General features: G+C 40.4%; 4 protein-coding genes and 2 long non-coding RNA genes across 19 annotated transcripts; 3 read left to right on the top strand and 3 right to left on the bottom strand.

Moving 5' to 3' along the window:
* Positions 1–17384: 17384 nt before the first annotated feature.
* LOC122768987 (RAB11-binding protein RELCH homolog) lies at positions 17385–53862 on the bottom strand. Of its 12 annotated transcripts, none has more exons than XM_044025308.1 (31): positions 53806–53862; positions 41880–41969; positions 39323–39394; positions 39115–39170; positions 38840–38953; positions 38478–38681; positions 38018–38112; positions 37484–37622; positions 37194–37363; positions 36435–36510; positions 36249–36344; positions 35294–35317; positions 31920–32032; positions 31720–31810; positions 30814–30885; positions 30568–30708; positions 30282–30446; positions 30005–30152; positions 29710–29866; positions 29478–29601; positions 28762–28810; positions 28185–28264; positions 27598–27704; positions 27377–27476; positions 25815–25897; positions 23467–23530; positions 23240–23378; positions 23034–23150; positions 20564–20652; positions 20117–20187; positions 17385–18737 (listed from the first exon to the last, which is right to left on the bottom strand). In XM_044025308.1, the coding sequence occupies exons 1-31, from the start codon at positions 53828–53830 to the stop codon at positions 18617–18619; spliced, it is 3192 nt and encodes a 1063-aa protein (XP_043881243.1). In that variant the 5' UTR covers positions 53831–53862; the 3' UTR covers positions 17385–18616. The 12 variants fall into 12 exon arrangements, with proteins under 12 accessions (XP_043881243.1, XP_043881179.1, XP_043881171.1 ...); XM_044025244.1 differs by lacking the exons at positions 25815–25897; positions 53806–53862 and adding exons at positions 25072–25154; positions 46625–47283; XM_044025236.1 differs by lacking the exon at positions 53806–53862 and adding an exon at positions 46625–47282.
* On the top strand, positions 47289–57555 carry pign (phosphatidylinositol glycan anchor biosynthesis, class N). The gene is made up of 29 exons (XM_044025366.1): positions 47289–47827; positions 48144–48395; positions 48541–48662; positions 48839–48937; positions 49167–49273; positions 49608–49732; positions 49855–49985; positions 50097–50216; positions 50356–50396; positions 50514–50573; positions 50650–50742; positions 50887–50942; positions 51183–51261; positions 51426–51608; positions 51722–51861; positions 52127–52226; positions 52389–52481; positions 53222–53313; positions 53626–53731; positions 53822–53930; positions 54397–54499; positions 54606–54708; positions 55033–55119; positions 55255–55310; positions 55626–55701; positions 55900–55973; positions 56119–56161; positions 56521–56573; positions 56731–57555. Exons 2-29 carry the CDS (start codon positions 48169–48171, stop codon positions 56852–56854), a joined length of 2802 nt encoding a protein of 933 aa, XP_043881301.1. The 5' UTR covers positions 47289–47827; positions 48144–48168; the 3' UTR covers positions 56855–57555.
* An 891-nt stretch (positions 57556–58446) lies between these two features.
* Positions 58447–60902, top strand: LOC122769115 (probable G-protein coupled receptor 141). Its single transcript, XM_044025409.1, has 2 exons — positions 58447–58786; positions 59286–60902. The coding sequence occupies exon 2, from the start codon at positions 59286–59288 to the stop codon at positions 60189–60191; it is 906 nt and encodes a 301-aa protein (XP_043881344.1). The 5' UTR covers positions 58447–58786; the 3' UTR covers positions 60192–60902.
* A 159-nt stretch (positions 60903–61061) lies between these two features.
* Positions 61062–72127, top strand: hnf4g (hepatocyte nuclear factor 4, gamma). Of its 3 annotated transcripts, none has more exons than XM_044025395.1 (11): positions 61062–61342; positions 66151–66316; positions 66519–66613; positions 67237–67343; positions 67432–67581; positions 68686–68773; positions 69200–69352; positions 69944–69993; positions 70145–70331; positions 70550–70669; positions 71202–72127. In XM_044025395.1, exons 1-11 carry the CDS (start codon positions 61312–61314, stop codon positions 71324–71326), a joined length of 1272 nt encoding a protein of 423 aa, XP_043881330.1. In that variant the 5' UTR covers positions 61062–61311; the 3' UTR covers positions 71327–72127. The 3 variants fall into 3 exon arrangements, with proteins under 3 accessions (XP_043881330.1, XP_043881320.1, XP_043881313.1); XM_044025385.1 differs by lacking the exon at positions 61062–61342 and adding an exon at positions 61390–64453 and having other exon boundaries at positions 71205–72127; XM_044025378.1 differs by lacking the exon at positions 61062–61342 and adding an exon at positions 61391–64453.
* Positions 70265–102818, bottom strand: LOC122769126. Its single transcript, XR_006360408.1, has 5 exons — positions 102724–102818; positions 101491–101695; positions 93914–94005; positions 77286–77343; positions 70265–70364 (listed from the first exon to the last, which is right to left on the bottom strand). It is a non-coding gene; the product is annotated as an uncharacterized LOC122769126 (long non-coding RNA).
* A 2895-nt stretch (positions 102819–105713) lies between these two features.
* On the bottom strand, positions 105714–121703 carry LOC122769133. Its single transcript, XR_006360409.1, has 3 exons — positions 121374–121703; positions 120383–120490; positions 105714–105774 (listed from the first exon to the last, which is right to left on the bottom strand). It is a non-coding gene; the product is annotated as an uncharacterized LOC122769133 (long non-coding RNA).
* Positions 121704–121717: the final 14 nt, after the last annotated feature.

The raw sequence follows: 121717 nt of genomic DNA, 5'->3' as shown, positions 1-121717 counted from the left end.
CATGTTTGCATGGAGGTGCTATAACCTTTGACCTATAGAAGAGGAAGAAATTGACAACCTCAATACATTATCCATCATTTGTTTTTCATAATGACGGTCAATGACATATAAATAAATCTATAACTACTCAGACTGCATACTTTTTTTAAAAAATATTGTGCTTGTAATTTCCTTGATTGAATCAGTTAAAGCCAGAGATGTTGAACTGTTAGATCTGAATCCATACTGACCATCAGAAAGTAATTAATATTTTCCTATGAATTTTCTTTTTTTTTTTTTTATTGAACAGACATGCCTTTAATTTGTGAAGTGGGGTCTATCCGCTGTTTTTACAGTGGTAGTGAAATTAAAAATGATAGATGTATGTTAGTGGTTTTTCAATTTCTCAAAGAAGATGTTTTGTATTTACATAATTTACAATATTAATTCATTTTCTTCCACTGCTGTAAGGAAAACTGAGTTGGGATTCCTCTCTATCAAATAACGATTCCAATCATCGGATGACCATATATCCAGAGCACTTACAAACACTTTGCAATAACTATTAGCTACACTCATCCACAATTAATAATACTATTTAATATGTCCCATAGTCGCATAAAATAATTTTATAATAATTATTCAACATTTTACTGTGAGGCATATGTACAAGGAGAAAACTCTTTTGTAGGATAATGTTCATGGACTAACCTGCACAAGGTTTGTGCAGGTTAGAGAACATCTTCAAATGCTGAGTTCTGACTTTCACTGACTCCTCGTTTCACTCAGTCTTGTGGTCGTCTTTAGTCAATGAAATCTGAAATTGCTGAGAAGAAAAAATTCCAACTGCTGAGCAGAGGTCTTCAAAAAGTTAAAGCCCTTGAGTTGTTTTTAAACACAACATTTCATCAAAATACATTTTAAAAAACATTCATGAGAAAAGTCAGTGCCATCAAATTACATCTTTGTCCTAATGTGGAGATATAAGTAGACTACAGAGAACTGCTGGTTGCTGGTTATGAAAATCAGAAGAATGGAATCATGGAATGAGTCAGTAAAGCTCAAACGATCAAATACCATAGTGCTAAAAACAAACAACAAAATGTAATCACTTTGCTGCTTTGCATTTACTGTAACAATGGCACACACACCTGATACTCGGGCATCCATAAGTGGTGCCTATGTTCTTCTGGTTTCACTTCATGCCTCATCAACCTAAACCACATACGCTATAATACAGCTGTCTGGGTAACTTATTACTATCTGTGATGTGGCTTACGCCTGGATGTGTATTAGTGTTTAATAAATGACATGCTGATTTATGGTCAGACACCGAATGCTGTGCAAGAAAATGAGGTGTGTAAACAAAATGAATAAAATCCCCAGTGTTTGATAGTGAGACTATTCAACATGCAGGGCAGCAGAGGCTTCAAAGATCATTAGCTACACCAAAGAAGAGTAACTGGGGAATGAAGAGGCCACAAGTGCAGTGCTGAAAATATTTGACCCGCTTAATATTGATGATGAAGTATATAAATCTGTGGCAACGTGATCAGCTGAAGATGTCTTATCCATTTTTCTATCTATCTATCTATCTATCTATCTATCTATCTATCTATCTATCTATCTATCTATCTATCTATCTATCTATCTATCTATCTATCTATCTATCTATCTATCTGTCTAAGTTATTCATAACAGTCATACAGATGTTAGAAAATGGCAACAACAATGACCCCGTTGCTGTGGATACACTTAAATCATGGCCAAATCAAGTTGCGTAGAAATACAACAAGAGTGAAGAGGAGAGATGCGAATGAGCAAAAGCAAAAGACCACACAATGTTGTTTATATTTGAATGACATGTAATAATCTAGCACTGCAGTGATGATCATGGAGGCTACAGTAATAAAAAATAATAATCTAAATTAAATTGGAATTAAATTGAATACAATATAATGAAAAGAGTTCAAATGAGAATGAAGACAGATTGTCACGGAGGAGAAGCAGGCAGTGAATGCGGCAGGCATCAACCTTGAAGCCTGCAAAGGAAAAAAAACGAAAAAACCTATGCAGTTAGCCGAGATTGTCATCATCACTCCTGAGCTGCACAGATAGACACTTTTAAACTCTCCTACTCTACTTAGCACATGCGTCTTCCTGAGCTATAGGCCATCAAGAATTATAAGTGCACCTGCTATCTGTTTATATATCTGTGTCCATGCGAAAGTAGGCTACAAAATGTGCACTCAATTTGAATTAATGTTGTTTAGTGTATCTTGTTACTGTGTGTGTGCTAATTAGCCTCTGAAAGGAAGGACACATGGACTGATACATATGAAGTGGGTGGACAGAACAATATGTGAGGAAAAGCCAACAAAAAAAGAAAACAACAAGTTAGTTTGTCTTTATAGTCTATAGTCTATAGCTGTTTATGTTGCTCCGGTGTGAGCTCTAGTTTTGCCTTCAGCAGGTCAATTCAGAAAAGACCTGGACGGTGCTCTGAACTCTTCTGAGTTATTGTCCGTGACCATGGATTTGCAGCAGTCCAGAAAATCACTGTATGCTGATGACATATTGATTTGTCTCTTTGTGCGATGTTCTCACCACCTTTGAGCTTGTTTGTATTAATATGTGTTTGAACCAGGAGGGTATGTATGACTAAGCTTTCTAACAGATGTTTTTTGCCTATACATTCAAAACATTATTTTTTTTACTTCAACGGCACGGTCTGTCGCTGAATGAACGAACAAACAATTTCCGCTCCAAGGATATGTAAAGAGTGAGTCAATCATCTTACACCACCTGTCATGAAAATGCCACATTTTTCTCTTGTTATTTATTGGCTTATTGGTTTCAGTCTGGGGTAGACAGAGCAGAGCCTTCAGCTCCAAGGCTCCACTCTCCAGCTCCCACTTCGGGTTCACTGTTAAGGATAGAGTAAAAATGTTCCTCTGTGGTATTGTGCATAGCTCCTGCTGGCTCAGGTGAGTACTGATTAGTTATGCTGCAACAGACATGGACTGCTGAGGGGAACTCCCAGGATGCACTGAGAACCTTTTCTCTGCTGTCTGTCTGTGTGTCCGTGCATGTATATCACTCTACATGCAGGAGGGTGTGTGTCTCATTAGACTGCATGTGTCATTAACTTTATGGTTTTTTATCTCTCCCATGGGTTGTTTTTTTTTTTCCTCCCTTTTCTGGTTCCACCTGTACTTGTGCTGATTCCAGAGCTGCTCCTCAGCATTAATATTAATCTTTAATTTATTTCTGCTGTGGTTATAACAAACTGTTATAATGTATTTTGGGTTTTTTTGTCTCACGCTTCTCTCACTTCTCTTTTCTCTCCTACAAGCTGAGCCAGATGCAATAAAACCGTTGATAAAACGGAAATGGAATATTAGCTCTCTTGTTTTCATATCAAAAGGAAACGAGAAAGAAATCTGCTTCGCAATTTGGTGTGCTGCCTGAACTACCACAATGACTGAAGTAGCATAAAAAGAGATTGAAAATGGAGTTACTTCAGAGCATATCATTAGAGAATTGGTGACATTTCAGTGTTATAATGTCATGCATTTGTGGCAAAAAAAAATAAATTACATTGCTACCTGCTGCAAGAAGTGACTTTGAGCTTTATACTTGAACAGAAAGGTAGTTCAACTCCAAATCCAAGAAACAAAACTAGTTAGAATAACAACCAACCTGTCATGGCCTTGTTTCTGGTTCTTCATATTGACTCACTTTGCCTAATGCAAGGCCTTATAATTGCAGAAACAGTGCAGCAGTGGTGGTATGAGTAGATGAGCCTTGGTGGCGATGGGTAATAAATCATCTTCACTGCTGAGATGAGAGCAGGTTCCACTGCAGTGATCCTGAGGCAGTGCTGGGAGGGCAGGAGAAGGGAGGTTAGAAAAATAAAGAGTAACAGAGTGGAATGAGACAACTGCAAAGTTTGAGCAATGTCAAAACCGGAGACATGAGCCTCACAGATTGGGGACGCTGAGGGGATAAGGAGCCTCGTTTGTGCAGAGTTTAAACTTCAACCTCAAACTATGAACCCTTTTGTCAAATATTTACATTAAAAAGGCATAGTCTGGACTAAAAATACAGACAAAATGAAACACTGCAGTTTTCACCAAATGTGAGGGAAACTGGTTTCTGGGTTCTTTGTGAACATGGTGATGATTTATTTTGTTTTTATTACAACACATGTCAGCAAATGTCTTTCAGGAAACTATTTTCGCGCTGCAGCACATAATCACCTGTCAGATTCAGAGGACTTGATGACTTTGCAATCAGATGTGAGAGGAAATACATGAGAAATCATGAGGGAACCCATTTTACTTCATGCAGCATTTCATTTTAGTTTAGTTGACAATGTTTTTTGTTGAAGAACAATAAACTCAGGGTTGGCACATTTTATAAATCTGTGTCAAGGCAGCTCAAAAGTCTCCCATTTATCATTTTCATAGCGACATTATAAATGTGAATGAGGTCAGTAAAGGAGTCAATTCTACCCACAAAGATCTCGAAGAGAAAACAAAGGAGCTAATTTTGAGGCCCATCTGAACTCGGTGCTTTCACAAATTATTGCTGACTCTGCTCTCCTCAAAAAGACAAAAAACAATTAAAACAAGGGGGAAAAAAAATCAATAAAAATTTGTCGCATCACGATGCTCTTTGCATCCTCAGGGTGAGTTAAAATTTTGTTGCATCTTTGACTCCCCCGCCAGGCCTGTACGCCAACTGGAGAGGTTCCAACCTGGCCTGAACTGATTTCATAAGCGAGTCTTTCACAATTTTGTGAAACAATTTCATAAGCAGCGATGTGTGTGTAATAGGCCTAAAATCGTTCAGCTTGTTGGTACTGGGTACAAACAAACAATGACCCTGGAACCTGCACACGCTTATGTTCAGGAACAATGTGTTTTTTGAAAAAGTGATGTTTTGTCACTAAAAGCATGAACATTAAACCAATTATTAAATGAGTTTAATTAAGGAAATGGCTGACTTGTAGTTTGAGAATTGCATGTTCCCCTCTCTGTCCTTATAAATAATCTGAGAGCAACACCAGCTTGGTTATTTCTGTGTCTGTCCAATTCTGGGATCATTGGCATTTGGATTGGAATGACGTGACTGAAAGTTGGTCTTATGCATTAACAAAATGTCAAAGAGTTTAACTCATATATTGTCAGTCAGTCAGTCATCATCTAACCGCTTTATCCTCCACCAGAGGGTCGCGGGGGTCGCTGTGCCAATCTCATCTACATCGGGCGATAGGCGGGGTACACCCTGGACAGTTCGCCAGTCCATCACAGGGCCACACACAGATAGAGACAAACAACCATTCACTCTCACACTCACTCCTACGGTCAATTTAGAGTGTCCAATTTACCTAATCCCCACATTGCATGTTTTTGGACTGTGGGAGGAAGCTGGAGTACCCGGAGAGAACCCACGCACACACGGGGAGAACATGCAAACTCCATGCAGAAAGGCCCTTGTTCCAACCGGGGCTCGAGCCCGGGTCTTCTCGTTGCAAGGCGAGAGTGCTAACCACTACACCACCGTGTGGCCCCTCATATATTGTTTTAAATGAAATAGCAGGACAATCACAGGTTTTCCCATTACCATTAAATAGTGTTCCACTCCATCTTTTTGTTCATGTGTAGAAAAATAATTATACTGTATGATTATAACATTGCTAAAACAGCAAATCTCATGGTGGCCATGGATCTTTGCAAACTTATTTCAATTTGGGAAGTCTGAACTACTGTATGTATGGGGCAAATTACATTTGGGCTTGCATTACTACCCTCTGTTGAGCTTAATTGTGGAGAACATTTTACTGCATAAGAAAGTCTCCAAAGACAGACTCCTGTCTTTGGAGACAGGAGTCTTAAATATCATTTCATTATAATCACTTTAGAATTGTGTTTCCAGGTCCTTTGTATCCACACTGGGAGTGGGTATCCGCCATGTTGCTCCATCATAGTCCAGAACTGACAAAACAAACACTAGGTGTATGAGGACATTAACAGTTTTTATATTCCGTGCATAATTGAGAAGATAACATGGTTGGGAGGACAGCTTTTGAAATATGCCGCCCCATTAACAGAGGCTTCAAAATCACTCACATAATCTTCAATGACAGATCTCATCAAATTTTTAGTTCTCTATGATGTGAATTTGTCTTCTTTAGCGGCAACACATTTAAAATATTGATGTAATAACATACCAAAGGGCCGTGATTATATGAAGACATGACATGTGGACTGAGGCCATCAGTAGAAATAAAAACAGGCATGACTTATTTGTCATAAAATATGCCAAAAGCTTTTTTTGCAAATAAATCATTTACGATATATGACTGCTGGTATTCAGGAAAGCGTGCACTTTAAACAGCTGGCAATATGAGATGACATGCTCACTCCAACCGCTTAAGGAAAGGTTACTATACTGTGTGTTTTTCATCTCAATTGGGTGCTTATTAAAGAGAACTTAGGACCTCACTGCAGCAGGAGCACCACAGCTCCACAATGACCACAGCTGAGTCAGAGAAGCACATACCTGCTCAGTGTGCGGTGGAGAAGTGGTTTAAGTTCAGACGACAAAAGCCCTCCTCTGTCGTTCCACATTAGAACTTTCACCTCACAGCGAGGAGGTTATGGATTTAAACTTGCCAGTGCACCAGAGCCTTTCTATTTGCAGTTTGCATGTCATAAAGTGTCAACCAGTTAATGGTGCATCCGGCCTCTCGCCAGATTTTAGCTGGGGTTGGTTCCAGTCACCATTGTACGCTGAAAAGTAAAAGCATTAGTGAAAGGAAAGACCACATCTGTTCCCCTCCAGGTGAACTTATTTTGCTATTATCATCGCTAGTTCCAGTAATGACTCCCTAGACAGGTATCCAGCCTAAAGTGTTTTTTTCCAACACTTATTCAGAACTGTAGAAGGCTCTTGGATGAGAGGTGAACTCAAACAGGTCCAGTTGCCTACAGCTAAATACTGCAGAGCGCAGTGCTTAGTTAATTAAAGACAGTGAACATACTATAAACATTACACCTGCTTGAAAGGCTGTTTAAAAACATCAGTGTTCAATATTTCTTAATGTAAATTGTGTGTAAAGTGTCAGATCTTTTATATTCTTAACACATGAGGCAAATGTTTTTGCTGAATAGATTTGAGAGATCTGTTTCATCACATTACTACAGTCACCAGCCATCACCTCATTATTTCACCCTGTTTCTAAATGGATTTATCAGCCTTGAAGTGAAATCTTTTAATGTCAATACAAGCGTAGATTTTAATTGATTTCAATGCATGAAAATGCTTTTGCTTGTGGTGTTCTGCCACGGCCTCCACGAGCATCCAATGGGAAAAGCCTCATGAATTTAATGACATTTGTCATTGCTCTGTCATCATTTGTGCAGATGGTGAGTCCTTACATTTGATTACCCATGCCAATGGCAGAACTTTGTGACGCAGCTGGTGTCCTTCGCTGGAAAACCAATATTTTCATTCCATGGAGAATAATCCCGAACCTTTGGGTGTCGCAGAGTCGTGCTATTTGGCTATGTGCCATCACCATATGTTCCCACACAGCTATCTTAATGCTTCCCTCTTAATAGTGGAGTCATTTTCCATACAAAGCAAACCGTATGAACACGGGACACCGCGAGGCTGCAGCTCCTCTGATGAACAGCGTTTAGGTGTTCTACCAACTAGAGCAGAACAGAGAAAATGAACTAAAAGTGGAAGGAAAAAAAAACACATTTTATTTTGGACTTGCATGGTTGAATAGCCGATTTCTGCATTTTCAAGGATGGAAGATATGGAAGTTGACAAAAGGACATAACCAGAATGTCTTGGCACAACAAGCCACAGACAAACACCCCTGGCTGGGGCTGCACTGGCTGAGGATGAGAGGGTGAATGTGTCCTTGCCAGAACAGTCTATAACACACTCTGAGACCAATGTCATCTGCCGGTGTGTCAAAAACTGATGGTGTAAGATAAATCGATATTGATTGATTGATTGCCTGTCTGTAAAAGGATGAATGTTATGAATCTGTGTAATGATGCTGCTTATGTTACTATCACTATGTCTTCAAACTTTCATGAAAAAACAGTGTCACATAGCGAGTCCAGCAAGAGTTGCTCGCTGACAACAAGCAGCTCTGTCATCTGTCTTCTGCTTATCTGGGTCCGGGTCATGGGGTCATCAGCCTAAGAAGAGAAGCCCAGACACTTCCATCAGCTCCCAGCTGAGTGATGTAATCTCTCTAGCTCTCCTGACTTAATGTTTACTCCGTGTTACCTTACTACCTATTATATCGTAATGAGAAAAACTGATATCTCAGAAATGCCATTTTATTTAGATATTAGATCACCTCAGAAGAAAACACAAGCCCGGTAGGTAGTTCTATGATTTATGGGACATAAAATGAAAAGTTGTGATTGAAAATGAATGTCACCATTAAACAAAGAACTGTGTTGCATGGAGCTGAATCTTATTGAATTGTACTTTTTCAAAAAATAAAATGTGTCTTTCCTGAATCATATTGTTGCCCATGTATCTTGCACATCCAATCAGCCACTGGCGTCCTTTGCTTGGCAAACAGACATTAAACAGGCCCTGTAGACATGAAGTGATTTGCCATCTCCACTAACCTGCAAGGTGTTTTCATAATTAGCTCTCAGTCACCGAAAACGTACCCGCATGCATGCCTGCTTTACAGAGCAAACCAACATAACACTGCTAAATACGTTCAGTTGTTGTGCATTGCATTTTTCAAACGTCACTCAAAGAAAGCCTCTCTTGCAGACACAAAATGAGCAGAGCGAGTGTGAACTCCTTCAAATGGTAAAAAATTGAATCCCTGTGACTTTTGCAGCGCGGCCAGACAAATGAGACTGTATATCCTGTCCAGACACTCTCAGGAGCGCGCTTAAAGAAGGAGAGGGGAAAGGCACAGAGATTTATCCAACATATCAGCAGTCAGGTAATCCTATTGGCATTGGAATAAGAAGATTAGCAGTATGCACTGGTGAGTGTGAACTCCAAAATACTGCTAGTGCCGCGACCTGTCCATACTTACCTCGCGCCTCAGGTGAGCCTGCAGAGCTTTCTGAAAGGACAACTCTACGTCCATATTCCAACCATTCTCTTTCAACAGTCACTTCACTATCTCACCCCTCACTCAGGTCTCAGAGAACCAGGGTTAATCCTGTAACCTACAGCTCTCTTTCAACATTAGCTTCTCCTCTCTCATGAATCAGAGATGTGGGGATAAGTCCTTATTATGCATTCACACGAGTCCTTCTAAATCGAATCCTAGTTCGTTTGCTTGGAAATTCCGTTTCCTTTGGGTAGGTGTGATCCACAATATAGAAGCGAAAACTCTGGTCCGCCTAAAAACGTAGGTCTCGGTTCGCTTCAAGTGAAACAAATGCAGGAAGCGGACTACAACGCAGGGCATTGTGGGTAAACACTACGCATGTAGAAACGACTGAGCCCATTGCTGAGGGCTCCTGCCTTCCACCAGCTGCGAGAAACGGAGAGAGTCACGTGGAGCTGAATTCATTTGACAAATGTTTGTTTATATTGAAAAGTTACACACAACATCTTTAACACGGCAGGAACAAGTTAAGGTTTTACAAATTGTATAGATCTTTTTAATGAAGGCACATCTGAAGAACAGTGCTATTGTTTCTGCTATACCCTGCTGTTTCTTCTCTGGGTGCTGCTGTTGTGCTGAATGTGCTCAGGGCAAATGCCTGTAACGATGTCTTGTAGACTATATTTTTGCCAAAAACTAATACTTGGGCAGATCAAAGGTGTGTTTATATAACTGCTCCCATACAGCCCGGAGTGATGTAGTAACAGATTTAGTTCACATATATTCATGTAAATTTAGAGTAAGTATATGACAACAAATAATAAGAGTATGTTTTTTTTCCTCTTAAGACTCTTTTTTTTTACTTGAGACATTAAAGCAAAGCACAGTGACAGTTTTCAGGGTGCCGTGTTTCACGGTGATTAGCAGAGGAGGTATATCGCTTGCCAGGTGACATAGTATGCATAAAATATTCATAGACTGGAAATCGTCTGTAAATCACTGCTATGATTCATGCATATTTAATGAATTGTCATAAGCAGCAAACACCCTGTGCCTGAGTGGAGCCAATACTGTACATCTTCTGCATTATATGAAAATGACAGGATAAAGAAAGCGATTGCTTCCTGCGAGCATCCTTCCTTTTCCTGAGTAAACACTCAGATACGAAAACAAAACCCTCTTCATTTAAAAAAACCCAAAACGAGCTGAGACAAGTCAATTAAGAGCAATTAAGACGGAGCAATTTTGATATCTAATTTTACACTACAGTGACCATCGGGAAAGTTGAAGCACAGCAAAACAACACTGATGTGAGGAATACCAGAGCACAGCAACAACAGGGAAGCCGCTGGAGTGGAACTGCATCTCATTATCACGGACATGATAGTAACCATGGCAACAGGCCGACATGCTGTCCCCCGCAATTAATGCACAATAAATCTAACTAACGATAATAAGCTCACACTTCATATTTTATAACTTCTATATACACTATAGTATAGTATGTTTACCTTTACTTTACAGTTTTAAAAAAACTGTAAAATCCAGTTTACATTATTCTTTAATGAGGCACATTATGTGTTGGAGGCATGGCTTGGTGGGAGTGGTTTGTTTCGACCCACTGTATGTAACAACAGAAAGTCAACCAGTTTATGCAAATCATCTGCAGTGTGTTTTCATTTCCCCCAGGGCCCTAGAGAGGGTTGAGTCAGTTCACTCGATAGAGAGATTTATTTTTACAACTTTCTAACCTTTATGGCAAACACATAGCAAGTGCTATCTGAGGACTCTATTTATTCAGTGTTACTTCCCCATAGTGTCACGGTTTTCATGCCTGAAATGATCCAATATGAAATGCTGTCCCTCACCGTTTTCACCGAGTGGCACTTTCAATATAGTATACAGTATAATATCATTTGTGATCAATTATTCCCATTCAAGGAGTTGTTGCATCCAAATGCACACTGAGGCCACATACTTGTTGTCAGCGTTGTCATTATGACCCAGGATTAAGATCAGCTAAGGAGATATTTACACAACTTTACAGTGATTTGTGTTGTAAAGTGCTTTCATCTCTAACAACCCATGTGGGATGACAGCATAGTTATACTTCTACATATTTTTAGTGTAGCAACACGAATGAACAGGACAGGGATGTCAGCTCTGAACAGCAGAGAGAAGAGGTGACAGACTGACATCCGATTAATTAAATCTCGCTGTCTGACATGTTGCTATAACTGAGTCGATAAAGATAGTTGGGGAAAAAGTGCTTTTTTTTATGAAAGAACAATATCACACCCCACAGCTGTTCACAATAACAACTCTCAGAGATAAAAATAAAAAACAAATTACAGCTGGGTGTTCAAAATGTTCACCAACATTCTTTAATCCTGTGCAAAAAAAAAATGGTAGTGACAGACAATCACCCTTTCACTTCACTTGTTGGCTTTTTCTCTATATTTGGCATAAATGTGTTCTTCTCAAATAACACATTATTTGTTTCATGTCACTGCATTTGAATTTGCAAACCTCTCTGCTATCTCGGTTGTTAGAACTGATTATTCGGAAACAGCCTTTTATAATATTTCAAAATGTCATCTTTTCTTATAACTTAACTTAGAGTACTCTACTCAATTCTCATTCCCAATTGTTTTTATTTCTTTGTAAAAGGGGTGCAGAGATGCCGAGCAATGCGTCGGCAATGACATCGTGAAAAGGTCAAAACTCAATATCAGGCTTAACAAGAACACAGTGCTGCTCTTTGGACATTAAGTTGTAAAACATAACAAAGACATGTCTGATGACAGAACCTGCGACCTCATGCACTGCACTGGCAGGTGGTAAAACACAAATAGAGTCAGTGTGAAAATAGATAATACATTCAGAATATAGTTACTAAAAATATAGCTTTCAACCTCTCACTTTCTGTTGAACTGACTTTCTATCTAAATCAGACTGTATGTTCTCCATTTTTGTCTCTACTCTAACCTTTTCAAGTGAAAAACCAATATTTCATTTGAATAATGCCACACAATTATTGAAAACCGACCTTGCCTCATAGTTTTTGAGCAGAAATGTATTTCAAGAAGGATTAATTAGATGATCTCACTTCTTTTTATGCAGATAGTGAGGTTATTATTCCCAGATATTGATCACACTCCTCCAGATGCCCTAATCGGCTGTTCAAATCTCCACCGACGTGAACGACATCTCGTCCCACTCATAGTAAATGTGAGTCAGTCAAAACAGATGCTGCAGGATCTGGTGCCCAGCAGTCCCACCACGCCAACCACATCTTGTAAACTTCTCCACCTGGACGAAGTTAGCTGGTTGGACTAAACAACAACATGGACATCAACTTGTCATTGGACATTCACTCGGTTTTCTTTCTTTTCTCGAAATTGTGGCATTGGATCAGCGCTGACATCGAACAGTCTTGTTGTTATTTCAATTATCCATGCCTTTGAGCAATATGGCACTGACACACTGCCGCCCTAGACCACTGCCAACAGCAGCGCAGCGAAATGTCATGCAGGCACAAAGTTGCGGTTCTATCTTGTGTGGGAAATGCAGCCAGCGGCTTCATCCCTGGATCCCTGCAGCACCGTTATTGTTGCGAGCAACTCATGAGCCATTTGGCACACGCGCTGGTCCCCCCCGTCTGTGCCGGGACTGTGTTTTGGTGGTGGAGGGAGAAGAGCCTCTTGTGGCCAGCGGCGTTTTTGCAGTGAGTGCAGGAGAGGTGGCCGCGACCCAAACCCAACAGTTTCCAGTCAATGTCCCGGCATAAAAATGCAACCATCCTCCACACTTCCCTTCATTCCACCTCAGAGCAGATGATACAAATCATCTCGTGTTTTGTTTTACATTTTAACGGCCATCTACTCTAGAAAAACACACCATCATCAAGTAAAACTCGCACCTTTCTTTCTTCTTTTTTTTGCTTTGCCATATATTTAAAAAAAGTAAACAACCGATTGCAAGTTTAGGAGAATATATCTGTATGTGTTCTTTTTTTTTTTTTTTTAGAGTAAAACATTCTCTACTTTTGATTTCAGGGAAATAAAAACAAGTTTCAGTCGCAGAAGTGTGTGTTTTACCTGTGCGTAAAAGGTGACGAGCGCACACGTTATCCAGCCTCGGAATATCCAGCTTGTAGAAAAGGTCAGTCTCATTTCTGCTGGATGAAGGTGATGATGACCAGCTCCTGCTGAGACAAACTTGACAAACTTTTTCAGACAAGAAAATAACTGAACGCTGAGATCAGGGGGGAAAAAACAGTTCTGGGCGCACTTAATCACTTCTGCTTGCGCGGAAAGTCGTGGCGGAGCCTCCACAGCGTCTCATGGGGCATTGTTGCGCCCTCATTCCCGGTTAGTTCAGCAACAGTTCCCACCTCTGCTCTGCTCTCATCTTCTTCCCTCTGCTTTCACCCACGCTTTGTGAGAGAGGGTGGATGCATGCAGCAGCTTGTAAAAGTAGAGTGAGAGGCTGAGGGAGGGTGGGAACTCCTCCCACCACCTTGTCATACTTCATGTCAAGAAAAAAATAAATACTCTCAACACTTCAGGGTAAGCAGTGAAGTCTATTTGTGAGTGAATGAATGAATGAGTGTGTGACAGTTTTAGTTTGTATGATTGCTTTAGGATATTGTTGTGACATAATTGGCATTTTTCACTTCTCCTGTTGCAATTGTAACTCACTGGTGTTTTGTTTCTTTTATGTTATTTTACTTGCAAGTTGGGGCTGTTTAGACACTAAATAAACTTCTCTGACTCAGAAACGCTCATGCACTATCGGTGTAGTCAGATAGTATTTTAAATATTTGTCATGTGATCCCTGAGAGGACTGCTTTACAAACGGTGCCATGACCTCACACCACCATAGAATTCAAATGTGACCTCACTCACTGGAGGCAAAGCATGTGGTCACTTTATGAAACATTTCACTTCCTACATGAGCCATTCATCCTGGAACCATGTGGGCTGGTGTGAGTGCAGTTCCTGGAGCATGACTCCTGGAATGGTGTACGTAGAAGAAAAAGAGTGACTGCAAATATGAAATAGTGCAGGTCGTCTACGCAGGTAGAGAGAGGGGGGAAAACACTGCTTATTTCCTTGTAAATTTGCATCGCACACTGAACCCAGCCCACTTTGGCGAGGCAAGAAAGGGGAGGTTTGAGAAAATGGACGATTTGTTCTCTTCAAGGTGACAGTTATGCAAATATTGAATTGCATGTTTAGGCCCGGGACGGATGAAAGACGGTGTGGGTTGGCACAGGAAAGGAAAAGTGATCATGGAAAAAAAGAATGAAGCAATACTCACTTATTGTAGCAGGGGGGGCACACACACACAAACACACCAAGCATGGGGTGAGGCTTCAGTGGAGAGACCAAAAGCTGGTCCTAATGAAGGAAAACCTCATTTGAGAAAAACTGGTTAAGTTTACGGCAAAGATTTGAATTGTGGTTAGGTTAAGGTCAGGGTTAACTGGTAATTAAGTTAGAGATAATGATTTGTTTAGGGCGTTCAGTTCAATGGAAGTGACTGCAGGGTACTAAAAAGAACAGCTGTGCAAACATGTGTGTGTTTGTTTGAGTGACATGTTTGGAAATAAGAATAAAAGGATGTGAGTGAAGGGTTTTTGTCCTGTACTGGGGATTTCTTGTTTGGGTATACTTCTGTTCATGTGTTGTGAGAGGAAACTTGTTATGTACTTCTGAGTGTTCTAATTATTTTTGTTGTAAAATAAATCAATGGTGGAAAGCACACACAAACAAACACAATTATGAAAAACATGATCTAGTTTTCAGATAAAAAGCAGCCGATCATTGCATTAAAACTAATGATGAAAGCATACAGTAAAAAAAAGCATCTTAACAGCAGAGAAAATGGAGGGGAAAAAAATGAAAGCTTTGACCTGAGCCTGTCAAGGTAATGGGTTCTGTCCTCCCTCTCTTCATGTTTTTTTTCTGAAAGAAACATGCTGAGGGAAGCTGTTTTGCAGTGGGGCCCCTGTAGCTGCTGCACAGTAGCAATTAAGAGCCAGATGTGACTGTTTTAGCAATAAGAAACCTCAGCTTAACTCTGAACGCACCCAACTACATTCACACTGAGGTCTTTCCTTAAAACTAAATCAAACCAGCAGCGCAGAAAAGCCCTCGTTTAAGGCCAGCGTTAAACGCAGAAGTCACTTTACAGGCGATTAATGACGTATAAAGATAAAGATCCACTATGGACAGACCATGCTGGTTTACAAGCATCAAGTGACCGGGGTCAGACTGAGCAGCTCTGTACGTTTGTGGGTTGTGTTGCTAAGCATCAATTACAACAGTCCCAAGTTCATGGAGTGGGTCTATTCCAGACAGCTCATGGACGCAAAAATGCGTGCACTCACACACCCACACACACACACACACACAAAATAAGCCACCGAATGGTTCACATTAATGTAACACACTCATTACTTGTTCCACAGAAGAAAGCAGCCACAGCCTGTTTTTGGTATTAAGAATTTGGAGGAAGCTTCAAGGGTTAGGCAGGGTCTCCCCAGAACACACTGAAAAGTGCACAGGGCAGAAAAACATGCACATGGTCCTCAGATCCACAGAGAGCAAGCAAGCAGTGGAATAAAAACATTAAAGCCCAGCCACCGTGTTCCGGTGGTTTTCAGACTGGAACTGCAGCGCTTCTGCTTGCTTTGGAAACAGATGTGATGTGTGAATCATCCGAGTCACTGATGTGAGTAAGAGCTGCCAGCTGATGCCATTTACACACACAGAAACAAAATGTCAGGAAAAACACACACTTAAGGCAATACTGCGTGTGTATAGATTCTTATTCAGCCGGGGCAAAGCTCTCAAAAAAGGTGAGATTTGTGAGTACTTCAAGAAATTTTCAAGTCCAGTTGCCACTGATTATACAACATTTGGCAAAAGCAATAATGCTGTTCATCCCACACCCAGTGTTGCAGTCGAGTCCTCAGGGTTCGAGTCACAAAAAAAGTCAAAATTTGAGTCCTCAGTGTTCGAGTCCAAATCATTAAGGTTGCGTCTGAGTCGGGTTCTAAGTTGGGCTCCAGTGTTCCACTCTGGCACCATTACGGATTTGACATTCAAACAGAAAATCTCTACACAAAGCAGAAATGACGTAGCTGGCAAACAACCGTTTGGCCCATCTTTATCGACTAAAAGGTTTGAATCCTTGTCTCCCAACTCAAATCTGAATGCAGTCAGTGCTCTAGTCTAAGTCCAGGACTCGAGGACAGACTGCAGACTCCCACGCTGAAAAACAAAGCAAGGGCCCTTATGGTGCACACATGGCCCATGGTTCAGATTTATCTGGCCCTCAATAAAAGTCAAAACTACCCCTAAAATCAATAAACAAGGACAATATTATGAATGGATTATGAATGTTTGTTCCCCCTGCGTGGGAAGATTACAGATCACACTTCATTCGAGCCTGAAAAAGTGAAAATTGGTTGCATATAAAAATGGGTTATATTAGAATTACAGACCTGTTGGTCTAAACATGCCGTCACACTGAAAAAAACAGCCCCATGACACATATGAGGAATCTGTGGCAGCACACGCACACACACACATATCTACAGACAACAACACACAGACACACCCACACACAACACACTCTCTGCAGCTCCACCCCTGACACGGATCAATTATTTGTCCACCTGGCGAGTTATCAGCGACGATGGTTGAATATTAGCCGAAATATGCAAATACTGTCCTTTACCAGTGGGCGTTAACCAACTCGTGTAATGTTCAACCGTGGACCACAAATCTGCCTGACCCATTTCCTTTTTTAAAATGTAGTCCACTAACTTTTGCCAGGATGGTGACAAACCGCAAACACATATTGTGTTGTATGTTTTTCTCCGCTAGAATGCAGCTTATGCTTTTAATTCTTTGAGGAGAAGTGGACATGGTTTTTGACTGAAGTCAGTCGTCATAATTTAAAGATTTAGGCCGAATGTTAACCAAGTCGTAATTTAAGAAAGGCCAGATATCAGACACTGAGAGATAAGTGTAATCGCGAGAGCAGGTCGGTGCTTTTATTTCTGTAACAATAAGGGTGAACCTGTTGGGAATGTCCCGTAAAATGGACTTTGGTTCGTCATAATGAGCGCACAATAGACCACATCAAAGGCTGAGGGGAAGAGGAGTGAGAGTTTGTCTGCCAAATTGCTTCGTTTTACTGCCTTTGAACACCTGTCGACACAACAACAGCTCCACTGCAGACATTCAATGAAGCCGCCACGAGTACGTTTAAATTCAACTCACCGCTCGTCTTTTATTACACCATGACACCAATTTCAAATATACATAAGAGTACGGTCCTCTTCAGTTCAGTGTATGATACAGTTATTGACTGTTTCTCTTCGAGCATATCCAAAAAATAAAGAACGACAACGGAAATAATAAAAATAGAACCAAATACCCACTTTAGAAAAAAAGTACAAGAGACTGCAACACAGAGAGACATGAAGTTACGGACAGAGAGAGGGAATCATGATCAGTGTTCTCATCATCTTCACATTGCCAGACAAAAAAACCTCCATTAACAGTAGTGATGTTGTTCATTATGCATAAGCCTCTCAATTAAAACAATATCTACATGTGTATATATATATATATATTATATATATATAAGAACAAAAATACTAAGTGCAAATTTCTTTGGAAGTCGGAATTAAGTATGGATTCTCCTTCATTAAGATATAAATAAGTTATAAAATAGAAACTTTAAACAAAAACAAAAAAGAGAGAAAGACGTTGAAGAAATAAGAATAAAGGCAAGACGTTTTTTTGTTATTTTTTAAACTTCAAGTAGACGTTACTTCCGAGCCGTACAGAAGACGCTGCACAAGGCATCCATAGCAGACTGAGAGCCATCCCGTGGTTCGATCCTTCAGTACAAATTTCAAATGCAACCTGTCGTACAAACCCTTCGCTCCAAACTGACACTTAATATTCTAAATGACAGCCAGCAGGTCACAAGAAGTGCTGGACTGAAAACGTGATTTAATTCAGTGATGCGTTCATGTCCAGAGTGGTCAGAGAAACAAGTCCATTTTTGAATCATTTTCAGTTGGTTTTAGTTTTAGTTCCGTTTCTCCCTCTGGCTCGCTCACATTTTTCTGAAATGTCAATGTCAACAACACTGATTTGAAAAAGCAAATCTTTGACAATACCTCCGCCATGATTAGGAATGAAGACGTGATGAATGAGCAGAGGGGGTAGGGAGAAATAACCTTAGCCTTTCACCGCAAAAAAACACTGCTCTTTACCTTTAAATCGCAGGTCCTACCGCGCCGGAGATTTTCAAACGACACAAGTTTCTGCAAACCTTCGTTTCTTGAAAGAGAACAAGCAAGATACTCGACCATTAAGTTCTTTAAGCTGAACCAGTGCTTTGTTCAGGAAAATGAAATGTTCCCACAGACGGCAGGGCTTCGTCAGTTTAGTGTAGTAGTGGTCGATCGGTCAGCCGTCGCGATCACTTTTTTCTCTGGAAGACATTGGCCAGCATGGCGCCTGAGGTGGTCAGCTGACCCATCTTACTTAGGAACTTGGTCTTGGCATCCTCGCCCACCAAACTAGAGGCAATAGACATGGACCTTTAGGGGGAAAACACATTATAAAAAGTTGAATTGAGGGTAATCTCTGCTTTATGAAAGACAAACACAATCACAAAAAAAAGACTGTCTGTTGATGAGCTTAGATAATCCTCAACTCCATTGGAGAGTAAAGGCTGTTTGCCAATTCAGTCGCTCTCTACTTTTACAGTCTAACGGCTCTGCAAGTTCCTCTTTTCAAATCAACGAGATTCAGGCCGTTACAGCAGAGCAGTTACAGCGTTCTGTTAAAACAGCCGCGTTGCTCAACTCAAGGACAAACATCACATCTTTAAAACCACCACCGACCTTACGCCAGTAAATTTTAAAAGAGTTTGGACGCTGTTGACAAGTTAGTATTCTTACATGGCTTCTGGAGAAACCACAGTATGAAAAATGTGATTGGTCCCAAAAAAAAGGCAAACGCATGTTATGTGTATCATCAGGAGTGCGCCACCAACTGGGCTGGACATTGTTGTGTACATACATACATACATTTAAAAAACCTAAACTCGTCCTTTAAATCAAGCACAGCAATCTCATTGTGTTGACATGTTGGTGGAAAAACATGTCCTTTCACAGGAACGTGGACACAGGACATGTATCAACTGTTTGTTTGCATGGAAAACACCATCATTTTGTTGTAACCAAACAATTGCATACAAGTATTTCAATACAAAATAGTTCGGTGATCTAAAATCTAGATGTAAAACAACACAATTAGCAAATCACAAAGTCCACCAATTTTTGTTGCAAAATAGCAACATACAAATGATATACTGTATATGTCTAATGAAGTATGATGTACAGTTTTATAATACATATATATGTATACATATATACATATACATACATGTGTATATATATGTACACATACACACACATATATATACATACATATATATAAGAATCCAAAAAGGGTTTTCACAGTTTAAGAGAACACACCAAATATTGAGCATATGTACTGAAACACATGCAGACTATACTGTACTGTGAACTAATTTAATACATTCATAGACACTCCCCTTGTCTTTTTTTTTTTTTAAATGTGCCCTAAACACATGTTAACAAGATGGCTGAAGTCCCAGCTCTCTCAGATTCACCAAATCAGCTCTTCACATCTTCTCTGTTTAGATTCCCACATAATGAATGTGGTTCCAACAACTAATACGCTCTCCCCTGAGGAATGAGCCCACAATAGGGGCCCAGTTCCAACACTGTGTAGTGATCTCTCTCTTTTCACAGTTGGATTTCTTCTTCTCAACTACCACATGAAAGCCATCCCTTATTACTGCCACAGTTTCTCTTATACAATTAAAAAAAACACAATACAAATGACTCCAGGCATGATTGTACCAATGGAACCAGGAGCTTGTTCTCACCCCTGTGCGTCCGCCATTCCCCTGTTTTCCACCTTGATTTCACACTCTTTGACCATAGAGCTCAGAATCACCTGTTGGAGAAACATGACAGAAATATAAATATACCTTGCATTTGTGTGTGGATTCATTAATAAAATTTCCAGGGAGGAAAATAATTCCTGTCTCATAATGTCGCGTGTAGACCGGACAGACAGTCAGCTGATCACGAGTCACCATGGGAAAATGCTCACATGAAATGGGTCGTGTGGAATTCAGAGACGCAAATAAATATGGAGAGGTGTGTGTGTGTGTGTATGAATGTGTCAGACTGTCTTTACCATTACAGAGTGAGAAAGAGACAGTCTGACCACTCTCAACTGTGCTGGTAATTTACATGTAAAAAAAAAGAAATACATAAAAATCAAGCCCCATAAGTGCACGCATGTCTGTGTGTGTGTGTCAGCTGACCTCGTGCTCAGGAGAGAGTTGCTCCATGTCAGTGCGGAGACATCTGAGGCCAGGGAGGAAGTGGTTGATCATCACCTCCTCAGAAATGACTGTACGGGACGTTAAGGGGCTACTTCACAAGAACCTCACAAGACCACAGAAAGATGAACTGATCATCTGCTACGCCATGCAGGTCAAAGGAGGCTAAATATAGATTCTTATTTTTAATAGATCTGGGAAATAAGGATGGATGGAGGATGAAAAACTAACTATTTTGATAGTCGATTAATTGGTTTGAGGCTTTTTTTTTTTCATTATTATGACAAGTGTTTCTGATTTTTCAGCTTCTTAAATGTGAATATTTTCTGGTTTCCTTGCTCCATATAACAAATAAATCATTAAAACAAAATCATTTTGGTTTGTGTGCAGAACAAGATAATTGAGAACATCATAATTTCCAGGTCTGAAAAACATTTTTCAACATTTCCTGACATTTTACAGACCAAATGATTGGATAATCGACAATGAAAATAATAGTTAGTTGCAGCCCTAATGAAAATATTCCACTATCCATCTTCTACCGCTTTCAGGTCATGGGGGGGCGCTGGTGCCAATCTCAGCTGACATGGGGTGAAAGGTCCACTCTCACACTCACACCTACAGTCAATTTCCAGTGTCCAATTTGACAATTTGACACAGTTTTTGGACTGTGGGAGGAAACCGGAGAACCCAGAGGAAACACACACACACACACACGGGGAGAACAAGCAAACTCCATGCAGAAAGGTCCTTGTTCTGACCGGGTTGCGAACCCGGGTCTTCTTGCCGCAGTAACGGAAAATAATGAGTCACAAAATGTTGAGATATTTGATGGTGTGCTATTATAGGAACTATAATCATCATATGGAAATAGTCTTGACAGTGATTTTCGATCAACAATTCATGAAGTATTTAAGCCTTCGATCATTTGTTGGCAGTCATTTGACACTCATTTCTTCTTTTCTCTTCTTTAACGAGTGAAAGAAAACTGTATATTGTTTATGCTTTTAACATTGTATTTTTAAGATCAGTATTTTTCTTAAAATAGACTATTTTGGTGAAAAACTACAATATCCCCAAGATATTCCAATATACCATATTGTTATCCCTGTATCGTGATCGCCAGATTCTTCCCAGTACACAGGATTTGAACTGAATTGAGTGGAAGACAAATTAAGCAAATTTCACTTTTGAATTTTCTAGATTTGCTTGTTTCATTTAATTAAATGTTGAGACTTACAGTATAAACTAAAAAGCAGCTGTTTTCATGGGCAAGCAGTAACAAGTTTGGACATTGCTTCTGGAAGCTAGGTGGAGTTTACTTGAGAGAAAATCCCAAAAAAATATTAAAAGAAAATTATCTGTCAGTAAACATTTTTCCTTTGACGTCTAAATTTCTCTAAAGTTAAAGTTGACAATCTTTAATTTAAAAGCACAGTGCTCCCTTGTCTTTCACGCTACTGCATGAGCTCAGTATCCGATCACAGCCAGCGGAGCTCTAAGGGAACGGGCACCCAGCTTGAATCTATATTTTTAGAGATGGGAATGTACAATTTCAGAGCTTGTCACACTGATTACAAGAAAAAAAAAGACATGCAGAGGGAGGAACAACCTCTGAGGTTACGGCTTTACCTACTGGACACGACTGCACTGTGAAATAACAGCCTGACAAAAACCCACAGGAATGAACCCCAGACCAGCTGTCTTCTGAGCATGTGTGTGTTGGAAGTGGGTGGGGTTGACAGCAGAGACAAGTGGAGAGAGAGGTGGGGGGGGATGTGTGAGAAAAAGAGAAATAGTTAAAGTGGAAAGAATCACAGAGTGACAGAGCCAGGGGCAGGGTAGTGTAAACGTGAGTCCTTTCTCGTGAACATGTTACTAATGAGTGAAGCTGATGTTAAGTCCTTTTCTCCTCTCACGCTCGTTCTCCCTCTCTCATCCTTTCCTTTTGCTAAAGCAACACTATAATTACCTCTACCCCGAAAAGGAGGGAGCTTATTTTCCCTTTCTCCTTCTGCCAAATGACAGGCAAACTCTGCCAACGCGCGCATGCACACACACACCAAACCACACACTCAAACACCGGGGGCCATGCTGATGTGCACCATCACTCAGTTACACAGGCACGCTCCAAAAAAGCGTACGACCAGAGCCGCTTACGTTTGAGCAGTTACTCTAACAACCTTTCAATTGACTCACTGTTACGACAGTTAATGCGGAGCCTCGGCCAACGATAACACGGACTTCTGGTAAATTCTAAATTCATACAGTCCCTTAGCTATTAAAGTGTGAGTGAGCGGACCTGTCACAAGACTCTCTTTCTGTGTCAAGTCAACTATATAAAAGAGCAATAATTATAGTCACTCAGATAAAAAAGTGGATCCATTATGACCAATATATACGTATCATGCTCATTCACACTCCCCGTTAGTCACGACCTGTGGAAGGATACAGCAGCAGGAGAGTGCACTGTAGGCCTCAAACAGCTGTGTGGCAATGTCGATTCTCTTGGTCTCCACTTGCTGGCTGTTGTTGGCTAGTGCCAGTTTGTGAAGATGTGGCAGAACAACTAGAGGGAAAAGGGAAAAGACAAAAGCGACCACATGAGAGGCTTGGAAAAACCAAACGTGTAAACGTAGTGCATGATCTTTCACATACAGTCGTCTCTAAAGCGTGGCTCAGCATTAGGCCCGACTCTTCCAAACGTCCTGATGATTTCCATGTGTAAGGAGTGCTGATCCTGGTACTGCGGGTCCTCGAGGAACGATGCCAGCTGCATCTTTACACGCTCCAACAGCTGCACACACAGACAGACATTTTAATACATGTGAAGTGACTGAGTTAATATGTCTTGATTTCTTTGTTTGACATTTCATGTTTCCTACCTCTTTTTGCGTGACCGTCTCCATGATGGTACCAAAGGCAGGAATAGTGGATATCCTCACTGAGCTAAAATCAGCAGTAGAGCGAGATGTTTGTTTCAACACTCACAGTCAGATGTAACCTGTCTTTCAGGTTTCTAATCATAATTGGTCAAATACTGTCTGCAAAGATTTACTCTTCAATGTTTGAATCGCCAGATTGCTGAGATTTAACCACGTTAAAACAAGTCAGACGGCCTGAGGTTATGTCACTGATCAGCTTTCCCTCCAGATTTATTTAAAGAGCGCTCCTACGTGACTTAAAAATATTCAAACAATGCATTTATGTGACACACTTTCCATTACAGTGTCACATCTAGCTCCCATTTAGCCGTCATACTAAAACCCACAAAGAAGTAGGACGTGCTCATGACGTGATTATGACATGGACTATCCACAGTGATGACTGAAGTGGTGACTAATGTTGTACCGCCATCTAGTATTAAAAGACTTCAGGCTGTAATCTAAATGCACGACATATCAGCGTTATCAAAATTGTACTGACAGCTGCAAATTGAAACACTATATTTCAAAGTGCTTTGCTGATAAGTTTACATTTTTGACAGGGCACTTGGTAACTGTTATCATCTGATTAGCAACGATCTGTTTACATTTGTTATTGATTATTCTTAATTCATATACATAAATGTATAAAAATCATATAAAATAGCGAAACGTTTTTTTTCCTTCTTAAAAATACAAAAATGTTCTACTGCACAATAAATAATAATAATAATAATAACAAAAACAATCAATGGTTAAAATGACTTGCAATAAGCAGGGTTAATGAGGGTGATGGTTCATAATCATTCCACTGTCAGTAGGAGCAGTAAAAGATTAAAGAGAAATCATCTTCCCTATGATGAACTGGCGACCTGTCCAGGGTTTACCCTGCCTATTGCCCTATCTTAGCTGGGATTGGCTCCAGCGGCCCCCACAACCCTTATGTGGAGGATTAAGCGGTAGACAATGAATGAATAAATAAATAAGTCATCTTGAGAGTACTGGAGTAAAAACTAATTTCTCATTATGCATTATATATTTTTTCTTTCATTGACACATCAAAATGTCATTAAAATGCCATAAATCTAACAGTCCAGCTAATGTGTCCATCAACATGTGTAATTGAAGGCATAAAATGATGAGATGAAAAGGGCTGCATTCCAACAGTGTAACCACTGACTTTGTCAAATTTTAATCCACGGTCCCATTTTATTGCAACAAAACGTGTTTCCCAGAAGATTAAACAAGGGCAGAGGAACAATTTATCAGCCACTCACTGGGGCTACAGAGCGGTGTGTACTGATGACAAGATACAGGAAGAGAAACAAATGTCTCCAGGCTTTTACTTCCTCTTCCAGTGGATTACACGTTAGTTACAGAAGCTGCCACATGAGTTAAATTCAGCCTGAAGGCTTTTAGTGGCACATGGTCACAAGGGTTTTTTATTTTTTTGCACCCATTTAAGCTCAGCAAGACCAATTCTTGTTTCCCTGTGCTTCACACTGTAAGATTGCAGCCCTCAGAAGGACAATGTCAAGAGAGGTTTTCTTGTGTGGATTGACTCACAATTCGGGGCCACTGCACAGAGTTATAAGGGCTGGAGCCGCCCGGCGATCTACTAATGCTTCACTCATGCCTCGGAGAACCAACTGCAAACCCACCACACAGCAGGATGAGAGAGAGGGAGAGAGGCAGGGTGGAAGGAAACAGAGAGAGGAAGAGGAGGAAATACAGAGGGAGGTAGGAGAGAAAAAGAGAGAGAGAGAGAGAGGTAAAAGATGGAGGTACAGGAAGAAAGGGAGGACAGAGAAGAGATGGAGAGACAAACAGAGTGATAGGAGAATATAACCCACCCCTAGCTGATGGGTCGGTCAGGAGGAGGGGCCCTGCCTCAAAGGAGTGGGGTCGGGAGGAAGAGGAGGAGGATGTGGATGGGTTACAGAGGAGCATGCTGGAATTGTGCTGTTGCTGCATGCTGGCAACATGATGAGGCAACAAGAGCGGGCATGGATTAGTGTTGCGGAATGATGCGGACATGCAGTGTTAGTGTTAACAGTGGTTGTGCTGATGAGCCTGAACCCAATTAGGAGCAATTCTATAGAAACAATTCAAATCTACACCAGAAGGGAAAAAATATTCAGGTAATTGAGAGATCAATCGTTAATATTGAATGTTTTCATGATTGTTTCATATTGAATTTGCTCCTCGAAGGTAGAGACTTGTTTCAGCGTGATAGTTCTCAGGCGGCAAAGAGAAGGGGGGAGAGAGAGACGTGGCGCGTTGATTGTTGTCGTTGATGTTACACTTACATTTCAGGGTCGGAGGACAGTGTGATGAGAGCCGGCACCACTCTCTGAGCTACCAGCGTCTCATTCACCCCCTTCACCAGCAGCTGATCGGATTTGGACAGAGCCAGCCGTGATGTCACAGAAGTGGGCGGGGCATTGGGACAAGAGCGAGCAACACCGGCAATAGATAGAGAGAGAGAGAGAGGGAAAAACATAGAAAAAGCAAAAAAGAAAGGGGAGGAGAAAGAAAAAAAAAACACAAAAAGATAGAAAGTGATATACAATGACAAGAACCATAGATGCGAGGCACAGAACGGCACTGCATGTACCAAGCAAATGTGTGTGTACACACACACACACTCTCATTCACACACACACCAGCACATGTGAGAATGTAGACTTCACAAATACTTTTACAGTGCAGTGAGAATAATGCTGTTGGCTCTTTCCACAGACTCCAGGTCAGACTATAATTTCATACACTTTAATGAATCTAATCTGGGGTCTGTGGTAGAGCTTCACCTTCCAACCCACAGTTTTGACAATGGTGTACAACTTTTCACTATGGAATGGTGACAGTGAGATGAGTGGGGAGGGGGCAAGTACTTCACAAAACAAGGGAGGGGGGATATGAATCCAGCCTACCACTCCTCCTTACCCTCATTTCTATCAATGAATGCCCCGTTCTACAGTTATGCCTGGAGCCTAATCCCAACATTTGACCTTTAAATGTGCACAGATCTCAAAGTACAGGGAGATGTACAGTAATGTGCTGTGGCTGCTTCCAGAGGCTGAGGCCAGCACTTTTTGCTTTGGGAATATGGTTCCAAAATGGCTCCAATCAGTGGAACTGAACTGTACGGAAGAAAACACTGAAACAGTATTCTCCCTTTAAAAATAATAGTAGTGTTATATTTCCACCAGACCTGAAATACCCCAATAAAGTAGAACATATTCCCATGAAAACATCTCTGAATAAATCACATTTTCCAACAACACTGAGAAGGAACAGGCCTTGAACTCTCTTAAACTGCTGACGTTACCCCTTTCTGTGACATGCAGCAGATATTTATGCAGTCACTTCTGAGACCAGTGCACAGTGAAAGGTGTAATGTGAAAGGGTCCGGGCATACAGTTGAAACCAGGTCGCTGATAAGGTACAGGAGTCTTTCCTCACACCCATAAGACAGAAGAGCAAAACAGCAGCAATAGCAAGCAGCACTAGCGTGTGTACAGCACATAAGTTAAACAATAGATAGGAATTTAATTGTAGAACAATGCAAAAGACAATTTTAGCTCACAACATATTACATAATATTTAGTATGCATTATTATTCTGTTGCACACCTTAAAAAGCTAATATAACAAAATATTTTATTATTACACCATAATATTCTAATAACATTTTTAACTTTAGCAGAGTAGCGCTACATTGTAGCATCACTTGTTCTTGATATAAATATAAAACAAAGAGCTAATGTGTCAGAACTTACACATTTTAGCCTGTTTATATATAAAAAATACAATCAAACAACTATTTATCTGGGATTGACTCAATGCATCATCTGCATGTGTGTGTGTACCTCAAACATCCGCGCTGCTGTACACCGGACCAGTGCCGAGGTATGGACCACCCCATACCACAGAACAGTCAGCAGCAATTCGTGGTACACTGGGTTGGCACTGAAACAGAGCGAAACATTGTGACCTTTCATTAGACTGTGCAGGCGAGCATTTGCCTCAATGTGGGGTACAGTGAGCCAAATTCAGTAAAGTAATGTGTGCAAGAGTGTGTGTGTCTAACCCAAGCTCTACAAAGGAGGCCTTCAGGCTGTCGAGGGGAGCATGGGACAGTGACAGGGTTGTCATAACATCCTCTAGGAAACCCACCAACAACTTACGATCCTCCTCCTTGAATGAAATGAGGGCAAGTTTACGTGGATTACAAACACAGTCAGGCTGGCATTTCAACATACACAAGTATACAAGTTTTCCCATGGACCAGTTATCTTTTTTTTTTTCCCACTTTCAACTTGAATCAGACGGGGCCAAAAAACAACCCTCCCACCCACACTCCACTTTGTTTTGCAAGTGCTAAATCTAAATTCAAAAACAAAAGCATGTGGTAAGCTGATGTGTTTTGGAGCGGATTTTCCCTCGTGACAAAGAACAATAACTCCAAGTGTAATGTGGTAAACACTCTATATTCATAGAGGAGAAAATAATGCAGCCCAAGTAAGTCAACTAAATACAGTAAACAGAGGAAATCACTGAAATTACCTATGAACACAGACTTGTTTATCTTGCAAATAAGACACAAAAAAGCATCACAAGGTATAATTTGTTATGGGTTCAAATCAGCTAGAAACAAGTGGACTGTTATTAACTTACCTGGTTATAGCATGTCAATACTCCAGTGGCATAAATGGGGACTGTGGCTTTGGTGAGAATACCATTCCCCACTGAAGCATCTTATAGAGAAATAATTCAAAAACAGCATCAAATATTTTGGAGACATTTTTCAATATTCTTAAATCATTTAATCCATTATCTGTTTTTGCCTGATTAATCAGGAAAACTGAAGGACCACGGCATGATGAGGTCAGTTCTACAGTCCTACAGCACACATTATACTTTTGCTGTTTATACCTCAAACTACACTGCAAACTAAGGTCATGACGTCCTAAACACAGACTGGGCCTCAGTAAAAAACACATTTCACCAGCGGCCACAACACCAGATCCAAAATCACGAGTGTGCAAGACAAGACCAAGCACCTCTAACAACAACAGAAATATATCCACAATTTAAAAAAAAAAAAATGAAAGAGGGGAACACCCATAACTGACTCCAAATAGCCTGTTTACATCAACAGAGTCTGATGTCCACCAGCCAACATTCTGTCGACGGCAGCCGGGTAAATGTTACAGAACGTGCACATCTGTGCGTATGACAGAGCTTTTCTTACCGACATTTTCTTCAGATAGCCGGAGAATCTCCTGGAACTGTGGTTTAACCTAAAAGAGAGTCATTAAGGATATATAAATGATGAACTCATCCTCTTGTCATCACTTGATTTGTACAGAAACATCTGCATTTAAAGATAAGTATTAATAATAATAATAATAACAATAATAATAATAATAATAATAACAATAACAATAACACTAACAACAACAATAATAATAATAATAATTAAAAAAAACCCTCAAGAGTGCGCAGAGATTTTTGTTTGAAATCTTTTCAAGGTCAGAAAACGGCACAGTGGGCTTCACTGGCTGTGGACAGATGAACACACAGTCTATTCTGTGAGTCACGACAGGAAATGTACACACCAGACGCTTATTCATAAATTTGCACAGGGTAAACACACACTTGAGATACAAAGAAAATCTGCAGGTTGGATTTCCACTTACACATGCGGTGTTAAAATGAGGCACTTGTGAGTTTTTTTTAAACCAAATATCAGGATGCGTGATGAGTCACTGAATTTTTTTCCAGTGAGCAAAAACAGCTCTTAAATTTGGCTTAAGAAGTAATTCTTTTTGGAAAAATGAAAATCAGGGCACTTTGTTTGAATGTTCAACATTAATATATTTTAGCTAAAGGAATAAAATGCCATCACCCAAGAGCTGAGATGTCCTTCAGCATCACATTTAATTTTGATAAGTTATATGGCTTTACCTTAGTGTTGGTAAAGATCTTGCCGAAAGTGCGACAGAACCTCCAGAAGAAGCGAGAGAACTCGTGGACGCAGGTGGATGACGTTACATTGATCCGGCCCACAATATCTATGAGCGTTGGAAGGCTGGAGACAGAGCACACAGACTGAAATCAGTATGGTTATCAACAGGAGTTTGAGATACTGTGCAAACTGTGGTGATGTGTTTTAATAAACTTTATTTATGAAGCTCACAGCTGATTGACCACCCATAACAGGCTCTCCCAGCCAGTGGTGCCTTCGTGCTCCAGCTGATGGTCATAGAGGAGCAGGAGCGCACTCAGCATTTCTCTGCTGCCGATGATGGTGGCTACATCCTGCAGGGGAGACGCTGGTCTGGGAAACCGTGTCACTGAAAGAAACAGGATCACAAAGAAAATCAGGTCATTTACTGTTAAAGCATTAAAAGCCAATACTCCTGTAGAAAATGTAGGACTGGCTCTTCTATTCGCCTTAACATGATGTTTGTGTGTGTGTGCATTTTTTCTACCCTCTATTGCAGGAATGTCTCCGTGGGTTTTGGCTCTGCTGGTGAACGGTGCATTCTGCAGCACCACGGCAAACAGAGGAGGGATGAGAGACTGCAGGGCCGACAGGAATACATGTAATTTGTGTTCATCTAGACTGTGTTCTCCTTGCTAGAGAAAGAGGGAGACAAGAAGGGATTAGAGTTAAGGTGAGGCAGTGCAGTTCACCATATCAAAAAAGAAAAATCTGTAGCCTGGAGGTAACAGAGAGTATGACGGTGTCAGCACACAGAAACTTACCTTAAGTAGTTTCTCTATACGTGCTAAAAGAGAAGGGATGAGTGAAGTTTGTAGGGTGCCAAGCTCCGTGGTCCACGCGGCAAAGGCAGGAATAAAGACCTGATGGACTGCACTGACCACCCGCTCTGATGGATCCGCAAGAGACAGCAGCATCAGCTCAAATCCCTGCAGGGAACACACATGTACACAAAAGTCAGTTATGGAGATTCATCCATGAGCTTAAACACTAGCAACTGTTTATTCCAATGTCACTTCCAAAATGAACTATTGCACTAATGACAGTTACCTGGGAGTACTTGTCAGGATCATCTATATAACCCATAATAATGCCCAGGCTCTTGACCACAGCTTCTCTGACCATATCCGCCTTATCTTCAGTGAGCATCTGCTGCAACATGGACAACACCAGGGAGCTACGGATCTCTTTCTGTAGAGAGACAAATAAAACAGGAGTGTATACTGTAATTAATTTTCTTTTCTTCTTTCATATACATAATGTATTCCTGTTCAGCTCCTATGGACATATTCTTACAGGCAGGTATGGTGCTAAGGCTCCACAGGACTCCGCCACCAACAATCTCCTCTCTGGATATTTGTGGTTAATCTGCAGTGAGAGAGAGAGAGAGCAAAATGTAGAGGAATGAGTGTCCAAAGCAATCGTTTAAAAGAAGTTGAAAGGAGGACGGGAGCAGACAGGAGAGCAGCCACTGTGGAATGGAAACAACTCAAGTATCATCAACATGCTGACCCTCTGAAAACCGCTATTTATCTTTCTAGGCAGATTCTCAGCCTCCAAACCACTGGCAGCTGTTGTTGTCATGGTAGCAGATTTTGTTAATCATAAATATCTACATGAGGTGACACAGGTGGCAATGAAAACAAAAGAGATATCACATTTGATTCAGGGACACTATGGAGTTTCACAAAAAGTGAGATTTTAGCTTTTCAAAATACATTGTATGAACAACTTCTGGTTTTAACTAGAGGCCTGTTCATTTCTTGCAGTATTGTATTATATCATTTCTCTTTTGTGAAAGAGACCTGCTCATAAAGGCTTGGAGTAAAAGAAAAATACACAGGAGTGAAAATATCTCATGCTCAGTGAACCATCTTTCAAGATTTAAGCCCAATGAATCATGGCATTGTCATCTTGTTATTCAGGATATTTAGGAAATCAGCTGACCTCAACCTTAGGGCACATAACATTGCTGAAAGTGGACTTGACCAAACTGAAGCAACCCCAGATCATAACACTGAACAGTTTTGGCAGACTGTGAGCCTTTTTACTGGACAGTCAGAGTGTCCTGTTTAAAAGTGGTCAGTAATTATTGCACAAGGTGCTGAGGTACATACTTGTTGCCTCTCAGTGTTTGGTTAACTTTTGGAATGACTGGCAGTGTATGCAATAACTGTGTGTGTGTGTGTGTGTCAACTATACCTGTTCCCAGCACTGAGGAAGTAGTTCGGCCTCGACACGGGTGGGACCCACGTGCCTTGCAAATGCGACACATCCCGTCAAGATCATTTGTCTTCATAGAGACACAAACAAGGCACACATATGATATAAAACTGTTGAATAAACCCATTGTTTTTTGTGCAATAATGAAGTAAAAAGTAAATTCTCCTGTCTAGACAAACCTTTGCTCATCATCTGGTCTCTTGATTAAGTTAAAGAGGATGTGAAGGAGCTGGTCTCTTTCCTTAGGTTCTGGGTGAAGGCAGGCAGTACATAAAATGAGTGGAATCAACTCCTGAATGAGAGAAAGACAGAGGTGGCACCAGATTAGTTTATTTTGTAAAAGCAGAGCAAGGTTAAAACACACAGAGGGAAGGCTGGTTGGCTGCAGTCAAACAGGCCTGCAAATCTATGGAGCAGGGGAACTTCAGAGGGTCAAGAAGGTGTTAAAATGGGAGAGTCACGGTAAAACGGAAACACAGAGGGTGACCAGTGACACCAACAGCAGTCTGCCAACACCAGTGAAAACATACTTACCTTCAAAACTATCTTGGTGTTTAGACCTTTTGGCTTCACACCAAGACATACAAATACAGACACATACTGGAGAAATGTAAATAGTGCATGCACATACCCATAATGCAGCTGTAAAGAGACAGACACACACACATATATCTAATCCACGTTTCCTGCTATAACTCTATTCCATAGTTCAGCCCGAGTTCATGAGCCTTCCAGTCAGGGAGGAAGGCTCAGCTGCCCTTGATACAAGGCCTCTACAGCCAAATTGTGGTCAGTGCTACATTCTTGCCACACACACCCAAATTAGAGAGTGCACACGGAGTAAAAAATACGTTGTGTGTTTTTTTTTTTTCTAAAAGTTTTAATTCTTTTTTTGTCAAGAAGACGTTATATTTCCCTGTCAAGTGCTGGAAGAATGAGCAAAACCCAAGCCCTGAATGGACAGACTTGACAGAGACACTCAGGCAAAGATAGATAGATGAGTCACTCATTTAATCCTGGACCAACGTATTAAAGTCAGTGCCACGTCGGCGATCTTTGAAAAAGTAAAATTACGGCAGAGTAATTTGAGATGGGAAATTAGTTTGAGCAACAAAAACCTGCAAATTAATTAAATTCAGCCAAATACAAGTGTCAGATTCAATACATTTCTGCCCACGTTTCTGTCAAATAACAGACTTCATAAGAAGCACATATTTGTTCTTATGTGGAGACTATTTCAGGAGCTTAAACATCTAACCAGTGCAGGATAAACATTGTGGGCAGGTAGAGTGGTCAGTATGACGCCGGGAGGCCCAGAGGGAAGGGGGTGATGCCGATGCTTTACTGTAAAGAGCAGCACGACTGCACATTTCAGTCCAAGGCCCACATCCAACAGGAGCATACAGCTAATGATATCTACAGATTGCCACGTGTCACTGAAGAAGAAAACAACAGGTGCCAAAGTCTGAAGCTAACAAAGACACAAGGGTTTTTGTCTTTGCTCCTGAGTTAGATTGTATTTTATCTTCCAATGTTTTGACTCCATTTGAATGAAGTTTTATGTGAAAATTTGCCATGCTCCCACTTGAAAGTCTGTTAACTTTTTTCTGGAGGACTTAACAATCTCAAATCTCCTAATTTAGGGTTTACTTCAAAAACACATGATGGTGATTCTGCTGATTATGTTCCCAATTAGAGTGGACACCAGTGTGATTGACAGCTGGTATTGACCAATAGGCGTCAGGCTGAAGTTGACAGTTGTAATCATCCATTTGCAAAAAACAAACATGTGCCAATCTTTTAAATCTTGATTGATTTGTTATTCTTGCCAATAGAAGGATATCCACCAACATAATACAATAATATATAAGACATATTAAGAACATCATATTTTCCAGGTTTGAAAAAACGTATCATCATTTTCGGACATTTTCTGGACCAAACGATTACTCGACCGATAGTTGACAGATTCCTTAGTTGCAACCCAAGTCTGAAGTGTGTATCAGTTCATTTGAATGAGAGAAACTGGTTGAGTATATTGGTCAATATGAAATATTCCACAATTCTGAATGGACTGAATAATGTCCTGTTTGAGCTGAACATTTTGAAGTTTGAATTAAGTTTACAAGTTCAAGTATGTGGAACTAGTAAGAAAATTTGTGTTTTTTTTAAGGAGTTTTCAATTTATTTTAATTAAGAAAAAAATGTGCAGAAAACGTTGATTATTTCAGAAATTATGAAATATTTCAATTCCCAAAATACAAACAACAATGTTCTAACTGAGCTGAATATTTTGATGATGCAAAACTACCCAACAGCAAAATAACGGCAGAATAACATATAGTGGGATTGTTTGCAGCAATCCCACTAATGATTTACAGTGTCTGATAACATAGCCAGGTGGCAGGCACAGTTTCAGTGCATCATTCTACCGTTTCAAGTCAAACACCTTTTGTCCTTAAGTGGGTGTCACATTTAAACAACTTAAGGAGTGTCTCCAGGCTCGTGGTAGATTGGCAGCTTCAAATTGCAAGATGGAAGTGTGAGCAGCTGTGTGTGCAAGTGTGTGCATGCATGCAGTGTCATGGTTGACGAATCTAACGGACAGAGTGCAAAGTCCACACTACTCAAGTAGCCCTCCGAGGCCCACGAGCACTAGCCGTGTTTTAATTTTCTGCTATCCTAGGTTTGTTTGTCTTGATTCTGCAGAGAGATTAAGTTCTCCATAACTGTCAGCGTTTGACTAAATCCCCATAACCATGGTGATATGCAAAGCAGCCCGACTGAGAACTACTCCAACCAGATTTCTCTCCTGTAGCTTGTGTCATGTTTCGACACACAGTGTGTGAAACTCAAGCACGTGTATACCCGTGAACACACACACGGGTACGAATTGCACGCAAGCGGTTCTGCACAGACAACACACCTGCATCACGACTTGCAAAGAATAATAGAAGGAAAAAAAGAATGAATGACTTTCAACTCATTATTGCCTAATCTGTTTTAAAATCTCCTTCCTCCTCAGGAAAAAAATAACATCCAGTTTGGAGAAACAAAAACATACATGTCCTTCAACACTCAGATTCATATTAAGTAGGCATTCATATTTTTCCCACTTAGCTTTGCTATGTTTAAATAGGTCACTGGGTACAAGATTTATCAGATTAATCAAAATAATTTCAGGTACTCTAAATAATTAGAGATAAATAAAAATAGACAAGGGACAAATAAGAAACATTAGATAGAGATACATAGGGTTAAGGAGACACACAGTAAATGACCCACCTAAGGCTAAAACTGTGCACATGAGGCCATCATTGCATGCAAGTTCACATTTTGTCTATAAATCAATTTTAATAACAATGCAAAATAGCACAATTATTAACACTTCACTGTTAACTACGTATAATTAACTTTTGCCAATTAAATAAGAAAACCTCAAGCAAGTCAGACCTTTAGTGACAGCAGTTGAAACCAAAAGGAAGTGGGCGTTAGTTACATCAGGTCAACAGGTCGTGTGAGAACCATGCAGATGAGTGCGTGAAAGACTCACCTGGCAAAGATGTGCAACCATTCTCTATAAGAGAGGCATGCATGAGAGTGAGAGAATGAGTGAGACGAAAAGAGAAAAATAAAAAACAGTGAAGGCCAAGAGGGACAAACATGAGTGTGGGACAAAAATAGCAGAGGAGAAATGATGCTGATGCTTATAAAACAAACACCATCATAAACGATGGGAGGTGAAATTCCCAGTCAATAGATAGACACAAATCAGCTAGATGTACACAGGTAATTACAATCTACATTTAAATGTTCCTATGAGCTCTTGATTCATGGAGCGTGCTTGCAGAGACACAGTCAAACCAGAAAATGACAAAAAGGATTAAGTGCAGAAACGGTAAATTAGGGTTGAGACATTGGTATGATTATGATAAACAAAACAGCAATCACACTAATCGCAGCAGTACAAATAAGACTAGAAGCATCTACACGGTGCATAACACTTCATCACACGTTAGTTGAATTATGGGATTGCCTCATGGCACAAACCTAAAAAAGAGGGTGGTGCTCTTTCAGTGCAAACAGAAGTAAATCTTTACAGCACATGCTCAAGGGAGTGAATCACCAGCAGAAAAGACACTCGCCCCCTTACGCAAATATACCAAGACTGGAGATATAACACCCACTTTTATAAGGCTGAGCAAAAACATGAACTGTTACTGATGCATAAATTTGCTAAGACGTCACAATTAATAATGCAGACAATTTATGCAGCAAATAGGGCTTTTAACCACGACAATTACGCTGATTCATTGGTGCAAATGGGAATTTACATGTTGAAGTTGACTGTGCTCTCTGCAACTCTGCCTTTATTTACATCACACTTAGCCTTTGCTGCTGTGTGTGTATCTATTGGACACTTAGAGCAGAAGCCTGTGATGATGACAGTAATGAAAGCAATACAGGGAATAAATAGGAGCAAGGGGGAGCAGCAGAAGTGAGGTTACCTCTCGTTTAGCAAGGAGGACGTTGGGGACGATGTGAGGGAGGCAGCGGCCCAGCATTAACATCACACTCTCCTCACTGTCTGCTATACGGGACACCTGGAAATGGAAAAAAAGGAAAATTTCAGATGCAGGTTTTTATGAATGTACACTTTGTATGTATCCATGAGAGAGCCTGTGTGTGCTGACCTCTGCTCCCAGGCGGCTGTCGGAGCACATTCTGCAGAAGGACAGTAGTGCTTGCTGGAAAACTGGAGATAAGTTCCTGTAGCACCGCAACCAAAAGAGGGGGGAAAACAGTCAGCACCACTTAATCTGTGCTCCACAGGAAATGTGGGAAGGGATATTGTATACTGCACTTAAATATAAAAATAAACAGAGATGAATGGCTTTTCAATAGAGGCTGACCACTAACTTCAGCCATTCCTAGCCAGTTTTGGAGGTTTGCATTGAGATGAGTCAAGACATTTTCTAAGGTGCAATACTATGAATCAGAAATACGGTATGATCAGATTCACCTGATGTCAGCTGAAACATACAAGTATTGATGGAACAGTGACAAATTAAACAAAAAAAAAGGGTGATCAAATGTACTTTGTGCAAAAACGAAACAAAAAAGGTGTCACAACCAAAATCTCTCCTCAAGAGGGCAGCAACTTGGCAAAGAAGAACTGTACTGTCTGCTGGAGCTACATAGACTGTTAACTACCTCCACCCTGTGGTAAAAATTTGAAACTACACTAAATGACTTGGTTGACGGTTGTTGTTTTTTTAAATACATAAAATCCAATACATAACTCATTTATTTGAAGACATACAAAGACAAGCAGGAACTTTCAAATGTATCTTTATACATTTCCATACAGGAAGCATATACAGGTTCCTGAGGTACTTATATCACAAACTTTGACATTTATTTTCATTTATTTATTTCCCAAAAACACTTACCTGTTGGGTGTGTCAAACTTGACAGGAGCCCTGCTCTTAACCTCGTTGCGGGACTGCGGACATGTCTGTGGCGTGTTCTGAGTAGAGGACGATTTCTGACCACTTTCAGGCTCTGAAACCCCTCGAATGTCCATATACTGGCCATTATCTGTCGGAGGCTGAGGGTAAGACTGGATTAAGTGGGGGTTAATGGGTCAAATGTGTGCACTTTATCAGGAAGTATGTAAAGACACTCAAACCATTATTTTTTTTTAAAGATGAGGCATTGTATATCCAAAATAACCACATACCATGGACAGAGGGTCAGTGGAAGAAATAGTGGTGGTAGTGCTGGTGGAAGAGAAGGCAGGTTTAGATGTATTCTGGGGCATCAGGTCCAGAGAGGTTGGAGGAGTGGAGGAAACCGTTCTCTTCAGTGTTTGAATTTCACTGTGAGGTGGAGGAAAAGAAAAAGAGGAGAAAAATTACACTACATACTTCTTATACATGAAACAGTAAGTCTTCTTTAAAGTGGCAAAGTAAATTTGTCCAAACCTTAATGGTGGTAATTTAGGATTTTAAATGGAAGGAAAATAAGTTACAATTGTGGATCAGAGCAGGGCTTCCTCTGTAATTACATGCAGTATTGATGCTTGGGGGAACATTTCCACAGTGACTCCTCATGGTCAATTTTGGTTGCAGTTAGATAATAGAGTGCATTGAAGATTGAAAATTATTTTTACACATTACTGCAGCTTGAATACAGGAAACACTGAGCACCATGGCAAACTAATAGTGGACACATGATTACTAAAATACATAGCACAAAATGATGATATTCACACCTCTGCAGTTTCTTGATTTGCTCAGCGAGGCTCTGCTTCTCGTTGTTGAGGAGGCTGATCTGGTATTCCAACTCTTGCACTACTTCGGTCTGTTGCTAGATTAAAAAAAAAACAAAACCAAAAAGATTCAATAAGGACATTACATCAACTCAAGAGCAGATCATTCCTCAGTTGGTGATATCTTAAACATGAAGGAAGGGAGCTGCCACTTTTCTGAGCAGCATTTTTCTGTAACTACTTGACGGTTGAAGAGGTTGCAATTATGTTTTTCATTTTTATCATCACCGTAGTTCTCGACTGTCACTACCACTCTATTGTGGTGACTCACAGCAGTTGACCTTAAGGGGAAAACTGGCCAAGGGTGCAAATGCTCAGCTTTGTTTTCCTGCAAAACATGTCACTGAATTCCCTGAGGAGGCTCCAAACATGAATGAAAAGTTCAGCTCAGTCATGTACGTACAGAACATACTTGTTGTGAGAGGTCAGGCTTCTTATGAGGATCTTGGATGATGCAGTTTCCTGGAAGATCACCTAAATCCACCCCTACTGCCACATCAACCATGCTCCGAGGCGACGAGATGGGGGTGCCACAGTTCCTGTAGAGCTGTAATAGGTCAGGGGGTTTGGGGATATTGAGGCCGACATCATCCCACAACTCAAAATCCTGGAAACGAAGAAGTAAACAAAACAGGAAGCAATATTCTAGTTTAGAAAAAGACAAATGATCCCAGTAGTTGAATTCAGCTACAGGCACATGACCCTACCAGAGTGGCCATTTGTAAATCTGTCTAACACAATGAGGCAGCCAGAAAAAATCTTTACCTGGTCATCGTTTTCATCAGAGAAGGTGATGGATGACAGTTTGTGTTCGTTTTTTAATAAATACTCATTCACAAGGAAGTTTAAGGCTCTTTTCTCCAGTGGACGTATAGGCTCCTGAGGCAAAGAGAGAAAAGGGAAACTGTAAATCTTTGTTCTTAAAGCCTGGCAGTGGCACCCTCACTGGGGTTTATAAAGGAACCTATCTTATCTTTCAATTCAATTAAAAAAACGGAAAGACATCTGTATGTTTTCTTCGGTGCTTAAGGAATCCCCACCTGAATTTCAGGACTTGTCTTGAAGTTTTTTCTCTCCTGAGAAGGCACTTCACTCTCTGAGAAAATTGAAAAAAAGCGTTTGATCAGCTTGAAAAGATTAACATTATTCAAACATTATTCAACCAAACGAATTCTCTTTGAAACAGAAAGAGAGACAGCTGTAACTTAAGAGGGTTCAGGTGGAGAAGAAGTTAAAATTACGCCACACCTGCTGCCTGAGTCAAGTTGGCGCGCAGAGCCTGAATGGTCTCCTTTGCTTTCCGTAGCTCAAACTCCAGCACTGGACAGGAAGTGACAACACACACACACACACACACACACAGGAAGTGCATCCAACCGAAGACAGGGAACAAACAAATTAAACAAAGATGGGCATGAAAAACAAAATAATCACACAAAAGGTCTTAAGAGTCACAAAACAAAAGAACAAAAATGGGATGCATGCAGATCATGGGTCTAAGCAACACATGCAGCAGAGGATCATGGTAAAGCTGGCTGGATGACTGTTTGTTTGACAAGAGTGTGTAATTCATTGTGTAATCTCAAACGTTGCCTGCCCTTATTTTTTGGGTGTCTGATTTACACAAAATGGGAGCTACTTCAGTAGCTGAGGTGAGTAAAACAAATCAAGCTACTGAAATGCACCCGTGATAATCTAGGAGCTGTCTGACACCGGATTTCTTCCAGACAAATTCATTACTTGAAATTTGGTTTCAAGCCACTCAAACTCAGGTTTGTAATTGTTAATAGTGTCATAATAATACAAACAACACAGTCTTAGCTTTAAAAGGCAGAGTTATTCAGAGTATGTTGCAGTTTAAGACTTATCTTTCTTGGTTCATTGTGGAAAAAAAAACAGAGCATAATTCATTATAAACACAAGCAAGCTGTTTCTGATTCCTTATGCGACCAGAAGCAGCAGACAATGTGATTATTTTTTTGTACGTTGGAATTCAAAAAACCAAACTCTGAATAAAGAAAATGAACACACAAGATCTAGGACAGGTTAGAGTAAAAAACAAGCAAAACAAAAGAAGCAATGGAGCTAGAAAACTATGTTGCATAGCTGTGCACTGAAAATCTGATCCTATCTAATGTCTAGGATTGTTGTAGGTTTCATGACTGAAACCACCAACAGGAGAAATGTGAAGATCAGGTTTATCCATTTACTTCTTCATTACAGGCAATATAACATTAATTTCCTCAAAATGCAATTTCAATTTCCAGTTCCTAATGGAAATGTCAGCAATACAGCAGAGGGCGTTTTTTGACACTATTCTTCCGAGTGCACAGGATGCAAGTGCAACGACATGGAAAACCAAGAACTGAATAACGAGAGAGGAAGAGGAAGAAAAAGAAAAATATAGCAAAATAAAGCAAAAGCTAGTCTGGATGGAGTGACTTGTCCAGTATTGTTCACTGGGGTTTGATCAACGTCAGGAGAAAGCAAGTCAGACAGCTGGGGGCAAACATCTTGGCAAGAAGAGGGCGATGAGACTGGGAGTCAGAGTGGGGGGAAGAGGGCAAAAAAGGAAGGAGAAGGTGCCAATTTGGGTGAGTGGGCAGTGTGGTAATAAGGGGCTCTGTGACTGGGAACATGGAACCAACATCTCTGCTGCATGGTTTTTGCTGTACATGTGTAATATGTGTCTGTTAATCATCAACTGTAAAACGCTGCAAACCTTTAGAAAGCTATTCCATTATTTACATTTCGGGTTGACTGACCTTTACCTCTACTTGTGATTAAAATACTAATCCCTTTCCTCTTCTCATTACACCATTTATGAATGAAATCTACTGACATTTACAAATCATAAATCTTTAACAAAAAGACGACGTGTTGAGTCTTTTGTAAAACCATATTTAAAAAAAGCCTTAATGACTACAATATGCCAAAGTGCAAATGTGTCTGTGCAGAATACATAAATCTATACTGCAGTAATGGACTGGGGCTTAGGGCCACACGGACCAAAAAGGTGACTACAAAAAAAATTGACAGTGGATAATGTTACCACTGTACCATGATGTACAGAGTAGGGCTAAAAGTATAAAATACAAAGATGACAACAAGAGTGAGAATAACAGTTAACAAATTATAAATGGACCCTGCAAGATTTAACTGTCCCTTCTGCATAAGGATTTCAACATCTAAAATTGCTTTAAACAGCACAGTTTGTACCTAAGTCGTCTACCTAAAATGTTTGTATGATTGTGTACCATCATCATCATCATCATCATCATCATCATCAGACTCAAGTGTAGACGTATTTCACAAAAACGATCCAATGGTGCATCACGACAAAGCCACAGGTGGGAAGGCGGCGTGATTTCTAACAATGCTGAGACAGATGCTGTACCAAAAATACCACAGACTGACTCAACAGTGGCAGCCGAGGGCACCGTGAGAACATAGAACCAATCACACGGCATGTTAGAAACAGCCACGTTTTAGAGATGCATGTTCTGTTTTAAAACTGTATATCTACTAATCTTTCTGATATTGTGACAATGAGCAATGAAACAATTACTTAAGTGTGATATTATGATATTAAAACACGCTCATAGCTTTGTCATACCTGCTAAAACAACTGTACCAAGCAGTGCCACTATGACACATGAAAAACACGACATTGTTATTGTTGTCTTTAATGCATCATTCATTTGATTTTAAAGGAAATCTCACATTCTCTTAAGCTCTCTTTCCTCCATCTTTTATATCCAAAAACTGTCTTGCCTTTCAGTCTGGACAGTGCAGGTCATCTTACCTGCTACTCGCTCGTCCGACTCGCGGTTTCCATCATCAGAGTAACGGGCAAAGTCCAACGAGTCCAAGGTGCTAATGCTGCCTGCACGATCTGAATGAAAACAGAAAGGAAAGGGTGAGGCAAGAATGCAATAAGGGATAATACATTCTAACTAAAACTTATGACAATCAAATGATCCACCAGCAATACTACTTTACAAGCCCTGTCTTTTCAAATGTGTCTTTTTTTTTGCTTTAGGAGATTTTAACCAGGCTGGAGTTAAAAATGGTGACTAACCACTCAAAAAAACACAAGCCATAACTACAATATCAACCTTTTTGAAGCCTTTCTTGTCAAACAGCAACCTTATGTTTGGGAACAGGTTTGCCTAATGTAGTGTTCTCTACAATAGAACAGATAAAGCTGACACATAAGCATGCCTGTGATCCTGTTTCACAGAGCTAGGCAGACCTGGTAGCTTAACCAATGGTGTTTCCTTTCCTATTTGCTCTGTGATATCAAGACACAGTAAAAGGTCAAGCAAAGAAAATAGTGTTGTTGGCCTTAAAGTCGTGGCTTTGTTAGAATGGGACTGAGTGAGTGAGTGAATAATAGTGTAGAAATGATTTCCTGACCTGACAACATCACTGATGTTGCAGAAATTGTTAATATGATTATCTATTTGCAGTGACTGCACATGCTGCTGGTCACATTATTGACCTCAGAATTTGTGGCTTTTGTCAGGGTGTGATCCAACCGTACAAACAGAAATTGTCAGTGTTTCTTTCTTTCCTGATACTATCCTTGGAATAGATTGTGACTTGGTATGGAAAAAGTCTGACCATACAGCATCAAACACAGACCATCAATTCGGTGACAGAAAGGGTTTCAGTGGTTGTGAATGTATGGGAACAATCCCGCTTTCTGTAGTGAATTCCTTCAACTGTCTTCACTTCCTGATAATGTGTGAGAGCAATCACTGTTATAGTTGTAATCTATTTAGTTAATCAGTAAAAAACAGTATGGTTTTAACCATGGGTGTGAGTGTGAGAAAAAAAAAACCCACAAACCTGTAATTTCACAATAGGCTGACTCCTGTACAGAGGACTTTTGTGTATGTGACTAATTTGCAAAAAACAAAACGAGTATTTCTTCCCAGCTGACCTTTCAGTTATATGCCTGCGGTTTGTATTGCATGGACTGTGATGGGTCTGGCTGTTCAGGCTGTCAATTCACTTCACTTCACTTTTGCAACTCGGGTTGTGCTGAACATACACAAATCCATGCAAAGTCTCTTCTTCTCCCTCCCTCTCTCTCTCTGTTCTCAAGTACAGGTGTGTCATCAACTCGCACTGAATCACTTGTTACAAGATAGTCCTTCAGTGTCCCGAATGAAGAAAGTGTCTTAATCTCTCTGCGAGTTTCTTGTTAAATCAAAGAATCCAACCAAAACTACTGAATGGGAAAGCTTCAGTGGACACAGTGAGGTTTATTTTGTAATTTGTGTAGAAAAACCAAAGCAGTTAAAGTGGAGATGGAGAGAGAGGAGCGAGAGTTGTAATTGTGAGATATATTTAAAATGACCCGACAGTCGATGGTTAACAGGTATCCAACAAAATGTAATGTTAAATCAAGGGGCTGTCCTAGCTAGCAAGCAGCTGTAGACTGTGGCAATTATGGGGCAGAAACAACCAAGTATGCACATGTAGGCACGTAAACCATTGCACATATGTCACAAAACAGAAATATATACAATAAGGTTAATGCCTAACCCTAACCATAACTTAACCACAATTCATATCTTAGCCCTAAACTAAAACCATTCCTCAGAAATGATGTTCTGCCTAATTAGGACCAGGTTTTATGTCTTCGTGAGTGCCATTGGTTCAGATCAGGTTATGCCAGAATAGGTCCCAGACAGTTGACAGTTCAAAAGCAAGTTCAAATACAAACTAAGGCAGTCAGTCAGAGGCAGAACTGATCCAGAACTACATGAAATATTTCCAAGACAACAATATCATCAATCACCTTCTCATTCAATACGAACCTGCTGCGAATAGCAGGAATGATGGTCAGACATTACTAAGTGAGAAAAGTAATAGAGGAGACACAGAGAGAATGTAATGTTGAGCCAGCTAATACATCAGAGTCCCATCAAATGAACAGGCGCTGTGATGGTTGACCTGGATCGCCACTATGCCAAATTCAAAAATGTTTAACACTGAAGAACATGAATAATGGTCTTTCAAATTAAATGTGACAGATTTTTTTACTTGACATTATATGGCCACTTTTGTCAACCAACATCATTACATTACATTGGAAACTACACATTGATCTTTAGACAGGGCAGCTTACTGTTGACTTTGTTGATGGCAATTTAAGTGACTCGCATGCTTGGGTTTAAGCCCTTCACATCACATGAGCACATACTTGCCTGACCAATCAATGAAAGGTGGAGGAAGTCCTCCACACTTCCTTGCAGCAAATTAACAAAGTGGCGAGAGATGCCTTGCTGTGTCATGTGGCTTAGACCGACAGCTGCAGATAACTGAGTAATTATCCATAATATGATGCTCAGTGTAATCAGCTGCTCACGGCTAAGAGACTCTGGTCGTGAACTCATAATGATCTCATCAATCACAACTCTGGCTGCTTAACTGAAAGTCTTTAAATAACTTTTACAGGGATAACATTCTGGAGTGTAAATGTTTTTCAATGCGAAGAAAACTTCCATTTTCAAGCCTCATAACTATGTACAATCCTTTAGCGTCACAGTCAAATATGAGTGTGTCAAACCACTGATCATATGAGGCCATGTCTATTAGATTATTCTAAAAAAAAAAAGAAAAAGTGACATACCCTTGAGCTGAGTTCATTACTTTCTATCTCATCAGCTGCAGCATTCTTTCCCTTCTTCATATAGTAGATATGACCTCCTCTGACATTTATTTATTTTTCTTTTGTGTGAACTTCTTCAGCTATCCATCAAAAGCTAAAAAACACTGTGCTTACTGTTTCCCAGTGACCTTTCTTTGAGTTTCACAACAGGAGACCCGTCAAGTCCTGTCAGGTTTTTCAAAGAGATCATCATGAAACATTTATTATGTTACCTTGCTCTGAATCTTTTGAAGGTTTGTAGTATGACAATGCAACCAACAGACAACTCCACCACTTTACAGCTCATACACACACAGCTCACACGTTTGCCTTTTCTGCAGTCGTCCTGTATAGAAAAACAGTATACCTAACCTATTCTATGGGGTGGGGTTCACACAAACAGACATTGGGTGCAGTGAATCTGACTGGTTGCTATCTGCTTGAATTAGCTTCAGGCAAGTTGCCCACACTCGGGACAATACAGGAGCCTCATGAGACATCAAGTCACTGTCCAGAGCTACTCCATCTAAACGAGGAAGGAAAAATCCTCAGTAATAAAAGCACAGCTTCTCCTCCTTCAGCATAAATGCCATAGCCCTCTCAGCTGATGAACAGCCACAGTTTTGTTATACAATGAAAAATCATTCGCTAGGCTTGTTCAGCCTACAAATAAGGAAATTATTTGAATACCTTGAATGACATTTTAGAGCATAAAGAGTGTAAAAATCTACTTGTTTGTGTTACTTAAGGACAATCAGCAAGGGATGGGGGTTGAGGCACTGCTTATGTGTCTCAGTCCGTTTAAAAGATAGTATAGATCACTATCAACACCATTTGGGTCACAGACACAGCTCCCTCCCATTCTCTCCTGGATGTTTTAAGTTACATTATTTAAATGAGACAGAAACAATTGTTAAACATTGTGCTCGATGCATGTTTTCTTTTTCAAGTCTCTACTTACAGACACTGCCATTCATGTTTATGTCAAGCTCCTGTGCTCTGCCACAATTTAGTTGAAATTTGAGGGACTACAATTTCTGCTGCTTTATAGCAGACTATATTTGTTTTACCTCTGCCAAGGAGCTTATGCTATCACCAGCATTTCTGTTTGCATTACAAGCAGAATAACTAAATGTAACAAAAATGTTAAGGCCAGATATTTACATTTTCTGGAGGTGTAGACTGCGTCCAAGGGACGAAATGACTAGCACTTTGTTCGAGATCTAGTTTACCTCATGAGTGTACTGAGGCTTCAGGATACTGAGCAGCCTTGTTGGAGGCTTGTGCTCCAGAGTGCTTTCCCTAGTTTGAGGCTGAACAAATTACCATAGTTACTATTTGCATGGCATGTTTGTTCATGAGTTTAGACACTTTGCATGCCATGTAATCCCATAATGCAGCTCTGAATGTGTCTGAGGGTGCAACAGTTCTAGACACTTAACTTGCAAAAAACCCCAACAAGTATCCATCACTGTGACCTAGTACAATACTTCTATCCCTTTGTGTAATTTTCTGTAATTGAGCTTCACCTCTGGCCTCTCTATGGGCTAAAGTAGGGGGGCTTTTTTTCCCAGCAGGGCTGAATAACAATATAATGATCACGACAGGCCTGCCACATTATCACCAATTCATCTTCTGTGTACTGTACAGTAGCACACATTCCCGTGAGCCTGTGATGCTCCGAACAGCCAAAACAGCTGATCCACAAATCGTGCTTGTTGGCTGTGGGCCCGACTCGACCGAGCAGGTGCAGCAAGCAGATAGCTCAGGATTGATTGGTTTTCCCACTTCAATCTATTAAGCTAATGCTAGCTAGCTACTTAAGATAAAGAAAGATCTACATGACAGCTAAATTGGCGTAATTTGCCTTTTGAGCAGCTACTTACTAAGCGGTCCACCAGGTCCAAGGACCTGATCTTTGGCAGGCGGAGTGCCGCTCTGTCGCTCGAAGTTGCCCGGGTTGGAGAAATAATCCCTCAGCCTCGGGAGCTCTCTGCCTGCTTCCAACAGTTCAGTGTGAAACTCCAGGGCCGTGAGGATGTATTGGTCCCGTATTAGCTGAGCAGCAATGACATCCACCGACACCCGTGTCTCGGCGCTGCTTGCCATCGCGGAGGTTGCAGCGGCCGATAACGAGATGCCCTCACCGCTGGGGCTTGTTCGGTTGCTTGACAGCAGAAGTGTCGGAGGCTCGCCGTCTGCAGGCGGGGAGAAAGGATTGCCTGGTGGCGGCCCTGGCGCTCCCTCGCTTGGGCTCCTCTCTGTGTCAACCGTTTCATTCGGACGTCGTTCAGCCTCTTCATCGGAGTCGCTGATATTAAACGGGTTGACGGACGCCATTTTTCCAATATAAAGCTTTTTAGCAGCTAAGCTAATCGGAACCGCTTCTACCAAAGTGGATATAAGGCTAGCTAGGTTTGGTAGGTAGGTTTGACAAGGGGACAGAATGGGAAGCGATGATTGGCTGAATTCTCGAGCCCTTACGTTAGAGCCCGCCCATTTTGTCAGATTCTGGAACATGATTGGATGGTAGATATGGAACGGAAAACTGGGCAGGGTACATTTGACAGCACATATCAAACGTTAGCTAATGTGTTGCTAAGGAATCACAAGCTGCACAAACAACGATTTACACCAGAACTGCACTATAACTCAGTTAATTTCATTATGAAAAAGAAAAAAAAAAACACTAAGGGAGACGTGAATTTCAAAGGAAAGCTCGATGGGAAATAAATATTTCAACTACATTACCCACAATTCCGTAACAACGTCTCCACGCAGGTCAACGTCATTCACAACAAGGAAGTGAATTCCCATTGTAACTGAAATGACTTGAAGTAATCTTCTTAAAAGCGGGACAGGAGGTTTTGTAAAAGCACGCACTAAACTGTTACGTTGACCTCGTTTACGAGAACGAAGCGTCGGTCTCGCGGCTTCTCTGTATTTAAAATTGGTCGTTTACGAAGATAAACGACCAATTTGATTGTGAATTAGTAAAATGGAAGTAGTTTGCTCTTCTCTTCCAGTAATACACATACAAGACAGTGTTTTCCTGTTCTATGGTCGGATTCACCTGACGTTACATACAGGTAAGACTTGTTTCATGGCCTTTAGATTCAGTAGTCATTCCAGTTTAATGTGTCAGGCATTAGGCACAATGGACACTAATGGAATCAACTTAAAATAGCTATGAAATTAATTATTTGTGCACACTAATGGCATGTGGTATCAGAGGGATTATTTTGTTCCTTAACTAATCTACATGGCCTAAAACCTGTCTAAACCTGTCTGATGCTAAACATTTCTCCGGCCTCTCTCTAACCTTTTTATCTGGTGTCCACATTTACTTAAATCTTTTCTTAAGTCTCTCTTCTTTAAACCCCCTGTCTCCATGTTGTTCTGCAGGCCTGCCTATGTGCTGACATTCAAAATGAGGATGATCACCTTCTTCCTAATTGGACTGATAGTCCATGTAGTCTTCTTTATCTCCATCTTTGACATTTACTTCACCTCTCCCCTGGTCCATGGCATGACACCCCAAACTACACCGCTGGCACCACCTGCCTCCAGACTCGTGTTGGTCATTGCTGATGGCCTTAGAGTCGACAGTTTCTTCACCCTACTGCCCAATGGCTCATCTCGGGCTCCATACCTGAGGTTTGGAAACTAATATAAAATTATTATAAAATATGCATACATGCATATTTGCAAAAAGTCTGTGTGTGCCTTTGACAAACTGGGTCTCTTCATGTAATTTGTCAATAAATCCTATCTGTTGTTTGTGTGTGTTTCCCAATATAAGGGGTGTGATTGAGGAGAGGGGAACCTGGGGTGTGTCACACACACGTGTGCCCACTGAGTCTCGGCCTGGTCATGTTGCTCTCATTGCTGGCTTCTATGAGGATGTTAGTGCTGTAGCTAAAGGTAGGAATGAGGAGTGAGTTCAATACAGAAACATCTATGAGAAAGGTTAACGAGTGGGAGTGTTTAGCTCTCACATTGTATGCTTTGTATGTGTCTGTGTGGGCGATCGCCTTTGTTTTGGTTTGTCACAGTAAATATGTTAACCTGTGTGTGTGTGTGTGTGTTCGTGTGCACAGGCTGGAAAGAGAATCCTGTAGAGTTTGACTCTGTGTTCAATGAGAGCAGGCACAGCTGGTGCTGGGGCAGCCCTGATATTCTGCCTATGTTTGCCAAAGGTACACAAACACACACCCAAGTGTAACCAATGTTAATGAAAGATGAAAGTTACAATTAATCAAAAGAAGAAGCTCACTAAACATTAAGCAGTATATGTATGTCCAGTAAAAAGCATGAATCTATAAAATAAATAAATAAATATCATGTTAGTATATAATAACTGCTTCATAAGTACAAAAAAAAAAAAATCCTTCTGATGAATCAAAAGATCTCTAAACTGTCCTCCAGGTGCCAGTGGAGACCATGTGCATACCAACACATACCCAGCACAGGAAGAGGACTTTGCCTCCACTGATGCCTCCAGGCTCGACAGCTGGGTGTTTACTCAAGTCAAAGTATAGTATTTGAAATACTTATGATAATACTGTCCAAATAATTTGCACATTGTATTTGGTTTTCTTTGATTTTACAATCAAACTGAATCAAAAATCCTCTTCAACCTGCTAGAGTTGGGAGTTTTTAATTACGTAGGTCAGTATTGTTCTCTGTAAAGTTAATTGTCCACTTTAATTTCTACATTGTAATGCATGCAATGCAACCATTTAGAGTAGATTATGGTGCAGTGTGATTGAAAATATTCATTACAAATGTATTGATTCCTAACTATCAGTGATGATTTATTCACTTGAATAAAACCTAAATAAATCTTCATTTAAATTTTTCTAACAGTCATTCTTTCAGTCAGCAAAGTCTAATTCAAGTCTGAGGTCAATTGTACTCCAGGATAAGAACGTGTTCTTCCTTCATCTGTTGGGCCTAGACACAAATGGACACGCTCACAGACCAATGTCACAGTAAGAGAGTTGTTAAAAGACTATTTAGATTCACTTTCATTGTGTTCTAGGCAATATATAATGAAATTAACATATTCTTCAGCGTCATTTCCTCACATTTTTCTATTGTGAATTGTGTTCAGGGAGTACCAAGACAACATTGGTCTTGTGGACACTGGTGTTGCTGAGTTGGTGTCTATAGTAGAAGATTTCTTTGGTTACGATGGAAGAACAGCCTATGTGTTCACCTCTGATCATGGAATGACAAACTGGGGTAAGATACTTGCTTGTGTGTCTGTGGATGTCTCAATTTTTCTGCAAGAAAAATAAGACTCTTAATAGCGTTTCTTGAAGTGCGTGGATGTTTTCTTTCATGTGTCTGCAGGTTCCCATGGTGCAGGCCTCCCCTCTGAGACACTCACCCCTTTAGTGGCGTGGGGAGCTGGAATTCAGAAAGCCGTCGGAGTCACTGCACCTCAACAGTATGATGATGGATACCTACAAGGTGCTGAAATCATAGTTGCTTAAATGTCTGTTGTTATAGCTTCTAATTAAGGACCTAATTTATACAGCTCCACCACAGTAAACTAAAATATTCTTGTGCAATATAGAAGGTAGAGTTACATTTTGTATAATATTTTCAGACTGGAATCTGGAGCATCTCCGTCGGGTTGATGTCAGTCAGGTAAGACCCATGGCCTGGCACTACTGGAATTCATCTGTAGTACTACGTTTAGAAAGCAGTGATATAACAGAATAAGAAGGAGTGAAATTAAATCTTTTTTATTTTTGTTATATGCAGGCTGACATTGCTCCCCTAATGGCTTCTCTCATTGGCGTGCCCTTTCCTGTTAACTCCGTTGTAAGTTCTGCAATAATCTGTGAATATTTGAGTTTACATTCGATTTGATAACTTCTGCTTATCTTTGTCATTTTAGGGTGTGTTACCTCTTCCCTACCTCAACAATACTGACCTGTTCAAGGCAGAGAGCATGTACACTAATGCTATTCAAATACTAGAGCAATTTAAGGTATGACAGCATGAACCTGCTATTACTGATACAATAATGAGTAACTGTGGGTGACATTTTAATTATATACAACATATAAAGGTAGTAAGAACTGTGGTAACTGATCTATACACTTGTACTGTATATGTGTATGTGCTTTTGTAGATAAAAATGGCCCAGAAAAAGGAGACAACATTGTCTTTTCTCTTCACCCCATACCAGTAAGTACAATTAGTGAATTACGGAGTAGGTAATAAGGGTATTTTAAGTGCTGCCGTTATACTGCCAACATTAACAGTTTTTATGTCACTGTCTCTCTGGTTATATCTCCCACTGTGGAAAGCACAGTCATTGTTTACCCCTGTTGTTTTTATTTCTTTGACTTCTTTTTTATCTTCTGACGTTAGAATGCATACCAGTCATCACAATGAAGATTACATTTCTGCAATTTGTTTTCCCAGAAAACTCACTGAGTCAAAACAAACAGAGTTCATCCTCAAGGCCAGGATGCTGATTCAGCTGGAGAAGTTTGATGATGCTGTAAGTATGAAGGAAAAGACAATCAGCAGATTATACTGTTGGTACATGAAGAGCATGGACAAACATTTAGCCCAGCAGTCGTCTAGTTGAAATTCAACAAGCTGGGGTTTGAATGAGCTCTTCTCTTCCAACTTTCTTGTTTTAAACTTTACATTTCTTATCAGATCTCTCTGTGCCAGTCTCTGATATCCCACTCCCTGGAGGGCCTGGTTTACTACCATACCTATGACAGGTTCTTCCTGGGCTGCAGTGTGGTGCTGGGATTTGTAGGCTGGACCTCATATGTTGTCTTAGTCATACTTAAGACTCATGCTAACCTTATCAGACATCCCAGTCTGCTTAACAAGGTCAGAACATATAATTTAACCCCTCTATCCTTTTCCTTTTTTTGAATTCCTCTCAGTTAATGCCTTGTTAAATCATCTTTCTTGGTCACGTTTCTGTGTGTGTGCATTTGCAGATGCCCTGCCGCACTCTGGAGAAGCTGTGTATGTGTGTGACCGTGGTGATCACTGGGTTCCTGCTCATCCAAAGGAGCCCTGTTACCTATTATATTTATTGCCTGCTGCCTGTCCCTGTATGGTACTCTGTCCTAAAAGAGTGAGTAATAAAGACATCTGAGAAAATACAAAATGAATTAAAAACATTCATACATTATCTAGTAATCATACATGCTAATTATCTCAACGCTCTGTGAATATAGTGCTTTGATTGACCACATGCATCTGTGCACGTCTCTTATAGAACTTCTGAGGTGTTAATTACGTCGTTTGATGTGGTGTTGTATTAATTCATGTTTTTTTCTTATGTAAATGATGAAAGCGGTTTTCTCTCGGAGGAAATTTAATCTCAATGATCTATTTAGGTCTGGTATTCTGATGGATTTGATTCAGTCTGCGCCCTCTCTTCCTCTGTGGAAATGTTTTGGCTATTTTGTGCTGGTGGCATTTGGAATTGAGTTACTGGTAGGTGCCTTTAATGCCTTGAAATAGACATGTAGAGGCATATTTCTACTAGTCAGCATTACACATAAATCTTGATTTCCAAACAGAGCACATTTGGCCATTTGCACAACATGTATCAGGCTCAGAAACTGGATTATAAAAATTCCCCTTTGCTGCCCCCAGGTGGTGAGTTTCTTCCATCGCGCCATTCTGACTGTGGGCTTGGCTGTCCTGTCTCTCTGGCCATTTCTCTCAGGACTTTTTGGCAAAGCTAAGGTAACTATGCCACCGGTCATGGCTTCCTATGTTGACATATGAATAATACATATGTTGGAAAAATGCAAAACATTTATTTAGCATTTTCCAAATACCATTTTGCAAGTACTTGTTGCTTTCCATACTCAAGGCAAAATGACATGTTTCCAGGAAACTTAAATTATCTGATGGATGTTTAATTACATCATGGTCAACTTAATTAATAGGAAAAGTCTAAACTGATTGAATATGTTGGTTTTTTTTTCAATTTCTATATTATGTGTGTTTGCCTGTGTCTCATTTGCATATAAAGGGACCATGCACGAAAACCGAGCGTTCTGAAAGGGGCGGGTTTAGCAGGGTTATTGAACTGCTATGATTCTTCATCCTTATGGTATTTTGACCAAGGCATGTCACTGACATGTTCATTAGGACACCAGGGAACTATTTTAATGGGGGGAAAAGGGTATAATATGTCCACTTTAAAGAGTTTTACTCACACATCTTCGTGAATCTAAAGGTGATTCAGTGATGCCTTTGAAACAAATGTGGACAACTATAAGCAAGACAGTAAAAGAATGATCACTCCAGTATGAACAAATAAATTGTTAAGTGAAGTGAAAAGTAGAAAAAAAAAATGTGTACACGTCTTGACCTCCATTGTACTTATTTATAACCAATCTACTGTCAGACTGATACCTGGTTTATTAAATTATGAATCTATATACAGCCTCTGACTGATTTTCTCTGCCCCCATGCAGTTCCGCTCAGTGAGTTGGTTTCTCGCCTGTCTGTTTTTGGCTTTTTTCCCTTTGATGCCTGTTGTGGGCAGAGAGCCTAACATACATCTGGTGTGAGTGTTTCCTCTATTTGCTTACATTTATCAGAAATGAGACCAAAACACAGAAACCAGATTCAGGTTATTCATTCATAAAGTGTAAAAGTTTTTAAACAGTGTTAGTCAGCTTTAATGCAGTTTGTTTCTAGTGATGATATCCTTTTTGTAAGTATTACAAGTTAAGAGTGGTACTGTATTTATTTATTTTTTTAACAAAAAGCGATTTGATTACTGTCAGAGACACAGTGTTAAATACTAGCAGAACATGTAACGTGAAGCAAAATTAAGATGTGTGATAATTAAATTAGATTATGGTTGTTTGCTCAGTACTTGCGCAGGTTTACTCGCTGTCTTCACATCAGTGTGTTACCTCTGGTCATCACGACAGAGAACTCCACTGCACCTCGGTGACAGACAGCAGTTCATTACACAGGTAGCTACAGCACATATCTTGCTGTGTGTGTGTGTGTGTGTGGATGATTGTGTTAGTGAGAAATAAATGATTACCTGTCAAACTCAACAGATGCTCCATGTGGCAGTGTGTGCATACATGCCATCCTTCACTCACTCCAGTCTGCAGCAAAAACAGGGCCTGCCACTTTTTAATCAGATCATCAGCTGGATCACATTAGGTAGGTGGATGTGCATGAGCGGGTATCTGAGAACACACAGTGCAGGAGACTCGTCCACATTATAAATATGTCCACATATGACATTAAATCATTTGTATTTATTATTCATGTACTATTTTTAAATGGTGATTAAATATTAAATGATTTTAGTTAGTCAATAACTAGTTAGTCACTTTATTAGATACACCTGTAACTGCTTTTTAACGCAAATACCTGATCGACATATCACTTGTCAGCAACTCGCTTTCGAGTAACTCACATAACCACTTGTTACAACCAAGGTATGAAGATGACTATCTCTGAAAGCACAATAAGTTCAACCTTGAAGCAGATTTTTTAGCAACATAAGACCAAACTGGGTGCCAACCCTGCCATTTTTAGGTGTCACCTGTAGCTAATAAAGTGAGCAGTACATATATATATACTTATGCCCTAACATGCATTTCTTTCTCTGGTCTCTGCTTAGGATCTTCTATGTTGGTTCCGTTGTTGAGCTCTACTCGTCTTTTCCATCGACTCCTCAGCATATTCCTCTCTTTCACAGCCACATACCTGCTGTTGAGCACTGGGTAAAACAGACTATAATAGAGACAATCTACACTAACACTTTGGATTGAGTAGAGTGGAGATGTATCATCACAAAAACACTTTTAATGTGTGTTTTATCACTCCTAGATCAGAGGCCTTGTTCCTGCCTGTGTTATCTTGGTTGATGTTTGTGTGGATCAACATTGAACAGGAAGCTATGCTTGCACAGGGTGTCTCTGTCAGAGAAGAGGTGAGGACATCATGTGTAAGATTTTGTTAAGCAGTGCGAACTACAGCACATGACAGAATGGATCAAATATCAGTAGTCAGAGGATCTAGAAATTAACGTAACGCCTATTTTGTGTTAATGTTATACTGGAAAGTACCTCTGGTCTAAAGCAAAGCAGTTTCCTCTCCAAGTGAAACCCTTATTAGTGATAACAAGATAACAAACTATAATCTGTGAAGCAGGTTTACATAAAGATCTATGAAATGTTCTTGACTTCTTGGATCATTATCATGTTTTTGAGTGAATTAACGGGTTGTGTGTGTGCGTTTGCTTCTTGTCTTCCAGCTCTCCATTATTGATTTCTCTGCTAACATCGACATTGCCAAGATCCGACAGCTGAAGTTGGATGACATCAGAAGATCTTATTTTTTTGTATCCTCATTGGAGCAGTGACACTTGTTTATATTACAGTTATATGATTTAATGCTCTTTAAGAAATGTAAGATAAATGTATTCAGTGTTTCGAGATTGTTGAGGCTCTTTTCTTTGACTATCGGTCTTCTCCAGGTATTTTTTATAATAACTGCATTTTTTGGTACAGGAAACATTGCTTCAATTAACAGGTACTGTGTGTGTGTGTGTGTGTGCATGCGTGTGTGTGTGTGTGCGTGCGTGCATGCTAAATCACAGGAAGTTGTGTGGCGGGGGGCAGTATGTGGCGAAACATGGTCTCAGTGTGGGTAAAACAAATGTCTATTAGTAGTGAATACAATACAAACACAGCATGTCAGTCAAGGAGGCCATCACAATATCTGTCCTCAAGACAAGACATGATAAACATAAGTTTTGGATATGTTACAGATTTCTGAGAACTCTTCACTCAACTAATGTAATACTCAACTTAAGTCACTTCCTCTGTTGTCTTCTTTTGAATCTAGCTTTGACCCAGCATCAGTTTACTGTTTCCTGACTGTCTTTAACCCCTTCATCATGGGAGGGCTGATGATGTGGAAGGTACAATGTTACACACACTTCAATTTTTTACATTATATGCTGTGTAAATTTCTCATGATGTATCTCTCTAGGACATGTTAAGTTAGCTTTCCTCTCTTGTGGTTTGCATTTGTTATTTGTAATAGATTGGAATGTTATAGCATGATTCTGAATCAATTAAATATCTTAATAATTAAATCTTATGCTCTGTCCTCACAGGTTCTCATTCCATTCATTATTGTAATGTGCACATTTGAGACCATCCAAGTCGTAACACAGCTCTCATCCAGAAGGTAAAAGACACTTTAAAAAGACAACTGAAGCATCAATTTCAACTTGATTTCAACTCAAAAATTTGTTGTAGGCATGATGCATTTTACTGAACATATGAAAATATTTACTATCCTTTCATTCATTCTCTCCCTTGATGTTTTTCAGTTTGTTCCTCATCGTGCTGGTCATCTCAGACTTAATGGCTCTGGTAAGGCTTACTTTTTTAATGTGATATTATGTCTTCTTCCCTTTTCCTTCGTTAAAACTGTTATGTATAACTTTTAAATATAAACAAATGCACATTACATTGACAAATGTGGGAAGTGATTTGTTTTAGGTCGCGACAGACAGACAGCGACAACAGCAGCGCTGCACTCGTAAAGAGTATTAATGCAAATACAAAGAAGCTCCCACAAAAGGTTTCAGAATTGAATGCTACTGTACAAAATCCCAGTCGTTCAGGGGTTTGATGGGATAAACACTTCTTGCCACCCTACCTACCCTTGTGCAACATACATTAAATGTAATAATATGATAATAAACTCACATTTCATTTCCTTTCCTCAGCATTTTTTCTTCCTGGTGCAGGACTACGGCAGCTGGTTGGACATTGGTACAAGGTAAGTTCACTGAAAAAAACAAACATTGTGTGAAAATCTGAATTAATAACTTTAATAACTCATATTGTAGACACACACGCTGTCCCTAAATGTGTTTGCGATGCACCTGCTTACACAATAACATGAGAAACTTGTCTCTTTGTCTCTTCTCTTGCAGCATTAGCCACTACGTAATAGTGATGTCCATGACCATTTTTTTGATGCTCCTCAGTGTCGTCACCCACATTCTGACCTCAAAAAGACTTATCCTGTGGAGGAAACCCAAGTTGCACTTCCCCTGAATGTGCTTATCTACATTTGTACCAATATGATCTAATTTGGTTTTTTTTTCTAACACTATTTCCTGTCATTTTGTTTTAATATCATGGGTTTACATATAAGGGATACGGTTATAGGAGTAGGTATACTACATTGTACTATGCAAAACTCTAACACCACAGATTTTGGAAAGTCCTTCCAAAAGTCGATGTTTGACAAAGTTAACACATGACTTCATGAGACAGTGAAGGGACAAGTATACAACAGATAGTAAGTTTGACTTTCTCGTGTCAGTGTTTGTGTTCAATGTTTTTAAGTGATTTGTAGGAAACCAACTCTTACTGTTTAAATTGGCAATTATGTGACATTTTCCAGAGTAGCCAAAGATATTTGCTCAGTACTGTTTGCTCTGTATTCTTTTGTACACCCAGTCTGTGTCCCAAGCACATTGTTTTTGCATTAATCATTGATGAACTGACTGAGGCCACTTGAATATTTGACTATGAATTATGTCTTTGCCAGGAGTGCTGATTTATGATCCACCACGGCAGGATATACTTGATAACACTAAGTGTGTAACTAGTTCCTGCAAAGCTGCTTAACTATGTCCTTGTGTGTAAGAAAATGGGATGTTATTTAAATATGTTTGTGACCGTGTACTCTAGAAGACTGGAGATGGGGACTAAGAACAGCAAATGTAAATAAAGTGATATTTAGCATAAAACAAGATTGAGCATGTCCAGTTTTTGTATCAATTCGGACGTACTTAGACACATAAAGCTCAATAAACAACAAATTGTAAGTGACGTCTAACCACTAATTTTAAGTTTAAGACTTTCCATCTTGATGACATCTTACAATATTGTTTGTGTGACTTTGTTGTGCCCCGTCTTTATAATTTAAGACAATGTTTCGTGGCTCAAGAAAATCCAGGCAGGAGAGAAATTAGTGCACTCGAAAAAGTCCTTGAACATCACATACAGAGAGCTTTAGTTTAGAATAGTTAAAATACATTTGTGTGACGATTTCTCAAAAGCTGTGTTATCACCACATCCCCTTTCACTTCTCATCTTTTGAATAGTGTCATTTGTGTCATGCAGCAGGTGGGATGTGTTAAAAAGCCAGGACACAAGACTCTAATGGCATATAAGTGCATTATATATCAGGAGTTCAGTAAATGCTACCCAATTTTAGGTTAAAACCTTTGACCTGCCGATCATCGGGACAATTATGTGTATCAATTACATACACGTAACATGTATCTGAAGATTCTCAATCATTTCATTCTATGTGTCACAGTTTTGAGCCTGTTTAAATTCCAAGTTCAAAACAGTCGTCAGATGATCATTCTTCTTTCTGCCTTGGATTGGTTGCATCATGCTGCTGGGTCCTTTGGCAATATAGCAAAGACAAGATTGTAATTGTAAATCTCAAAGGCCTAAAGATGCACTTAATGTGCCTGATCTCATGTGACCAAAAAAATAACAACTCAACTCAAACATGTCAATCATAAGCCAACATAAAAGCTAATAATTGTCAGGCATAAAGTAACGGCTGCGAGAGGAGAGGTGACCCGAAGGAGGAAGCTAGTAGGTCTGTGGTTTTGCTTGTGTGTGTGTGCGCGCGTGCTGACAGGACACACACATATCGATACATTTACACACAATATGCAAACCTGAACTGTGGTTTGCAACATCACACACCCAGACACATTTTCATAACAGACATTTGCAGACTGGTGACACAAAAACAGACGGACTGGCAGATACGGACTCACACGTCTAGACGCTCTTGTCTGCTAACCCAGGCTTTTCCAACGCTCATCAATACACATCGAAAACTTCACACTTCCTGTTGATAATAGATATAATTTGATGTAGAAGTCATACAAACCTCCTAATACGCAATTTTCACTCACAGGAGCACTTCAGGAACAGTTCATCTAAAACTAAAAGGTATGTAGTTTTGATTTAGTGTTCATTCATGATGCAGATTCACAAGGAGAACTGCTATTTTGGAAATAGTTAAATGTTAACAGTGTCATTACTTATAAAAGGACTAATCATAACAAGCTGTAGTTCTAGTCTACGTACGTATGTGTTTGATGGCTTGTTTTTCCTTCATTTTGCTGGCACTACTTAATGAAAGTATAAAATTTGCATTGGAATTTAAAATGGCATACATGTTTTCCGTATTGTCTGAATACGTTCCAATAAAGTGATTGATAAATAATTATACTGTATAATCATTATAGCATTGGCAAAAAAAACAAACAAATCTACCACACACTACATTAAATATAATGTGCTGTGTGTAAGAATAAAACAACAATTTAAATCAGATGTACAATTTTCTCTATCTCTTACTTTTCTTTAAATCTTTCATTTCTTTTCTTTTTTAACAAACGATGGCCAGCTACACTTCAATCACTCTACTTTTCTTTCTTGATTCAAGATGGATTCCATGGTAAACCGGAGTTCCATACTGAACAGTGATTCCACACCCAAACCCTCAAATAACGACGCCGCTGAATACCCCATGACCCTCCTGACTATCGACTGTATGGTTCTGGTTATTGGCACCATCAGCCTGAGCCTGATGATGCACATTCTGAAGTCCAGCTCTACATCCATCACCTCCATTGCCGTACTCAACCTCATCTTTGCTCACTTCATCTTTCTGGTCACCGTGCCCTTCAGGATTTACTACTATGTGACTCAATACTGGAGCCTGGGGCTCGGGTGGTGTAAAGTGATCAGCAGCATGATTCACATCCACATGTACATGTCTTTTATCTTCTATGTCATCATCCTCATCACTCGCATCATGACGTTCCACCAAAAAGCCGACCACATGGCCTCATACCGCATTCACGCACTCTTCGTCAGCGCGGTGGTGTGGATCATGGTGCTCGTCGTGGTTCCGTGCATCATCCGCTTTTCCTATGGCAAAAACACGGACAAAAATGGCACCGTGGTAAATGAGACAGCTTGCTTTAACTTCGGAAGACATATAGAGTCTCTTCCTGCCAAGGTGTTCAATTACATCACAAGCACACTGATTATAGTGGTGGCCACTGTGCTGACGGTGCTCCAAGCCAATGTGGTGAGGGTTCTGTACAGGAAGCATCATCAGGGATGTACCATTCAGCAAGAATTTGGGACTCAGCTGAAGAGCCTGTGCTTTGCTCTAATCATGGTGGTCTGCTTCATTCCCTACCATGTGTTTCGACTCTACTACTTGGAAAACATTGCAGACCTGCAGGGTGTCAATGAGGTGTTTTTGAGTCTGACCACGTTTAACTGTCTGGACATGCTCACTTTCTTGGGGAGGAGAACCTGCTTAAGGTGCTTCTCGTGAATGCCCATTTGATTGTAAAGAGATCAAGAGAAAATTTTAAGTTGATCTCGTGCCCTTTATTGGTTGTCAAAGATTTGGTGCAGCCTCGATAACTAAACCCACTGCTGCCGCTAACTTCCTGTGCACATAAAAAAAAAATCAAACAGTCCATTATTTATAATGCATCCACAGTGAGGACTGCAGATGGAGCCGGAGCCAATCCCAGCTGACATGAGGCAATAGGCGTTGTATACCCTGGGCAGGTCACCAGCCGATCACATGACCAACACACAGACATTCACACCTACAATTCATCTACAGTCTCCAAATAACCTCACCCCACCCCGCAAGCAGGGCACCAGGAGAAAACCCACACATACATGAAAACCAGAACCAGAACCAAGGACTAACTGGCAATGAGGTCACAGAGCTCATCACTGCAGCACCATGCTGCCCGTAAAATGGTTTTAATAACCGCGTTAGCCTCCTGGATCCCGTATCATTGACATCGGTGCTGGGAAACACATTGGTGTGGGCGAGTGTGTGTTTAAGGAGGCGAGGTACCTTTTCCCTTTGTCACATGATTTCATATCAAAGGCATGTAAGTGGAGAAGATGTACATACTCATGCATGATGACATGCCTAATGTTTATTTGTATGTTTGACTGGATTTTGCATAATTCACCCCCTCTTTTGTACACAGCCGAGAGGAGAAATAAATATCCAAAATCATTACTTTCTCACCATTATTCTGTGAAACATTACCTCACACCTCTTGGATCTCTTACCTTCTGCCCTCAAAGGTGTTGTTCGAAGTCTTGGCTCTCTCTCTCTCTCTCACTCACACACACACACACACACCTGGTGATTCTTTTCCTTTTGGTTTTTATGGGGCTTGGTTACTGTTTAACATCCCCACCCTAGTTTGCGTTTGTTTAGTAAATCGATCTAATGACTGTTCTATGGTGGCGCCATCCAATGTGTTGCTCCATGAATTATAGGCTGCTCAGCACTCCAACCTTCCCTTTTAATATTGTCCAACAACTTTACCATTTTTCCCGACCTGTCCTCAGCGTCACTGAGATTAATGTTGCACCGACTTGCTGCTCGGCCACCGAAGCACAGCAGCACAACTGGATAAATGCACATCCCACATAGACACAGAAACACAGGTAAGTCCATATTCTCCTGTGATGTTTAATGTCAACTAGACACAGTGCCTGTAAGAATTAGAAGTTATACAGCTACTACTCTTATGGAGGAAGTGAAGTTTAACTTTGACAGTTTCTCAGGGAAGTTTGGTAACATGTTCCGATAAACCACGTGGCTTTGTAGTTTTGTGGTGACATGGCAACTGTCCCTGTTCGTACACATTTCAGTCTCTATAGCTGCCATCTACAGCTGGTGTGCCTTTTAACTGTAGTATATACTATTCATACTGTGCTACAGTACAGTGTGTGTGTGTGTGTGTGTGTGTGAGAGAGAGAGCCTGAGATAGTGTTCTCTCTGTTGCGTCCGCCGACAGTATTTTGTAAAAAACTAGATAAGACTCGCCTTGTCATGAGTGAGGTGCTGTTAAGATCAAGTGATAACCCATTTCACATATTGTACAAGTAATTGCTGTAATCTGTCCTAAGAGAATGGACCTGCAAAGCTAAGGCTATGAATGAGAGTTGCTGGGGCTGTCGTGTGTTGGACACACATTCAGCCGTGCATATGCATTTTTAAGGATGAACATTATTTTATTTGTGTTATATTATTTGTTCTTGCAGGTACAATTTGAGGAAGCATGCAACAACACTGTTAAGTGTTGTTCATGAGTTAAATAAACAATTTTTAAATTCTCATTTATATGGATTTACTCATAATCTATGTTGTTGTTGTTGTTGCATTGGTGGTTTAAGAAGTGAAACAGCTTGGCACTAAATAATGTCTTCACAAGAGTCAGTTGGGAGGCTGCTCATCTGCAACTATTAAAACCTCTAATCTAAATAGAGGCGACAGAGTTATGGCCAGTTCACACAGCGATAGCCTCTTTGCACTGAGTTTTATGGCCTGCAAAGAGGTTTTGGTTGCTAGGTGGACACAAGGTTACGTCCTGCTTTTGTTTTCAACCAGAGTCATAATATCTCTTAATATGTAAGTGTTTCGAAGGATGTGTAATTGATCTTTTGTATCCATTTTTAAATCAGTATGTCATCATTTTTTCAGCTTGCTGGACAAATTATTAAAGTGAAAACAGCAACAATGACTTTATGAATGAATTTAATGCTGTTATCAGTGAAAGCTGATGTGAAAATAAAACACTTTTTGGAGCCTTCAATCTATTTAACAATAGCAATTTCATTAATACAGATATTTCTTTAATGAAACTAAGACTCAAACCACAAATGATGCAACTTAAAAGCAGCTGTATGCGTTAGAGCACAAAATTAACTTTATGTTTTTTATCATATATTTTTCATTCTTATCCCATTCTAATCCAGATACAGTAACATACTTTTAATATGACTATAAATTTAATCCAGAACACTTCAGTGCTTTTCGCCCGACATTTTGTGTTTGACAGTTCTTCATTCATCTCAAACTTGATGAGTCAGGAGGCCAGATCTTACAGCCTAGTTAAAATATAAACTCTCGATCACTTCTCTCTCTCCCTCTCTCTCGTTTCTGTCCCTTCATTTCATTCTTTAATTAATGTGTATGTGATTGGACCGTCATTTTAGATCAGATAATAACCATTAAATAATCCATTACTATGCACATTCTGATATACTGTGTTTAAAGTAGCATTATACGGTACGATAATCCTCATGCCAGCTCATATACTGTAGGTGCTTTCTAGCCATTACTGATATAGGGCATCAAATATCCCATAATACTGCCTCTTATCATTTATAGCCTTTCTGACAATGCTCCGAATGGATTACCTTTAAGTCACAAGGTAAGATTTAGTGCAGTGAAACTCCCTAAGTAAAATGGGCGGGTTGTGACATTTTAACTGGTTTATGGCAGTAAATTTGAGAATGTTTACAGCATTCCTGAAAAAGGAGACAGCTCCCTGACAACTGTTTGACTTCCCTTTTGATTTTAAACCTTCGGTGTGGTCTAATTCTCGTCCACGCGCCGTGCGTTTCTGTGGAAAGGTAGTTGAAACAAGTTGAAAATGAACTTTCAATACCCCGTTGCATGTTGCTTCACTGGCAGTGTCAGTACACTGGAACTCTCTGATCGTTCTTAAAGTGAAAGAACAGAGACAGCGTCAATGCAGAATTCTTATTTAGTCTTGCATAATTCTTAGTAATCATTGCAGGCATTAACAGAAAACAATGACACTGTCATATCTTCATTGTTTTCATGGAAATAAAACCAGAAACATCTAAATCTATTTTATCCCACACAATTATGCACAATACACTTATTATAAGTACAGTACCGTGCAAAGTTTTAAGTGGAGGAAGTTTGCAGAGGTTAATGTCATTTGAGGTATTTGTTTTACAGTGTATGGGTAGTTAATTTAGAAATTCTCTGTGTAGAATAAAGTTTTATGAACGAAGGGTGGGCTGTAAACTCAGGAAGTGTGTTTGTCTATGGAAGAGCTGATGGGAGTTATCAGTGTTTTCCACTTCACTTTGTGTCTTTTATAGATTATATCTGCTGAGGTGGTGGTGCTATCACTCCACTATTGATTAGATTAGAAGACTGGGAAGGACACGCACGCACAAACACACACAGACACACAAATACTGTAAAAACACCCCGACCCCCCGACAGCAACCCACCCATCCATGTCACACATGCCGACACACTCGTACAGAAGCAACTCACACACATGTCATTCAAAGAAGTGAGAGAAAAAAGAGGGAGTGAAATCACTCTTTCACCTCTATCTGTCCATCCTAGATAAGTGTGTGAGAGAAGGGACAGATAAGTAATGTGTACCAAAGTGAGAAGTCTTAGTCACAGCTCCTCCCACTTCTCCTTGTTCCAGACCCAATCAGGTGGGATTATTGATCCTTTATTCCAGGGATCTCCCTTGTCATGTCTTTAAGAATTAGATGACGCAGAGTCAGGAAGATAGGGGGGTGAAAGAGAGAACGACACCACAGTGTGAGCTGGTAAAAAAAGTGTGAGGAACCAGGTTGAAACAGGAATGAAGTATCTCGCTGCTCCTCAGAGTAAAACTCTGTTAGATATGGAAGTAGCCAACTACTGTGAAGGCCTTGATCCATCATACAGCACGCTGGGCTTTGAGAATGCAGAGGTGCTGTGTGGAAGAGGAGGTAAGTGTGAAGACACACACACACACACACACACACACACACACATGCATCTTATGGTGCACTGTGGTTGGCACAATTGCAGCACCTCACTTGACACATGGCTGTATATATCTGGTAACTTCAACAAGGTTTTGGTTAAATGTTTAATGTTTGGTTTGTGTCAAACATTTATCACAATTATAATGAAAAAACAAAACACTGTTTGTTGTGGGCAGAGAATAGAGAGTATATATGTATATGTATATACATATATGTATATACACACATATATATGTGTGTATATATATATATACACATATATGTATATACATATACATATGTATATATATATATATATATACATATAGCCTTGTATTGCATGTGGCACCTCTTCTCTAAAATGGGGTGTATATGCTAACCTGTGTGGAGTCATAACAGGATGTGGAGGTATTAGTTTGTTAGACTAAACAAATCGGTTGCTTTTTGCAGGAAAGGAATTCTATAAGTGCACGTATATGTAAATGAAGTGGTCTGGAAAGTGCTGGTCGCAAATAATGTGGATCCAGCTGAGGGTTAACACTGACTGTGGGAGATAAAACAACAACTGCCTCATTTATATATTATGTAAAGGAAAATCTGCAGCTGTGAAGGAAATACAAGGGCTGGGTCCAGGTCGTAAACGCATGACACTGGAATTCTATTGAGACTGTTTAGGCCGTAACTGCAGGTACTGTTTGTGTCATAAAGATTATTTTACTGAAGAGCAAGCGTGCTTACAGTGATGTCACCTCAGCATGGGAACATAAAGTTTGGCCAACACTGGCTCGTTTTCTATGGTGTGGGATCGACTCAATTCTATACATGATGTGATTGTGTCTGTTATTATTTTTATATGCAGGTGCTGTGTTCGTGATGGGGCTTTGACTGTGTAATAAATATGCAGGCATTGATGATAATTATGGTTTTTATTGTGGTGGCAGTGCAGCTGATAATGATTACAATCGTGATGACTGTAATAATGATGAGCACGGCGAGGAGATGACTGTAACAATGATGACACAGACAGTAATGTTTAAGATGGCTGACAGCTGAACTACCACATTATTATTTATCCTGATTTATATTTATTCCAGATTCACCGCGATGTCGTATGCAAATCAAACACAAGTGATTTGGCGGCTATACACACATCTACAATGTACTGCATGTCCCGTATGGAATTATACATAATTCATTTTCATTACGTCAATAACAGAATACATTTGCTACAACAGAAGTGTAGAAAGTAATAGGAGGTGTACTTTCTACTAAAATATTCCGTCAGAAACGGAAACGATTACTTCAGCCTTTTTTTCTACGGATCTTTGACCAGCAGTGGATTCGACAATGTTGTTCATTGTTGGGGTCAATATTATACTCCTGCCACTATCAAAAAAGACAATGCATAACCTGACTTTAAGTTTGATTACATTTTTTCACCAAATGCAGATGTATACGTCACACCAATTTGAAAGAATCTAAATAATATGTGTTCTGTGAAATGTAAACTGCATTAAAATGTGTGAGCATTTATATCTATATCAATGAACTGGAATATAAAGATCTCGGAACATGTGTCAAAATCACATATTATTGCATAAAGGATGTACATACTGTAGGTATCTGTGCTGTACGTGTGCATTTACCTGCATGGGCGTGTGTGTTTTCGTGTGTTTCAGACAGCATGCCAACAGAACCGAGCCTGGCCGGTCCGGATGGAGTCAGCAGCAACTGCGCGATCTGTGGAGACAAAGCCACAGGGAAACACTACGGTGCCTCCAGCTGTGACGGCTGTAAAGGCTTCTTCAGACGCTCCATACGCAAGAACCATGTTTACACATGCAGGTACGTTAAAAACCTGTATTTGATTATATGTATTTGTACATACGTGTATCAACAACTCACTCCAGTCATCACATCACGGCACGTCATATTCCATATTCCATATAACAGTATGTATATATCGTGAGATTATACACTACTCATGCGTCATCATGTGTCTTGCTCTGTAAAGCTGCTTATATGATTATATGTTCATCACATGCAGGTTCAGCAGGCAGTGCATTGTGGATAAAGATAAGAGGAACCAGTGTCGATTCTGCAGACTCAACAAATGTTTCAGGGCTGGGATGAAAAAAGAAGGTATGGAAACTATCACCTCCCCACACACATACCCACGCACCCACCGCCCAGGTTGAGACAGGAAGTAGAAGACACTGAATTGATTCATCTGAACTGATCTGATACTGAAAGTGTTTACATGCAGATATGAAACGAGATGGAATGAGTCCAATGGGGAAAAACTACAAATAATGTAATTTATTTTTATTTTATGACTCATGAACTCAGATTTAAAGCCCATGACACTGAAAAAGGGCTGCGGTCAGAAAATCAGAATCAAGATGGTTGGAGTCCTAAAATAGGTGATTACTTAGTGTGTGTGTGTGTGTGTGTGTGTATTTATGAGGGGTATAACCTTGGCACAGAGTTTTATGACACCTAATCATGTGTTATTCAAACATGTTGTTCTGGATTGCAACAAGTTAACGTTTGACTCCTCGTGCTGATGCCAGCCTGTATGGCTATTTTCCCTAAATATTAACTGCCCTAGTGTCTGCATTCAGCATTCATTTCTCTTCACTTTCAAACAGCCTTGACTGTCAGCTGAAAGAAAAAACAGCAAACCAGGATTGAAAGTGATGAAATGGATGCTCCCCTTTCATACTTATACACACAGTAACTTTTGATCTATCTGTTTATTTTAGCCGTGCAGAATGAGAGAGATCGGATCAGCTCGCGAAGAAATATCCCCGACTCCCAAGACATGCCACCCATTACTATTCTGGCCCAAGCTGAGTCACTGTCCCAACAAGTAAGACACTAACATGGAGCCGCATTTGAGCTGATATTAGCATCTTAACTATTCATCTGGACTAAACTGAAGCTATTATTTAATCTAGATCACTGCTCCAGTTGTAATGTCAGACATATCAGAGCAGAAGTCGGCCACTGTTGGCGACATCTGCGAATCAATGAGACAGCAATTGCTGGTGCTGGTTGAATGGGCCAAATATATTCCTGCTTTTGGAGAGCTGCCACTGGATGACCAGGTAAAGTCAAGTTGTGTTTGTTTTTAGAAACCTGGTTAAAACCAATATTTAGTCAGGTTTAATGGCAGAAATTGATTCTACTACTCACTAGGATGTTTGTGTACGTGTTTAATCACTTAAATAGTGCATCAAAAAAACATTATTTTCTCTTAATAAATCTCTGAAGTTCAATAGTTAGTCATGATTACATGCATTTTCATCACTTTAGTAAATTGCACAATGTACAGTGATTAACAAATGTATTAGACCATCACCACTGCCCTAAATTAACAGCAGTATTTTTTTTTATGTTTCTGTAATGTTTAATTCATCAGTATGTAAAAGCTCTTTAATGCTAAAATGTAATTTTTCATCAAATTTTAGTTGTTTACTTGGTTTCCTGAACAGAAAGATTAGTTTTAGTGGTTGAATGTTTAGCTTGATTCATTTCAGAGAAGCCCAGTGAGCAAATGTGGGTATAAAAAGGTGAACTGAGTTTGTTATTTGCCAAATAAATAACAATAACATTTTTAGTTTTTAATTTTGGTCTAATACATTTGTTAAGCATTGTATATTAACAATTTAAAGCAAATTTTACCAGTGTATTTTGATTGGGAATCAAATAAATGCATAGAAGGTAAAAAAAAAAGAGCTTTCCAAAGCACGGAACATGGTGCCTACCTCAGAAATGTTATGTAACAGCATTTGTGCTGCGCTACCTTTGAGTTACACATTATCAGTTCCCCAATGCCATTGTGGACAGGAAGTGGTGAGGAGTCGTCTGTCAATTACAATCTGCAATCTCCTCTTCAGACGTCACTGATGCTTAGACACTGGACCTTTAAAGTGATGCAGTTTTTATGGAATTTCTTGATAAAAATGGAAGTGTTGTCATTTTTTTAATTTTTTTTTTACCTTTAATCATTCTCACTTAAGCCAGTTCCACTTGAAGATGAAAGAATATGTGACGTGATGGCATGAGATTGTGCTGTAGATGTTAGTTTTCAGCACATACTACACTACAAGCATGACCCTCAGTGTGATGTATGTAAGGCCTGTAAGGGGAGGCATTGTTGCATTGTTTGTGCTCTTTGTTTAACTGTGGGTGTGTGCCTTTGTCTCCAGGTGAGCTTGCTGAGGGCTCATGCAGGCGAACACCTCTTGCTCGGGGTCGCTAAAAGGTCAACGCCATTCCAGGACTTCTTGCTTTTAGGTACGGACTGACCGTGTAATTTATATGTGGTGCAATCAGGTGGTTCAGCGCTGATGTGTGAAGACTGATCAAATGTTGTGTTAGCTGAGAATGATTAACTCAAGGTTTCAGTTTCTTCCTTTATGCCTCCACAAGTGTCTCCTGTAAACGGTATTAGTCATTACTGGGGCGCATGTACGAACATTATATTGTAGGCGGATCTGTCAACAACACACACACGCACACTGCCGCACTCAATATGCATTACCTCTTAAGACCTTCCCTACACTCCTTTATCACAACCTTGACTGAAACCCTTAACAAAACTTATCTTTCACTCAAGGATAAAACTCTCCTTTCCACACACCATAACACACCCAAATACCTTTCTTTTCCCTTTCAGCTCTCGTCAACGCAGCCACTGACCAATGCTCTCTCTGCCTGCAGGTAACGGCTGTGTGATACACAGGAACAGTCCTGAAGCAGAGATATGTAGGGTAGCCAACCGCGTGCTGGATGAGCTGGTCCATCCTTTTCAGAATATCCAAATAGATGACAATGAGTATGCGGCTCTCAAGGCTATTGTCTTCTTTGATCCAGGTAATTACAATAAAGAAACTGGATTTCATGTGGACGACTCTCTGGGAAATTCAGGAACCATTTTCTGTATCTGTGTCAATCAATTGTCATCTGTTTGTTAGAGTGACCAAAGCTAGCAAGTCATGTATTATACTTCCATACATATTTGAATATGTCATATGATATAGTATAGTCAGATGTAATTCATATCAGCTCAAGATTCATTTTTTTAAGAATAAACATCCAGTGTTTTATAGTGGACAGTGAACAGTATATAGAAAAAATAGAAAACATACAAGCATAAACCTCAAATAAGGCAAACTATGGGACAGGTAAGAAATAAAAACACAAATTGTTAAATTGTATTTTTTTCTTCCCTTTTTCACATCTCCTCAGCTCAGTCTGCCCCCTCTCTTTCCTCCACTAAATCCCCTCATTTTTCCTTCATGCCCCAGTTTGACCATAATCATTCCACCAATTCCAGTCATATCCCCAATTCCATGCTTGATATTTCTTTTTTTTCCCCTCACCCACATGTCCCTCAATCCTTCTCTCCACCTCTCATTCCCTTAATCTGATCCTCACTTCCATTCTTTGCCTCCCAATCTGCAGATGCTAAATCCTTGCGGGACCCTTCGAAGATCAAGGCCATCCGTCTGCAGGTAGGTCAAGCATTTCAAGGTCTTTTCTGATATCGTCTCCTATAATTGCTAATAGACCAAGGAGCAACCAAGCCTAATTATCAGTTTGTATAATTACATACATTTTACTATCATTGTTTTAATACTTAGGCACTTTGACGTGTGTCTCCAGGTCCAGATGAGTCTGGAAGATTACATTAACGACCGTCAGTACGACTCCAGGGGTCGTTTTGGAGAGCTGCTGCTCCTGTTGCCCACCCTCCAGAGCATCACCTGGCAAATGATAGAACAGCTCCAGTTCATTAAGCTCTGCGGCCTGGCCAAGATAGACAACCTGCTGCACGAGATGCTGCTGGGAGGTGAGACGGGGCCACGTGTCTGTGCTTGTAAACCTGCAGAGAGAAAAATAGGACGACCTCAGCAACACCCGTCATGCGCTCCAGTGGAGAAATGGAGCACAGTGCTCTGCAACGTTTTCTGCAAAGAAGATTTAGGAAAAAATTACAAAAAAACGTGATCATTTGACTATTTAATGCTGCTGGCGCTTGATTAACTAGTTGCTGTCTTGTGCGTTCAGGCTTAACATCAGAGCCCACACACCTGCACCACCCAGCACACACCCAGCTGGCCCAGGATCCCATGACTGGACACACGCTTCTCATCAGTGCCATGCCTGTAACACACACTCCACAGATAGGTAAGAACCACATACTTGACACCTGTATGTATGCATGCAATTTCTACATCCATCTCCTACCGCTTTATCCTCCACATGGGGGCGCTGGTGCCAATCCCAGCTAACATAGGGCAAAAAGCGGGGTCACACCCTGGACACGTCGCCAGTCCATCACAGGGCCACATAGAGATAAACAACCATCCACTTGCACACACTTACACGAGTGTCCAATTTGCCTAATCTGTATGTTTTTGGAGTGTAGGAGGAAACCATTAACTGTTGAAAATAAATATGCCCACAAACAGGCCTGCAGAACACAAATTATGTTTCCATTTTAAAATAATAATAAAAAAGAATGTGGCAATATTACACCAACTAATGGCCACACCAGATTGATGGGAAATGTGCCTCTAAATGTGCAAATATAGATTTCTCATGGGCCACAGTAAATGCATTTTACAGACTATCAATAGATTCCCTTTTTTTATTTTTAAACCAAAACATTTTATTGGCAAAAAGTTAAATGAATTTCCTGTCTCTGCCTCTCTTCCAGCAGCTTCTCCTGACACTCCAATCCCATCGCCCCCACAGGGTCCAGGCCCAGATATGTATAAAGTCTTCCCCCAGTCTCATTGTCCTCCAGCCAGCCCCTCGTCTTCCTCACAGACAGACCCATGACTTCTCCCTGCACTCTTCCAAAGCAGCTGACATAAAGGATCGGCTTCCTTGCCCTCTATTCATCATCTCCTCCGTGGTACTTAAAACTTATGAAAGCAATCTCTGCTCAGTGTCTGAGGTTAGACTTTACCCCACGTCTTCCACCTGTGACTGTGAGGGCAGTGATGCAACAATAACTCAGATATGATTAAAGTAGCCACGTGTAGCAATTTAAAACTTCAATATGTCACTTTCAAATTAAGGGACCTTGTAAAAAAACAAAAAAAAACACCACAGCAGTTAACAAGCAGAACCTGCACATGTACTGTAGTTACGTTGCCACTGTAAACAAGATATGCGTTTTTCAATTCAGGTTTAAGACGGCGTCGTATCAGTAAGATACAGACCCTGAAGAGAACATGGTGGTAATTCAACTTATCTAATCTAAACTTAACCAGTCATATATTCCAAGTAATAATTTCAGACATGGCTGTGGTGTAAATTACTCAACGGCACGTGCAGGACAAAGTCATAGCACACACTTGTTCAGCAGCTGAAGAAAATAAAAGGGGCATAGTAGTCTGTGGTCAAGGTCAATAGGACACCAGTGGTAGGACTGTCATTTATCAATAACGTGTAAAGAAGGTAAATGCAAACACAGACTGTACATATTCAAAAATGGTGATTATAGATATTTGGATAATCAATTTTGAACTGCCTTGCTTAATTCAATGATGAATGATTCATTTTTATATTTTTGGTGTGTTGATAATGTTTACATTTCTTAATATATACATTGATTAAATTGAGATTTCAAAAGAACTTGTGATTTTTTTTTAAAGCGGTTCCATTTCATGATCTGGTACGATAGCACCCTCTGGAACACCAAGTATTCATTCATTCATCGCATACTGCTTTATCCTCCACATGAGCGTCGCAGTACGCTGGTTGACAAGTCATGGATAGTATTATTGTATATACACACAGTGAAGTTACTATGCATTCACTTTTTAGCTTTTATAAAACAGATGAAAATGTGACATAGACAAAAAGCAATGTATTTCCTATCACTACAGCCAGAAAAACAATATAATGTCATGTGTTTTTTTATCTGTTTACAGAAAGAAAATTGACTTTTTTCACATTTGATCCTGAAAACAATATAGACAGATACATAACACTAAACTGGCAGAAATGCATTCCAATATGAATTTCACATATACAATACTGGGAGTGATTTGTCCATTTACTTGCTTCATGGAAGTCATCATGTGCCCTCACAGTTCCATCGGTCAGGGATGTAAAATCTGTATCCAAAGCTTTATTGGCAAGCGATAGAGACCGCACTGTCGGCTGATGCTGCTCATCTAAAATCAAACTAGTTTCCGGCCACCGTCCATCTGAGAAATCACACTCCGAGACAAAGCCCTAAAGCCAAAGTAGAATGTAAAATGGAAATTTAAGATGAAACAGAGCCGCGCCGAAGCCAGCTGTACTATTTTAAATCTGTGATTTTGTTTATGTCCGTCTTTGCACACAATCATTTTCTTTGGGCTTTATGTATACGTGTGTCGGCGTTTGTGTGTAGTGGACGAAACCCGGTGGATGAAAGTGAGAGCTCTTATTCTCAGGCCGAGGATGTGCCGTCTAGAACCAAATCCTTCGATCAACTTCATAATGTTCGAGCAGAGGTGCTTAGGTCAAAACAATACCTACAACGGGAGGATGTGTGGCTGCGTATATATAAACTGAAATGTGTGTGTATGCCCTCCTGTGTGTCATTTATTTATAATCTCCACACGTGCATGTGTTTACACTTCTATGGGTGTGTTTTTTGGAAGTGTGTGTGTGCGTGTGTGTGTGTGTGCTCATCTAGCTTTAATCACAGGCCTGTAGTGAGGAGATGTGGGGTCCCTCCGTCTCTCCCCGCTTTTTCCCTCAGATAAAACTGCGTGTTAGCATGCCAGTCACATATCTCATCTGAGACGCACCACTCTCCTCCCCACACCTCACCACAGCCAACACTGACAGCATGCTATTACACACCAGTATGATGCTTGCTCCACCTGAGAAGAACAAGGGGGGGAGAAATGAAGGAACGAGGAGTTTGAGGAGCAAAGGATGGACAGGAATATGATTCTTTTGCCTTTTTTTAAATCTATTTATTAACTTAGTTTCAACCTTGTTTTACCTCTTATCTTTGACTGTTGTTTCATAAAAATGACCTGACTTTCGTCTGAGTAGGATGTATATATTTTTTCATATAATATTGAAAAAGCAGTATTAATATGAATTGTTTAAAAGGCAATCAGGAAAATATGGTAAACTCACCAGTTACATAGAAATACATGTTATGTACAAAACATTTATTTAATGCAATAATAGTGCCTTGCCAGAATTTCATAAACACGTTTTTTGTTTTTACAGTTTATGTAATTATTATTGGATTTGTTCAAAAGTTCCAAACATTACATCTCAGAGTGCTTCCATTATCTCTGGTTATTTGTTTATTAAATAAAGGATAAATCAATCCCTCCATCGACCAATCAACCATTGATCCTCTTTCTTGTGCCGCCACTAGATGGCAGTACAAGGCTGTGCCTTTGCAATAGACAAGTGCCCTTTACTGATTTACTTTGTCCTCTCTCTGTCCTTCTAGGTAAAAAATAATAAGATCTGGTGTATACATTCAATGCAACTAAAAATCTCTTTAAATTATATGACACCTTAAGGTTTTTTTTTTAATTAGTCGTAACATTTATGATGGTACACTTAATCATTTTATTTCAGACTATTATTTTAAGGTGATGGACATACTGACGGATTTCTTAGTGGGTTTTTTTTGTTCTGTTTTTTTTTTAAATACACAATTCGGCTATTTTGCATTTACAGGTAACACTCCTACACTTAAAAATACCCAATTAAGATGATCTAAAAGGAACAAAGGTGATTTAAACAATAGTGTCTTTCATTTATTTTAAAGTTACATTACATTTTTTCAGATTTGTGTTGAAAAAACAGGCAAAAGTGACTGCAAAGTCAAATACATCCGCTCTACATCAAGCCGTGGAATATCGCCTGAAATGAATGGCATGTGTCAAAGATCCCAGATTAGAGCCACAGATTGCAGACTATCATTCCTCTCCACTGCATTTACCCATAATTCCCCTCTGTCTCCAACATATACGATGATTCCTCCTCTAGGAGACAAGGTGAGGCTCTATGAATCTCTGCCTCCAACTCTGGAATGAATTTAAAACCTCTCCTGAGTGATTTTCTGTGTCTCCGTTATGCGATTGTGTGTGTGTGTGTGTGTGTGTTGCATGCATGTGTGGTTTCTGATTCAACCACAGCATGGGTAAAAAGGAAGGAAAATACAGTGACAGCTTCATTTCCAAAGCTGAGTTCACATAAATGAGGGATTAAAGCAAGCAAGAGGGTTAAGGCTCACCTCGGCCTCCTATGACAGCTTTCCCTCCTTAAAAAATTGCTCTTTTCCTCTCCCCGTCTGTGTCTCACCCCTCTTTCGGTTTCCATCTTTATTTTCATCTCACTTTTTCTTCCTTATGCATTCTGCCATTCCTTGTTTAGGTTACCTGATTTGTCTCGCTCTCTGGGTAAATGCACGCTCATTTTACCCAAAGATATTCACAGAGATAAAATAAATTGTGTGGACACACAAACACACACACACACATACACACTGTGAGCCACACAGTTGCAGGGTACTGGGGTGCACTCTACATCACAATGATGGGGACCAGGTTAGGGCAATGAAATTATGAGTTAGGGCCAGTATATGGTGTGTGTTTACATATGTGTGTGTTTGCTGTGGGCACATTAGGGAAATGAAAAGGGGAGGACAACTGATGGCTCCTGAGATGAAGACTTGTTAGAATAGAGGAATATAAAGAAGACAGAGGATGGACGATATGATGAGGAGTGCAGTAATGAGTACCGTCCTGTGTACCCCGAGATTACAGGGGGAATGAGATTGAAGAGAGGAGTGACGGTAGGGGGAAGGGGAAAACTATAAAGGGCAAAATGGGGGAGATGAGAGAGTGTGTGTGTGTGTGTGTTGGTAAGCAAACATTGTGTGTGGCAGGGGAATCACAGGATGAGGGGTGAGGCCAGGTGTTATGTGGGCCTGTTGTGGGAGAGAAGAGAGAGAAGAAGAGAAGAGAAGAGAAGAGAAGAGAAGAGAAGAGAAGAGAGGTATTACAACTCACAATGAAGCAGCCCCACTCTGAATGATAAGTGTCTCACGCACTGCGGGTTATGGGAAGTTCACACAAACAAATGACTCCCATTTGCCAGAGGCGAGGGACACAACCGAGAAAGAAGGGATGGGAGAGAAGAAGAGGAGAACAGGAGAGAGGGAGGGAGGGAGAAGACTGAATAGAATAGCCATAATTTAAGATAACTCCATCTGCATTGAGAAAATATTTACCTTTTTTTAACCCTCTAATGTTTTTGTGCGTTTGTGGCGTAAAAACGAAAGCACCTTCAATCCAAAGAATATTAGGAACCCTGTAGTGAAGTGCAGTTAAACTCTGCTCTAGGTATCTGAAATTACAGGGCACCTTTGGATCTTGGTCAATAACACTAAACGTATTGCAAATTGTGGCTTGTAGGTGGGCTATGTTTTGCACCGTTAAGAGTTGACATTAAACAGTAATAAAGGTGCATGAATACTGCACAAATACACTAAACAGCATGGAATCAGAGCTAAGTGTGGCTGGATGCCCCTCTCCGAAAGTGCCTTCTCTGTAGTTGCAGTGTTAAAGGCCAGAAATGCTGCAGGTTTTCATTCAAACAGAACGAGCAGCTGGTTTTGCTTCTTATTCCATTAAATTAGATGCTTTAGTGTTTGCTTGAAATGACAACCTCCAGAAGAACCCCTGCTGAAGAGCAATGCAGACCAGGCAGCTTCAGTTTACCAGGTCTGGATTGCATACATTGGCTAATGATTCAACACTTAACCCTCAGAACATGATTGTTATTATTAAATACAATGAAGAAAATATAAAATAGAGTTGGAAAAGTCTTCGACCGCACCTCAAACCAGCAGTGATCTATCATAATGGCCATTCTCTAATGACACATACTGTATAATAATACCATAATGTGGTCACAAGACATGTTTTGAAGAATCACTGATGCAGTGAGAGAGTAAAGACAGAGCAAGCAAGTGGGAAAGTGAGGAACGGCGACATTGCTGCTGCAATCACATGGTACGTAAGGTTAACAGCAGCAGGACTAACAGTGGAGCGACGAGGGATACTGTTGTTATGTATTGAAACTTATCGGATCATTCCTAAACGGAGTCTGGACAAATTCAACATCCCATAATCTCTGGTAACAGAGTGAATTCAAAACATTTGAACTATTGTGTTTTAAATCATGTGGGTTGCAGCAAGAAGACCTGGGTTCACGGCCCGCTGGGAACAAGGGTTTAGTTCGGGTTCTCTATGTGGCCCTGTGATGGACCGGCGAACTGTCCAGGGTGTACCCCGTCTATGTGGAGGATAAAGTGGTAGAAGATGGATGGATGGATGGATGGATAATGTGAGTTGTGGGATTTGATTTGGGTGAAATGAAATGCTGGACCACAACCAGGTATGTTCAGTGCAACAAGCTCCACCCTGCAGGTTCCTAAACTATCACAAAGTTCTCCCTGTTAAGCAGGGACACTTTTGGGGGGCTAAAAATATCTACCTGGTGCTTTCATTTAGCCCCTGGTCCCTACGCATAGTTCCAAGTAAATATCCTGGCACTATTTCCTGTAGTGAAAATGCACCTTGCAACTTGGAGATGCAACAAGTGCAAGTGCACTTTTTTTTTTTTAAGGATGATTAACAGAAAAAAAGACATGAATAAACACGTGGAAAAGTGGGTAAAGCAAAAATATCATTCTACACAAAAACAACATCTAAAAAGTATGAATTTAAATGAAGAAATGAAGATTAAATGTCTTTACCTTGAGTTGGTCTTGAATGGAGGTGGATACTGTTCAACTTTAGCACGCCTGAATGCACCTGAGGAAGATCAGCCGAATTAGACAATACACATATTTATCTCCAGTTCACAGTACTGCTGGGTCTCCATTTTGAATTTTTATCACCAGAAACAAACCAAGTGTAAATAATTTGCCTTTCATCGCTGCGGCTCGGCATTACATTTCCAAAACAGCTCAGGATCTAATTATTTTACCACAAAATTAAAAGCGAGCTCACTTTAAAAGGTACAAAGGAATTCACTGTGAGCGTGTAATTAATTTTATATTACTATTTACCTTTATGTCAGTTAATTATGATCTCTACAGATGTGTGCACACCCACACAGTCTGACACAAGCTACCTTCACTACATGTAGAGTGATGGTGGTAAAAAATAGTGAATTTTACACACATGACTTCCTGTCCTAATCAAGGGCTTTCTCAAGCCCTATCTGAAAGATACACATGGCTGACTCCTTCAGCGGGATACCTACACACCGTGGATGTGTGTGATGAGACAGTGAGTGTGTGTGTGTACGTGTGCTCACAATCCCAGCAGTGGAGTGGTAAAGGATATTAGGCTGCAATTGCAAAAAGATTGCAAAAAGTGACATCCTTAATAGAGAAAGATTACTGTGTGCAACATCACTTTGATCTGAGCTGCATACATTTTCCTTGCCGGACAGCACTGCACTCGGAGGCCCCGCGTCTCTGTGCGCGAATGCAAATGCGCGTTAACGCGTGTGTCGTGAAAGCAAGACAGTGAGACACAAGTGTCCTTTTCAGCAATCACTGCTGGCAGACGCATTTGTTGTTGGTTCATTTAGAAGAGAAGAGGTCTTTTTCATCTTTGGTCTGAACAGAAACCAAACTTGTAAATGATGTTTTTGTTTTTTTTCTGTTTGTTGGTCAAACAGCATGTGCAGTGATGGAAGCGGTGGAATCTGCAGCCATACAAGTGTCAGCAATGTTATTTATTATGCAAATGTAGCTTTAAGTCGCTGCCTTAACAGGATGATACACTTCAGATTTGCGCCGCGTCCGGAAAATATATCAGTTGTTATTCAAAATGAATCATTAACTAATGGATACCCATTGTTTTTCCGCAAAAAATAAAACCGCAGCTGTAATTATTTTCTCCGTGAGAGCCAATCAAAAGTTTGTGCAACACTTCTGAAAACCCCCTAAATTGCTTTGATGCCCTACCATGTTATCAATTTCACGTTGGTACACAATGTATAATTTGTCAGTCGCCAGCCCTGTGGGCCAAATCATTTGGTTAATTAGAAAACACTTCCTTCAAGGTTTACCTCTCTTTTCCACCTCATTAAAATACCTCCGTCTCCATCACCGGAGTCTTCAGTGACGCTGGTGTCAAGCACAGTATCAAATCTTGGATTGTGCCAGGGGAGAAGATGTCAAAATAAAAGTCCCCCGCCTCAGGTCAAAATATTCTCAAATCCCTGTGGTGGACTATCAGTATCAATCAGAACTAAAGTTTGTTAGTGCAGTGCCGGGAATATGAGCAGGACAAAAGCACCAGGGAGGTCCTTTATTTAGCTAATTCTCCTCTATTTGAGATGTACATATTTCTACCGTGCTTTGATAAGGCCTTGGGGACACGCGTGTTTTAATTAGACCTGAGCAGCCTTAGCAGCCTGGTTGAACAGTTCATAGAAGGTTCTGAACATTTTCACTGAAAGCCCCTCTCTTTGTGACAGGCAATGTGTAATTAGCGGCATATGTGCATTTGCATATATGCACCCTGTGACATGTTGCATCTTATTTGAATAAGTAGACATGTCTCAATGTGATATCCCTGAAGTGAATACATGAATATGAACCGCTAATTATACTTATTTTTGCAAATGATCTATTTAAATATTAATATCTTTTCACTTTGCATTGTTTGCTGGGGAGCTTTTTTTGTTGTTGTTTTTTTTTCCTCAGTCAGTGAGCAGTTTGTTTGTGTCACTTCCACCTGGGCTGCGGTGGGTATGGTCCTCTGTGTGCAGTCGGCGCGTGTGTTGTTTCATGTGTGGATGCGTGTACTGTCTGAACGCATGTACATGGTCTCCAGTGTAGACAGACACGATGGTGCGCGTCTCATTTCTACACAGACAATAAAAGCCAGTTGTTGAGGCCACATGTGTACAACAAGAGCACCATTTTGCGACTCAAGCTCCAACCTGACAGAGGCGCGCAGCATCCACCTGGCAAACAAGACGCCACGTGGAAAAGAGATAATGAGATTTTGTCTTGTTACTCGACGTGCACTCATTATTTTCCATTAATTGCTATTCTACATGTTGTAATAATGAAGTAAGAAGGTGCGTTGAAAGTTGTCAGCATATTTAACACACTTAGATTAGCTGTCCATTTACTAACATTCAGAAGTGTTGATCCGGACTGTCTCGTTGGTTTGGTCGACATCACTTCAGTATTTCAGTAAATAATTTATTCTCTTTTTTTCCAAGTTGCCAATTTTCTCAATTTTACAAGTCATTTTCTCAAGATAACAAGTTGGCAAATTGATTTCAATTATTGCAATGTTCCCCTGAGCACTTACTGTGATTCTCAAAAGGAAAAAGCCGCTCATTTGAAATTACATTTGCAACCAGTTTTTGAACCTTTTTTTTTTTTTCGGACCAAGAGTTTAAAACAAACGCACTCAATATCCAAAGTCAACTGAAAGACTAGATTCTAGACGAGCCGCATAATCCGCACAATATAGTCGCATAAAGACACAAGAGGTAAGAATTCATGCAAAATTCATGTTTTTGTGGGCTGCAGTATAGAGAAATGTTGTTTCACAATGTTTAATGTGTTTGGGGTTAATCCAAGTGCACGGTAACAATGTATGTATGCAAGTCTTTCTATTTAGAAGGTAAAGGTTGATTATTTTTAATTTGATTTTTTTTTCAAAGGCACACTGGCGATATGTAATTGCACTCATCTTTTGATTCTCCACACTGAGGATTTCAACTAAGTGTGCTATAGACAATGAAAAGCCTCTGGACAAAGCGAGGCTAGGCTGATGAACACTACTCAGACTTAATTGCACGCCAGATTTGATGTACGGCAATCATGGGGTCATCTGTTTGAAGTGGATAGGTTTGTTTGATCTGTCTTTGTGTGAGTCCATGCATATGGGTGCTTGAATGTCTTATCATAAGCTACCCGGTGTGATCAAGTCAGGCATAAGAAACCAAGGGAAATGTGTTTGTGTGTGTGTGTGTGTGTGCACGGGAAAACAGGCGTGTGCTAGCCCATGTACACACGCGGTGAGGTCTGTTTAAGTCGGCACGACAGGACACCACTGCCTTCAAACTCATTAAAATGAGCATGGCGTAACAGAGCAGCATACTCTTCGCAAATTAAGTTGTGCGCCCTAATTGTTTTCGTGTTTGTGGGCCTTTCGACAACTTCAGAAAGCATTTGTTGTTGGTTGATGTATGCTTGCTGCGCCCCAGGCAATGTTTTTTATGACCATTATTATTCAAATGAACTAGAAATGTGTTTTGAAAGTCCTAAATCATTGAGCATGAATGGCTACCCTTGGCGTTTATAAATGACTTTCCACACAAGCAAACCTCCATCTGCATGGCTTACTCCACTGAGCTCATTTAGGTATTTGAGTTCTGTCAACAAAATTTGTGTCACATGTACACTGGCATGACAAGTTGCATTAGAAAGTTTGACAACATATTTTCAGAGCCGTTTTCAACTTTCTGAGTAATAAACAGTTTCAAGCCTGGGTGAAGGAAATGGCTCCAGCTGATGATCATAAATGGAAACAAAGAGGGGTCTATATGGTATCATGGTATTACAGTATTTTGGTTTTGTATTATAAAAGAAAACAAACGTTATCACTATTTAATAAACCCATCTTTACTTTGCACAAGACTAAAGATAGAAAGAGAAAAATGGTTTGAAAAATTACACATTCTACTGTCAAGACTCAAATGACCTGGGGGCCAATGAGCATCTAGTCTGGTCAAGAGGGAGATCTCGAGAACAAAAGTGTGTGGGGGGGGGGGGAACAACTGTTTCACAGAAATCCAAACTAAAAGTGGTTATTTTGATATGGAACGACATTTACTTACACAATAAAAACACATTTATAATCTGTTAATATCAAAAACAGAGGAATAAATATATGAAATTAAGTACATAATAACATGGACAACTTTAATTTAACCGTATTTAAAGAAAGAGGAGGTTGCCAACTCTGGTCAAGAGCACATTCATCCATTCACATTCATTCACCAGGTACAGTGCACATTGTTTCCGTATATGAACATAAACATCTAAAAAACAAACAAAGTTCTGTGCAAACGTCGTAAGCCACCACTAGCTTTGTTGTTGGCCCTGCTGATACAAAAGTATGACTTTAAGTCTGTCAAATTCTGTTTTTTTTTGGCATTTTGATTGGAATAATGTGACTGAGAGTTGGTCTTAATGACTTAAATACATACATGTGTAAGGCTCAAGCGTGTCTTTTGACATGGAATAGTCGGACACGCACGTACAGGTGTTACCAATTACTTTAATTGGGCTTCCACTCCAGATTTTAGACAGCCCGAGTCCTGCTATTGTGTCGGGAATCAGCACACTAAACACTTGACATTTTAGCCTGTAGAATTTCAGGCTTTTTTTTTTTTTTTACTACTGCATACATATTTCCTGTAATTTTTTGTTTTGTTTTTGTGTTCTAAAAAAAGAGACTTTCTCACAGCACTGTAGGTGAAGCAATCTCCTTAGCGGCAGCAACAAGAGCTGCTGCGCTCCACAAGTACACAGAGTCTGATCACACAACAGACGAGGCAACCTTCAACCACACATGCAGTCTTACTGCAAAGTACATGTTGACAAATGTTGACTGTAATCCACAATCAGGCATGGTTTTTAGATGTTTTGATGAAGGCATGCCGAGTCCTACAGGTCTAAAGAAAGCGTGACGTCAGTCAGTTCATCAGTAGGTTCTTTGTCCAAATCAGAGGGATAATCCTTGGGAAGCATGTTTACTCTGTCAGCTCGGTCACGGCCTGATGCCGTCTCTAACATGAACAATGTCCTAAACAGATGACAGGATGAAGTGAGTTATAATAGTCACTCGAAGTATTGGTGCAAATAAGATCTTGTTTATACATCTGGTACATACAGTACCTTGTATTGCAGCTAATGCATCTCTTCTAAAGTACCTTACTAACAAATCTGCAGAAGAGCATGGTTTGGAGTTGAATCTGTGACAGAAATATTTTGGTATCCGAAAGCTCTACTGCAATTACCTGTCTGTTTCCCCCCTATTAACTCAATGACTGTATGTTATAATGTGTTCTGCCAGAAGTGGGTCATATTGGGATATTGACTCCCTAATCCATCTAAATAATACTGTTATGTGGCAGTTCCAGGAACTTGTAGTTTCCTCTAAATCTCAGTACTTTGTGGAAACCTTCCCTTTTTTGGTTGAATACAAACAAATAAAAAATAGACTGAATTTGTCGTCTGAATGCAGCACAGTTCGCCCTCTTTTTCTTTTTTAACTTTATGCTTTGCTGACCCAGTTGGGGAGTTGATGACCAATATCTAATCTTTTAAAACCAAACTTTATTTAAATTTTTCTTTTGTTGTACAATGTGTGACTGCATATAAATGATATCATGGCATTTCAATATTACTGTTATTGAGTCTTGGGTTAGTCACTAAGTCATTAGTACACCTTTTGGTGATGCCAGATCTTAATGTACAAATGTACAAATACTGGCATTTTAGCCATATTTAACTACCCAAACTAAAGCAGCATGACCAGAAAACAGCTCAAGTGGCACTTAATATTACTGCATAACCCCCCCTCTCAGTAGCAAATATGGAACCAGCTTTATTCTCAGTTGATAAGATTTGGTCTGGAGATATTTTTATATCGGTGTAACTGCCCAGAATCAGTGTAAAACATCCCACTTACACTAAGACAGAAGCTACAGACACACCCATGTGCAGAGACGCACGCACGCGCACGCACGCACACACACACACACACAAGCACACGCTCGCCACATCTTGATTAGGTTTTCATAAAGTCTGGGACTATGCTGAGTCTGTAATTGACTCTGACAGCAGACGACTCAATGTCCTATGGCTATGTTAAACGAACAATTTACATCTTCATTTCAAATTCTACATGGATAAAAAGCTATTAATTACATTTGTCTGTGAAGAGTCATTCCAGCTGTGTAGTACACATGTGTGTATCTCTGTCTGAGTGTACCCCCTCCCCCCCATCCTCATCCTTACACATATACACTTTTGCTCATTTGTATATTAATTCTGTCCTGCGGCCAAACAATGCCTGGTAAGTGCTTCTCTGGAGATGAGTTTACGAGTGTGGAGTGGACTTTTACTCGCATGTATTGCTTTGCAAAGCAAACACACGGGCTAACCGGCCACTCCTATATGAGCATTTTATGGACAGGGGAACATTTATTAAATCTATTGACTTGGCACTGGTTGTAGAGGCGTTGACCCTTACACTATTTTCCAGTCATTGCTTGTAATGCTTAAGAGTTTCAGAATATTTTACAGGGTCTTGTAAAATATGATCGCCATAAAAAGCCATTTCACCTGCAGCCAGTATTTCACTTTAAGAGCTGTCACGTAAAAACATGGCAGACAGACAGACTGACAGACAGACAGACAGATCGTTCATGACCAAAAAGGGGGTGGACAAAGATGCTTTTGCATGACGGTCAAGGAACTTTTCCTTTCTTAGAGCACTTCCTGTCAGCTTCAAAGGGCATTTTAAGAGGAGCGGTAAAGTGGCTCTCTGAACAGCAGTGTGCCGAAAATTATTATAAGAAGAAGAAGAGAACAGAAGCATCATCTCGGCCATCATCTCCGAGCCATCTGCGTGATGGGGGAACAACACAGACCACTGTGTTTGCTTTGGAGATAGAACGATCAAAGAACAACACTAACCATATAATGAAGGGACAGATGGACCTCATATCAAGTAGAGAGGAGGGAGGCGCGCGAGTGGGGGGGGCAAAATCAAACTGCAAATGCAACAATTTTTTTGGAGGAGAGTGTGAGAGAGAGAAAGTAGGAGAGAGAGAGAGAGAGAGGTGTGAGGGGGGATATGATGTGGTAAAAAAGAAAAAAAAAAGTGCAAGCCATCTCGTCGCATGCAGACTGCCTGCGCTGAATGAGAAAGCTAAAAGGTAATTTCACGGATAAAGAGGAGGCCTAATGCATAGAGGTAATGTAGCAGGGGATGGAACAAAGGCAAACTTTCATCTCTTTAAGCTTGGATGGAGAGAGAGTGAGAGAAAGCGAGAGAGAAAGCTTTGATGCTTTGAAAATGATAATAACAATCTCAAAGTCAGCCTCAGAAGAGAATGTGCCCCCCCCCCTTGCTGTGCCCCCATCCCCTCATCTTTTGCCCCCTACCACTTAATACAACTGCACAATGACTGTCTAGGACAAGGTGGGCTGTGGATGTGGGTGTGTAATGAGGGGGAGTGTGGGGCTCCCAAATTACTCATAGAACAAATACAAAGATAATGAAAATAGAGCAAAATTATATATTTTTTGTGGACACCACTAAGGGACTTCACATAGTGACAAATGAATGCTGATAAAAGATTCATGGATTGCTGTTTCTCTTTCCTTTTTCCTGCTCGACATTAAAATGAAGAACTGAGGCACAATTCTTTTATGTCACTACAGAGAAAGCCCATATTGTTTTCAGAGCTTCCTTAATGCACATCACCGATGAAAATGATGGGCATTACATCCCATCTGCCTTCAAATTGATGTACTGCAGGTGGAAGAGACGCGGCGCCATCACCGGGGTGGGAGGATCTACTGTCTTTCAAGTTGGAGAAACGTCAATGTGTAATGGGGCTTAGACGTTTGAAAACGCACGTTCCAAGTGCACAACAACAGTTTACATGGGTTGATTACGCTGGCTTTAGATAACAATGAAAAATAGATAGTGTTTTTTTGGTTTTTTAATTATTCAAGGATGACCCCCAGAGGGTAAATACAAGAACTGAGTAAATCTACATCTTTTATAATGGTGTTTCCTGGCAGCATAATCACAGATTATACAACTGGAATATACACTTTATCCAGCTCTTACTGACAGACTAAAGACTTTTACAAACCAATAATGACTACTAAATCAAGCGGAATACTTTCAGAAGCTGTTAAAATGATGGTTATCGCTCTAAAAAAAAAAAAGAATCCTACAGCCATTTTGCATCATTATGCCCCAAATTCTCGCTGAGACAGAAGCCGTTTTGATTGACTTTTATTGTTTTTAAATTGAACAGATGATGCATTTCACTGCCTCAAACCGTCTGAGTGCTTGAGCTCATGATCTTTGACCCTCTGTTGATGGGGGGATAAACCATTAGCCGACTCCGTCCAGCCAGTTTGTGTGTTTAATGTGTGTGTGCGTGTGTGTTGATGTGCGTGTCCATCAAGTGGATCACCTCCCCCACGTTTCTTTCCCGGAAAACACAATGCAGCGCCCTTAAAATAAAATCTGTTCCAATTAATGAAACCGTTTTGCTTAAAATATAAGCTGACTTCCTCAAGTGTGGATGTGGATATAATTTGGTAAACGAATACTAAATAAGTACACATGCTATATGAGAAGATTCGAGTGCAGAACCCGAGATGATCAAAACATTCATTTCTAGCTCATACTGAAATTGTCTTTGGTATTTCTGCTATATTCCAAGTGTGGCCTCCTGTTGATTGAGAGAATTTGAGCTCTGATCACAGATTGAATTCCAGCATGAAATGTCCTTGTGTCTTACCTCATTGGTTATTCTGTCCTGGTCAGTGCCAATTGTGCACAGAGAAAAGACCTTTTTTTTTTTTTTTATTCTTTCTCCCTCATTTCGCTTTTTTCCCCTGACCCCTCAGAGTATCACCAGACCTCAAAATTGCATTGAATATATAAATGCTAATGCTAATAACTGCTAGCAGGAGCAGATAATGTCCTTGACTGGTACAAGAAAAGATCCTTTTCTCTTACATGACTCACTGCCTCTGAATAACATTAAGCGAGTTGACATCCCAAGCTCTTATTTCTCTCCCATTCTTCCTCATTCTCTTTTCTTTCTCTTAATTTACTTGACTCCCTCCTCAACCTTAGCCTTCTTGTAGCAGGATAAAAAAAAAAAAAATCCAGCTCAAGTATAAAATATTTATTCATTTATCTGTGCGATAAGATCTTGCTGCCTCGCTGAAAATTCCAATGACATCAATTTGCCATTAAGTCAATGCAACGCACAAGCAATGAGGCCTCTGGAGCTTGTCTGTCTTTTTCGCGCCGCTCCGTATCGTGGCTCCTCTTTTTATGCCTCTGGAAGCTTTTCATGGTAGGAATTAAACTATAATACTTGTTTCAGCGGCATGCATGTTAATGGCTGCAGCAAAGCTGTCATTTAAGAGACACCGGGAAACAGCTGCAGCGAACAAAATGGCCTCTCGTGGAAACACCCAGGATGTCTTGGGGACTTTTCATTGTCTCTCTAAAGACGGAGATTGTCCCATTACTAAAATCCCTGCAGTTCTGGAATGAATGTGCCGTCTTGTTATTGTGTATTGTGATTGGTCTATGGTTAAGAGTGTCCACTGGGGTCCAAAAAGCCTCTTAGGACTGCCCAGTAGGGCCTGCCAATAACAATAGAGGAATTAAAGGACCCTGCACAGGAAAAAGAAAAAAAAAAAAGCACCATGCCATGAATAAGAAGCCAAATATTCCATTGTTTCATATAGGAACTTGGTTCTCTTTGAAGATGGATGTGAAGAGAGCTGTGCGGCAGGATTTGCCCAAACCTCAGTTTCTTAAAAATGAATTATTTCTTGTCTGGCAGGCAGCTCTCCGGAGGTGAGGGGCTGCCTCTTAACATGAGCAGGTATCAGTCTTAAAACTGCTCAAAGTAATTGTAGCTTTGAAGTCACACAAATCACAGATGGCACAGTCAATATTGCACCAACTTGTCTGAGTACTTTCCTCCCAACTCCGCTGTGCTTGTGCTCCTTTTCCTTGTGACGAAAAATACATTATTTGTCACAAACTTTTTATTAAAGGAGGCCAACCATCAATCAATCCCGCAATCACTCATGCAATCACATTAATCATTCCTCTCTGCCTTATTTGCGTCATTTGATGTAGGACTCTTTAGACACTGAGTGAAATGTACTTTTCAGCTCCAGTCGCTTTCTGCAAAAATACTTTCAACGCCGTGTTCCTCAAATCACATCAGCAACAATCAGTAATAGTCACTTATGACTGCCGTTACATTTCTCAGAGTTTCAAACAAAACAACTTTCCAAAGCTATTGTTCTCTTTATTCCATCTGCTTCACTCACGCTCGAGACGGAGTTTCTTTGTGAATAAAGGAGTAGATGAGGACCGAGAACTTAACTAGCAGGTCTAAAACTTAAGTTCAGAGCTTCCGTTTGTGATACTGTATTTAATATGAATAATAATCCATCCATCCATCTTCTAATGCTTTATCCTCGGGTTTCAGGGAGCGTGGGTGCCAATCCCAGCAGACATAGGGTGAAAGGCGGTGTACACCCAGGACAGGTCACCAGTCCATCACAGGGCCACAAAGAGACAAACAAAACATCCACTCACACACTTACACCTACGGTCAATTATGAGTGTCCCCCACACACACACACAGGGATAACATGCAAACTCCATGCAGAGTGCTAACCACTATGATACTGCATTTCAACATATTCATCACTAACTACATTCTTTTTTTATGATATAAAAATGGCACCACAGCTGAATCTGTGTGGCTGTAGCTCGAGTTTATAGAGAATCTATAACAAAAGTAATGATCAGTGTTGACCTCCTTTTAAGTAACTGCAAACAAACAAAGCAATGTAGGGGTGAGGGAGTTGTTACAGTAGTTACAGGATACAAGAATTTATGGAGAAAATGCAAACCGCGTACAGCAACACAACGCTACAACACTAAACAACCACAGCCGATTTGAAAATACCACGAGGAGAGGCCGATAAGCACCAAGTAGTAAAATAGCCACAGGAAGCCACAAACACTTAATCACACCCGACCACAAAATACTGCAAATGAACACAGCCCAAGTTAAAATACCACAGAAAACAGGGTTTTTAGGGGAAACGGTACCACGTATCAATCCATCTGTGGCCTTTAATGAGAAGATGAAACGGATGAATCATTACGAGACATAAGTTCTCCACAGGTGGAATGCTGTGAATCATTACCACCCTTTACAGTCTCCGCTTAAAGACACATTGTTTTGATCCCCTCAGACAAAATCGATCAACGCGGTATGTGAGAGACGGAGTAGGCACTGCAGAGCGTTGAGGCAAAGTAGAAGACAAAACAGGAAGACAACGAGCAAAGTCCTCAGGCCGAGCTTGTGAGGTTGCTCTGGTTTCCTGGCTTGATTAATAAAGTCTGGCTGAGACTCAGGTCAGCTCACTGCTCATCTAACACGGCTACAGGCTCACTCACGCTTACAAACACACACACACACACACACACATAACGTCTGGTGTAGCCTGCTGTTGACTGACATGACCTAACCCTTATAACTGTCCTCGAGCCAAAACTGTGCCAAAGGCTGAATCTGTTAAAATACGGAACCACTACAGTTTGGTGTCCGTGTACAGGATGTGCTCTGCAAAATTAGAAACATTTGATACGTTTGCATGCAGCATTTTCTGTGTAAGACTGGGTGTGTGAGTCTGCTCACCATGCAGCCCAACCACTGATAACACAATAATGAGGTCATATCAGTATTCATCTCACAGGCCGGAACAGGGTGGAGTGTTGATAGAAATTATATTAGGCCATCCAAGATTAAGCACATTTACTCAAACATATACTCAGGTACTTTAAGCCTAACCCGTCAAAATGGGTCCATTCGTCTTCCACAGAATGGGGCTCCTGTTACAAACTGCATTTAAAAGAATCAAATAAAACATGTAATTTTGATCAAAAAGTAAGAAACACTCACCAAAATGCATCATTAGGACAGCTCTTGCCCACAGTTTAAGACATTAAGGGCATTTAGCCACAAGGAGTGGTGAACATAATGGGCTGGGTGTGGGTTCATCGGGTTGTCTGCTAACATTTTTATTGCTTTTTTGCTCCATACTTTACCCATTAAAGAGTTGGAAATGTACAAAAATTGTGTGCCAATTTGTCAGTTATTTGCCCTCTAAATGTCGAAGCACTTTGCTGTCATTTGGAGTGATCAATGCTTAATGAATTAGTCTGTTTTTCACCTCCGTTAAAGGCAGACATGCTTAGCACCTTCCCAATCCCTTTGAGACCATGTCTGATGGAAGCCTTCCACCCCTAATTTATGAAAAGTGAGGAGCTAAGCAGTTCATGCATCTAGAAGTGCTAGCTTTTTGGTAAATTGCTTTTGTGAATTCACTTGAGTCCAAAACGGAACTCAACCTCAGCTTTCATTAAACTGAGGATGAAAGAATGTCTTGAGAAGTGGTGGAAATAAAGAGGAAAACAGAGACAGAGAGACCAGGAGATAAATGGCAAGAGCTCAGAGCAATGTTTACATGATGGGCATGAGCGTCCTAATGCAGTGATGATTGCAGAGAGTTTCCACTGATTCCATTTAGCCTATTGAATTAGGCAGAGCTGGAATCACTGGCCCTGGCGCTTACAGGAACAGACACCCAGGCATCAAAATCCAATTAAATGCATTTGTTAAGTAATGTAATGATTGCCTTCGCATACTTTTCAGTTGGACTCCATTCATTTTAAACCATAATAATGCCATTGTTTTCTGGGCTTTGTGAAAGGTTATGCAGATAGATTAATAGAATTAATTGTCTGGCAGGCGAAAAATGTCATTAAAACACTTAGATGGCCATGATGGCCCATTTATATCCCCACTATGTTAGCGGCCGGGCATTTTAATTTGGAACTTGACATGATAATGTGGCTGGTCCCCAGCTCACAGACACAAATATTACTCACATTGATTAAAAGGGACCATTCTTTCCTCCCGCTCTATTGCTGGACACGCAGAATCCATACACTGTTAACTTTATCTGGCTAACATTTAGCCTGCCGTGACTTTTATTGCTTCTATTCCGATGTACAATGTAACATGAATCTGTAATTTTCACATTTAAAGTCACGCGACGACGCGCAATTGGACATTCGTATTAGTGGTGATGATGAAACTGGCTTTGTTCTCAAACGTATGAATCAAAATCTGAGTGCACCGTGCACAAAGTACATTTCTGAATAACAAAACCAACATATGCATGCAACGTATACAATAGAACAGAAAGGGCTCACTTTAGCCTCTATAATTACAGTATATACGATTAGATAAATAATAACTTATTCATATTTTATGTCATCTAGGAGACCCAAAATATTAATCATGAAATGCAAATGTTAGGCGTGGGATTTTTTTTTTTTTTTTTTTGCAGAGGTCACTGTCAATTATATTAACTGCAGTATTTAACCTGAAGAAATACTAACACCAGCTTCGGGAGACAAACAGTGCGTCCATGGATATACTGACCAGACTGCAAAAATCTCCTCAGAGGTCACCGACTTGGCTTGAGACTGAATTAGACATGGATGGAGAACTCTCCTGCATTATGAGTGGGGGGAAAAGGCTATGTTTCCACGGTAACATATTCCAGGGTGTGAGGAGATTGGATCATTAAACCTGACTGGAGATTTCATGGTCAAAGGTCAGAGTCGCTGCGCTCCAACGGGAGCAGCTTGTGAATCTATCATTACACTGCGCTCATAAACATACAGCACACAACAGACGTGTGGTGGAGTATATATATATATATATGTATATATGAAGAAATACACACATGCACTCGCACTTACACACACTACTTGATTCCTGAGAAATAAAACAAAAAATTGACATTAATATTTTTCTCCCCTTGAGCATCTCAGCTTGTTCGCCCTCTCTCTCTCTCCCTTTTCCTCATTTCCATATCTCACAAATCAACCTGTAATGAATACATTACAGTTAAGCACATTATAGAGCATTTGCACAACCAATGGCTGCACATCCGTTTAAGTGATGGTCATAATGTGTAATGAGGAGGACTGGTCACATTTTGATTTTCCTATAACATCACAGCTCACCACTCTGACTGCTCCTCACAAACCATTAGTGTCTCCTTCACCAATTGTTTTAACGCAATCATTTTTCAATATTAATGTGCACACACTTTGTAAAAATACACAACTGTCAGCAAGTCCTATTACCCCATTCTTACTGGTGAAAAACACAGTTTAAAGCTGGATTTAGCCAGTGCGAGTGTTTAATTGGTACCTACTCCAAGGTCAAGCACACTCGCGCTGTCTACGCTGATTTCAAACGTACACCAGGTCAGAGCTGGCATGAGATTAGATCGCACAACGTCCATAACCTTTATTTAACCAGGACAAAACTCATTGAGATTAAAAAATCTGTTTTACAAGAATATCCTGACCAAGACGGGCAGCCGCGCAATTTATACAGGCATAAACGAGAACAATTTGCGTCACGAGACGTTTGCTCCTACTTTTATGTCATTAATTTAATGTATGTATTTACTATTTTACCATATTGTCTTGATAGAAATTCTGTAAAATAATAATAATTGCCATTTTGTTGATGCATTTGTGTAAACATGAAGGTTATGAATTGTATCCAGTTTGTATCCATAATTGTATAAGTCCAGTATTCACCTGCATTGGGTTTGCAATGTTTGAAGAATTTAATCAGCATTAATGGGAATGACCTGGTTGAACACAAATAATAGCTCCTTCATCTGAGTCATTTTGGGCAGTGACGCAAATTGCAGCATCATTAGGCCGTCCATTAGTGATGAATGTTTGTTTGTGAAGCTTACTTTTTACAACTTGAGACACTGCTCCTGTAAATATGTGCATTTCATCAGATGGATCAACTGAAATACTGGATAAAAGAGGAACTGAAGTTAAAGATGCAAAATAGTGTTGTCACTGGGAGAGTGCGACGTCCGACACGAGAATTTAACTTAACAATGCTCTACTGTAGATCATCTGTGACGTCACCGTTCACGCACGTGTGGCGCGCGGTGACAAAAGACATCACGGTGAAGCACTGGTAATAGGAGTTAATTACCTCATGTTATGGGTTAACATGGGTTCATGGGGTTATAACAGGACTGCAACATTTCGTTTGCATCCACAAAAAAGCCATTACTTGTTGTTGTGTGAATTTGCATAGCTGCATTGATACAAATATATTTTTGCTCTTCACTTTGTGAAAGCACACACATAAGTGACAGAAGTCAACATTTACAAATTGCCTTCACCTATTTAAAGCAACAGACCAGCCAGAATAAGGCAACAGCAAAGCCCAGAATGAGAACACAAACAGACTTCTTTAACAACAATGAACGCTTTCATCGGAAGCTCTACATTTCCCTCTCCCAAGTGTCACAATCGCCGAGCTCCTGTGACACATTCTCTTTTTTTTGCAATATTGTCTTTGAAAGTGATAAAGCAGGATGATCAAAAATGTTTGGAGACAAATGGAGAGCCTCTGGTTTGGAGTTTTGATTTGTGCGACTGGAAGGTGCTACACAAAGTACAAATGATGACAGCTTTCACTGTAGATCTCCGTGTCATTATCAACCCTTATCACCTTTTTCTTCAAAGCAACCAGATGTGTTACATGTCCTCACTTTGTACTGGGTACCTTACACCAAAAGGGAAAACAAAGCGCGTGTCGTATCATATGATGCACGTGTGAAGACAGTTAAAATTAGGACCTCGGCTTCACTAATAAACACCAAGTGTACAAATATTAGGAATGACATTTTAATAATGGGAACCGTCCTATTTCTCACAATCAGTGTGTCAATTTGCAAAATCCTTTTTTTAACCTCATAACCTCATAATCTGAATCTAATCCCTGAGGAGAGACAATCAATAAAGGATCGAAGCTTTCATGTGGAATCCCTTGATCGGTCTATAAGAAAAAAAAAAACATGCTCCAAAAGTTTTTGCACATTTAGCTCCGTCTGACTTTTCACAGTGTGGAACATTTTGTAAAATTAGAGTTGAAAAATGACTATGAATGACACAAAAATCCTTTCATACACTCAGGCGGGCTGAGACATATTGTGCGTGACTATGCATCGGCTTCTTCTGGATTGTTTTTGACCTCCACGCGCTCTGTACGAGAACATGATGTACAACAGAGTAATGAGGCACAGAGTCCAAACTCTATAGTGTATATAATGTCTGAACTGATCAATGTTGTAATGAACCATGTTGTGGTTGTGTTGTTAACTAACAGGTGCAACACGTTTGAGGGGGAAGGGAAGGTGGAGGTGTATGTGAGAGGAAGAAATGCTTGAAGTGTGAAATTGAGTGACTGTTGCTGGATGTGTAAACTAAGTGAGAATGTTGTGCTTGTTACCTCAATATTCTTGTACTTGTTACAACAGATTACATTTAGGTTGAATAACGACGGCGGTCCTGAAAGGGACGGTTCAGGCTTTTTTTTTTGGAAGTGAGGTATTGACGTATTCTAAATACTCACCGAGGGCCTCGCTTCTGCCGTGAGCTGCCATTACCGTGGATCCACCTGGGACCGGGACGCTCGCTCGCTCTCACTGGGAACATGGCGGCCATCTGGGACACAAGGAAAACCAGATATTAGCATGATATACAAGACTCACCTCACCTAATAAAATCTCACTATTAGACAGATTTTGAAAGCTGGAAAATGAAGATTGTAAATCCCTCAGTCCAACCCACAGACAAAAATCAGTGTTTTATCAGCTGTTGTTCTACTGTTGCCTTGTTGGTTTGTGTCACAACATATTTACTAATCAGAGTGATGACTATGGGGATTTCAAAAAACAAGATAAATATTACAGGTTAGAGCTTTAATCTTGTGTGTGTGTGAGACTGTGATGGACTGGTGACCTGTCCAGGGTGTCCCCCACCTTTCCCCCTATGTCAGCTGTGATTGGCACCAGTGTCCCCCACAAACCTCATGTGGAGGATAAAGCAGTAGAAGATGAGTGAGTGAGTGAGTGAGTGAGTGCGCTTTAATCTTGTTATTTTGAAATGAGAGGTTACTACCAAAGAGAAATAAAACACCCATTTTCACGTGGCTTTTCCTAAAAAAAAGTCTTTATGGTTATAGATACAAGAAAACAGCCCATTTTGTAGCAGTGTAAAATATTATACAGCAATACAATACGATTGAAAATGTGTGTTGCATTTGTACAAAAGTATATAGTTCAATTCTTAATATTGATTAATCATCAAGAATGTCTATAAAATGTGAAATATATGTGAGGTTATTGCAGATAACACTGTCATCACAGCCAGTGATGGAAGAAAATCGAGCAAATGGAGACAAATTTAAATGGAGGCAGGTCGGTACAAGAAAGAACTGATTGGTACTGCACCGTCGGACAAATCCATTTGCACATGTGTAGTAATGTGTGCACAACCAAAAGGAAAAGCTTGACATTCATTTTCCCGGTGCAGGTGTTTTAAGCAGCACAGGCTTTATTTGGCCGTCTTAACTAACAGTCAAATAAAAGGCTGCCACAAAGGCTTCGGCGAGCATCTGTGTTTCTGCTAACCAGCTGAGACAAGGACACTCCAGGAGGTTTGTGTCGAATGACAAAAAATGAATCGCAGGTAGAGGATTAAGTAACATGAAGTTGAAAAGCTGAGCTTTGAGGCCTGTAATTAAGTTATTAAAAAAAATCTAATTACTGTGTTAATCCAACTAATGTATACATCTTAGTCCAACTGAAACTAGCTGTTTGTTTGTGTTGAGACATCCCGGGTCAACCGGAAAACTAAAAAAACAATTGATTTCCTGCAAGTGCTTGTATACTGGGACAAGGACAGTAGTCGTGCATGGAGCAACATATACTGAATGAAGCAGGACTACAGCACGGATTAAAAGCACATCATTGTGGTCAAACTTGATTGCGCAATGTGTACAGTTAATAAAAAATAAAACAATAAAAGCCAAATTCTTGCAGAAAACCAGGACAATCAGTTCTCGAGAGTTGTTCTACAGTCGAACAATGTTCGCACAACCCCATAGCGTTACAAAGAGCGGTCTACAAAAGCAAATACAAAAAATATAGACGATTGTATGAAAAATCCTTATCAAAAAAACCAGAGAAGTTGAGCAAAAAAAAAAGTAATCACTGCTCCTTGTTCTTTACTTACACTTCTGGTGGCACCTGCATATGGTGGCTGTGCTGAACCTCATACACAGAAAAAGGGTGTAGAATGAACCCCCACCACAGCCGAGAATGACTGGATAACAAGTGTGAGGGCGAGGTGGAGAAAATAACCTCAATTTACACTCATTTTCACTTTTCTTTGGCAAATGGTGCAACATATTGGGTTTTGCTGTGGCTGAGCCTGCTTTCTGTCCAGCGTGTGTATGTGTGTTTGTGTGTGGTATGTGTGGACAATGGGCAGACTCTCCTGGTCTCCTAGTTGTCCTAACCCCCTATGGCGAGGCTGAATAACACACCTCAGCTTCTTTTCTCTCGCTTACTCGTTTTCACACACCCCCTTTTCTCCACTTCCAAAAGCCTGAGACAAAAGCAGGCCTGCATTATTGCCATTTTGTATGTGTGTGTGTGTGTGGGTCAAGATTGCTTCTTCAGGAAAAAGTGCATCTTTGGGCATTATGTAGATGTTTGAATAGCTGCCACCCATGGTCTGTCTGTATATAGGGGTCTCCATAAAATCTGTCCGTCTACTTTAAGAGCTGAGAACTACAAAAAAAGAAGAAAAAAAAACCTGACATACCCGAAATAAATCTATGGTATATGCCGTCGTAAAATAGTCTTAACGTTTTCTGCAGTGACTTCACCGATCACAGTTTACTGATCCATAACAGAGTATGAAGTTATTAATAAGCTCATTACGAACAACTAATTAAATTATCCTTCTTCTCGAACAAAATGTCACATGTCCTTTCAAATGTCCTTTGTTCATATTCAAGCCTGAACTTGCAGACATACACTATCACATGTTCACTTTCATTTCTGTCTTGCTTTCTTCCGTTTTTCCTCATTTGTTTGACCGAATTGTTTCTCCCGTACAATGATGACGGTTCATATTTGACTCTGTACCACTACAGTGAGCAGCATTATCCAGTGTGGACAAAGCTTATCTTTCTATGGTGTTGTGTAGAAGCTGCACAATTTTCTATTCTAATCCGACTAATGAACATCATTGTTAATCTACTATGACTGTGCTTTTTTATTAAATTTTTATAGATCTTTTTCAACCCTTTAACACCGAGCATATTGCAGACGACACCCTTTGCATTACCGTAGTTACGCGACGGTTTGTGCTATCTGAGAAATTCCAGTGGTTTCTGAAAAGCTGAGAAGTTGCACGGCAAAGCCAACGTGTGGTGATTAGGAAGCCGGTGAATCAGTGTCTTTGTCGCCAGAGAGGGAAAAAGTGGGAAAAACACTGTAGTCTGCATTTTATTACATTTTAAAACAAAAAAAAACTAAAGTGTTTTTTTTTTGTTTCAAATAAAACTTTTTTCTTCATTTTAAATTGTTAATACACTATGTTGACCTGCAGTAAATTGTAAATAACTACCAGGTATTGAAACTTATTCAGGAAAAATGGGCAAAAGCACTTACTCAGGACATTTTCTGGTTAAAATAAGCAAAAAAAACCATCCAGACGGACATTTTGAGGCTTAGGTTTTAAAGGGTTAAATTGAGCTATTCATTGTTGTCACACATATCACTGAGTTAAAATATCAGCGATCAAAGCCATGTCTGTAGATCTCTTTTCCTATCGCCGATCTCATAGATTTTATACCTCAGTCATTACATGCGATGACTTGTCAATAAAAGGGAAATCATCATTAACTGAGTGGAATTTGCCTCCGCACGCCACTATTAATCCTTCACATCCACCAATCTTTCCAATCTTGATGCCTGTCTGCCCGTGCCATTCTATGTCCGTTTCAATTTTCCACCGGACTTTGTGATGAACGACAATATTAAACCAGGTAGAATGCTCATTTTCTACTCATCAACAGGCTCAGCGTGTGAGTGCGAGTTTCCTGTGGCGTAGTGGAGGAAAACTGATCACTGAGTCTCCCTAAGGTCCAGCGGAGTGATTAGGCTTTAGATAGGAGATCATCAATTCATACTGGGATCCATACCTGCTGTAATGATGGGGGAGTGTGTGTGTACGTACTGTGTGTGTGTCGAGGGTGAGGTAGGGTGAAGGAGGGTGTGGGAGATAGTCAATTAAAATGTGAGTCAGGCTAAAGAGAGTGATTATGTGCTGACCTTTCCAGCAGTTTTAGACACCCTGACCGTGAAAGGGTTATGAGGGAGTCTAAATGGAAACAGACACGCACGCACACACACACACACACACACACACACACAAACACACAGATACTCAGACTTTCCATACACGGCATGCCCTATGAATTGAAATTAATTAAACTTCTAGGTGATATAGCGGAGGCTGATTGGAAGCTAATGTCCTTCTGACTGTTTACCTGCCCACAGCTGAAACAACACACACCATATCTAATTGCCAGAGGAGAGTGCAGACACACACATACGCACACACGCACAGCCAAACTCCCACACCCTAATCAGCAAATGTATGCCTAATTTCATAGCTGACACTGGGAATGTTGTAACAGCTTGCTCATTCTGAGTGAGAGAGTGAGAAAGCAGCAGAGGATCTCACTATTAATCCAAATAAACATCTATCTTTCAACAGCTTCGCGTTGTTGTTCTTAACCAGAGGGTTCTGAAAGTTTCACAATTCTTGTGTAGAAGAAGCATTAACACAGAAATCGTATATAATAGATCGTATAAGGGACGCACGATATCAGTGTCGGCAGATATTGGCTTTAATAAATCAATCAATCAATCAATCAATCAATCAATCAATCAATCAATCGGTAACAGTCACTTATGACTGCCATTACATGTCTCAGAGTTATAAACAAAACAACTTCTCAAAGTGTTTCTATTGTTCTCTTTATTCCATCTGCTTTACTCAGGCTAGAGATGGAGTTTCTTTGTGAATAAAGGAGTCCATGAGTGTCTAGAACTTCACTAGCAGGTCTAAACCTTAAGTTGAGAGCTTCTCTAGGGAGAGCACTCCCTATGTCTGTTGCCAATTCCAACAGACATAGGGCGAAAGGTGGGGAGTATCCACCACAGGTCACCAGTCCATCAAAGGGCCACAAAGAGACAAACAAACATCCACTCACACTCACACCTACAGTCAATTTAGAGCATCCAATTTGCTTAATCGCCAATTCTGCATGTTTTTGGGCTGGAAAAACTGCTACCTCCTTGACTTCTATACTAGTGCCCCCTAGTGCCATTATCTCTTATTATTTTGCATATATATACACACACATCTGCTGTGAAATGAGTATGAAAAATATTATATTAATGTTACTACAGAAGAAACTGTTGGGCAAAAGGAAAGATGTATATATATCGTTATCGATTACTGGCCCATGCACTCCCGATATATTGGCAAAAGTCCAATATCATGATACCATGAACCACATCAAACAAGGTGTCAAACGAGTGTCATTGAAGCAGCAGTCGTGCGGCGTAGTTCAATTTGTTCAAATCTGCAGAGCACTTCTAATTTGAAATGTAGTTTACAGACACAGGTTGTGGAGTTACAGGAAAAGAAAGGAAGAAGAACAAAAAACAAGAAGAAGAGATATTTAACTAGCTAATATTAATTCAAACACATTTTTTTCCACGCGCTTGGTATTAACTTTTCACATCAGTGCAGTATGTGCACACAGCATCCAGGTTCCTGTAAGCAATCAAGCACATTAGACGGAGAAATATTTGCTTTTCATGATTGGATTCCTCAAAATGTAAAAAAAAAACACATCAAGTAGTTATATAATTGTATCTAAGGTTGGATTTGTCTCTCAAACAGCTCCTGCTACAGAGTTCATCCATGTAATGAATGACAATAACAAAACCACGTCAGCGCTCTTTTCTTTTACAACATTTCTTTTGACTCCTTTTAACATTTTAACTCTTCTTAAGCTTTACATTTCTCTTATTCTCTTTTTACCAGTTTGATTTTACTTTCCCCCCCCCAGTTCTGTGAATCTGCCTTTGTGTATAAAAATAAACTTGCACTTCCTGGTCTTGCTTCGTGATGCCAGGCTCTGTATCAATATTCATTTCCAAAACGAAAATATCATCAACATCATTATTAATACATTTTGTTTTACAAGTCCTTCAGCCGGCAGTCATCTTAAGTGTGGTGACTATTCATAAGCATTTGAGGACAGTGATTTGAAAGTAATTCTTCCAGGGAAATAAGAGGCATACACAAAGATGGAGGGACAGAGGAAAGAGAGGAGTATGACAGTGAAGAGTGAAGCTGGACTTCCTGTACAACTGCAATGGAGGTTGGCCGTCCTTTACGCTTCTCGAAGCTCATAATAACCCAGCTAAATGTTTATATTAACACTGCATATCAGCCTCGCCATCAGAGCAGTCAATGATGGAAAAAAAAAAAGCACACATAATTATACCTGGGCCTCCAAATGAACTGTCATTAGCTTCACACACATTCAGACGGAGAGAGGGATGGGAAACACGAGAGAAAGAGACAGAGAAGCAAAATCTAATTTACCCCTTCAAATCACATTCATAGGCTGGGACTGTCAGGTACCTCCAGAGAGTAAGAGATGACTGAGAGAGGAAGAGAGCGAGTGAGACAGAGCGGGGGAGACTTAGGAGGCTAAAAAGGTCAAGGGACCTCAGCTTAGAGGAGATAGCCAAATATTATGTTAATATGGACTCCATTTTACATTCAGAGCTAATCAGCATGGCATAGAATTAAAGGGGCAGATAATTAATTCTAGAGTAAGGGGTTATCCTGCCCGCCTATTGTCTTGGCAGGAAGGAGAAGGGAGAAAAGAGACGGAGGACAGAGAAAGGAAGAGGAGTCCCTCGGCCTGTGTTCAACATGCAATGATAAGGGACGAGCCGGGACATGGAGAGAAGTGCGAAATGAGGGAAAAGATGAGCAGAGGAGGGATTCAAGTGCAAAAGTATGTTGGATGGAAGTCACACACACAATGGCAAATCATAAAACAGGTCTGAGTGTGGGAATGATGTCTGCAAGGGTGATTTTCTTTCTTTCTTTTTTAACACCTTCTCATTGGCTATCAGTTCTATCATTGAGATAAAAAAAAATGATGTGATGAAAGATGGACTAGCTGGTTTGGACAGGTTGGGCCACCATCAATGCATCCAAAGGTGTGATAATAGTGTTTGATAAGTGCACTTGATATATATCCTGCCAATGACACTGGAGAGTACAGGGTAAAGGTGTCAGGCTTGGAGGTTTGATGTCTCAACAGATAATCTAAGTCAATGGATCATTTGAGCTTTAAATCTAATTTTCTCTGAGGAAAAAGTGGGAAAAAAAAGAAAAGGAGGGATGAGAACATTAGATTTGTCTCTGATCCGGTTTCACTTGATTATGTCTCTCGTTTTAAGTGTCTTTTGCACTTCTATCTGATCAAGGCCCCTGTCCGTAAGTTTGCGTAACTATAATTAATTTGCAGAGTTCAATGTTTGGTGATGCTACACGTGTTATACTTTTCATAAGGCTAATGAAAAAGCACTCTACAATATTGTAAAAACTGAACCCAGAATATGCTGAATGTGTCATTACTCAAGCATGACAAACATGTTGTGGTTGTGTTCATGGCATATGAACGTACGTGGTTAAGGTTTAGGGAAGATCATGGTCTTGGTTAAATATTGACAAAGCCACCATAGACCCAGAGATTCGCTAATGACCTGACTTTTTCAATATATAACTGAAACCGCACTCTTCCCCCTAACCTTTACTGAGTCATTTAATTGCCCAAATATAACAACATGATGAAAATACCATTCTCCAGTGTCAAGGGCTGATTTCAGTTGGCAGTCAAGAACACTAATAATGGACAGTTGTCCCACATTACATTCACTCAAAGGGGGTTTTACTTTAATGTTCGGTGTCAGAGCGTTTACAGCTCACACACGGACACATTTGTGCACAGCAACCATGATATCATTGAGTTACCTCAATTGCAGGTCTGTGCTGGGAAGCAAACTCCAGACAATGACATCCTCACATTCCTCGTTACTTCCTGGCCTGGACGAAGATTTGGATGGAATCCGTGCGGTCCTGAATCATCCGAACTGGAAAACCCCCTCTGCTTTCACCGTGTTATACTCCAAACTCTCCATTTTTACTCGCCTTTTATTTGTTTCCGTGCAGTCACCTCCTTAATTGGGCAGGGGAAAAAACATTTGTGAGTATTTAACATTTCTTCAAAACTGCATTTGACAAAGCAATTAATTCAGCAGTATGTAAATCTATTTTATAAGTAGACAGGATTGCATCTGACAAATTGAGTGGATATGATCGGCCTCAGTGTCGCTCCAATATTGGTCAAAAATCACTAGATAAAAAGAAGTCAACATAAAATCTGATATTATCCAAAAAACCCTAAATGTCACATAAACACCAAGCTGGCTGTAAAAATGTGGGCTGCTTAAGTCTTCATCATGGAAGCACAATATTTGCGATGAAGTCGAAGCGTTATGTTTCTGAAATGGTGCTTTTATGGCGAGGTGGTAAACGCATCACTACAAATATGGTTTTAACAGCTTGGCAGTAGTAAAAATTAATTCGATATCAGTATCGGTAGATACTCAAGATTACGCCGCCTCCGTCGATATTGGACTTTTTAAGACTGTCATGTTTTTCACGCCTCATTTGAGTAAAAAAGCATCTCTTTTTTTTTTAAAACCCAGTGTTTTACTCGCAGTAAAAGATGGAAGAACGTTACGCAGCTAAAAGGTTCAGTCCCGCTTTGTTTCTCTGTCTCAAGGAAGTAAATTAATGTGCTCGATCTGTGTGTGTGTGTGTGTCTTCATCTTTCCATGCTCATGTTTAAACCATAAGGGAGACAGCCTCATTACATTTGACTCTCTCACCTGCCACTGCAGAGGCAATATGACATGCAAACAGACCTGTGTGTGTGTGTGTGTGTGTGTGTGTGTGTGTAAATGCTGAATTGGCCAGCACAGCATGACATAATTTTACAACTGCACACACAGACATAAAACTACAGCACACAACAGTGTATAATTACATTAATATGCCATTGCACCGACACACACGCACACATAAACAAGATATACTGTATGTGCAAACACACAAAGACACACTGTGACATGGTGCTACACACCCAGCTTAGATAGAGCATGCCCTGTTTACATGGACTAATGTCTGTTAGCAGGTACTTACTTTGAAGTATCATCCCACCCTGCCTGTAGAGCAAGCTCAGATTATGTTGAGGTTGTCACTAAAGGGTATAAAATGCACACACACACACACACACACACACACAGACACAGACACTCACTCAGTCATGCACAGTGAAAACCACACACTCAACACAGACACACAGAGAGCTTACATTGTATCAGTCTCTCTAAGCAGTCTAAACACATCGTCTAGCCGGCCTCAGAAAGCGTGCGCATCACCGTTCTGATTTACATACGTGAAGTGCAGCAAATGCAGCCTGATGTTTTCGCCTCTACAAAAAACAAAACAAAAAAAGATAACACCGGCAGGCGCTTTCCTTTTTTTTCTTTTTTCTTTTTTGCAGCAACACAAAACGTTCTGGCTAAAATGTAATTTTCACCGCCATTGTTACGGGATGAAACCAAGCAAAACGACAAAAGATGGGATATGACAGGAAACTCGCGGTGGAAGAGTGGAAGGAATAAAAGACTGGGAGGGAAGGGTGAAAGGAGGAAGATGCAAGACTTTGATATTCCAGGGACTAAATCTCAACATGAGAGAGGACATAGAAGTTTGAAAAATACAATTACGCAAACAGGACCTGTGACAGATGACACCAAAACAAAAACAAAGCCTTTTGTCTGACTTGTCCTTCTTCTTCTTTTTCCTCTTCCCTTTTGCTTTATTCAAACTTCATCCTTAAACACTCTATTTAACACTGTTAATCAATTGACCTCCATTGTGGGCTAATCCCCAACTGTGCCTAATTCATTGAGCTGAAAGTGTCATTCGACTTAGCTCCCTTCACTATCTTTTCAATGACATTTACCCAAATGGGACTAATGTGGCCTCAGTAGAATCACTTAATTTCCATCTGCTCAATTTAGCAGTATGAGAATTAATATACGGAAAAAAATAGACTTGCCTCTCATGTCTACTTCATGTCATTCAACCTGCAGAAAGTTGAGTTTTATTAAAATGTTCTGAGGCACTTTAACGTGTTTTTTTTTTTTTTACGATTTTCGAGCAAAAGAAAAATAGTTCAAACGTGAAAAAAGAAACTGTTGCGAAAACATTGATTTTCTTTTTGCTTAGGAGCGGCGTGTGGATGTCTTCATGCATTTCAGGCAACATATTTCATGGAAGCAGTGTTTCGCTGGTTGAAACTGAGCCTGGTTCAATGGTAATACAATCATCCAAGTTTCACTCCATTTTCTGCCTCTTCTTGCTGAAAGACCCGCGTGTACACATCAGACGGCAGCACATGCATGTAAGAGCACTTACAGGCACACATACTGTAAGCACGCGCACATACACACATACACACATACACAGGTATTCATATATATATGTAGTAAAGCCTTCCTTTGTCTCACTATCAATCCTTCCCTTCCTGGACTGTCTTATTGAAACATGTTTTTTATCCTGTCAACCACAACTCCAGAGGGAGGGGAACTGTTTGAGAGAAGGACTGGTACAAAGAGAAAAAGACGGAGAGGCAAAGGTGATATCAGGAGGCGTTGGGTGCGAAGTGGGTTAGAAAGCGGCGAGATAAAGATGGAGAAAGAGCAATAGGCAGCCATGCAGCCAATATCCTGGTGTCATTACCATGAGCGCCGGCCAAAACCACCTATATGAATCCTGACACTTCATCTGCTTTTATGGTTACTCCGGAATCTAATGAACATAATAGAGTTCATAACAACATAAAACGACGCCTTTACTTTGCCCTCGCCATTCCTGGGAATCACATCGACATAATTAAATCTCAATATCTGCAAATGATAGACAGATAGTGCGCCATTTTCACTCTCCGCAGTCTGAAGATCATTTGAGCGCTTGGAATTATCGCGCTATCATTAGCATGCGAGTTTGATGTCATTAGGAGGGCATGTGAGCAGTGTAAACAATTCACGAAAGCATATAGCGCAGTTTTCACCTGAATATTATCTGCAATTGGCTCTCATATTGCATAGCTCTTCAACTTAACGAGGTATTGGAGGTTTCGCTGATTCCGATGAATCAGACCTGGAGAAACATTTAGTCGGAAACATAGCTTTGGTTGTTGGCAATAACAAAGTTCTGGCGAATGAACTCCAGCTATGTAATTGCAAGGGATTTTTTGTTGTTACCGAGAAGCGTTTTTGTACAATTATTCCCATTTCCACTGTCAGATACATAAGCCATTGGAGGGAGCAGACTGTGCGATGGTTATCATAACTCAGAAATGCATTAAAAAATAACTACGCTGCAGCTGTCAAAGACAATTGCGTTTACATACGCGCACACGTTCACACATGAGCGAGCACTTAAGCGCACACGTAAGCGCAGCTGCAAATGTGCTGCAGCAAACATGCGCACACATTTAAGCGCGCGCGCCCGCGCACACACACACACGGGGAGGGAAGGTGTTCCCACAGATAGTGGAGTCGATGTTCTTAATCCGAAGCAGACCCCATCTGTCTCCCATTATAAAGACTCTGCTTTAGCCCCAAGAATGTCTACATTTCATAAATATTATCTGGGCCTGGCAAAGCTGGCCGGACAAAAGCCAGAGCGCAGAGCATTTCTCAGGGCCACATCAGAGCATAATTAGCAATCATAACATCATCCCTACATGCCATACTGCCTTATTTTCTGGAAGCCACTTAATTGCCTTGAGGTACAACAGCAGAAAAAATGAGAGAGAGAGAGAGAGAAAACAGAAATACACGCTTTTTCACCCTAGAAAACATAATTAGATAGAAATAATAAGAGCTGAAAAGTGGACCAAGAAAACCCCAATAAAAAGAAAAAAGTTTAATGAAGTTACTGGACTGGACATGAAGACAAGCTCCTCACAGCCTGAATCACTGAGTTGGTGCAGACGCTGTACTGATGGCAGCAAAAGCCCCTTGGGGAAATAAGGTCCTGGGTCACATACACACCACTGCGTATCAACGTGGACCTTAAAAACCAGTGACAATATTAAAAAGCAAATAAACTCTCACCTTCTTTTTCCCCCTTTTATATTTTTTTTTATTTCCAACAGCTTGAAACATCCCATAATACCTGCAGGAGAGAGAGAGAGAGAGAGAGGAAACAGCAGATGACATATACTGTATATGATGGGAAACAGGGAAAAAAAGAAGATGTAAGCTCATTACCGAGACAACTTTAAAAACCAGAGACTCAGAGAGAAGAAAAGTAAAAGTTAAGCACTTCCTGAAACTTCGACATCCTTTCTATCTATCTTTCTTGAAGAGTTTACCCCCTCCCTGCCATCACCATCACCACTACTACCTACACCCCCCATCCTCCCTTCTCCCTCCCCCTCTTACTCATTCTCTCTCTTCACTCTCTTTGAGTTAAGGAGGGTAAGGTAATCGTAATGAAATGACCCCGCGAGGCACGATGGCAGCCCTCGCCTGATAAGTTATTCCTGACTGGCTTTTAAGCTGCTGTCAAGCAATTTCCCTTGAAACCTCGCTTTGTTTTTAAGGGATGATGTGTGTAGTTGCGGTGGTGGTGGTGGTGTTGGATGATGTGTGCGTATCGTGGCGTGGTGGAGGGGATTGCTTTGACACCCTTGCTTCACTCCCATGAGGGGTACAGATGACAACCTCAAGGTATAGGTATGAGTAGTATGAGAGTGTGTGTGTGTGGGTGTGCCTATGTGTGGGTGCAGCAGGAGACATCTCACAGATGACAATCCCGCTAATTGAAATGACAGATTATTCTAATGTGCAGAAAGTCATTAAAAAACCCAGCCGCCGTTTTTCCTTCCTTTTTTCCCCCTGTTTCCCCCTCGCTGCGGGTATTTCTGCCTCTAAGTCAGAGTTGGAGAATCTGCACTTAAAGAAGATGTTAGCTTTCCTTCCTTCAAGCTCATGATTATTATCGGGATCACCTGCCACACGGTGAAGATCCAGGAGATACTTTTTTGGAAACTTTCAGTCAAATGAGCACTGCTGCTAAACGATAAACTTTGTGGGGTTTGTACGGTAGAGTTTCAGTTCAAATTCGGAACGGACAGATAATTCGCAGTAATAGTAAATATTATATGTACAGCAGGATTACTTCAGTGGCTCTGAAGGCTACGACACATACCCAGCACTTTCTGTTTTATGTCACCGAATGCGAGACATGTTGTATATTATGTTTTTATCACTTCTTTACATGTGACAGCGCTGAAGAAAGCCAGAGTCGAGCTAAAACAAGCCATACACCGAAAGATCGCTGACATCCAACATGTCTGCCACTACCTTGGAAATTAAGGTCAAACGTCTATTTTTGTACCTCGTCGCAGTAAAGTGCTGAACATGTTTCACTTTCACTCTCCAGATGATTCTTACCTGCCTCAAAAGGAAAAAACAGCTCAGGGTATATCAGGATGAAAGAAGTGACAACAAAACATCTGCAAGAAGAAGCGTGAGAAGCAGTGAAATCATGCAATACATGGCTCGATCCCAACCCACATTCTCTCTAGTCTTTCCTGGTTAGCGTTGATAAGTTTTCCCAGGCTCTCTGCGGGGGGACCTGCTGCTCATTTCTGAGTCAAAATCTTGTCAATTCTCAGTACGTTGAGGCGAGACACAATGCATGAGACGCGCAGATCATGAACACGAGGCAGAAATATGCAGGGAATTTCACTGCATCCAAATACTTCCTCTTTCTACCTGAGTCACAATATTTTCCGTTTCAAAATCTCCACCATTTCTTTTTTCTTTTTTTTTTTTCCCAGTCAAGCAAGCAGACTACATTGATATGGCATCAAGATATCCTAAAACATTCTGCTGGCTGATATGGAATTTCTCCCAGACTGCCTTGCAACAAATCCAGACAGCTAAAACACCAACCAGGGACACATTTTTCCATTTCCCCCCTCTGTCCCCTCTCCTCATACTCCTCCTCCACTGACATTCAGCGGAGGTAAATATTTAACAGCATGCTATTGAGTGCCGTGTGCAGTGTGGCACAGGCCAGGCTGCGGTAGAGATATGTATATAGACAAGACTGTTTTATTAAGAGTCGCTGCAGACATATTAAGGTAAAGTATGCCTGACACCTAGGGAGGAAATTGCCAGTATATGACACTATTCCTCAATACTGTGGCAGCTCGCCTCAGTGCAATTTTGCACAAGGCGAGTGACAGAGAATGACATGCAGAGAGGGAGGGAGAGGGAATGAGAGAGATGAAATAGTGAGAAAGTGTGCAGGGTGATTCAAGACCGAGGGGTGTGTCTCCACTGTGCATGTGTGTGTGTGTGTTGGTGGTACACGGGGGTGAAAAGCAGTTTGTAATTGCCTCACCTCATGTGAAGGATTGGCCTGGAGATAGTGCTGTTTACCTGTGGCCTGCTATGTTTGCAGTTTGTGGGTGGGTGTGCCGGAGGGAGTGGGGGCTGCACTGAATGGTTAAGTTGGTGGGCGATATGTGGAAGTTGAAGGTGAACACGCACCATGCACGCACGCACGCAAGCACGCACGCACGCACGCACGCAGGTGGACAGACAAAGACACATAGTGTCCACATGTACATCTATACCAGTCAGACCCCGACCCCATATGTGCTTTAACTCAAGAGCTGTAGCCAGGATTGTTAGAAACATTGGGATCATGAGCCCCCAGCACAGCACCATCACCACTAAACACTGCACTGAATGCTGGGTATTTAAAACAAACACACATAAACAAACTAATAAAATGTATCTATTCATCTAATAGTTGTATATTTCCCTTCACCGCTCAAGCTCAAGGCTTGCCCTGCACAATGAAATACACAACATGCTGTGCGGAATAATGTATGTGATTACATATTGAACAAATACAAATAAATGAACGCACAGCTAAGTGGTTTACATTTCTGAAAGGGGACAGGATTGTAGCTGTATGCATTCAGAGCTCCACGTTGTTGTGTGCGGACTGAATGAACTCCAAATGTTTACATGGACATCTTACAGGGGGAGTTAAGTTGTGACTGACTGTGGTTTTTTCCCCCCCATCCTGAAAGGTATTATTTATTATAACTAAAACACGATTATTTCAGTCGTGTAACAATAACTGTAGATTTCTGTCTGTTATTAACGTTACCAAGAACATCACCTTAGTGTTAAATGAAAGTAAATGACAATCCTCTCATGCTTGATTCACTTTGATTCAATTTTATTGGATAAACTGATTATTATGGATCATTGCAACTAAAAAAAAACAACGACCAAAACACATGACTATGATACAAATGCAGCAAATACTTGTTCAAAGTGAAGAAAGGCCAGTTTCAGCACAGAATGAATCATGTGGTACCTGATTTAACATCTAGAGGGCACTGTTGCCTACAGTCTCAGCCACGTTGACAGTCTGAGACCGCCTGTAATGTCTGATGGCCTGCATTTCCCCTTGAAAAGGCACCAATTCGCACAATTACATTTTAATTAAAAAGAACAACCTAATTAACCCAGGGAATGTATTCCATAATTTGGTAATATGAACATGATCAACCGTGTGCTTGTAAATGATACGCGATAAAAGCAAAAGCAGAAATTAAAGCCACTTACTAATTAAAACGGGGAGATAAACATGGACTTATGAAAATGGGGGAATGTGAAGAGACTTTACAGTTTTAAGTAGTTTTTTTATTACCGTGTCAAATACGAATTTGAGTCATTTTCTTTGAAGACTCAAAGCTGTGATTGAGATGAGTGGAGCATCACACAGCGTGCTTTGCTCCCTGCCAACTCCCTGAAGAGGCAGACACCCAAGTGCGACACTATATCTTAAACATGCAAAACAGTTGCCGAGCTGAAGGTGATACACCAGATCAAATTGTTATCATAAATTCTTCATCATTCAATAAAAAAAAAAAAGAAAAACACAGCACAGCCTCTGTGTAACTAATACATTTCCACGCTCTTCTTTAAGCATTCCGAGCGTTGCTGTTGTGTGGTGGAATGGCAGTACTTGACTCCTCCTGACTTGTGATTTGAAAAGTGAACCAGAGGACAAAGAGGTGAAGTGACGACGAGGCGTAGAGAGAGACACAAGGACTGACTGCTGGGAGCGTAGAATAGTCGTAACGCACTTGTGCGGCTCATCATCGCCACCTATTCCTGCCTGACTACATATCTGTCACAGCCCTCATCACCATCATAAGGTAGACTCTTCCAATGATAATGACCCATTTAAAGTAAATAGCTTTGATCGTCAGAGTAGTAACCATTATCACGGATATATATCCAAGCACGTCACTGCTGAGGTGTCAGTGGTATACTGAGTGTTTGTAATGTATACACTGGATGTGGCTGTAGGCTGTGGTGTGTGTGTGTGTGTGTGTGTACACTACAAAACATCTAGTAGCAACTTGTTCTGGTATTATATTCAACTAAAAAGCCTTAATATTCATTTGAGTGAATATAAATACTTTAATTAGCTTTGCAAAAAAAATGCTAGATTAGCCTCAGATTTGTAGTGTTTCTTCTTCTGTGTCCATAAGAATTTTGAACAGGTTTCCACTTTCACAAGGAGCTAAACTTTAAATCTTTAATTACAGGACATTTCCGACTAATGATCAATATCAAGTAATGTGAAATTGAAATAACTAAATATTCAGATCACCTCACATAAACCACTGCATGTGGAAATACATGAATCGAAACAAATGAATCATAAAGACGCATTCAAAATATGTCCATCAAGTTAATTCTAAAGGGGTCCTAATGCTCAGTTTCCGTCTTAAACTACACACTAACATATATATGTATAATTCAGTAATGTAATGACGCCATTTCAATGTGCATGTGTCTTTTATTCTCGTCTATTCTTTTTTATTGCATATTAAGTGTATTCACGCAAAGGCCACAGTTCTAAGGCTGCTTTTATATATCAATATATTCTCGAAACACCCAATGTCACATTTAAGTAATACAATTACACATATGACCACATCTAGATCTATATGAATGCAAGAGCATTAGCCTAATTTCATGCATATTGCACGGCCATGTATTGCATCTTATAGTGCTGGTCACATTCAATTGAGGGACAGCATAAAATGTAGCATTTGTTTTGATAAATTATTCTGTTGCTACATCACCAGAGAGCGTTATGTCCAGGAATTAGCTGCAAACGTGACGTGGGGAATATGAATATTTCCCTGTCCTTCATTAGAAAAGCAATAAATTATGCCACCGTCGCACTCCCAACATTTACTATTTAATAAAACAGCAAATTAAAATCAAGTTTTAATGACGTGTATTGTGCTGATGTGTATGTATATGTGACGTGCATCAGCGAAATCGTGCACGCACTGCGGGCTGACGCGGTGTCAGTGCAGACGGTGTGTGACACAGCCCGAGGCTATCTGTCGACCGAAGTGACTCTTGCCGCACTCCCACTTCCATCAGACCGTCAGTCAAAATGAAGCCGTTTTTTTTCCCCTCCCCTTTTTCAAAAATATGTCTCAGGTCAAAAAAAAATGTCAGGGACTCATTTCATGTGGGTCCCCAGCTGAGAAGGCTTCCAGTTTGTTTTAGTGACACAGGCTCCCGGGGTGAGAGTAAATGTCCTCTTGTCCACGGTGACAGACGTCACACGCTCTTTCTACAAAACCCATATGATAACGGCGGGTTTCTAAAATGGCTGCAATCAGAGTCGATGTCAGAACTCATGCAGCTGCAGTTTTGACCGCATACACTGCACTCGCTAACGTGTGGTTAATAATAAATGAATGCTTATGTTTGCGTCTATCCAACGCGTGTGCAAGCACCACGGCCATGCTGAGTTTTAAAAACCAGATTACTGATATTCATCTGTCTTTAATTACAGTTAAAGTATAAATGAAAGTACATCGCACACCAGTGTATACGTACAGTATGTACAAGTCCATAAATCCAATGCCAACACTTACTCTACCCTTCCCTTTAAACTTTTCATCCATTCTTTTGTCTACTATCTCCACCAGGACTAGTTTTTTTTATCAAGCTAACATCATTTTATTGCTCCAAGATGCAAAATCCCAGGTAGCTTCATTATTAATGTACAAAATTACCAGACTATAACTTTGAATTGCAGAGCACATTCTCTTCATTAATGTTGTTCCTTCAACCATTCAGTCTGTAAGGGCTTCCTGAGGTTTGGATAATGAAGATTTACTGTATATTATGCAGATAGGGACCCACTTTCCTTCAAAACAGCCAATATAAACTTGCTTTAACTCATTCTGTGTCAGAATACACTCAGTGAACTAATGCAATAAAAACACACATATGTCTTTGTAAAGGTTAATGAATATAAATATAAACAGCGGGACGCCGGCATCATTTCATGTATATTATGAATGAGGTTCAGGTAGTTTGTCTGGCCTGCGCCGGCAGCAGCGAGCGCTGGAGAGGAGGTAGTTAGGGCCTGGTGTTCTGCCAAGCCAAACTCCTGAAGCATACAGAGAGCTAATGCTCTGCCTCTGATGTGTGGCACTGAGAAACCACAGGACCGCTCGCAGGGTCCACTAAAACTCCATCACTCACTCACAACCCAGAAGAGATGACGAGATGGAGTGAGAGCGGGGCGGAGAGGAGGAGAGAGATGGAGGTGAAGAGAGCAGAAGAGGAAGAAAAGGTGGCAGCGGAGGCGCAGTCACAGCCCTACAGCCACATGATTGAGGAAAGGCGGCCACATTATAGTGGCTGCATGGGGGCAAGGCATAGAGGCATAGAGTGACTGCATAGTCAAGGTGTCTAAATGCATATTCCATTCATCTTTTCGCCTCTAAAATTTCTCATTCCTCACAGGCATGGGCAAATCAGATAGCCGGTATCAGATGGAAAGCAGTGGGAGATTCAGAAGTAGATCAAAGGTGTGGCTGCGGTTTAGATAAGTCTAGCCACCATCGAGACACAGTTCATCTGTCTTAAATGGCTGCTCATTTCTCTTGTCAGATAGAGGAAAAGACTATATATAGCTGTGATTAAAACGTCTCCAGCAACTCTCTGAGTCCTCAGTCAATACCAGACCTCCAAGGCTTCTGCTGACGTCGCCACGCTGCCTATTAAGGGTATTTGTCTTAAAATGAGCTGTTGTATAAAAGTGCATAGAGTTGACACTGTGATATCACAGTCATGCACCAGGATTGCTATTTGGCACAGGTCCACTAATATGAGCTCATAGAAGTGCAACAACTGGCTGTGTTGTGCTGTCTGGACTGATTTCACTGTGGAGCCAAGAAAAGTAAAAGATCTGATTGTGCGTAGTTACAAAGCGGCTCATATGTTTGTATATGCATGTATTTATAGTATTAAAGGTTAATGAATCCTCACGATATCGTGTAAAATACATGAAGGACTCATCCTATAGGAACAAGGTTGTGTTTTAAAAAGATTTAACATGATATTTACTCTTAAAAGTGACACACGTGCTGTATGTGGAGCGGATAAGAAGCCCCTTATCCTTACATGTTTAATCTGAGCACACTTACAAGTTCTCCTTGCTTTCATAGAACCTTTTATCTGTTATAAACACTTTATATTATGCTATTTGAATTTGTTATATACATGACCTTCTCCTTTGATAGGACCACTGGAGGAAAAGAACATATATAAAAAAAAAAAAGGTACTCCAAATTCCTCTGGAGGATTTTTGTTACATTTCACACCCACGTCTCTCCCCTCTTATCACGTTTATTTCTACACTGTTTCCTCGTTAATACATGCAACAAAAATTAAAAAGGTTCAAGAAAAGAAAGATTTTAAAGAAACAGTTACCCTTCAAAGTGGAATAAAATATCACAGCAATACCATACGTCTTATTTCAAATTAAATTCCCAGCTTTGTAGTAACAATAGAATTACCATTTTGTGTGTTACCAAAACAATAATATTCACTAATCAATGTTTTTTTTAACACAAATACCTACATGCCTGCTTTATATTTTGGTTTTAACAGCAATGGGCAGTGTGGAAAACCAAAACCACGTCCCACTGAATGACTGGGCTTCACCCAAAAGGACCTTCTTTCATCACTCGGCCTCTTTTCTGGCCTTCTGGATTAAGTTTCGCAGAAGGAAGTGGGTGAGGAAGCCATTGCTTTCCCCTGTTTAGTATCACTTTAGGAAAGCCCACAGAGTGCTCTTACAATCCCCATTGCTCCTACACCAGTTTAATAGGGCACAAATGGGAGTCACACACACACATATATGTACACACCACAGGCACTGGAATCTCTTGCTGCCGCTGAATGATGTCACTGGCAAACACTCAATGTGGGGAACACACAGCCAAACAGCAAAACAATTTGTTTAATCATAAAGTGCATTTACATAAGGCAACGGCTGCATAAATGAATGCATAATTGAACAGGTTAATGCATAATGTAGCGCTCCCCCGGGACAATAAATAAAGTGCCTTTTGAAAACGTGTGAGACAGAAAAAGATAGACAGTGACACATGGAGGAAGAGAGAGATGGAGGGAGGGAGAGAGAGACAACGCTACTTGCCAAGTGTCAGACAAAACATGAAACACGTTCAATGAGACAATGCCAAGGCCACCGACATAGAGAGAAAGAAAGAGAAGATGATAGTCAGAAATAAATAAATAAGAAGGTGAAGTCTTGCTAAGAGGATTTCAGGACATGCTTCGTTTCTTTCCATAATCTGTCTATTAGCACCAAAGTATTCCCAGCTCTCATAACCATGACAGGGACACTATTAATGACAAGCTCACACACCAACACAACTTAACGCTGCCTCCTGGGAAACCATATTTCACTGTCTCTCTCTCTGCAATTCTTTCCTCCACTTGTTCCCATCTTTACGACATCCCTCTCTTTTACTCTTTCCTGTCTTATCTACCATCCTCTTTACCCCTATTTTTCAAGCCCACGATTTGCTTTGAGACTCATTTTTGCGTGTCAAGCAAGCAAAGATATTAGTAAGTGCACAAATTCTGATCAAGAACAGAGGGAGGTCACCAAGTGATCAACAGAAAAGCACGACTGCGGTTGCGCTACGCTGTCATTGCAGTTTTTTACCTTGATGAAGAGGAAAAGAGAAAGACAGGATTTGTAAACGACAGTTTTCCGTGAAGGGCACAGAGGTGAATCACGCTACTTCTAGACTTTCTTTAATGTTCTGATGGCTTTGATCATTTAAAAACCATCCGTCGTGACGGTACAGTTACCTTGTAGCTTCGCTCTGGCTGTCAGTTGTCAATTATTTTAGCTTAAAAATCATATGGCACATTTTCCAAGAGTTGAAACTCAAAGCGGTCTCTTCTTGTTTAACTGTTGTTTCACTGAGTTCTTATGGCAGACAATTTGACAGGTCGTGGTAGGAAGAGCGCACGTGTAAAAAGGAATGAAAGAAATGATGGCTGAGTTCCATTTAGCTTACTCGGTATAAGCTCATTGCTCCACTGTCCTGACATACATGAACTGAATGGAGCTAAAAAATAGACCTATCACACACATTTCTTGATGTGTCGTGCAGCAAAGAGAGGCATTTTCTGTCATTTGTGGACACAATAGTTGCCATTGTGCAAAAGTTATATAGTTTCTTACGTTATCTTTGCTAAACATAATGTTTCTGTGTCATTGAGTGCAATTTCATGCTATCGTGACATTTAAAAACATTCAGCAAATGATCTACTGACAATTATGTAATGTATTAAAGTGTATAAAAACTGTCATTTTACCTACATCTTACATTACTAAGGGCCTGAAATCATGTTTTGTGGCAGGGACAGCACTGATTTTTAAATTGTTGTTCTGAGAGGATTGTAAAAATTTCTCCGCAAATGATGTCAGTGAAATGATTAGAGGCTTTTTTTTTTCTTTTTTTTTTTTAAATCAAAAGTCTACTCAACTGATTATCAGTGCCACATGAAGATGAAAAAAACAAACTTCCTGACAGTCTGGGTGAGGTATGAGAGTCATCAAAGTCTCAGCTGCCGCAGCCACATCCGCTAAAGCCCCGGTGAATTCAACGCACCAAGAACAAAATAACCGACTGTTTTCATTAAAGCCGCTGTAAAGTGTATCTCAGAATATACTCAGATACCTGTCAATGTCCGTTTCCGTCGCTGTGGTCCACGTCGCGAAACACAGCGCGTGTGTACATGGCTGTCAGGTGAGATTGCAGCATTTACGCTGTGATGTGTCACACCTGATTAAGGATACATGTTTCCTTCTTCCGCCCCCCCCGCACGCGCGCGCTCGGCAAATGTGTGCGGCGCATGCATGAGCGTGAGCGTGTGACAGGCAGACATCAGTGGAGGTTTGGTGCTTGATGACAGCACCGCGACCTCTGATGACGCCCTCCATTTTGTCACCGGCGACTCGCACAGATTACCCCCAGCGCCATCTTCTTACTCTGTATGCTAATGAAACAGAAGAGAGTGAGGGAGAGAAGAGAGAAGAGAGTGACAGATAAGACAAGAAGAGAAGAGGGAGAAACAGAAGGAGAGGCAAAGAGAAGTGTACACAAATATATGTACGCTTGAATTTGTGTGGAAATAAGAGAACAAAATGGAGAAAGATGGCGCATCTGTGAACAAACACAGTGTGAGAGGGATGAGGAATGAATGCAGTGGGGAGGCTGTGGAGGAGAAAGAAATGGGGAGACTAATGAAGGTCATCAGCAGCCATATTGGGGCTACCTTGGATAGAAATTTAGGCAAAGATGGAGGGGAGTCTCCTGTGAGTATGATGAATATGATTATAGATGTGTGAGTGTGTGTGACAGTAATGAATTCAGGGTGCAGAATAGAAAGGGGATATAGGTCTCAGAGAGTGCTGAATTTCAAACACCAAACGGTCACTGCTGTGCCACTGATCGCTCTGGATGTGTGTGTGGTTTTTTTGTGTGTGTGTGTGTGGACGGCTTTGTACCGAGGTATTAAGCAGAAGACACAGTCTGGCCTGCTGTAATTTGGGTGAAAACTAACAGAGCTGTCTCCAGATGTCATGAGCTAAAAGGCAAATTTCATTATTTGACTAATATGGAACATGATGACTCTTTTTGATGTCTCCCTTCCTTTTTCTTCCTCGCCCCTGCTCCCTCCCCTTTCCACCGTATCCCCGCCTACCACCGCCTTTTTGTCTAGTTACCACTCCTCCTCTCCTCCCCTCCCCTCCGTCTCCCCCGTACCCCCATTCAGAGGATCACCTTATTCAGAGAAGCTTTCCCTTTCAAGGTTGAAGAAAATGGCCATGTGTCGGTGTATATATATGTGTGTGTGTGGAAAGTGAGAGTGATTTTCATTCGTGGTCCCAATGAAGGAGGTGAAGGTGACTCATCTTCTGCCCACGAGCGCGCACACACACACGCACACGCACACACACACATGCACCTTGCACTCCTTCCCCTCCCTTCATACCTTTGATGTGTATTTGAGTCAATGGCTAATCAGGTAGCATCAGGCCTAGTCCTCATTTCCCCTTCACACTGGCCCCATTAGGGAGCAGGCTTTCTGGAGCAGGCCGATAAGGACAATATGCTTCTCTTTGGCACTCTCTCTTCCACATATACCCTAAATCTCCCACTACTCTCTCATTCTTTCTTTCTCTCATTCTGCTCTTTTCCCATCTCTACCTTTGCTGAATCTCCAGCGTCTGCCTCATTCCTCCATTGCTCACTCTTTCCGTCTCAGGCATCCCTCACCTTCCACTTCTTTTCCCTCCTCTTTTTATCTCACTACCTTTCCCTAAATGTCCCATCACTCTCTTCCTCCTCCTTTCTCTCATCTTTAACCACTCTGAATCACACACACTGCACACTCCTTCCTGTCATTTTTTTTGGTTTCACTCTGCATCTGTTCATCACTTTGCTATTTCCCCTTTATTTCTAAAAGTATTCCCTAAATACCCAACAACGTTCCCTCAGTCTCTCCCTCATTACAACTTCTCTTTTCCTCTCCCTCAAATTGTCTGGTAATCTCTTCTTCCCTCTGGGCTTCCTACTTTCTTAAACTGTACCTTTTTTTCCCACTCCCTTTTACCTCTAGCTTTACTCCTTGAGGGAACACAACTTTTTGAGACATTGGCCTGATGGTCAACTTCCCATTAGGAGACGGCAAAACAAATACAGAGATCCGTCATATGTCGCCTATTTTGTCCTAAACCTCACTCTCAGGCATTATAATACACTCTGAGGATGAGGTATATAGTTCCTTTATACAGAGACAAATGATATTCACTAAAGAGAGTTGCTAGTATTGTATGATGCTGTATTAATGGCTTATTTTCACATATTTCAACGGGAACGTTTCACAAAATATCTATATACATTCCAAAAAAGTATTGATTGTTCTTGTAAAATGGGGGAGGATTGTTTGTGATGCTGTCCATTTATGAAGACAAAGCTATGGACGTCCAGCCATGACATGGGGGGAAAGAACGGATCGGTCATATTTTTACCAAATATTCATTTGTGCACACTTTATATTTAGTATAAAGAAAGTATAAGTAAAAAAGTATATGAAATGCCATGTCTGGGGCTCCGTACAAAGCAATTGGAAAGAGACAGTAAGAGTAAAAATAAGCAAGAGAGAGATTACAAAAGGGCCAACAGTATTCTAAAATTCACACCGACTTCCATTGTTATTTACAAATCTACATTATTAATACTAAATCTTTTCCATTTTTTGTTCTATGACGAGCGTAGACTTAGTGCTGCACGTTTTCTGTGGTGGTGACGCACTAACTCAATAGTTTAGGAGGCCATGGAGGACTTTCCCAGGACTGTCCCAGTTCCTGTGTGGTCGTTGCAGTATAAATGCAGCACTAGTTGATACCGGTAAGGAAACAAATGCTTTTCCTTCGAGTTACATTACATTACATGACATGTCATTTAGCAGACGCTTTTATCCAAAGCGACTTACAATGGAATCAAGTACAATTAGCCAGGGGTGGAATCGAACTTGCGACCGTGATGTCTTTGGTACACAAGGTAGGGCCTTAACCACTGAGCCACTCCACCCCTCCTTTGGTGTTGTGCCGTGTCATAACACGAACCACTGTGTGAACACAACACTATGCTATTCTCTTAATTGTTTTGGAAGGGAAGACTTATAAGGAACCACTAAAATGCAGATGTGTCATTTTTCCGTCTCCATTACAATCAGTTCTAACAACTCGTCTACTACAGCTTTAAGCTCAGTCGAGCATTTTCGTTGAAGCTCATTTCAAACTGTTTTCTATCCAGTTCTTCTGGGTGCTGTGCAGACAGTGCTTTCTATCCGTACCTCCTTCCTTTCTCCATCTCTCAACCACTGTCTGCATTGCCATTTGGCCAAATATTAAGAAAAATGATGAACTCAATGAAGAGAAAATCATTATTCTGCCAACAACAAAGTTCAGTCAGCCAGACAGCCTAATGAAGAGCCACTGTATTCTCATTTTCTCAGCTATTCAGAGTTGTACTTGGACTCCAGTGTGAGATATTATGCACCAAATAAGTGTTGTTAAACACTTGTACTGTCTTTATCTAATTCTACCTACATATTAAAAGTACGATTGGTTATCTTTATGCATTTTTGGATTATTATGTACAGTATGTGGCAGAACTGGGATGTTTATGTGAATATTATCCTTTCAAATTCAATGAATCCAATATGAATGTGATGACTCACTGTGGCGTTTGAATTCGAAGCTGCTGAAAGTTTCGTATGGAGAACTGTGCTTGTGCTGATTCTATGCTACAGCTTAGACTCAACTGGCCCAAGCTAACAGCATTTTGCTCTACTGCGGGTGCACAGTCTATAAAAAGTAACCACATAACAGAAAAAGAAAACAACCCACCTTTGAAAAAGTGAAACATTGTGTGAATGGCTGTTTTCCTTCCCTTTCTCTCCTTTCCTCTTTTCTGAGTGACCTCACTTTTGCAGGAGACACGTTGCCAGCACTCCTGTCAGTTTTCTTTCTTTCTCACCCTCTCTTGCTGCTCTGTCATTTTTTCTGTGTGTGGTGTGACAGAAATGCCTCTTCCACTAAAAGTTATTTTATTCCAACACTGGCAACAATGCCGTGCTGTTCACAGCTAAAACATTATTCACAAAGACACAAGGACTTTTCCAGGTATTTCCAGACATGTACGTTGTCACAAATTAATATGACCGATATGACTGAAATAAGAGTGTATTTTAATAATCCAGCGCTCTGTGTGGTTTATATTAACTAAAAGAAGGTAGTAGTTATTTTTACTGCTTTTAGATCAGGTTTCTACACAGGGAGCTAATTGTCAAAGCAGTTATAATTTATCAGTAGTATTGCTAAAGTCACATAATAAATGTGTATCTTTATTTCTTAAATTGAGTCAAATCAAATCAAATCAAGCAAGAAACTCATATTATCAATCCTAATGACTTATTTGTGATTTAAAAAACAAACAAACAAATAAAATGACCTCACAACAGTATATAAATAACTTTTCACGATGGGATTCATTTTATTGCAAAAGCTCTTTGTGAATGGCCCGGTGTGGTCCACCTTCAACAATTCTCTTAATCTAAGTTAGTCAAAACAAACGCTAGGAACCAATTGCAAACACAGGCGAGCTTTTTTATGTGATTACTAGCACGGGCAACCACACAGAGACCTACAGGGAGGCCCAGACTGGAGTTGATAACACACACACACCCACCCACACCCACACCACCCCAGCCATTTGCATCGTGAAATAAGGATCAAATAATACCTTGTAAACACTGTAACGAGTGCCACGATGATCAACAGCTATACTCGGTCTCTCTTTCTCAGCGTCTCTCGTGGTTGAGGGCCCACACTGTTCACCAACAGCCAGACACTAATTTGGGATAAAAAGAAAATACTGACTTGCAATATTTCGCTGGTTTACCACACATTTCCAGGGACCACACATACAGCAGTGAAGTACCACACACACGCACACTCATTTGATGAAATTAGGTTAGGAAGGAGCCCGTTCTGTGCTTTCTGTCTGTGAGAGAAAGTGGTGTTGAAATTAAGAGTCGGTATGTGCTTGTGTGTGTGAACGTGTGCATTTGTGTTTGTGTGTGTGTGTGTGTCTGTGTGTGTAAGAGGCTGACTAATCCCTCCACAGAGCTGAAACGAGTTAAAAACACATCAAAGGGAAGCTTAACCTCTGTGAAACCTCACTGGGTTTTCAAGAACAACAAATGATCATTCTCCTCATTGTTTCCAGGGGGACTTTTTTCACCGCTGCGCTGCTGACTTTTTCCCTCAGTCCTGGGAGTTTTCAAAAAGCCTGTGGTTTCATTTTTAATGACTGTGCCGTTTGTGCAAGTGTGTTCGTGCGTGTTTGTGTGTGTGTGTGTGTGTGTGTGTGTGTGCGCGCGCGAGTTTTGCGAAGGAATATAAATGCGCGTGGATGTGTGAGCGGGTGCACGCGTGTGCGTTTGCACATAAAAGAGGGGAATTTTTGAGTGTGACATGGCAGATGAGTAAAACCAAGCTAACAAGGACACGCAGCTCAGTGGGAAATCATTAAAATGTACGACATCCTAAACAGCTAAACAACGGCTATGTATATACAGAACTGATGAGCGATAGAAAGAAAGAAATAAATAAAGGTTGAGATGGGGGAGAGTGCGGGGGACAGTGGTGGGACAATGAGCGTGAACGGCCAATTGTTTTTCACCCCAGGATTCTCATTATCAGAGCATGTTTAAGTTGACATATTTGCATACCTCTTTCACTTGGCTTTGTTTGCGTAAATGAGCAGTGCTCTTGTTCAACCTTTGCAAGCCTTTAAAAAGAGGCATGAGTCACCTGAAGACACACATGGAAAGAGCAGATAAACACAGTACGTGTGTGTTCCATTACACTTGCTTTTAAACGACATTGTTGATCATTTATTTAATGGTTTTGCAGCTGAGTAAGTTTCTTACCTGTGTCCACATCTTTGTGTATCTTAACAGTCATGTAAAGGTTTAAGAATGATGCAGCGCTAAAGTCTCCAAAGCTGGCAAAAATAAAATACTATTGGCATATTTACTGATGTGTGTGTGTGTGTGTGTGTGTGTGTGTGTGT

This window comes from Solea senegalensis, linkage group LG1 (assembly GCF_019176455.1).
Source record: "Solea senegalensis isolate Sse05_10M linkage group LG1, IFAPA_SoseM_1, whole genome shotgun sequence".
NCBI lineage: Eukaryota > Metazoa > Chordata > Actinopteri > Pleuronectiformes > Soleidae > Solea > Solea senegalensis.
Note: the sequence above shows the minus strand (reverse complement) of the source record. Positions and strands in the feature narration are given on the sequence as shown.

Bases quoted from the DNA above. Each gene is read 5' to 3' on its own strand.
- LOC122768987 (XM_044025244.1), bottom strand. From the start codon at position 47,258: ATGTTCCAGAATCTGACAAAATGGGCGGGCTCTAACGTAAGGGCTCGA. The intron at 39,395-41,879 runs GTAAGATGACCT...CTTCCTGTCCAG, and splicing joins GTCGGACGAGCGAGTAGCAG to TGCTGGAGTTTGAGCTACGG. The intron at 20,653-23,033 runs GTATCCTTCCAC...CGTCCCGTACAG, and splicing joins CAGTGCACTCTCCTGCTGCT to TCATTTCTGAGGAGGTGATG.
- pign (XM_044025366.1), top strand. From the start codon at position 48,169: ATGAGGATGATCACCTTCTTCCTAATTGGACTGATAGTCCATGTAGTC. The intron at 52,482-53,221 runs GTAACTATGCCA...GCCCCCATGCAG, and splicing joins GACTTTTTGGCAAAGCTAAG to TTCCGCTCAGTGAGTTGGTT. The intron at 56,162-56,520 runs GTAAGGCTTACT...TCCTTTCCTCAG, and splicing joins TCTCAGACTTAATGGCTCTG to CATTTTTTCTTCCTGGTGCA.
- LOC122769115 (XM_044025409.1), top strand. From the start codon at position 59,286: ATGGATTCCATGGTAAACCGGAGTTCCATACTGAACAGTGATTCCACA.
- hnf4g (XM_044025378.1), top strand. From the start codon at position 64,324: ATGAAGTATCTCGCTGCTCCTCAGAGTAAAACTCTGTTAGATATGGAA. The intron at 67,344-67,431 runs GTAAGACACTAA...TATTTAATCTAG, and splicing joins CTGAGTCACTGTCCCAACAA to ATCACTGCTCCAGTTGTAAT. The intron at 70,332-70,549 runs GTGAGACGGGGC...TTGTGCGTTCAG, and splicing joins GCACGAGATGCTGCTGGGAG to GCTTAACATCAGAGCCCACA.